Source organism: Apium graveolens, chromosome 4 (genome assembly GCF_009905375.1).
Source record: "Apium graveolens cultivar Ventura chromosome 4, ASM990537v1, whole genome shotgun sequence".
NCBI classification, from domain to species: domain Eukaryota; kingdom Viridiplantae; phylum Streptophyta; class Magnoliopsida; order Apiales; family Apiaceae; genus Apium; species Apium graveolens.
The window spans coordinates 284,515,775-284,659,953 of record NC_133650.1 but is presented as its reverse complement, the minus strand read 5'-3'; the positions used below and the strand labels follow the sequence as shown (position 1 = coordinate 284,659,953).

At 34.6% G+C, this 144,179-nt stretch overlaps 6 protein-coding genes, 2 long non-coding RNA genes and 2 pseudogenes across 8 annotated transcripts; 2 read left to right on the top strand and 8 right to left on the bottom strand.

Moving 5' to 3' along the window:
• Positions 1–47,718: 47,718 nt before the first annotated feature.
• Positions 47,719–50,772, top strand: LOC141717194 (uncharacterized). Its single transcript, XR_012573552.1, has 2 exons — positions 47,719–47,844; positions 50,485–50,772. It is a non-coding gene; the product is annotated as an uncharacterized LOC141717194 (long non-coding RNA).
• A 627-nt stretch (positions 50,773–51,399) lies between these two features.
• LOC141721121 (polyubiquitin-like) lies at positions 51,400–60,158 on the bottom strand (annotated as a pseudogene).
• Positions 60,159–79,005: 18,847 nt separating this feature from the next.
• Positions 79,006–79,407, bottom strand: LOC141719765 (uncharacterized). The gene has a single exon (XM_074522137.1). The coding sequence runs from the start codon at positions 79,405–79,407 to the stop codon at positions 79,006–79,008; it is 402 nt and encodes a 133-aa protein (XP_074378238.1).
• A 17-nt stretch (positions 79,408–79,424) lies between these two features.
• Positions 79,425–80,978, bottom strand: LOC141721120 (polyubiquitin-like; annotated as a pseudogene).
• An 888-nt stretch (positions 80,979–81,866) lies between these two features.
• On the bottom strand, positions 81,867–85,860 carry LOC141721119 (uncharacterized). The gene is made up of 9 exons (XM_074523878.1): positions 85,350–85,860; positions 84,985–85,192; positions 84,713–84,803; positions 84,479–84,624; positions 84,018–84,261; positions 83,348–83,452; positions 83,041–83,223; positions 82,771–82,972; positions 81,867–82,510 (listed from the first exon to the last, which is right to left on the bottom strand). The coding sequence occupies exons 1-9, from the start codon at positions 85,561–85,563 to the stop codon at positions 81,999–82,001; spliced, it is 1,905 nt and encodes a 634-aa protein (XP_074379979.1). The 5' UTR covers positions 85,564–85,860; the 3' UTR covers positions 81,867–81,998.
• Positions 85,861–86,748: 888 nt separating this feature from the next.
• On the bottom strand, positions 86,749–88,178 carry LOC141719764 (kinetochore protein NDC80 homolog). The gene is made up of 3 exons (XM_074522136.1): positions 88,131–88,178; positions 87,695–87,841; positions 86,749–87,519 (listed from the first exon to the last, which is right to left on the bottom strand). The coding sequence occupies exons 1-3, from the start codon at positions 88,176–88,178 to the stop codon at positions 87,325–87,327; spliced, it is 390 nt and encodes a 129-aa protein (XP_074378237.1). The 3' UTR covers positions 86,749–87,324.
• A 7,963-nt stretch (positions 88,179–96,141) lies between these two features.
• LOC141717193 (uncharacterized) lies at positions 96,142–100,126 on the bottom strand. The gene is made up of 5 exons (XR_012573551.1): positions 100,051–100,126; positions 99,627–99,690; positions 99,279–99,407; positions 97,638–97,787; positions 96,142–96,824 (listed from the first exon to the last, which is right to left on the bottom strand). It is a non-coding gene; the product is annotated as an uncharacterized LOC141717193 (long non-coding RNA).
• A 2,816-nt stretch (positions 100,127–102,942) lies between these two features.
• On the bottom strand, positions 102,943–108,605 carry LOC141719762 (uncharacterized). Its single transcript, XM_074522135.1, has 4 exons — positions 108,562–108,605; positions 107,441–107,690; positions 104,641–104,737; positions 102,943–104,579 (listed from the first exon to the last, which is right to left on the bottom strand). Exons 1-4 carry the CDS (start codon positions 108,603–108,605, stop codon positions 102,943–102,945), a joined length of 2,028 nt encoding a protein of 675 aa, XP_074378236.1.
• Positions 108,606–108,646: 41 nt separating this feature from the next.
• Positions 108,647–109,018, top strand: LOC141719761 (uncharacterized). The gene has a single exon (XM_074522134.1). It carries the CDS (start codon positions 108,647–108,649, stop codon positions 109,016–109,018), a length of 372 nt encoding a protein of 123 aa, XP_074378235.1.
• Positions 109,019–113,218: 4,200 nt separating this feature from the next.
• On the bottom strand, positions 113,219–114,007 carry LOC141719760 (kinetochore protein NDC80 homolog). Its single transcript, XM_074522133.1, has one exon. The coding sequence runs from the start codon at positions 114,005–114,007 to the stop codon at positions 113,219–113,221; it is 789 nt and encodes a 262-aa protein (XP_074378234.1).
• Between the last annotated feature and the right edge of the window lie 30,172 nt (positions 114,008–144,179).

Genomic DNA, 144,179 nt, shown 5'->3' with positions numbered 1-144,179 from the left:
ACCCTACGATTTGTGGAATGGTCACGCTTAGCTGAAATGAGACGTCTCAGAAGAATGGGTAAAAGTAATTTGCCAACATTGATCCTTTGATTAAAAACAACCGCAAGACCAATATACTGCAGAGTGGAAGTGATGTTGTGAAAATTTGATTCAGTGCAGTTGGCAAACACTTTGGAAAGAGTATCATAGCCTATTTTTACACAAAATAGACAAAAATAACCAATTTCTGAAAAGTTGGCCAACTTTAGCCGATGGGATACCCAACTGTCAGTGGAGTATCCACTTTATATAAGATACCCAACTGGCAGTGGAGTATCCCATATATGAAATACCCAACTACCAGTGGAGTATCTTATACAAATTGGGATACCCAACTGACAGTGGAGTATTCAATCAGCCAAAATTGGCCACTTTTTTCAGAATAGCTATTTTTGTTAAATTTTTTCAAAAATCGGCTATTTCTGTTATTTTTTCAAGAAAATGTCCCATTCAGAAACCAAATTGAATTTAGAAAGCTTAATTAAATTAATCACCCCTGATAGTTAATAGCAAGGAAAAAATTTGAAATGTCATCTTCAGAGGGTAAATTACAGTAATTGTCCATTGGAAAATTTAACGCTCGATTAATGACTATTTCATCAACTACATACTGTGTGTTGGCCACCGTGAATGAAAAAGAGTTAGAATCAGCGGCCACAGTAGAGGTTGTGCAAATCAGTCTAAGCAGCTCGACATTTAATAGAACATTTGATTTAATAGCAGAGCTAACAATCGAATGGTCATTTAAAAATCAAATCCACGGCTTAAATTTTTCCACATTACACTTTTCTGGATTAAAATAACCAACATGATTATGCGAGACAATTTGGAAATTTTGAGCCATTTAAAAAAAATTCAATAAAACACACAATTTCAGAATTTTAAGAATTAAATTAAGAGAAATTCGAATTAAAAAATAATTAATAATCCAAATTAATTTAATTATATCCCAAAAAAATTTTAAAAAAGTATATCTAGTTGATTTATGTCCCACAAACACACTTAAAATAAAACAGATTTTATACGCACCCAATAACACAAAAAATTTTAAATCCTTGAAACAAAACGGGCAGCACTCTTGTATATATACACGCGTATGTATATATCACAGAAGTGGAGTTTTGTGAAGCTGAGTAAAAAATCGAGCGGAAAGAAAACTAGTAACAATGGCGACTGTTGGATAATTGAAGAGAGAGAGAAGACAAACAGCAGTTAAGAGAAGGAAGAAAATGAGGAGGCTTTTAAAAATGATTTTAAAACTAAATACAAATGCAAAAACTATTAAGTAGGATAACTGGTATGACAATCGAGGATAGTCATACCGATTGTCTTCCCGATTGTCATACCAGGCAAAACAGAACAAAAAAAATTTAAAAACAAAAACAATTAAAATAACAAAAAAAAACGATTAAGTATAACTGGTATGACAATCCGGGATGGTCTTACCGATTGTCATACCGATAGTTATTCTAGTGCAAAAAATAAATATAGAAATATAAAATAAGTTTTATAACTGGCATGACAATTGATTGTCTTACCGATTGTCATGCCAGTATAAAACTATATTGAATAATTTTAAACTAAGCACTGTTAAACTACAATGACTTTCAGCAAGACAATTGTAATAGTCTTGCCGATTGTCATTGTTGTTACAAGACAATTACAGTTACAAAAACACAGAATTCAGAAAATAATTACAGAAAACTGAACTAAAGACTAATAAAACAGGCAGAAAATATTTACAAAATTAAAATATTTCATTGATAATTATATTTTCAGTCCAAAAATAGATTTCTTTTTGAATTTTAGCAAATAAAATTCATAGAAAAATATTTTTAGAGAAAATAAAATATTCTGAGATATAATAAAATTAACAAGTTAAATAAATAAGATAAGATAAGATAATAACAATTTCATAGAATTAAGCAAGAATTATGGTAAATATGATAAAATAAATTTGCAAATGAATTTTTCATTCATGAAAAATTCATTTATAAATTCATTCAAGAACATATTTCAGATATTAACAAGTTTAATCACTAAAGCTATTCAACATACCCAATTTACCAACTAATCTGGTAAAAGTGGATTCATCAAGAGGTTTAGTGAAAATATCTGCTATTTGTTCTTCTGTTGGAACAAAAAATAGTTCAACAGTACCATTCATGACGTGCTCTCTAATAAAATGATACCTGATGTCAATGTGCTTGGTCCTTGTGTGCTGCACAGGGTTGTTGGTGATGGCTATTGCATTTGTATTGTCACATAGAATAGGGATTTTGTTCAATACAGAGCCATAGTCCCGTAGCTGATTCCTAATCCACAAGATCTGAGCACAACAGCTTCCAGTAACAATATATTCAGCCTCGGCCGTTAAATTGGAAACTGTTTGTTGTTTCTTGCTGTACCATGAGACTAGTCTGCTACCTAGGAATTGACAACTCCCTGAGGTGCTTTTCCTATCAACAACACTTCCTGTGTAATCTGAATCTGTATATCCAACAAGGTTAAAACCAGATTCTTTAGGGTACCTAATACCTAGATTTGGTGTTCCCTTAAGATATCTCAAGATTCGTTTAACAGCAACGAGATGAATATCTCTAGGATCCGCTTGGAACCTTGCACATAAGCATGTAGCATACATAATATCTGGTCTACTTGCAGTAAGATAGAGTAACGAGCCAATCATACCTCTGTAGCTTGTGACATCTACCTTAATGGAGTTTTCACATGGTCCAAGCTTGACAGCTGTAGATGACGGAGTCCTTGCTGATGCAGAATCCTCTAGATTGTACTTTTTGAGGAGTTCCTTGAGATACTTGGATTGACGAATAAATATTCCATCTAACCTTTGATTTACTTATAATTCAAGAAAGAACTTCAGCTCTCCCGTCATGCTCATTTCAAATTTGCTGTGCATTAACTTAGCAAATCTCTTACAGAGACTATCATTAGTAGACCCAAATATTATATCATCCACATAGACTTGGACCAATATAGTATCATTTTTATGCTTTTTGGAAAAGAGAGTTTTGTCTATGACACCTCTAATAAAGCTATTTTCAATAAGAAATTCAGAGAGAGTGTCATACCATTTTCTTGGAGACTGTTTGAGACCATAGATAGCCTTGAAAGGAAAGTAAACAAAATCCAAATGATCTGAATCTTCAAAACCAGGAGGTTGCTCTACATACACCTCTTCATCCAGCTTTCCATTCAGAAAGGTACTCTTGACATCCATTTGATAAACTTTAAAGTTTGAGAATGCAGCGAATGCCAGAAATATCCTGTTGGCCTCTAGTCTAGCTACTGGAGCATAGGTTTCATCATAATCAATGCCTTCAGCTTGAGAATACCCTTTAGCTATCAGTCTTGCTTTGTTTCTTGTAACCACACCATCTTCATCTAGTTTATTCCTGAATACCCACCGAGTACCAACAGCTTTCTTGTGTGTAGGTCTAGGTACCAGTTTCCAGACTTGTTGATGTTCAAACTGATTGAGTTCATCTTGCATAGCAATCACCCAATCTGGATCAGTCAGTGCTTCTTCAATCTTCTTAGGTTCCATCTCAGAAAGAAATCCTGAGAACAGACATTCATTTTGAGTAGCACGTCTAGTTCTGACTCCAACATCTGGATCACCAATAATCAACTCAAAAGGATGAGCTTTATTCCAGACAGTCTGTCTTGGAAGATTTGATCTTGATGATTCGCCTCGAAACACATTGGGATGTTGTGTCCTACTAGTTGATCCTTCAGCATCTCCCCCTGAGTTGTTGTCAGGTTGACTTGATGATTCTTCGTCAGTAGCAGTGGTATCTCCATTGTTGCCAATGTTTCCATCACCATTACCTTGAGTATCATCATGATTAACAGGTTCTTCACCAGCAACAACCTCAGGTTCTTGATCATGTTCTGATTCTGAATCTGACATATCATCAAACTTCAGTTTCTCAGAAGGATCTTCAGTTTGGATACTAGGGAGTTTAGTGTCATCAAATGTAACATTGACACTTTCAGTTACTTTGTGTTGATCAATGATATACACTCTGTATGATCTTCTTCCATATCCAACAAAAATACCCTCATATGCCTTTGCCTCGAATTTACCACGATGATCATCTTCATCCTTGAGCACGAAGCATCTGGCACCAAATACATGAAAGTATTTGATAGAAGGTTTCTGTTCATTCATAATCTCATAAGGAGTCTTCATAAAGTCTTTGTTGATTAGAGTTCGATTCTGAGTATAACATGCATTATTGACAGCTTCAGCCCAAAAGTACATTGGAAGACCTGATTCACTTAACATAGTTCTTGCAGCTTCAATCAATGTACGATTCTTCCTTTCTACCACTCCATTTTGCTGAGGGGTTCTAGGAGCTGAAAATTGTCTGGTAATCCCTTTGTCTGTACAAAATCCATTGAGAAGTGAATTCTAGAATTATGTTCCATTATCTGACCTTATTGCTCTAACAGGGACATTAGAATCTAACTCGATCAACTTGATATGATCAATCACAACTTGTGGTGTTTCATCCTTAGAGTGAAGGAATAAAACCCACGTATACTTGGAATAGTCATCAACTATCACAAGACAGTAACACTTCTTTGACATCGAAAGAACATTAACTGGTCCAAATAAATCCATGTGCAACAATTGCAGAACACCAGTTATGGAGGATGTGTCAGTGCCTTTGTGACTTGCTTTCTTTGACTTTCCTTTCTGGAAAGACTCACACAGTCCTTCTGGGGAGAATTCCAGCTGAGGCAGACCTCTGACCAATTCTCTTTTGACAAGAGAATTCATTGTTTTAAAATTGAGATGGGAAAGTCTCTTATGCCATAGCCAACTCTCATCTGACGATGCCTTTGCATAGAACAATTGACTTCAGGATTGCTTCCAGAGTTCATGTCAGCTACGAACAGATTTCTTTTCCGGATTCCCATCAAGGAGGGTTTTTCACTTTTCTTGTGCAGAATCTGACACTTCAGCTTGTCGAATAAAACATTATAGCCGTTGTCACAGAACTGACTAATGCTAAGCAGATTATGTTCAAGTCCTTGCACAACATACACATTTTCAATGATAACATTACCAGCTTGCAAACAGCCATATCCCTCAGTTAAACCTTTGTTGTTATCTCCAAAGGTAACCACCGGGCTAGCTTTCTCAACAACATTTGATAGCAGGGCTCTATCTCCTGTCATATGTCTTGACGATCCGCTGTCAAGAATCCACACTACCGGTTCTACCTGTTTAATGCCCTGCAATACAAATGGATTAGACCTTCTTCGGAACCCAAACTTGGTTGGGTCCGGCATACTTGTAGAATTGGCCTTTATCAGGCAAAACAACATTCTTAACTTTTATGTTCTCAACTTTTTCAATGACTGCACATTTGACCTTGTAAACAGCCTTGACAAATTTCTGTTTAGGCTTAGGCACAAATGTCTCCTTTCTAGCTTTAGGAGGACTAGCAGTCTTAGACCTATTATGCTTCTTATTATTCACATGCTGACGAGGAGTAGTCTTATCACTAGAAACGTGCTTACCATTGAAATAAGCAACCATCAAATTAAAAGCACAAGACATGCAATTAGGAACACCACATACTTTATGAGAGGAATTAGTAACAGGCAAATTATGCATGGTAGGCATGGAATTTTTGTTATCCAACTCAGGTGTGTCTGAGTTAGTCTTAGTTGCTTTCACAACTTTGACTGGAACTTTTGACACACTTGACTTGGAAACAAACTTCTCATTAGCAAGATCTTTAGCACGTATTTCTTCTTGAATAATAAAGGAGGTCTCATCAAATGGTTTAGCAATTGATTCTTTATAGAGGGGTTTATCAACACCCTTAAGCACATGTGGTACTTCCCTACCTTTAGCACAAACATGAGGAGGGGAGTTTATGCCTAATTCTCCAATAGCAACATTGTAATCATAACCTACTCCAGATGTTTGATTAATAGCTTGCTTATTGTAGAACTCTTTAGCCTTAGAGCAAGAATTAAAGTAAGCTTTGACCTTAGTCTCAAGACCGGTGATCTTGTCTTTGAGAATAGTTTCAAGTTGTCTATAACAGTCAACTCTATTCTCTAGAAAAGATACTTGTTCTTTTAATTTGTCTTGATTAATGTGCACAAGTCTTAATTCATTGACCTCTTTCTCAAAGTCTTTGATTTGTTGAGTTAACATTTCATTATCACGACGAGCACAATCTAAGGAGCCTCCTAGATGATAAACTAATTCAGCATCAGTAAATTTTACCTCTTTTCTTGACGATGAGGTGTTTGCATCACTAGCCATAAGAGCAAGATTCCCAACTTCTTCATCTTCACTATCAATATCATCCCAGCTTCTTCCCTTTGTCAGGTAAGCCCTTTCAGATTTACTCTTCTGATTAGAGTGATAAGAGTTCTTCCTAACTTGCTTTGGCTTTCTGCATTCTGTGGCAAAGTGTCCCAACTCATTGCAGTTAAAGCATCGAATGGTGCTTCGATCAACCATCCTTGTTTTGTATCCACCACTGCTGGTGTTAGAGGATGAAGATCCACCTTTCTGGAATCTGTTGTAGTTGGACTTGTACTTGAACTTTGGATTCCTCTTGAATCTGACATTGGAGAATCTCTTGACAATCCGGGCAATTGACTCATCTTCCAATTGCTCCAGTTCTTCCAAGGAGTAAAAATCATCTCCTGATTGATTTATAGTAGGAGGATCAAATTCTGCTACTATCACATTTTCTTCATCCTTGGAAGATTGTACCATTCTCTCTGACTGTTGAGATTATTGTTGATGTTGTGGTTGTTGTTGTTGTTCTTCATCTACTAGAGCAGTAGATGTGCTGACCACTCTTCCTTTCCCGTAGACTTCCTTCTGCTGAATCTGCTCCAACTCATAGGTTTTTAACACACCATAGAGCCTTTCCAAAGAAATCTCATTCAGATCTCTCGCTTCTCTTATGGCAGTGATTCTATGTTCAAGATGAGTTGGCAGTGTTAAAAGGAACTTTTTGTTGACCTCCCTAATTGAATAATATTTTCCATTTATGTTCAGGTTGTTGATCAATGCATTGTACCTCTCAAACATTTAAGTAATTCCTTCTCCTAGATTGGATTTAAAATGTTCATACTCAGAGGTTAGGATCTCTAACTTGTTCTCCCGAACTTCCTCTGTGCCTTCATTAATCACCTCAATAGTTTCCCAGATGTGTTTGGAATTTTTACAGTTCATCACATGTCTGTTCATCAAGGGATCAAGGGAATCAACTAAAATTAATTGAAGGCTAGCATCCAAGGAGGCTTCTTCTTTTTCAGCAGGAGAAAAATCCTTAGGATCCTTTACATAGGTTCTAGCTTTGGTAATTACAACATCATCTTCTATAACCTCTGGTTCAATAACCATCGGAATTTTTGGACCCTTCTTTAACACGTCCAGAAATTTGGGATTTGCAACTTATAAAAACAAGAGCATCTTCTTCTTCCACATAATATAATTTTCTTTATCGAATAGTGGAATTTTAACGGTTCCAACTTTTTATGTAGTCATTATGAATTTTTGAGTAAATAAAAATTCAAGGAGTGGAAGAATCACAAAAGTCTAGGATCTTGATTTGTTCGTTAATCAGAAGGCTCTGATACCAATTATTAGGTCCCAATATGTTTGTAGAAGGGGGGTTGAATACAAACTATACCGTTTAATCGAATAAAATGCGGAATAAAAAAGTGAAACAAAATTCAAGTTAAATAAAACTATTATTAAACTTGAAAGGTGTTACAACAACGGTATCGTTTACAAGGGATTAATCTCAAATAAATTATTCCAAATCTAGAATAAATTCGACATGAACTTTTTCTATTTTTGAAATAAAAAGATCAAATGCTTAAAGCAATTTGAGATTAAGTTCTAGGGATTTTGATCCGCTAGATAATTACATAACAACAAGATAATGATTTCTAGTGGTTTGAATTTAACATTAATGACTAGAAATTAATAGGCTCTGAATGCAGTTGAGAGAGATGAAATGCTTCTAATATTTTCTTTCTTCGGGTTGTTGTTCTCTATTGAATGAGCTTCTGATCTGTCTTGTTATATTCAATCAACAGAATGAATTGAACTAGCATGACTATCTGTGAGACAATCAATTGAGCTAGAAAGATAATTCCATCAGCTGGTAAGACTTTCGGTATGACAGTTAAATGAACTGGCATGACAATCCCAACAGCTAGTAAGACTTTCGGTAAGACAATCAAATGAACTGGCATGACTTTCGGTATGACTATTGATTGTCATACCGATTGTCATACTAGTTCAAAAGGTTGTCTTGCTGAATTTATATTGAATTTAAATTCAAAATTAATTCTAAAAATTTATAATATTAATTCAGAATTAATTAATCAATTAATTCAATTAATCAATAAATTAATCTTTGCAGATATAATTTATTTTCTTAATTAAATTTTATGACTTAATTAATTAATAGAGAATTAATACTACTCTTGAACAGCAACCATTCTTCTGAAAATCTTCTGATAATTATGAATCAATTCCACCACTTCAATGTTGACACTCAATGTACTGTCTGGTTCATGAGTGACTAACTTCTGTGACGTTTCTTCATGTCTTGACTTTAATAACTTGATTTTCTTCAGATTAAATCCCTGTAAATATTTGATACCCTGACGAGATCTCTGTCACTTGATTAAATCCACAATATTGATTTATATCACTGAGGCTTGATCAATTTCTTGAACTTCTTCCAGTGAAGTAATTTCTAAAGCTGTAGATGAATATTGATACTGAATCCTTTGACAGATGTTACTTGGAGAGATCTCTTTGACTGTGGATCTACTATTTACTTATTACATTCTTATTTGAGTTGAGTTAAATCCTCGAATACACAAATAGGCTATGACATATGCCTTTCAAGTGGACTCGGAAGAGTAAGATTATATTTGAAGGCTTTTCATCTGTGGTAGTCAGTGCGAGCACTCTTGGAAGAGTGGACTCAAAAGAGTAAGATTACATTTAAAGGTTTTTCTGCCGTGATAGTCACCACGACCACTCTTGGAAGAATGGACTTGGAAGAGTAAGATTATATTTGAAAGCTTTTCAGCCGTGGTTGTTACCGTCACCACTCTTGGAAGATTTGACTCAGAAGATTAAGATTATATTTGAAGGCTTTTCAGCCGTGGTAGTCACCGCGACCACTCTTGGAAGATTGGACTCGGAAGAGTAAGATTACATTTGAAGGCTTTCCGGCCGAGTAAGAGATGACCATCCGACAAAAGGATAAGGATTTTTTAAAAAATTAGTGAAGGAGACCCCGATCACACCCCATAGCCGAGCTGGGGGGCATGAAGCGCCCCTTAGGTCGAGTAGCCTTGGTCGAGTGGCCTCTAAGGGAGCCCCTCGGCCACCGTTGCCTAGACGACGCAAAAAAAAAGGGGGGTAAAAATTTTCAGCCAATGGGGGGCATGGTGGCCACCCCTGGCTGAGTGGCCTCCAGGAGGGCCCCTCGGCCACCGTCGTTTATACAGCGACGGAAAAAAAGGTGAAATGTTTTATCCAAGGGGGCATGGTGGCCACCCCTGGCTGAGTGGTCTCTAGGGGAGCCCCTCGGCCACCGTCGCCTAGACGGCGATGAAAAAGAAAAGCTTTGCAAAATAATTGAAATTTTCAGATTTACTAATTGGCCCTATTTAGGCCCGAGTAGTGAAAATTAGTCAAAAATTAGCCCCGATTAGGGCCAATTAGCCGCAATTAAGGCCAATTAGCGTTATATAGTTCATAATTAGCCTATATTAAGGTTAATTAACAACTTATGCTCAATAATTAGCCTCTATTAGGCCAATTAACCATGATTAAGGCCAATTTGCGTAATATAGTTCATAATTAGCCTATAGTAAGGTTAATTAACAACTTACGCCAAATAATTGGCCCCGATAATGACCGATTAGCCACGATTAAGGCCAATTAGCCCGATTAGGGTCCGTTAATGGCTTCCCCCTTATAATTAGCCCTGACGAAGGTTAAAAGGTGATAAAACGCCCAATGTACAACCCCGATTAGGGCGATTTAACATTAAAAGTTATTCAATTAGCCTCGCAAAGGCCTAAAAAGTGAAATATCACTTAAGAATATATAAGTCACTATTAATGTGTAGGTCGCTCCACACTTCATAATATGACCAAACCCAAGAAGGGACGAAACTACCTTCGAGTCACGAATAGACCATTATAACTTCCATGAAAACTTGAGAAGTTTTCCCGAAAGTCGGGGGTGATAATGATATGGGTGGAAAGTAATCCATAAAGACAAAATTAATGTTGAATTGTGTCCTAGAACTAACTGGTCAAACCCGGGACACCACGGCCTAAAGTAGGTCGTTACGGTCACGACCCAATATGAGTTTTTATAATCCGAGTAGACTGTGATGACTACAACCCAAAGTGGGTCGTGTAGCCCACGACCCGAAATAAGCTACATGACAAGCCCGCCGAGCAGGCCTGGGAGTGAGATCCAATATGATACCAACATCATATCCAACATGGAAACGGACTCCTCTTAGGAAGGATCCAGAATCCACCATTTAGAAGAGTCATACTTACCATCCAAGTAGAAAACTTGTCCACCAAGTCTCCCTACCATAATCTAACCCTAGACTCAACATCTATATAAAAGGCTCTACCCCTCAACCTAGAACTAAGTCTTTTGGATTGATTCTTTACAACACGGAGATACATAGGTATCTTGCAAGGACAGCTAGTCCCCACCGCGAGAACAACCATTAAAGCTCGAAACTCAATAACCCTAGCATTAATTACAATCACGACCCTAGTTTTTATTCCACAATATTATCTAAAATAATAAAAAAAATTGTTCGTAAGATAATTATACACTTCGTTTCACAAAAACAAAATTACTATGTTAATTTTTTATAACAAGTAAAATAATGTAGAACTAGAATTATTATGAAACATTTCATATCTCATTCTATTTCTTTTAACTACATATTTATTCTTTACAGATACCAATTTAATATTTAGTATTTCATATTAATATATTAATTTATATCAGTGTTTAGCATGATAAATACTAATTTGATATATTAATCTGCTTCACACGTGTTATCAACTATGTATACTATTAACCGAAATCATGTTCTATTAGAACACAAAATTACTAAATTTTGGTACTCACTAGAAAAATTTTATAACTATTTTTCAAATTTTATATAATTAAATCTCAACCAACAATAATTAAAATCTACTCTCTGTATACTTTAGGGCTGTAAACGAACCGAGTCGAGTCGAGTTTTTCCTTAACGAGTTCGAGTTCGAGTTTTTTCTTAACGAGTCGAGTTCGAAAAGTTTAACGATCAGATTTTCATGTTCGAACTCGAGTTCGTTAACAACTGAGTCGAGTTCGAGTTGTTCACGAACTTTTCGAGTGGAGTCGAACTCGAGTCGAGTTCGAGTTGGTCATTAATTTTTTAATTTTTTTTGGTCTTTTTTCCCGATTAGAGTCCAAATAAGACCCAACCCAAATAAAATAAAATTTAAGCCAAGTCCAATTAGGAGGATATGGGTAGAGATAGAACATGCTCATGTATATATTTAGTTTTTTTATGCATATTGCTTATCGAGTCGATTTCGAGTCGAGTTTAACGAGTCGAGTTCGAGTCGAGTTTAACGAGTCGAGTCGATCTCGAGTCAATCTCGAGTCGAGTTCGAGTCGACCACTTGTAAAACTCGGATCGACTCGATAAGCTAAATGAACATATTTTCTTATTCGAACTCGAGCTCGATTACTTAACGAGTCGAGTCGAGTCGAGTTAAACGAGTCGAGTCTAGTCGAGCCTAACGATCAGCTCGGTTCGTTTACAGCCCAACTTTATTTTCACATTAATTTCTATTTGTTAGTGTTCATCCAAGCGTCGATTTACTTTTAAATAATCATATTAGTAAAAACTAACATGTTAGATTAATATAACAAGTAACATAATTAGATGCATAACTAGAACTATAACTAGATTTATAAGCCGTACTAGTTAAAAAAAAAAGAAAATTATGCAGTGAAATTTTATAATTACACTTGAATTCAATTTTTTAACTATACAATCTAACAACATTTATCTATTTATTTTAATATGTATTTCGTACAAATTATTATGAGATTTAATTTTATGCAAATAATAACTTAATTTTTTTTAATCTCGGTCTCGTGCATCGCACGGGTTGACAACTAGTATCAGTAAATTATAAAAATAATTCAACAAAGATTCACGTGTACATCCTTGAGTTTAATCACCATCACATTAACTTAGATTTTTTTTTCTGAATTAGCATATTTAGTGCTACTACACATATCTAGTTACCATTAAAAATTCCAAAATTTTTCACTCACCCTCTTAAAAATTCACAAATATGATATTCATTGTCGTAAAAAACGGGAATCATACTTAATTGATAGAGGCATCCAGAGATTAATCGAGTAATCGGGAATTAATCGGAATGACTAATCGGGTTATTAATCGGAACTAATTTAATTTTATTTATATTTATAAATAATAATACATGTAATTATATCACTATTCTTATTATACATATATAATTTTTATAAATATTTATAGAAATACATTTAAGATATGGAATATCATTAAAGTAAATATAATTCTTAAGATCTAATTGATGAATTGATCTCAATTTGAGATGAAAAATTAAGATAGTTTATTATTTGACCATTTTAAGTATTAAATATATATATACGAGATTATTATTTTTCTTAGTTTTTTACAAATTTATATAGTTTTTAATTTTTTATTATCTAAATATTTTTTCAAAATTTTACCAATAAGCCCGATTTTTGACCGAGTAACATAATTTTTGACTGATTAATCTGATTTTTTCCGATTTTTGATCGAGTTTCGTAAAAAACTAAATTTGATCCGATTTTGTTTAATCATATCATTTTTCTACTGAACAACAATTAATCTCTGACTTTTAGAACACTGCTAATACTAGGGAATATAATACTATAATATAAGGTAAATATTATAAATTACTTTATATATTAACCTGCTGAAGGTTGAGTTAGTTTATAATATTTAACTTGTATTAGGTAAATACTAGCATAATAGCCCGTGTGAGGCACGGGTCATTATCTATCAATATTCTCCGATATTTTCTCAATTCACCCCCGATATTTTGATAATTTTTTCCTTCTCTGTCTCTCAAATCTCTTTTATCATCTCCTTTATTTCTCCATACTCTCTCCGTTGAGCAAGATTGAAGTTGTATGTATAACTCAACAATACTGGTTTGGATAACTCAACATATAACAAGGACTTTGAAATAATCTATATTCCACTAGAATCAGTACAGTTTGTTTATTGGGCATATACACAAAGGTTTTGGTAGCTATAGTGAAGAAGACGTCAACAGTGATCTGTATGAAGTTCATTAACATGTTCAGGCATCGGAAGAATAAGGTTGGAGTCTTTCGAAGCAGTTATCAAAATCAGTGTGAAGACCTCAAGGATTCTTAGTGAAGTTGTTTATATCTGATAAAAGACTTGACAATTATTTGAGAAGATATAGTACGAAGGCCTGGGAATGAAACTAGTCACCTGTGAACCAGACCGTTGCACTAGGTGTCAGTGATTCATGAAAGGAAACTGAGTATTATCATTAGAAAGATTGGCAAGTGAGGATTCTTATTCGGGAATACAGGTTTTATGTTTCAGATTAAAACTCAAGAGAGAAGACTTGAAGACAGGATAGATATGGGATTAGAGTGCGCTTCAAAAACTAAGTCAAAGTGATCACTACCTTGTAGTAGGAGTCACCCTGATCAGTATATTGAATATCAGAAGCAATATCCTGGTAATACAGTTCAATATTCAACTAACTATACTAGGGAGTCTTGGTCGCAAGTAACTCCTCCAAGAGGTACACAAGGTCGCCGGTAACAAGTTCATGCCAAGAAGCTAAGTAAAAATCTTCCTCCTTGCTATCATGGTCGCAACTAACTCCTTACAAGAAGGAGAGTTCGTAACTAACTCCCTACAGGGAGTAGAGGTGGCAACTAACTCACTCCATTGGTAAAGGGAGTCGCAAGTAACTCCTGCAGGAAGCTTATGGTCGCAAGTAATGGTCTACTAGGGAATTGGGTCGCCAGTATAGGAAGCCATACATAGAAGCTAAGTAAAAATCTCCTTGGAGTGAAGCTAGGTCGGTAGTAACTTTGTATACTAGCTATCTTGGTCACAAGTAACTTGGATACTCAGAAAATGCTAAGGCAAACTCCCTTGATATCTTCTAGTCGCCAGTAAATAGAAAACAAACTACAGGGATGCACGTAACACTCAATATGCAAGTTGTTCAATTCAATGAATGGCTATTAGAGTGCCACGTAGCCTTCTTCTCTCTCCAGCCTATCAGCCTATATAATCAATAAATGCAGATTATAAATGCATCTCTCCATTTTTCTCAACAGTGCAAAGCTCTTGCAAAATTGTTTCAGCATTTCTTAAAAGCTTGATTTGACAAGGAGAGGTCATGTCCAATTTGATTCACACGATTTAAATCCTTACAAACTTATAGCACTCATTATTTAAAGCTCACTTGATTGTATTTAATATCTTTTGATAAAAGCTTTTGTTAGATATATTTGTGATGTCATGTCTAATAATGATTTGTGTTTAGTTTTCAGATCTTAACTAACAGGACAAATCAGGACTTAAACTGGAAATCAGTACTTATACTGAAGTCAGAACTTAAGATATCAGAACTTAAGTTATCAGAACTTAAGATATCAGAAGATATTTATCAGGAGATAATATCAGGACTTAAGAAGACATTCAGATGAGGAAGACGACTGATTGAAGGAAAGAAGATTAAGGCAAACATAAGAAGAGATATGCATGGAGAAGAATTCTATGAAGAATAGAATACTTGGAAGAAAAGATAACTAGTTGATATATTTTAGGATGCAGACTTATGTTCGATATCAATTAGAAGTTTATCTTGTAACTGTGTGTCTATATAAACACATCATAGGGTTTACACTATAAGTGTTATCATAATCGAGAATATTATTCATTGTAACCCTAGCAGCTCTCGTCATATTTGTTCATCACTGAGAGAGAACAGTTCCATTGTAATACTGTTTTATTAATAAGATTATTCTGTGTTTCATACTTGTGTTCTTAATTCGATTTGATTGTAGTATATACTGTATTCAACCCCCTTCTACAGTGTGTGTGACCTAAAAAGTGGTATCAGAGCAGTCTGTTAACACATATACAGTAAAGATCTAAAACAATCATGTCTGAAGAAGAGAAAACTCCAACCAAGCCCACCAAAACTGAAGAAACTCCAAAGACATAGATCCATAATCGATATGAGACTATTAGGGTTCCCATACTGAAACCTTTTGAGTATCCTATATGGAAAGTGAGGATGACTATGTTTCTGGAAGCTACAGATCTAGAATACCTTGATAGAATTAATGAAGGTCCCCATAAGCCAACCAAGCTCTCTGTTGTAGTTGCAGATCAGCCAGCACAGACTGTACCAAAGGAGAAAAGTGAGTATACAGCTGAAGATATCTCATCTATTGCCAAGGATGTAAAGGTAAGGCATTTGCTGCATATTGCCATTGATAATGTCATGTCAAACATGGTAATTAACTGTAAAACTGCAAAGGAGATATGGGATGCCTTGGAGACAAGATGCCAGGGAACTGATTCAATTAAGAAGAACAGGAGGACTATACTTACTCAAGAGTATGAGCACTTTCACTCAAAACCTGATGAGTCATTAATTGGTTTATATGACAGATTTGTCAAACTCTTGAATGATCTGTCACTGGTGGATAAGGAATATGATCTTGAAGATATTAATCTTAAATTCCTTTTAGCTCTTCCTGAAAGTTGGGATTTGAAGGCAATTACTATAAGAGATAACTATGCCCTTGATGAAACTACTCTTGATGAAATTTATGGTATGCTCAAAACTCATGAACTTGAGATGGATCAAAGAAGCAAGAGGCATGGGAGAATGTCAAGAACAGTTGCTCTTAAGGCTAAGGAGGAATCCCCCAAAGTGGATGTCTCAAAGAAAGGCAAAGGAAAGGCTCTCATCACAAAGTCTGATACTGAGTCATCAAGTTCTGATAGTGATGAGGATTCAGAAACTGAAAGTCTATCTGAGATGGATGCTGATGAAGAGATGATGAAATTGTGTGCTCTTATGGTGAAGGATATCACAAAGACAACCTACAGGAAATTTAGAAGGGGAAAGAAGTTTTCCAGGAAAAGTGGAAGTTCTGATAAAAAGGGATTCAGAAAATTTGAAGGCAAAGCTGGAAAGTCTGACAGAGGAGATTACTCAAATGTTAAATGCTACAATTGTGGTGAGAAAGGCCACATATCTCCTGATTACAAGAAAGGAAAAGGTGACAAAGGCAAGGCACTTGTCACAAAGAAGAAAAGCTGGACAGATACTTCAGATTCTGAGAATGAGGTGAACTATGCCTTGATGGCAAATGCTGATAGCAGTTCTGAAGCTGCTGAGTTAAAGGTAACTCAAACAACTTATGCTTTTCATACTGATGATATTACTGAGTTGAGATCTTATCTTAAAACCATATTCATTAGTTATAGAGATCAGACTTTAACTTGTGATAGGTTAACTTCTGAAAATCTGGCTTTTAAGAAAAGGAATGACTATTTAGAAAAAGAGTTAGTTATGTTCTATCAAACTCAGAAAGAAAGAGATGATGCTTTTTATGTTAGAGATGAAGTGTTAAAATTGAATCAATCTCTAAAAAATGAGTTAGAAACGGAAAGAGAGATTATCAGGACTTGGACTAACTCTGACAGAACAACTCATAATTTATTAAGTAGTGGAAACTGGAAAGAGGGCTTAGGTTATGGAGATGATAAAAGTGAAACGGGAACTGAACAAATTAAGCCAATTATTGTTAAACAGACTACTAAGCCAAAGTTAAATCTTGTTAAGTTTGTAGCTAAATCGGTAAAGTCTGATTCTGAAAAGATGAAAGATACTGAGACAGAAGTAAAGGCAGAGTCAACGTCTGACAAATTGAAACAGGATAAGATAATTGAAGTTAACATAGGCTATATGACAAAGAAGCAGCTTAAGTATAAGCTGAAAGAGATTAAGGATGTAAACAAGGTAAAGCCATCTAGGAAAAATAGGAATGGAAAGGAAGGTGTTAATAAAAGCAATAATTATATGCCTGTTCCTAATGCTCCTAGAAAGAAATGTTATAACTGTGGAAAGTCTAACCATCTGGCTTCTTTTTGCAGGAAGAATAAGAATATAAACTCTTTACCTTCTAAGTCAGGAGTTAAGAGTTAGTTTGTTAGGTTTAAGCCACAAAATCCTTCTTTTCATTGTGGTAGTTTATGGCATTCCATTTATACTTGTAAGGAATATCATAGTTTGTACTATGATTATTATCAAATAAAACCTTCTTTAAAGAAAGTTAGCATTATTCCTTCTAGTGTAAGTTCTGATGCAAAGTCTGATACTGTAAATTCTGATAAGAAAAATGTTAACATAAACTCTGATGTTAAATCCGCTGCAAATGTTAACAAACTTAATAAGGCCAAAGGATCCAAGCAAGTCTGGGTCCTTAAAACTATCATTAGTGATCTTTGTGATTGCAGGGCAACAGGAAAAATATCCTAGTTCTGGACAATGGATGTTCAGGATATATGACTGGAAATAAAGCCCTGCTATCAGACTTTGTGGAGAAAGCTGGCCCAGGAGTTTCTTATGGAGATGGCAACATGGGAAAAACTCTGGGATATGGCAATATCAATCTTGGGAATGTCATCATTAAAAAATTAGCTCTAGTCTCAGGACTTAAATACAATCTGCTGAGTGTTAGTCAAATCTGTGACAGAGGTTATCATGTGGATTTCTTTGAAGAATACTGTGAAGTTGTAAGCAAATCTACAGGCAAAGTTGTTCTAAAAGGATATAGGCATGGTAACATTTATGAAGCCAAGATTTCAACAAGTTCTGATGGTTTTTCAATGTGCCTGTTAAGTAGAGCATCAATTGAAGAAAGTTGGGATTGGCACAAGAAACTCTCTCATTTAAATTTCAACAATATAAATGAACTAGTCAAGAAAGATCTTGTGACAGGACTGTCAAAATCAGTATTTGCTCTTGATGGCCTTTGTGATTCATGTCAAAAGGCTAAACAAATAAAATCTTCATTCAAGAGCAAGACTGAATCTTCAATTCTTGAGCCTTATCACCTACTACATGTTGATCTATTTGGTCCAGTGAATGTCATGTTTATTGCAAAGAAGAAATATGCTATGGTCATAGTAGATGAGTTTACCAGATACACATGGGTGTATTTCTTGCACACAAAAAGTGAAACTGCATCTATCTTGATTGATCATGTCAAACAACTGAATAAATTGGTCAAAGACTCTGTGAAAATTATTAGAAGTGGTAATGGCACTGAGTTCAAGAATATGATTATGGAAGAGTTCTGCAAAGACCAAGGAATAAAGCAGGAATTTTCTGCTCCTGGAACTCCACAGTAAAATGGAGTTTTTGAAAGAAAGAATAGAACTCTTATAGAAGCTGCATGAACTATGCTTGATGAAGCAAAGTTACCAACCTACTTTTGGGATGAAGCTGTACAGACTGCTTGTTTTACTCAGAATGTAATACTTATCAACAAGCATGGAAAGACACCATATGAGACGGTGAAGAAAAAGAAGCCAAATCTGAAGTACTTTCATGTATTTGGATGCAAGTGTTTTGTTCTTAAGACTCATCCTGAACAGCTATCCAAATTTGATCTAAAAGCTGATGAAGGAATTTTTGTTGGATATCCACTTTCCACAAAAACCTTCAGAGTCTACAATTTAAGAACAAGGGTTGTCATGGAATCTATCAATGTCTATTTTGATGATATGAAGATTACTGGACTTGAAGATTTCAATGATCATGATCAGCTGAGATTTGAGAATGAAGCTTTAAATTCTGATTCTGTAAATTCTGATAGTCTAAATCCTGATACTGCAAACTCTAATGGGTTAAACTCTGATGTTATTGAAACTGTGGTGACTACGCCAAAGGAAAATACACTTATGCAGGGGGAGCATATTGAAGATCCACCCACATCTCAAAAAGCATCAGAACCTAGAACAAGCTCTTCAAGTTCTGATTCATCAAGTTCTGATGGGCCAAGTTATAATAATTCTAGAAACTCAAATTCCGATTCATCAAGTTCAGATGGGCCAAGTTCTGATAATTCTGTAAACTCAAATTCTGAAGGATCCAACTCAGAGAGCATAATTTCAGGGGGAGCATCAGAAAATGTTGATGGAGACAGCATGGACCATGGGGAGCATCCAATTTTAGAGATAATCTTCCATCTGCAAGAAAGTGGACTAAAGCACATTCACCTGACTTGATTATTGGAGATCCAGAAGCAGGTATAAGAACTAGAACAACAACATCAAATGAATGTCTCTATCACTCTTTTCTTTCTCAGGCTGAACCAAAGAAAGTGGAAGAAGCTCTTCAAGATTCTGATTGGGTGCAAGAAATGCAGGAAGAGTTAAATGAATTTGAAAGAAATAAAGTATGGACTCTAGTGCCAAGACCAAAGAACAGATCAGTTGTTGGTACAAAATGGGTGTTCAGAAACAAAACTGATAGTGATGGCATAATTATAAGAAATAAAGCAAGCCTGGTTGCAAAAGGATATTCTCAACAAGAGGGAATCGATTATGATGAAACATTTGCACCAGTTGCTAGATTAGAAGCCATAAGGATATTTTTGGCTTATGTTGTTCACAAAAAGTTTACAGTCTTTCAAATGGATGTAAAAAGTATTTTTCTTAATGGAGAATTGGAAGAAGAAGTATATGTTGAACAACCTCCAGGTTTTATAGATTCAAAATTTCCTCATCATGTCTACAGACTTAATAAAGCACTTTATGGCCTTAAGCAAGCTCCAAGAGCATGGTATGAGACATTAGCTCAGTTTCTTCTGGAAAGTGGATTTAACAAGGGGACTATTGATAAAACTTTATTCTATCTCAACCATGGAAAGGACTTACTTTTGGTACAGATATATGTTGATGATATCATTTTTGGTTCTACAAATGACAGACTTTGTAAAAGGTTTTCCAAGCTAATGCAGTCAAGTTATCAAATGAGTATGATGGGAGAACTTAACTATTTTCTGGGCCTTCAAGTCAAGCAGAATGAAGAAGGAACTTTTATTTGTCAATCTAAGTACACCAGGAATTTGTTGAAGAAATTTGGAATGCAAGACTATTCAAGTGCATCCACTCCTATGGCCACTGCAACAAAATTGGATAAGGATACTGGTACATCAGTAGATATTACTGATTATAGAGGTATGATTGGCTCACTACTCTATCTAACTGCAAGTAGACCTGATATCATGTATGCTACCTGTCTTTGTGCAAGATTTTAAGCAGATCCAAGAGAACCTCACTTAACAGCTGTGAAAAGAATTTTCAAGTACCTTAAGGGTACAGCTGATCTGGGATTGTGGTATCCTAGGGAATCAGACTTTAAGCTAATAGGTTACTCAGATGCAGATTTTGCAGGCTGCAAAATTGACAGGAAAAGCACAAGTGGAAGCTGCCAATTTCTTGGAGGCAGATTAGTTTCTTAGTTTAGCAAGAAACAAAAGTCAATTTCCACATCAACTGCAGAGGCAGAGTACATTGCTGCAGGAAGCTGTTGTGCACAGATTCTTTGGATGAAGAATCAGTTACTGGATTATGGGTTAGAGTTTTCTAAAATTCCTATTTACCGTGATAATCAAAGTGCTATTGCTATGACAGGTAATTCAGTTCAACACTCAATGACAAAGCACATCAGCATTAGGTACCACTTCATAAGGGAACATGTGATGGAAGGTACAGTGCAATTGCATTTTGTTCCGACAGATCAACAAGCAGATATCTTCACAAAACCACTATAAGAAGCTATGTTAGGTCCCAATGTGTTTGTAGAAGGGGGGGTTGAATACAAACAGTACAAATAATCGAATAAAATGCGGAATAAAAATTGAAACAAAATTCAAGTTAAATAAGAATATTATTAAACTTGAAAGGTGTTACAACAACGATATCGATTACAAGGAATTAATCTCAAATTAATTATCATAAATCTAGAATAAATTTGACATGAACTTTTTCTATTTTTGCAATAAAAAGATTCAAATGCTAAACGCAATTTGAGATTAAGTTCTAGGGATTTTGATCCGCTAGATAGTTACACAAGAACAAGAGAATCATTTCTAGTTGATTGGATTTAACTTTACAAACTAGAAATGTGATCTTGAATTTAGCAGATGAAAAATAAAATTATATGACTTAATTAATTAATAGAAAATTAATACTAATCCTGAGCAGCAACCATTCTTCTGCAAATCTTCTGAAAATCACTGAGAATTATGAATCAATTCCACCACTTCAATGTTGACACTCGATGTACTGTCTGGTTCATGAGTGACAAACTTCCGTGACGTTTCTTCATGTCTTGACTTTGATTTCAGATTAAATCCCTGTAATTAATTGATACCCTGACGAGATCTCTGTCACTTGATTAAATCCACAATCTTGATTTATATCACTTAGGCTTGAACAATTTCTTGAAACTTCTTCCAGTGAATTAATTCCTCAAGTCTGTAGATGAATCTTGTTTCTGAATCCTTTGACAGATGTTACTTTATGAGATCTCTTTGACGGTAGATCCACTATTTACTTGTTATATTCTTATTTGAGTTGAGTTAAATCCTCGAATAAACAAATAGGCTATGACATATGCCTTACAATCTCCCCCTATTTGTTTGTTAAACAATAACACACAAATACCTAGAGGATAACTCAACTAACAAATAAGAAAAAGATATAAACAGAAATGCAAAGTAAATAGCAGAAAAGTTCTGGATAACTTTTAATATTTTCCAGATTCCAAATAAATGTTCCTCTAGACTGAACATATCTTCAAGTAGTTTCATCTTCTTTTATACAACCACATTTCCTGTTGAGAAGCACATATCTCTCTTGCTTCTCCCCCTATGAGAATCAACTGATTAAAGAAGATCACCTTCGTTTACCACCTCTCCCGTACAATAGGATCCGCAGATAAAAACTAATGGTACTCCCCTAACAGCTTCTTCCCTTACTAGAAAATCACCTTGTGTTTACCACCTCTCCCGTATAATAGGATCCATAGTTACAAACAATAATGGTGTGGTTTAGTGTACATGTGTAGGATCTTTTTCTTCCTCCCTGCTATTTCTCCCCCTTAGTTGAGGAATCCTCCAAACTATTACTTAAGCTTTTATCTCCCCCCTTAAAGAAGGAATGCATGCCGTCGTCTGAAGGAGTTCTCATATTTCACTTGGTTGGAAAAGAAATAACAAGTAGTTTCTCTTTCTTCCTCACTGTGAGTGTGTGATTCTGTTTAGTGTACCTCACACGTGTTTCACTCTTCTCTCCACTCGTGTTTACACTCATTCTCACAAGTGTATCACTTTTCTCTCATAGCTCCAACATTCAGCTGTACCTGCAAGGAAAATCACCTTAGCCATCCTTAAGGAGGTCACATGTGGTGCAATGGGAGTTCACAAATCCCCATCCTTGTTAAACTCGTCAGATGAATCTGAGTCATAATCTACAAGTTGCTAGTTTCCCTTTTAGGGTTCCTGATTTGAATTCTGGGAAGGTAAACAATGATCCAACGAATTTAGCATAAAGATCAAAGTTCCCTTCTAATGTATGTGAAGACATTTCCTTGTGACTCATCAGGTAATATCTGAATCATTGTCAACAAGTTGCCGATCTGCACCTATGTCAGATCCACTATCCGCAGATGCATCCAGGGGATTTAAGCCTGGGGAGGTAGACACTGACCACTGACATATGGCTTTTGGATCAGTATCCTCTCCTAACACCTGTAAAGGCAATTGGTGCATTAACGAACCTTAAACAATCAAATCTAACCTTAAAATGGTCGAAACTCTTGTTTTCGTCAACTCATCCTTTGTGTGTGTAACCTTTCCTTGAGCATCAAGAATTGTTTATGTTTGAAGTGGTGACACTACATCGAATACCCTGGCCGACAGGCAAATTTTAATAGACGCACCCTGTTGAGAGAATGAATCTAGTAACTGTTTTTGAGCCTTTTCAGCCATTACATCTTTTTGAGAAGATGTATGGGGGGCTAGCAGTTGTCTCGGTTTAAATACTACTCATCTATGTAGGAGACAGAGCTGCTGGGTTGACTTCAGAACCTTCATTATGTGGTGCACTAAGGCACTATCTCCCTCACGCTCAATCATACTTCATTTTAGTGGTAAGAGAGTGTTGGTTGGTTCTGTTTCTGTGTTTGTCTTTACAGTCTGGGATAGATGTTGTGGGTTTTCAACCTCATGACTGTCAATGTAAGAAAGTCATTGGAGACTGAACCTGTATCACAGAACATAGGGCAATATAGAGAGGTAAAATGTACTTAAGATCTATAATGAATGAAAATTATACATTTAATCTTTTGAGAGTAATGATGTACAATAGTGATTTCAAAAGATTTTACATGAAATAAGAAATCACTTATGTAGAACGAAGTTTGATTTACTCCTAAAACTCACTGCACATATAACACAATATGATTGTGCCTAGTGATTAGAGAGTTAAAAATATGACGATTGCTTGAGCAGTACACTAGTTCATACCAACCTGAAGTGAGATTATAAAGAAGAGATTGCATAGTCCAATAGATCTGCAGCTGCAAAGTCCATGAACTGTGGTGCACTGACTTCCTCTTTTGACTCACCAACCAGGAGTACACTTGTACACATCTTACTAGAGTCCAATTCCAAGTGTAATATGCAGCAGGTGCCTAATATGTCATAATATTCTCAAGTCTCGTCACTAGTGCTATATGTTAGATACTGCTTCCTGATAATAACCTAGCACAATATACAAATTTTCAATGATAACATTCCCAGCTTGCAAACAGCCATATCCCTCAGATAAACCTTTGTTGTTATCTCCAAAGGTAACCAGGGGCCGTTTTCTCAATTCACATTTGATAGCAGGGCTCTATCTCCGGTCATATGTCTTGATGATCCACTTGTCAAGAATCCACACTACCGGTTACACCTGTATACTGCCCTGCACTTTAAATAGATTAGACCTTCTTCGGAACCCAAACTTGGTTGGGCCCGACATACTTGTAGAATTGTCCTTTGTCAGGCAAAACAACATTTTTAATTTTAATGGTCTCAACATCCTCAATGACTGAACATTTGACCTTGTAAGAAGCCTTAACAAATTTCTGTTTAGGCTTAGGCACAAATGTCTCCTTTCTAGCCTTAGAAGGACTAGCAGTCTTAGACCTATCATGCTTCTTATTATTCACATGCTGACGAGGAGTAGTCTTATCACTAGAAACATGCTTACCATTAAAATAAGCATACATCAAATTAAAAGCACAAGACATACAATTAGAAACACCACATGCTTTATGAGAGATATTAACAGCGGGCAATTTATGCATGGTAGACATGGCATTTTTGTTATCCAACTCATGTGTGTCTGAGTTACTCTCAGTTGCTTTCACAACTTTGACTGGAACTTTCGACACACTTGACTCGGAAATAACCTTCTCATTAGCATGATCTTCAGCACGTGTTTCTTCTTGAATAACAGAAGAGGACGCATCAAATGGTTCAGCAATTGATGCTTTATAGTGGGGTTCATCAACACCCTTAAGCACATGTGGTACTTCCCTCCCTTTAGCACAGACATGAGGAAGGGAGTTTATGCCTAATTCTCCAATAGCAGCATTGTAATCATAACCTATTCCAGATGTTTGATTAACAGCTTGCTTACTGTAGAACTCTTTAGCCTTCGAACAAGAATTGAAGTAGGCTCTAACCTTAGTCTCAAGACCGGTGATCTTGTCTTTGAGAATAGTTTCGAGTTGTCTATAACAGTTAACTCTATTCTCTAGAAAAGATACTTGTTGTTTTAACCTGTCTTGATTAATGTGCACAAGTCTTAATTCATTGACCTCTTTCTCAAGGTCTTTGATCTGCTGACTTAACAGTTCATTATCACGACGAGCACAATCTAAGGAATCTCCTAGATGATAAACTAATTCAGCATCAGTAAATTTTACCTCTTTTCTTGACGATGAAGCATTTCCATCAATAGCCATAAGAGCAAGATTATCATCTTCTTCATCTTCACTATCAGTATCATCCCAGCTTATTCCCTTTGCCAGGTAAGCCCTTTCAGAGTTATTCTTTTGATTTGAATCATAAGAGTTCTTCCTTACTTGCTTTGGCTTCCTGCATTCTGTGGCAAAGTGTCCCAACTCATTGCAGTTATAGCATCTAATGGTGCTCCGATCAACCATCCCTTTTTTGTATCCACCACTACTGGTGTTAGAGGATGAAGATCCACCTGTCTGGAATCTGTTGTAGTTGGACTTGTACTTGAACTTGGGATTTCTCTTGAATCTGACATTGGAGAATCTCTTGACAATTTGGGCCATTGACTCATCTTCCAATTGCTCTAGCTCTTCCAACGAATAAAAATCATCACTGGATTGATTTGTAGTAGGAGGATCATATTCTGCTACCATCACATTTTCCTCAGCCTTGGAAAACTGTACCATTCTCTCTGACTGTTGAGATTGTTGTTGTTGTTGACCTTCATCTACAAGAGCAGTAGATGTGATGACCATTCTATCTTTCCCGTAGACTTCCTTCTGCTGAATCTGCTCCAACTCATAGGTTTTCAACACACCATAGAGTCTATCCAAAGAAATCTCACTCAGATCTCTAGCTTCTCTAATGGTAGTGATTCTATGTTCAAGATGAGTTGGCAGTGTTAAAAGGAACTTTTTGTTGACCTCCCTGATTGAATAATATTTTCCATTTATGTTTAGGTTATTGATCAATGCATTGTACCTCTCAAACACTTCAGAAATTCCTTCTCCTGAATTTGATTTAAAATGTTCATACTCAGAGGTTAGGATCTCCAACTTGTTCTCCCTAACTTCCTCTGTGCCTTCATTAATCACCTCAATAGTTTCCCACATGTGTTTGGAATTTTTACAGTTCATCACATGTCTGTTCATCAAGGGATCAAAGGAATCAATTAATATTAATTGAAGGCTGGCATCCAAGGAGGCTTCTTCCTTTTCAGCAGGAGTAAAATCTTCAAGCTCTTTTGGATAGGTTCTAGCTTTGGTAATCACAACATCATCTTCTATCACCTCTGGTTCAATAACCATCGGAGTTTTTGGACCCTTCTTTAACAAGTTCAGATATTTGGGATTTGCAACTTGTAAAAATAATAGCATCTTCTTCTTCCACATGATGTAATTTTCTTTATCAAATAGTGGAATTTTAACGGTTCCAACTTTTTGTGAAGTCATTATGAATTTTTGAATAAATAAAAAATTTAAGGAGTTGAAAAATCACAAAAGTCTAGGATCTTGATTTGTTCGTTAATCAGAAGGCTCTGATACCAATTGTTAGGTCCCAATGTGTTTGTAAAGGGGGGGTTGAATACAAACAGTACCAAATAATCGAATAAAATGCGGAATAAAAATTGAAACAAAATTCAAGTTAAATAAGAATATTATTAAAATTGAAAGGTGCTACAACAACGATATCGATTACAAGGAATTAATCTCAAATTAATTATCACAAATCTAGAATAAATTCGACATGAACTTTTTCTATTTTTGCAATAAAAAGATTCAAATGCTAAACGCAATTTGGGATTAAATTCTAGGGATTTTGATCCGCTAAATAGTTACACAAGAACAAGAGAATGATTTCTAGTTGATTGGATTTAACTTTACAAACTAGAAATGTGATCTTGAATTTAGCAGATGAAAAATAAAATGTTTTCTGCGGCTGCTTTTCTTTCTGTGTTCTTGGTTGTTGGATGATAATGAATGTATGCTGCTTCTGTTCTTTTTAAATCAATCAACAGACTCTCATTGAACTGGCAATACAATCCTGAGCTCAGCAAGACAATCGGTAGGACTATTGATTGTACTAGCAAGACAATCTGATTGAACTACAATGACTTTCGGTATGACAATCAGTTGAACTAGCAAGACAATCTCCTTCCCAGTAGAACTTTCGGTATGACTATTGAAATGACTTGGCATGACAATCCAGATTGTCATGCTAGTTCATTTTCAATTGTCTTGCTGATTTTAAGACTGTTTTTAATCCAATTAAACTTCTGAAAATTCTTAATATTAATTCTGAATTAATTAATCAATTAATTCAATTAATAAATAAATTAATCTTTGCTGATATAATTTATTTTCTTAATTAAATATATGACTTAATTAATTAATAGAGAATTAATACTAATCCTGAGCAGCAACCATTCTTCTGAAAATCTTCTGAAAATCACTGAGAATTATGAATCAATTCCACCACTTCAATGTTGACACTCGATGTACTGTCTGGTTCATGAGTGACTAACTTCCGTGACGTTTTTTCATGTCTTGACTTTGATTTCAGATTAAATCCCTGTAATTAATTGATACCCTGACGAGATCTCTGTCACTTGATTAAATCCACAATCTTGATTTATATCACTGAGGCTTGAACAATTTCTTGAACTTCTTCCAGTGAATTAATTCCTCAAGTCTATAGATGAACCTTGTTTCTGAATCCTTTGACAGATGTTACTTTATGAGATCTCTTTGACGGTAGATCCACTATTTACTTGTTACATTCTTATTTGAGTTGAGTTAAATCCTCGAATAAACAAATAGGCTATGACATATGTCTTACAAGCTACTTTTACAAGATTGGTAAATGAACTTGGAATGGTTTCAGGTTCTTTCTCTAAATCTGTTTAGTTTATGTTCTGATACATCAGACTTTATGATGAGTATTTACAGATATTACTCTCTTTATGAAATCTGTGCTTAAATTAAAATTTACCTAAGTGCTGATTGTTGTCTGATGTGAATTTCTAAACTCTGATAGTGATATGAATGTTTCTGTAACTATTCAATCCAATGAGGATAACTGTGCTAGATGTTGACCTAGTAGTCTCTAATATACAAAAGATCCCATGTTTGAAGTAATTGTTTATGTGGAAATCTTTTGACACAAGCAAATTCTGATATTGATCTTGGTTAGGTTTACTTTGTTTATCTTATTACTAAGTCAAAAACTAGAATAGTGCCTCTTATCTGTTAAGTTCTGATGTTGATAAATCTTATGGGTGTACTAAGTGCTGATAAGCCTCACTTATCAAAAGAAAAGGAAAAGAAAATAAATAAATATCAGGTACTCCTTTGAGATCTAGAGAAAAATGTATGTGGAAGGGAAGACCCAAGTGCATTGCTGGTATTAAGTAATATGCATTAGAAAAGCAAAATAAAATTTTCTTGGTGAGTTTTCATATTCTCTGATTACTGAAGAAATACTCTGATAATAGCATAAATTCTGATAAGCAGTCGTGACTCACTTACACTGAGAAGCCACTGTAAAAAGGAATTTCAAAAGATGCATAAAATGAGCACAAAACAGTTGAGGTGGACTCATGCATGAACTTATTCTATAGTAGACTTCAGACTAATGACAGATTTTGAGCAAAGTTCTTAGTTATGCCTTATTTCTAAGATGTACTGAAGTGAATCAGACTTTACTCTTTGTCTGATATTTAGCTTAATGCACACACTTACACTCCATATGAATGATGAAAATTACTGTGGTGATCAATGTTGTTTTAGATGAACAGTTTAAGTGTCAGTTGCATAAATTCTGAGGACAAGTTCTGATGAAAGTTCTGATGATTAAGCTCTGAGGAAACCATATCAGTATTTCTGTGAAGAATTACAGAAATAAACATTCACCTTTTGGGTAAAGAAGCCATATTCTGATGACTTTTAAATTCTGATAATAATCAAGTTCTGATGCTTACGGGCAGTATTTATTTACTTGATTTATTTTTAAGTCAATACTTGAATGGTAATATTTTATCAGAATATTGGTTTATGTGAAATAAAGACAGTTATAATCCTTTGTTTAGTGGGAACAGTTTTTTTTTTGAAAAACTGCATGTACATAGTAATCATTACTTATTTCCCGTGCCCATTAACTCTGGCTTTAGATCTTTTACTGACTGTTATTATTACACATTGGTCTAGGGAGACGAGGTATCATTATTGTTACCTGTAATTATTAAATACTCCTCGCGTCTCTTGGTATTCTATTGGCTATTGAAACCAACTATTCATTCCAGCCAATACATCTTCCATTTTCTCACAAACTCACTCTTTTTACATACTTATCAAAAACCATGGTTCGTTTCAACTTGCTCCTGAACTATGATTTTTTTAATATCGAGTTGAGTTGTGATGATTGGCAACAGGAGTGGCATGTAACTGTCATTCCTGAAGAGATCTGGAACTCAGTTCCTCAAGAGGTTTACACATACCTCTTATTCTTTTATATGGACTATCATCTCCATTGTGATCGTCTGGAAGAAGAAAGGAGAGAAGCTCTCCGTTAGCAAGAACGGATCATCCGTTTTGCAGTGCTCTTCATCAGCAGCAGAAGAAGCTAGTCGTTAGGTCTTCTTAGACTAGGACTAAGGCTGTTGATGTTAAGAATTCTAAGAGAAGAACTATCTTGTAATTTTTGCATGTAATTGATAAATTTCATGAAATGTACTCATCTGATATATTAATGAAATTTCCTTTAAAATTGCAAGATTGGTCTTTGGTTCTCAAATTATGTGACTGTGCATGTTTTAATTGCAATTTGTTAATCTTTAATTCATCATTTTTTTTAAAACTTTATCCTGTGACTGTTTTGATTTAATAATGGTCAATAATAAATTTTGATGATTTGAGGAAACAATTGAGGTACAGGTTCAAACATCAGAACTTGTTGCAAAAGTAGCTGAGAAGGTCTCTTCTCAGAAAGTTCAAGAAACTGGGAGTTCTAGGCCACTCAAAAGGCTTAGAAAGATAAATTCTGATGACAAAGCTCCCACCGTCTATCCATCCTTGAAGGGATGGAAGAAACAAAGAGCTAACATGGACACAGTTAAGTCAGATTCAGAGGATGTGGAAGCAGCAGCTAAGAAAGGGGATTAGGAATCTCTGATCCCAAAGGAGCCAATTGTGATTGAATCCCTTCCATCTACACAACCAGAATTTGCTGAAGCCACTGCATCTACACCTTCACTGTCACCAATTCAAGCTGAAAACACTGCTCAAGACAGAGTGCCTACACCTCCTGTGTCTCTTATCATTGAAAAAGTACATGCTGAAGACCCAGGTACAAGTGCTGAAATAGATATTCACAACTTGGTTGTGCCTGAGATTCTGTAATTAGAAGCTTCAACCATTCCTCAACATACTCCACCAACAACACCAATTTTAGATGCTAATCTCAATGCAGATATTCCAACAACACCTCTTCTGAATCTAGATGATGAAGCTCAGATATTAGGTGAAAATCAGAATTTGGATGTTGATCAGAACTTAGAGGCTGATTTTGAAACCTCTATAGCCTTACACACTATCATTTTATCAGAGGAAGCTGATTCTGCAGGCTCTGTAAGTTCTGATGCTGCAAATGTTGACACTACTGATGAAGCTGCTATAAATGAAAATGTTGATGCAGCTGGTCCTTCAGGACATGCACCGCTACCAGCAGTTAATAAAGCTGATTTGATTAAGAAGTTTATGAGAGGGGATGCACCAGTACCTTGGAGTGAAACTCAAAGAGGAAAGGAATGGATCAAGGAGTGGAACAAAGTTGATTTTGTTTCTACTGCAAATATTCTTGCTGAGCACCTGGCTAAAGCTGATGAAATGCTAATGAATGATGATTTCAAAGCACGCTCAGAGTTACTGCATTGAGTACAAGGCACCTTCAAGGTCAACACTCAGTAACTCAAGCCAAGGTGAACAAAATTCAAGAAACCCTAATTCAGCAAGACATGAATGTCAAATTGGAAAAGAACAGGTTTTTTAAGCCAGCCTTTGACCGCATTGGGTACATAGAAAAGACTCAAGAAAAGCAGCAAGCTCAAATATCTGATATTTTGAAGAATCAAGCTGCTCAACAAGATCAACTCAATGAAATCCAAAACTCTATGGAATTGCTTGTCTCTCTCCTATTACCTGATGATGCCAAAAAGGGGGAGAAAGTGATTAAGTCCAAATACAAAACTGATCAACCACTGAAGGGTAAGGATGATGATAATGATGACCAGGGAAACTCTGAAAGGGGTAGAGGTCATGGTCAAGGCAAAGGCTCTTCATCTAGGAAAGCAGGAACTTCTACACAGAGAACAAGTTCTGATGCTGGGAAAAGAACAAGTTCTGATACTGGTAAAAGGATGAGTTCTAGTGAACAAACTTTGAAACTTGATGAAGAGATTTCCAAAAGGCTGTTCCCAAAGGATAATCCAGGCATGGATATTGAAAGTCTGAAGGAAGAAGAAGCCAGATTTAAAGCTCAAGTTATTGCAAAGAAACCACCTAAGCCTAAGGGCATTGTGATTAAAGAGAAGACAAACTCTGTGGCAATCAAATCTGAATCCAAAGCCAAATCAGAGGTGGAAGTTGATTCTAGATTCAAGGGTAAAGCAAAAATTGATGAACCTGTAAAGGTATATATGCCAATCATGGATCTGGAAGCAAAATCTGATGAAGATACTAGTCTGATTTGAAGAAAAAGAATATTAAAACAACCTCTGACATAGCTCATGTTGTTCAAGATCAGGACTTAGTAAATTCTGATATTACAATGAAGCAAGTAACCTCTGACAAAGCTCAAGTTGGCTTGATATAAGAAGATAAAAGAAAGGAAACCTCTGACATTGCTCATGTTAAACCTTCAAAAATTCTACTACCTGGGTTTACTAAAGCTCAACAATCTACATAACTTTTAAAGACTACATCAAGTGGTTTTGAAACAAGAGTTATTAGAGGAAAGGAAGCTAGAGACAAATCAGGATTGGGTAGTTCTAAAGAAAAGAGAGTAAATAATACTACCTCTGATCCAACTTCTTTGAGTGAACCAGGAGTAGGAACAACTCCTGAAAGATTGAATCAACTGGAGTTTGTACAAATGGTTTACCACTCTGTACTGAAAGAAGATATCATGATGTATTTCATGACAGATGGGAGGGTATTCCAGATTAGAAAGAATGTTATTCATTTGAAGTATTTTGAAGAATTGCAACATGTGTTATTTCTACTTCAAGTGAAAAACAGATCAACAGATGGTGCTGCCAGTTACTTAAAATATGATATTGAAAGGCAGAAGAAATTTTACTCTGTAAAGTCTGATAGGCCATACTATCCTAAGTACAGAGCTCACAATGGTGATATAGTTGAGATGAAGCCTAATACCGCTAAAATCATCACAATATTTCTTGGTATTAAAGGTCTTGAATTTAATCTAGAGTCTGATAAAGCCTATGTCTTCAGACTAGATCAGGATATAAGGAAAACAAAAATAAATGATCTCAGGGCTGCTATCTTTCAAACAGGACAAGATACAGTTGAACTTAAAGATGCAAAAAGGAGGATGCATAATGAACTTGAATATGCTGAGAGAAGTTTGTTAAGGAACTATCTCAGAACAACTCCTGACATTAGAGAGATCACACACTGAAGCCAAGTCAAGGACTACAACTATTAAATTCTGAAGGTTATACAGATTAAAGCTGATATCAGACTTTAAGGATGGTAAAAGCTATAAAGACTGTGAGTTGTAGTTAGTCAAATTCTCATATGCATTTGTACTTAATATTTTTGACATCATCAAATATCTATTGAACTTGTATATTATGCTAATTTACAAGTTGGGGGAGATTGTTAGATATATTTGTGATGTCATGTCTAATAATGATTTATGTTTAGTTTTCAGATCTTAACTAACAGGAAAAATCAGGACTTAACTGGAAATCAGTACTTATACTGAAGTCAGAACTTAAGATATCAGAACTTAAGTTATCAGAACTTAAGATATCAGAAGATATTTATCAGGAGATAATATCAGGACTTAAGAAGACATTCAAATGAGGAAGACGACTGATTGAAGGAAAGAAGATTAAGGCAAACACAAGAAGAGATATGCATGGAGAAGAATTCTATGAAGAATAGAATACTTGGAAGAAAAGATAACTAGTTGATATATTTTAGGATGCAGACTTATGTTCGATATCAATTAGAAGTTTATCTTGTAACTGTGTGTCTATATAAACACATCATAGGGTTTACACTATAAGTGTTATCATAATCGAGAATATTATTCATTTTAACCCTAGCAGCTCTCGTGATATTTGTTCATCACTGAGAGAGAACGGTTCCATTGTAATACTGTTATATTAATAAGATTATTTTATGTTTTATACTTGTGTTCTTAATTCGATTTGATTGTAGTATGCACTGTATTCAACCCCCTTCTACAGTGTGTGTGACCTAACAGCTTTAGATTTTTAGAGTGATAAAAAACCCCTAGATTTATAGCTTGTTGCTTTGATTCTTTTTATATTTATAGCTTCAAATCTTTGTATTTGGAGTTGTAAGTAAACCCTCCGGGTATTTATACTTTTGAATAAAAAGAATATTTACCCAGAATCTCTTTGTTTGTTTATTTCATTTTATTTTTGATATTCCGCTACATTAGTTTGATAAAAATGAAAAACATACATTCACCCCCCTTTGTATGTACATTTTGGACCTAACACTCTCAAAACACAAACCACCCACAAAAATTTCTATGATATTACATTGCTTTCTTTACTGTAATCCAAGTTTTTTACATCAAATAGTAATTGATGTATTCCATAAGCGTTGTTGTATAGGCCAGTTAACATCGTTTCTTGTTTGTCACATCGGTTTCAAAGGGGATGTCTTAGTGTATCTAATATATCGATTATTTATCTAAAAATAATGTATTACATTGTCTTTCACATTAGTCCAAAACTGATATTCACATTGGTCCAAAACCGATGTGAAAGATAGAGACTTTTACTACGCCCATGTAGACATCGGTTTTGGACATTTTAGACACCAGTTCCGAGTCGTTGGCTATTGACTCTTTTCCTGTAGTGTTGTTAAAAATAAAGTGCATAGTTCCTAATAATTTGAATAAAGTATCTGAAATATTTCAGTAAAATCAGCTTATTCTCAGTCATTGTCTATCCTGAGAAGTGATGGTATATAATGCCATGTTACAATTTTCTTTTCAAGGCTTTGACAATTCCGATGATGACAAATTTTTCTAGGCCATAAATCGATGTATGTACTTAAATTCAATTCGGTTATAACTTAAATTAGGATGCTTATGCTACAACTTTTATAAAATAAGTTTGATGTACTTAATTCCATAAACAAATTACTTGCAATATATTCTAGAAAACATGCACTAAGTGATTTTTCAAATGCACGTCATTTCTTTCTTTGTAAGTGATGTATAACATCAAATAATTTCATATTATTGATGTATATTCAGCACTTAGACATCAATTTTCTAGCAAATTAATTGATGTGTGCTGAACTCTAATGAACTTTTATATATATCGATTTTCTGTTAAAAAAATTGACTTATTATTTCTTAGACATCGCTTTTGTCTGACATCAAGTTTTATTCTTCTCGATAATATTTCTCAGTTCTCATCCGTCTCTCTCTCTCTCAAATATATTTTATCATCTTCTTTCTTTCTCTCGACTCTCTCAAAACACAAACACACCCACATATATTATAATGATATTACATCGCTTCTTTTTTGGTAATCTGAGTTTTTTATATTAGACAATAATCCATGTCTTGGTATGTATAACACAACTTTTCTATTGATGCCTTAGTATATATAATACATCGGTTATTTATCTAGAAATGATATATTATTTTATCTTTCGCATCGGTCAAACGCCGATGTGAAATACATGGATTTTTTACTACGACCACGAAAACATCAGTTTTAAATATTTTAGACATCAGTTCCGAGCCATTTTCTATTGACCTTTTTGTTGTGTTGTTAAAAATAAAGTGTTTAGTCCCTCATAATTCAAATACAGTATGCGAAATATGCCAGTTAAAACAACTTATTCTTAATCACTGTCTAGCCTTTTGAGTGATGGTATATAACGTAATGTTTACAGTTTCCCTTTTCTAGGCTTTGATGATTCCGGTGATGGCAATTTTTTTGGTTATTTGTGATCCTGAGTTAAAGATTATTAATATTAATCATAATTTGTTGGTTTTTTGTATGAATCAATAATATTTCATTACAACTTCGATGTTCTCGTGTTAAAATGTAAATACTATGTTGTTAAGTACATGACGGTGGTGTGTAGTTAATAAATATATGTATATTTATCGTTTATGAATGATATATGCATACGTTATGTTCTATTATAAGGACTATGTAGCGTTATTTTAATCGTTGCTTAGTCTTGTTCGTGATTAATTTCAACGTTTTTTCATATACTAACATAATAATAATAATAATAATAATAATAATATATTGTTTTCCAAACAAAATTTTTCAAATTCGTTTAAACTGTCAAATATATCAGTTAAAGATTATAATCATTTTAGATTTCTATGAAAGAATTTATATCATAATTTATGTGAATAGTTTAATCATTATTCCTTGAATAACATAAAAAGGAACAATTCAAGTCATATAATTGAGTGAATTTAAAAGTTTTATTTTAAATAATTTTAACATATTCAGCTACTTAATCTTCTCAGATCTCTTATATATATATATATATATATAATTTGATGATTTTTCATGACAAATATCTTTAAACCTCTTTAAAGTAATAGGGTTAGAACTGAGAAAAAATATTACTTTAGCGAGTTTCTTACTTTATCGGGAGTAAAAATGCATAGTGTCCATTATGTTGGGACCGGAGAAAAATATTATTTTAGAGAGGTTATTATTTTATCGATTATTACTTCATCGAGGTTCAACTTTAGTATGATTTAAGTTCTTACAACATGAAATAATTTTGTATCAAATTAAACAATTGTGTGGGCTTCAATATTTCATTCACAAAGTTTTGAATGAAAATATAATGTTACTAATATGAAACAATTACAATTTACTTATTTTTTATAAGGGTAATGTCAAAAATCGTTAAATGACAATATATTTTTCAAATTAAATTAACCGTTAGCATTTTTTATAGTTGTACAAATTTATTTTCTTCTTCTAATTTTGAATTAAATAAATTCAAATTTAAAAACTCAACTATTTTATAATTTATCATTATTAAAATAGAGTTAATTACACTTTACACCCCTAACTTTGATGAAAAATAAATGTATATCAGAAGTTTGGGAAATTCAGATTGCACCCTACACCTATATTTTAGCAATCTCTATGCACCCCTTTTTACAATTTCACTAAATTAAACAAGGGTAAAATCAGAAATTTAGCAAAAATATTAAGTAAATTAAATTTTATATCTTCTAAATAATGTTAAAAATTGAATTTTGATAAAAAAATTGTAATTTTTTAATTTTTAAATAATACTAGTAATTTCAGATTTGATTTTAATTTTATATTATAAATGCTAATATTTTGTAATTCTACTAGAAAACAATTTTAACAATTAGTTTTGATTATATAATGTAAGGCACATGTCATAGCCTATTTGTACATTCGAAGATTTAACTCAACTCAAATAAGAATGTAATAAGTAAATAGTGGATCTACCGTCAAAGAGATCTCGCAAAGTAATATCTGTCAAAGGATTCAGAGACAAGGTTCATCTACAGACTTGAGGAATTAATTCACTGGAAGAAGTTCAAGAAATTGATCATGCATCAGTGATATAAATCAAGATTGTGGATTTAATCAAGTGACAGAGATCTCGTCAGGGTATCAATTAATTACAACGATTTAGTCTGAAGAAAATCAAGAGTATCAAGGTCAAGGCTTGAAGAAACATCACGGAAGTTAGTCACTCATGAACCAGACAGTACATTGAGTGTCAACATTGAAGTGGTGGAATTGATTCATAATTGACAGTGATTTTCATAAAAATGGTTGCTGCTCAAGATTAGTGTTAATTCTCTATTAATTAATTAAGTCATATAATTTAATTAAGAAAATAAATTATATCTGCAAAGATTAATTTATTGATTAATTAATTCAGAATTAATATTAAGGATTTTCAGAATTTAAATTGGATTAAAATCTATTTAAATTCAACAAGACAATCTGATTGTACTAATATGACAATCGGTATGACAATTGATAGTCATACCGAAAGTCATGCTAGTACAAATAATTGTCTTGCCGAAAGTTACACTGGGAGGAGGATAGTCTTGCTAGTTCATTCTGATAGTCTTGCTAGTTCATTTTGATAGTCCTACTGAAAGTCTTGCTAGCTGTTGGGATTGTCTTGCTGAGCTTAGGATTGTCATTCCAGTTCATTCCATTCTGTTGATTGATTAAAAAGACAGAAGCAGACATTCAACAATAAGATCCAACACAACAGAACCCGAGAACAAAAGAAAAAGAAGCAGAACAAATATTTCATCTTCTCTGCTAATTTCAAGATCAAATTTCTAGTTTGTAAAGTTAAATCCAAACCACTAGAAATCTTTATCTTGTTCTTGTGTAACAATCTAGCGGATCAAAATCCCTAGAACTTAAACTCAAATTGCATTTAGCATTTGAATCTTTTTATTAGAAAAATAGAAAAAGTTCATGTCGAATTTATTCTAGATTTGTGATAATTAATTTGAGATTAATTCTTTGTAATCGATATCGTTGTTGTAACACCTTTCAAGTTTAATAATATTCTTATTTAACTTTGAATTTTGTTTCACTTTTTATTCCGCATTTTATTCGATTATTTGGTACTGTTTGTATTCAACCCCCCCTTCTCCAAACACATTGGGACCTAACAATTGGTATCAGAGCCTTCTGATTAACGAACAAATCAAGATCCTAGACTTTTGTGATTTTTCAACTCCTTGAATTTTTATTTATTCAAAAATTCATAATGACTTCACAAAAAGTTAGAACCATTAAAATTCCACTATTTGATAAAGAAAATTATATCATGTGGAAGAAGAAGATGCTCTTGTTTTTACAAGTTGCAAATCCCAAATATCTGAACTTGTTAAAGAAGGGTCCAATAACTTCAATGGTTATTGAACCAGAGGTGATAGTAGATGATGTTGTGATTACCAAAGCTAGAACCTATCCAAAAGAGCCTGAGGATTTTTCTCCTGCTGAAAAAGAAGAAGCCTCCTTGGATGCCAGCCTTCAATTAATATTAATTGATTCCCTTGATCCCTTGATGAACAGATATGTGATGAACTGTAAAAATTCCAAACACATGTGGGAAACTATTGAGGTGATCAATGAAGGCATAGAGGAAGTTAGGGAGAACAAGTTGGAGATCCTAACCTCTGAGTATGAACATTTTAAATCAAATCCAGGAGAAGGAATTACTGAAGTGTTTGAGAGGTACAATGCGTTGATCAACAACCTGAACATAAATGGAAAATATTATTCAATCAGGGAGGTCAACAAAAAGTTCCTTTTAACACTGTCAACTCATCTTGAACATAGAATCACTGCCATTAGAGAAGCTAGAGATCTGAGTGAGATTTCCTTGGATAGACTCTATGGTGTGTTAAAATCCTACGAGTTGGAGCAGATTCAGCAGAAGGAAGTCTACGGGAAAGATAGAATGGTTAGCACATCTACTGCTCTTGTAGCTGAAGGTCAACAACAATAACAACCTCAACAGTCGGAGAGAATGGTACAGTTTTCCAAGGCTGAGGAAAATGTGTTAGTAGCAGAATATGATCCTCCTACTACAAATCAATCTAGTGATGATTTTTATTCCTTGGAAGAGCTGGAGCAATTGGAAGATGAGTCAATGGCCCAAATTGTCAAGAGATTCTCCAATGTCAGATTCAAGAGAAATCCCAAGTTCAAGTACAAGTCCAACTACAACAAATTCTAGAAAGGTGGATCTTCATCCTCTAACACCAGCAGTGGTGGATACAAAACAGGGATGGTTGATCGGAGCACCATTAGATGCTATAACTGCAATGAGTTGGGACACTTTGCCACATAATGTAGGAAGCCAAAGCAAGTAAGGAACAACTCTTATGATTCAAATCAGAAGAGTAACTCTGAAAGGGCTTATCTGGCAAAGGGAAGAAGCTGGGATGATACTGATAGTGAAGATGAAGAAGAAGGGAATCTTGCTCTTATGGCTATTGATGGAAAAGCTTCATCGTCAAGAAAAGAGGTAAAATATACTGATGCTGAATTAGTTTATCATCTAGGAGGTAACTTAGATTGTGCTCGTCGTGATAATGAACTGTTAAGTTTACAGATCAAAGACCTTGAGAAAGAGGTCAATGAATTAAGACTTGTGCACATTAATCAAGACAAGTTAAAAGAACAAGTATCTTTTCTAGAGAATAGAGTTGACTGTTATAGAAAACTCGAAACTATTCTCAAAGACAAGATCACCGGTCTTGAGACTAAGGTTAGAGCCTACTTCAATTCTTGTTCGAAGGCTAAAGAGTTCTACAGTAAGCAAGCTGTTAATCAAACATCTGGAATAGGTTATGATTACAATGTTGCTATTGGAGAATTAGGCATAAACTCCCCTCCTCATGTTTGTGCTAAAGGGAGAGAAGTACCACATGTGCTTAAGGGTGTTGATGAACCCCTCTATAAAGCATCAATTGCTGAACCATTTGATGCGACCTCTTCTGTTATTCAAGAAAAATACGTGCTGAAGATCATGCTAATGAGAAGGTTATTTCCAAGTCAAGTGTGTCGAAAGTTCCAGTCAAAGTTGTGAAAGCAACTGAGACTAACTCAGACATACATGAGTTGGATAACAAAATTGCCATGTCTACCATGAATAAATTGCCTGCTGTTAATCACTCTCATAAAGCATGTGGTGTTGCTAATTGTATGTCTTGTGCTTTTAATTTGATGTATGCTTATTTTAATGGTAAGCATGTTTCTAGTGATAAGACTACTCCTCGTCAGCATGTGAATAATAAGAAGCATGATAGGTCTAAGACTGCTAGTCCTTCTAAGGCTAGAAAGGAGACATTTGTACCTAAGCCTAAACAGAAATTTGTTAAGGCTGTTTACAAGGTCAAATGTTCAGTCATTGAGGATGTTGAGACCATTAAAATTAAAAATGTTGTTTTGCCTGACAAAGGACAATTCTACAAGTATGCCGGGCCCAACCAAGTTTGGGTTCCGAAGAAGGTCTAATCCATTTATAGTGCAGGGCATTAAACAGGTGTAACCGGTAGTGTGGATTCTTGACAGTGGATCATCAAGACATATGACCGGAGATAGAGCCCTGCTATCAAATATGGATTGAGAAAGCTGGCCCACTGATTACCTTTGGAGATAACAGCAAAGGTTTATCTGAGGGATATGGCTGTTTGTAAGCTGGGAATGTTATCATTGTAAATTTGTATATTGTGCTAGGTTATTATCAGGAAGCAGTATCTAACATATAGCACCAGTGACGAGACTTGAGAATATTACGACATATCAGGCACCTGATGCACATTACACTTGGAATTGGACTCTAGTAAGATGTGTACAAGTGTACTCCTGGTTGGTGAGTCAAAAGAGGAAGTCAATGCACCTCAGTTCATGGACTTTGCAGTTGCAGATCTATTGGACTATGCAATCTCTTCTTCACAATCTCACTTCAGGTTGGTATGAACTAGTATACTGCTCAAGTAATCGTCATATTTATAACTCTCTAATCACTAGGCACAATCTTATTGTTTTATATGTGCAGTGAGTTTTAGGAGCAAATCGAAATTTTTTCTACATTAGTGATTTCTTATTTCATGTAAAATCTTTTGAAATCACTATTTTACATCATCTCTCTCAAAAGATTAAATGTATAATTTTCATTCATTATAGATCTTAAGTACATTTTATCTCTCTATATTGCCCTATGTTTTGTGATACAAGTTCCGTCTCCAATGGCTTTCTTTCATTGACAGTCATGAGGTTGAAAACCCACAACATCTATCCCAGACTGTAAAGACAAACACAGAAACAGAACCAACCAACACTCTCTTACCACTTAAATGAAGTATGAATGAGCGTGAGGGAGATAGTGCCTTAGTGCACCACGTAAGGAAGGTTCTGTAGTCAACCCAGTAGCTCTGTCTCCTACATAGATGAGTAGTATTTAAACCGAGACAACTGCTAGCCCCCATACATCTTCTCAAAAAGATGTAATGGCTGAAAAGGCACAAAAACAGTTACTAGATTCATTCTCTCAACAGGGTGCGTCTATTGAAATTTGCCTATCGGCCAGGGTATCCGATGTAGTGTCACCACTTCAAATATTAACAATTCTTGATGCACAAGGAAATGTTACACACACAAATGATGAGTTGACGGAAATAAGAGTTTCGACCATTTAAAGGTCAGATTCGATTGTTTAAGGTTCGTTAATGGACCAATTGCCTTTACAGGTGTTAGGAGAGGATACTGATCCAAAAGCCATATGTCAGTGGTCAGTGTCTACCTCCCCAGGCTTAAATCCCCTGGATGCATCTGCGGATAGTGGATCTGACATAGGTGCAGGTCGGCAACTTGTTGACAATGATTCAGATATTACCTGATGAGTCACAAGGAAATGTCTTCACAGACATTAGAAGGGAACTTTGATCTTTATGCTAAATTCGTTGGATCATTGTTTACCTTCCCAGAATTCAAATCTGGAACCCAAAAAGGGAAACTAGCAACTTGTAGATTATGACTCAGATTTATCTGACGAGTTTAACAAGGATGGGGATTTGCGAACTCCCATTGCACCACCTGTGACCTCCTTAAGGATGGCTAAGGTGATTTTTCTTGTAGGTACAGCTGATTTTTGGAGCTATGAGAGGAGTGATACACTTGTGAGAATGAGTGTAAACACGAGTGGAGAGAAGAGTGAAACACATGTGAGGTACACTAAACAGAATCACACACTCACAGTGAGGAAGAAAGAGAAACTACTTGGTATTTCTTTTCCAACCAAGTGAAATATGAGAACTCCTTCAGACGATGGCATACATTCCTTCTTTAAGGAGGAGATAAAAGCTTAAGTAATAGTTTGGAGGATTCCTCAACTAAGGGGGAGAAATAGCAGGGAGGAAGAAAAAGATCCTACATATGTACACTACACCACACCATTGTTGTTTGTAACTACGAATCCTATTGTACGGGAGAGGTGGTAAACACAAGGTGATTTTCTAGTAAGGGAAGAAGTTGTTTTCAAAAGGGGAGTACCATTGGTTTTTATCTGCGGATCCTATTGTACGGGAGAGGTGGTAAACGAAGGTGATCTTCTTTAATCAGTTGATTCTCATAGGGGGGAAGCAAGAGAGATATGAGCTTCTCAACATGAAATGTGGTTGTACAAAAGATGATGAAACTACTTGAAGATATGTTCAGTCTAGAGGAACATCTATTTGGAATCTGGAAAAGGTTAAATGTTATCCAGAACTTTTTTGCTATTTACTTTGCATTTCTGTTTATATCTTTTTCTTATTTGTTAGTTGAGTTATCCTCTAGGTATTTGTGTGTTATTGTCTAAAAAACAAATAGGGGGAGATTGTAAGGCACATGTCTTAGCCTATTTGTACATTCGAGGATTTAACTCAACTCAAATAAGAATGTAATAAGTAAATAGTGGATCTACCGTCAAAGAGATCTCGCAAAGTAATATATGTCAAAGAATTCAGAGACAATATTCATCTACAGACTTGAGGAATTAATTCACTGGAAGAAGTTCAAGAAATTGATCATGCCTCAGTGATATAAATCAAGATTGTGGATTTAATCAAGTGACAGAGATCTCGTCAGGGTATCAATTAATTACAAGGATTTAGTCTGAAGAAAATCAAGAGTATCAAGGTCAAGGCTTGAAGAAACGTCACGGAAGTTAGTCACTCATGAACCAGACAGTACATCGAGTGTCAAAATTGAAGTGGTGGAATTGATTCATAATTGACAGTGATTTTCAGAAGATTTTCAGAAGAATGGTTGCTGCTCAAGATTAGTGTTAATTCTCTATTAATTAATTAAGTCATATAATTTAATTAAGAAAATAAATTATATCTGCAAAGATTAATTTATTGATTAATTGAATTAATTGATTAATTAATTAATTCAGAATTAATATTAAGGATTTTCAGAATTTAAATTGGATTAAAATCTATTTAAATTCAACAAGACAATCTGATTGTACTAATATGACAATCGGTATGACAATTGATAGTCATACCGAAAGTCATGCTAGTATAAATAATTATCTTGCCGAAAGTTACACTGGGAGGAGGATAGTCTTGCTAGTTCATTCTGATAGTCTTGCTAGTTCATTTTGATAGTCCTACCGAAAGTCTTGCTAGCTGTTGGGATTGTCTTGTTGAGCTTATGATTGTCATTCCAGTTCATTCCATTCTGTTGATTGATTAAAAAGACAGAAGCAGACAATCAATAATAAGATCCAACACAACAGAACCCGAGAATAAAAGAAAAAGAAGCAGAACAAATATTTCATCTTCTATGCTAATTTCAAGATCAAATTTCTAGTTTGTAAAGTTAAATCCAAACCACTAGAAATCTTTATCTTGTTCTTGTGTAACAATCTAGCGGATCAAAATCCCTAGAACTTAATTTCAAATTGCGTTTAGCATTTGATTCTTTTTATTACAAAAATAGAAAAAGTTCATGTCGAATTTATTCTAGATTTGTGATAATTAATTTGAGATTAATTCCTTGTAATCGATATCGTTGTTGTAACACCTTTCAAGTTTAATAATATTCTTATTTAACTTGAATTTTGTTTCAATTTTTATTCCGGATTTTATTCGATTATTTGGTACTGTTTGTATTCAACCCCCCCTTCTACAAATACATTGGGACCTAACATATAATTAAATTTAATTAAGTAAAGTAATAAAATTTTGAAGTTGATATTATAAAAATGAAAATCAAATTGAAAATTAAAAATTTAATATTTTATTATTTATATAAAAAATATACAATTTTTAATATTATTTGAACAAGATAAATTTTATTTTGATTATATATATTGCTGAATTTCTGGTTTTTTACCCCTACCCAATTCAACAAAATTCTGGAAGGAGGTGCATAATAAATCTCATAGTTGAAGTGTAGAGGTGCAAACTGAATTTTCCAAAGTTCTGGTACAAATTTATTTTTTGTAAAAAAGTAATAGGGTGCAAAGTACATTTAATAATAATTCTTATTTAAAATTTGATATTAAGAAAAAGTTAGTTGAATTCTACGCCCATATTTTTGCGTGATCGTGCGATAACTTGTACAAAGTCTTAAGTATTTTTTAATTACCAGGCCAAGTCCCTGCAAGTCACCACAAATCAATTTAACAACTTTGATCTACATTTATCGACTCCAAATAATGAAGGTCTCTAACGCACTAATTCATGTGAACATAAAATGTTAGAAATGCACATTTTCATTGATATAATATCATCATCGAACCAATAAAGAAATGTACTAAATTCAAGAGTAAAAAAATCCATTTTAGCTCGATATATATCTAATACCAATTGTGAAAAATTGTCAAATTTTGAGTATTTTATAAAATAATTCAAAATAAGTTTAAATATATGATCCAAATAAAAAATAAAAATAGTTATACTTGGCGATACACTTAACTATCTTATAATTGTTGACCTCTTTCACTTTTTAGGGTCACTTTGACCAAATGACTAAAATATAACATTTTACTTTCTAAGAATTAAATTACCTTTATTATCTGAGTTGAGGCGAGTCGATGGACCCCCGGCTAGTCTACTAGTCGTAGATTAGTCGACTAATAAAAAAATGCATTATATATATAAGTTATGTTTCTAACACCTACCAAGTGTTAAATTTCATATTCAAGGATGAGGACTCGAGGAAACTAAGAGGGTAGCCTGCAAGGGTTGGCTCAGTTGGTTAAAGAGAGGAAAACTATCCTCTTGGTCACAGGTTCGAATCCCACGGGAGGAGAATTTATGATTATGCCTCCTGAGCCAGAGTCTGTTGCTTAAATACGGTTTATCTTGATTCACATGGTTTGCAGGTTATTACAACCTAAGAGGGTTAGTAACGTACAAAGTAGTTAACTTGTGATTAATTGTAAACAACACATAACAAGTTTAGACATAATATATTTGTATTTCTACTGAACTACATATAAATTTGAAGATTTGATGCAACTTACAAGCTGTAAGTAATGGAAATATGTTGCAAAGAAAGGAATGCAGAACAGTCAAAATTAAACAATGCAGATTGTAGAAAAAGAGCAGAATGTTAGAAAAGAATGTAAAAAATCAGTGCAGTTCGCGGAAACAGAATCTAATGCGGAAACAGAAAAATAGAGCAAAAAACAGTCTGAAACAACTAACTGCAAAACAAAATTAACTGCAGAGCTGGCATAGAATATGTTGAACACAATTAACTGTAAACTTGGCATTTAATAAAATAAAAAATAGACCATATAAAATACTAAAAATCCGAAACAACAGAAATTAAAAAAAATATGCAGAATTCAAAACCTGTAGATTATAAGACTTGCAGAATTTTGACTCTACAGTGCAGTCTGCAGATTTGGTAGTAAACCCGTGGAAGATAAACAAACAAAAAAGAGAAATATTTAGCTCTTAGATATCATCATAGAGATTCAAAATATTATCTCCCGCGTGGTATTCGTCATTTCTCTCGCTAATATAGGTTGGTTCGAAATATCCATAATCATCCTCGACATCCTCATCATCATTCAATATGATGGGTTCATGATCGTCTAACATCTCAACATCAGGTCATGCATCTCTTTTGAAAAGAAGAGGCATTCACATTCACCCTCCTTTGACTACGACGACCTTCAAGATTTGTTAATGCATCTCGAAGCTTCATCTACGGCCTCCCATAAATCATTATCAATGGGATCAGTTACTTCTCCATTCACCCACTCATTGTCCCATCGAAATTCTTCTAAAACCAATGGACTAAAATTTGTTCCCTCTTCACGCCTTCGTTGGAATCTTGTTGCAATCTTTCGATTGTATTGAATATACACCAAATCATTTAAACGTTGATGTTCCAATCTATTTCTTTTTTTGGTGTTGATCTAAAAAATAAATAAATATGTATAATTATTATCTAGCACTCTAGTTACTTAGTTTCCTACTTCCAAAAAAACTAAACCACTTACAAATTCAAAAGTACTCAATTGCGTTCGCAATTGGATGAAGAACAACATAGGCCAACGATTCGTTTTGCAAACATCGTGAGTTCAAGGGTAAGACCACTATTCTCTAATATTTCAGGTTCGTTCGTTGTGAAAGCTTAGTAAGAATGTGGATGTGAATTTGTGAATTTTGTGTTTGTTAGGGGGAACACACACAAGTATAGAACCAAACAAACAATGCAAAACACACACTCAATATATGACGCGGAAAAACCCACGTCCCAACTTGTATTATTAATCAAAACAATTATCAATAATACAATCAATCTCACCAAACGGTATTCACTCAAGCGATACTTAAATCAAACAATACTCAAGCATACATCAAAACAATAACATGACTATGTATATATAGCCATCCAAACTTAGCCAACAAGACATACCTAATCTGATTACAATAATTGTCTACCCATACAATTATTACCCATTCCCATTATAATAATAATTGTCAACACATACAATTATTACCCAACTCAATTATGATAATAATTGTCTACCCATACAATTATTACTCAATTCAATTATGTTTTCTATCACCAAGACCATACTACCTATTGGGTTTAACCCCAACAGTGTTTAGTGATTCGGTGCAATTTATTGTTTAAGAATTGTCGTGATAAGCAATTCCAATGCAATGATATAAATGGTGCTATTTCCATAATTTGAAACCAAATACTAAAAATTTCAACTCCAAAATAGTTTTATCCTTGTATGCAAATATGCATATATGCATCATTGGTTCTAAATTTGAAATCAAAGATGCATTTATGCATCCATATCACATCATCAAATAACCAAAAATGACATGCATATTAATAAAGTTTAAATAAGATATAGGAAGAAAAGACAAAAATGAGTTAAATCTGGAATTATTTGATTTCAAAATGCAACTAGTATTGGAGTTAGAAGTTCTATTTTAGTACCAAAAAACACTTTTTAATGCCAAATTATAGCAATGATTATAGTCGTTTTGCATCTAGTATTGGACTTACTCTTAAAATAAATTTTATTAAATAAAAGATATTGATTATTGAATTATGGAGCCGCGTCTCTTATTTTAATAATTTTAATTATTATCTTTGACTGTTACTTTGATTTTTGTGCAATATTTAATTTTACTAAATAAAGAAATTAAGAAATTGTATTTCATTTTAGTTTTGGTTAGGAAAACGTGTTATATTTACACTTATCTGTCTACAAGATATAATAACAAAAACAAAGATATAATAACGAAAAACCCTGTAAAATCAAGATTCCTGTAGGATATTACAGTCTAGAAGTAGGAGTTCAAAAATAATTATTGGCCGCATATATTTAGAACATGGGAGGCAGGTCAAATTACCAGAAAATCTTGATTCTAATATTATTTTCACGTGACAATTTTGTTGTCTCCTCTGCAGAAATGTGAGACTTTCCCTCTCTGCTTATCTAGTTTAATGTGAGTATTATGTTTATTATAATTTGTGATTCTGAAAATTAACTCCTTTTTCCCAGCATGAGGAAATTACTTTTACTGTGTAGCATTAAACCAAATTGTAGCGCTGCTCACTATTAGACACGAATTCAATTTGTTTACAGGATATTCTTATATTTGAACACCTTATTTTTGTGTAGGCTTCTTTTGTCCTGTGTCGAGTTTTTTAAAACTGCTGGTTGATGTAATGATATTTTTTGTTTGTGGCGCTCACTGGTTTTAGAAAAAGAAAGTTCTGGTACCTATCTTAGGAATCCCGCAACCCAACAAGCTAAGATGATTCCCCCAATTGACATGCACTTCTATGATGTTATTTATGTTTTTTTGGGCTTTGGTTTTGATCCTATAGGTAGGTAATGATTATAAGGTTGTTGCGTTGATAAATTCTGTGTCAAGGACCTGCTAAGGTCTATTTCTGCAAAAAAACTAATGTCTGGCGAACGGTATAGCCTAATCCAAAATATATTCTGTGTGATGGGGATTATTTTGATGCATGTGTCAATGGTTTTTTGTGTTGCATCTCACATGGTATGGGATAGTATGATATGTTGGCTGTCGTTTTAAAATAAGGAGGTTTTTACTTGTAGTATTAAGTTACTTGAAGGATATTAGCCTATTCGTATTATGAACTTTAATGATTCTGTTGCTGTCACTGCCTCTACGGGGCACACATTGACATCGGATAATGTATTAAATTAATGGAAGTTGGATGATGAGGCATGCCTCCGTGACAGTGGAGTTGAAGCATCATGGACTCTAATGCTTAGTATTGATGTTGGTCATCAAGTTGATTGTGTTTTGGGCTACTTCAATGGTGGTATAATGCCTGGATTTTGTATAATGCTGACAAAAATGACGCCAGAAATGTCCCAGTTTCACTTGATGACCGTCGAACTTTAAAGTATAATGAGAGTTTCGTTTCATTCACTGGATTCGAGAATGTTAGGAAGCGACTTTGATTCTTGTTAAATGTTGATGCTATGTCTGTCTCCTTTTGTTTTCATTTGTGTTCCCATTTGTCATATAATTATGGTCTATATGGATAATTATGATTTATGACACTATGAAATGATATATATGCATAAAGACAATATGAAATGCCCTGTGTACAAGTTAGTTTTTTTTTTTTTAATTTGATGAAAGATGTTTTAAGCTTTGAATTACACACATGGTCTACATTTACAAGTTAAGAAACTTGTGATTCCTAGACCATTTTGATGGAAGCCAGTCAATGAAGAAGACCAAAGATACCTTGCTTGTTCATTGAAATTGACATGCTTCTCATGTTATTTTAGTTCTGTTACAAGTATGATATTTTAATTTACCACCACATCTGTTATTGTGTGACTTACTCAAATTGATTTATATCTGTTTTTTTATGTTATTACACCAAATTCTCCATCTCATTGTTATAGATTTAGGCAAGCTATACTTGGTTTAGTTGAATTATTGAAAGGAGCAGTTGCTTTCTTTCTGGCCAAAGCAAAATAAGAGAATCATGAAGTTAATTGTTCAAAACATTTTCATGATTCTCAAATTATTGCATTGTCTTGAGCTCAGCTTTTTGTCCTCCTAAAAAAATATATCATATTGCTTCTTGAGATCTTCTGCACTGAAAAGTGTTGTGAAGTGCGCCAATTGGCATTCAACATGATAGTCCAAGTCACAAAATCTAAGGGACCTAGCCAAGAAACTCACACTGTCATAGTAACTGGTAACTCCTCTGTGCTGCCTTAATCATAATCCATATAAGAAGTTAATCCTTAAGTATAAACATAAGTTTACATCACATTGTCCATGATCCAAATGAGAAAAGTCATAGTACTAGCTTACTGAATAACTTACTGCTGTCGATGAAACTTGCAGTTGCATTTGAACACACAGTAACTTGCTAGTAACACCAACTGCAACTCCTTTATTTCACCCTATGCCCCAGGTAACCATGTGACTTGTTAACTACACTCGCAATTACTCTCTAGATGTTAGAGTAAAGAGTATGTGTGAAAAGCTTTACAAAGGTCAAATATGAAATTTATTACTGGTTTATGTTTGGAAAATATAGTTGGATGTAGATCCTTAACCTCGAAGATCGTTACTTAGATAGCAGTAAGCTGTGTAAATTAGATTGTAGAAATATCACTGTTTAGGAATAAAAGACCTGAAAGACCCTGTTGTCGAACTCATATCCGGCATGCCTCACTTGGAAGGTTCACTTGTGATCTGTATTTCTCACTGGAAGGCGGATGCAGGTTACGAGAGTATAAATTTCCATAATTTGACCATAACAAAAAAGAGAGAAGTAAACTTTAAATCGTAAATTGAACGCCACTATACCTGCGCACAGTTTGTTTTTCACTTGCAGTTTTCTATACATAGATACCTTGGATTTGACAAGGCCTAATCAAGCACCTCCGTGATCAAACACCTCCAGTGTCTGCTTGCTTTACAATTAATCATATCATAAAGAGCTATTTGAACTTTGCGATTCTTTGGTTTAGGCTGATTGCATTTGGGGTTCAATAGTTCACCTTTCAGCACTCTGCATTCCTTAACTTTTTGTCCTGCCACAGTTTGTGCTCGAGCTCAGGCTATAATCCCCGTTTGATAAGAAGGATCAACCTTTTGGAGGCTGAAAAAATGCTGTGGAATTAGCATTGATATCAGTATCAAAGAAGAAAATTGGGTTCCATCCTCCTTCAGATATTGTTTGTACTAATTAGCTACGTCATATGTAACAAAGATCAATATGCAGAGATATGAGTGATGTTGGATGAGAATGATGCAATACTTGTGTTTGTTCTGCCTGTCATTTGAATTGTTATGAATGACTATCGACAACTTTTTGTTTGTTTGCTTGATGCAGTGTATGTTCGGTTTTTGTAGTTTCTGTCCTGATGCTCGTACCAAGACTAGGTAGTTTGTTATAAGAAGAAGAGCAATTTCCATTACAAACTATTTCTGCCATTAAAATAGTTGACAAGTAGGCGAAATACATTAGTTCCATGACCAAATCCTGTTCAACTAATCCTTTTGATTTAATCATAATTTCACACAATCAATGATATCATTCGATGCCCCAGACATTTATTAGTCTCGTAAACTATAAATGCAATCGCTTTCTCTTAAAAGCTTAAAGAACGATAACAGTATCTCAAGAATGTAGGCTGTATGGCTGCATACTCTTCTCCGACTTCATTTTATGTGAAAAAATTGGTTGAACGGCTAAGATACCTTACTTTTGATAATAATGTGCCAAGTATCATAACTTATCCATGTAGCTGTTGTAACTAGAAAGTATCAATACGACTGCTTTGAAATAATTTACCTTGTTGTCTTGATCCGTGTATCCGTTATGCCTGACTCTAGAAGGTCCGAAACACATTAAAAGAATGTCTCTTGTAATCTGTACCTCTCATTTGGAAGGTGGATGCCAGATATAAGAGTAAATAGATTTTTGCAATTATAGAGGAATACGTGAACATGAAAGCATAAATAAAAATCCAGCGCACCTGCAAAATTTGTTTTTTACTTGCACTTTTTTCTCATTTCTTTTACTAATTGGATACATACTATAGAATTAACGAGGCTTAACAACCAGTTGGTACTTGTTTGTCCAGAATCTTTGGTTTAACATTACCATTTGTGTTTGCATACCACCAACCTGAGGATAGACTCCTCATCAATATAGTACTCTGCTAGAGTACGGGAATCATAAAGCATTTTGCCAGCAAACATAAGCCTTTGGTAGCACGGATCAATGTCTTCTTCCTCCTGTATCTGTGTTTTGACATCATCGATTGTGTCCGAACTCTGCACTTGCAACGTGATAATCTTCTCGGTCACAGTCCTGACATATATTTGCATCCAGAAACTGGGATAGAGCACCACCAACTTCAGAATGGACTCATTGGGAATCCTGTAGTCTGCTAGACTAAGACCATCCTCAAGCTGCTTGCCTAAAACAGACCCATCCTCAAGCTGCTTGTCATCAAAAAATAACCTTTGGTAGTATGGTGGGATGCCTTCTTTATCCTCGATCTTTTCTTTGACACTTTCAATAGATTCCAAGCTCTTTACCTCCAAAGTGATTTTCCAGCCTGTCAAAGTCTTAACAAAGATTTGCATCACAGAATCGTGGTTGAGTACCACCAACTTGAGGAGAGACTCCTTAGGGATAGTGTAGTATGCTATAGTACGATGATCCTCAAGATGCTTGCCAGCAAATAACAGCCTTTGATGGTCCATGGCGATGCCTTCTTTGTCTTGGATCTTTGCTTTGACGGTATGAATTTTGTCGTAGCTCGACATATCCAAATTAATGATCTTTCCTGTCTCCGTCTTGACAGAGATTTGCAGCCCAAAACCGGCAATATTCACACAACAATCGAGAATTGACTCTTCAGAGATGTGTAATCTTCGAGAGTCAGAGCATCCTCAAGCTGCTTGCCAGCAATAAGCAGCATTTGGTCATATGGTTGGATACCTTCTCTGACTTCGATCTCTGCTTTGACATCAGCAATTGTGCTAGAGCTCTTCATACGCAGTGTGATAATCTTTCCTTTTAACGTCTGTACAGTTACCCGCAATCCTCCCCCCTGTCTCAGTAGCAAATGAAGAGTAGACTCCTTGTGGATGTTGCAGTCTGCTAAGGTCTGGCCATCCATAAGTTGTCTACCATTATAAATGAGTCTTTGCTCGTCTGGGGGAATACCTTCCCTTTTCTTAATCTTGACCTTGACGCTATAGATGCTGTCCGAGCTTTCAACTTCCAGAGTGGTGGTTCTTCCAGTTAAAAATGTCACAAAAATCTGCATCTGTTATTGAAACAGTATTCAGTGCAACACAAAGGCAACAACGTAAACTATCCCATAGAAACAAACAGAACATATTAAGAAAAGATAGTCCCAAGGACAGAATCTTTACTGTATGTATTCATTTTGTTTCAAGTATTCTGTCACAGTAAAACTATAATAGGAAAAAACAATCAAACTTGCAAAGGTATCTGTATTAAAATTTTAAGTGGCATAGGTAGGTTCCTATTAAAATCAGGTGATTTTATAATAATATGAAATTAAATGCACACATAATCTCGGAAATTGGTAATTGTATCCGAGCCTTCAACCTCAAGGGCGATGGGCTTGCCGGTAAGAGTTTTCACACAAATCTGCATCTGTAACATCATTTAATGCAAAACCAAGGCATTGTATCACACAAAATAATTAAGTACAATTAATCTGGTGCAAGTATCACAAATCATAACAGGGCGATAATCTTAGAAAACAGACAAACGGAAGCTAATAAGAAAAAAAAATCTTCCTCATGACAAAAAGTGTACTGTATGTAATTTATTATTCTGACACATTATACCTATCGTAAAAAAAAATCGAACTTGGAAAGGTATCTGTACTGAACACATGTAAAGATATATGTCTGATTAGTACATATTGTTGCCATCCCGAGTGAAGTGGCATATGTAGATTGCTATACAAACCAGGTGCTCTAACATTATTATTAAATTAAACGCATACATTAGTACATAATCTACCTTAACATATATTTAAAGCATCAGTCAGCTTGCTGCAGTTCTGGCACATAGGAGTATTTTTTTTTAAATAATTTAACTTACTATCTCATCCTTTCAGGTAACAGAACAAACAAACGGTGACAAAGTTTATAACAAATTCTAAACACTTCATATACTTGCCATGCCGAATGAAGTGGCATTACCTAGATTGGTATACGAAACAGGTGCTTTAATTAATATTATAATAAAACTAAAAGCACAAATGATGTACCCTAAGAAATTTATGATGTATCAGTCAGCTTGCTGCAGTTCTTGTCTATAATTTTTGAAGTATATTCTAAATTATTATTTTAGGTAATAGAACAAAAAACAGTTATAAAGCTTTTTATGAATCCCAAATACTTGTACATTTAGCAATAATCATCTAAACGCAAAATAGCACACAACTCTCCAGTATCCACAGTATAATTGCCTAAAAAACATGAAATACATATTCATTTTTTAGTTTAGTCAATTACATAATTTAAAAATTACACACATGCCTTCACAAAAAACACTCGGCCAGTCAGCACTATCAACCGGATTTCTAAAATATTGAGGGTGTTCGGTTTAGAATATTGTAGAAGTAATTACTTATTTTTTTTCCTAAAATGCGGGAATATACCCCCATTGTCCCTAAAAAGCAGTTGTTGCAAGATAACAAAGCGAAGAATAATTCAATTATAAAAACACTCTGCCAGTCAGCACTATCAACTGGATTTCTAAAATATTGAGGGTATTTGGTTTAAAATATTCTAGAAGTAATTACTTATATTTTCCTAAAATGCGGGAATATATCCCCATTGTCCTTTTTTTTAAAAAAAAAAAAAATCCCCACTGTCCCTAAAAAACAGTTGCAAGATAACAAAGCTAAGAATAATTCAATAACAGATGAGGTGTTTCAGAATCGGGTTATATTTATATATATGGATACGACACATCAGCAGCACATCTCAGCGACACCGTCCACATCCATAAGATAACCATCAATATCACGAACTAAACACACGTATTTATAATCGCACCCGGAAACACACAATAGCTCCGCCAAGTTAGACCCCGGGTTAAGGTACATGCATCCTGAATCTAATTTCAGAGCACAGCCCAGTTGGTTTGAGTTATAAGTTTTGCTAAAATATTTTCATTTTTAAACAAGTATGATCACATAAAAAACTAAACACAGTTCTAAACAAACTATCAACAAAAGAATAAACTTAACGTCAATGTATTATGCATTAGTAAAAACAAGATCTCGGTTAAAATGTCCAAGTAAATAAATACAGGTACTTACCTTAATTTAGGGTTTTTCTCACAGGGAAAGAGGGGCAAGAGTGCTAGGTCTCGAGAATACAAACAGTCAAGGGTGCCCTCCCCAGAAGTAATGATTTTGATTTTGATTTTGATTTTAATTTTTGTTCTTTTTGTTTATTTGGTTAATGTTCATTTTTAACTGGTTTATCGGTGGAGATCAACCAATTCGATGTCACGAGAAATTGACTTGAAATGAAATTAAAATTATTAAATTCAAATTTAAATAAAGAAAAATTAAGTTTTTTGTCGCTCAACTTATTTTTCCTTTGGAAACCTATCACTAAACTTATGTTTTATTTACTTTCGTCACTAACGTTATGTTTGGATTGAATGGTACCATATTATGTCAATTTTGACTTGCAACTATTAGATAAAGCATCTATGTGGACAGTCTTGCTGAGGTGTGCTGTTGATGTGTCGTATCCATATATATATATATAACCCGATTCTAAATATACAATAATGGTTCTATCCAATATTTTATAATTGGGGAAAAAACTAAATTAGGGTTCTTATATCTTTAAAAAACAATAACTTGTATTATGTCCCCATCTTCAATTGATTCGCAAGCTAGATACTATGGAGCTCTATGTCGCTATCATGGAGTTGAAGCACAAATCTAGGTATTCTCTAAACCAAAGTTCAGAGGTTTGAAATTTTACGGATGTCCATTTTATAAGGATCGAAGTAAGTATTGTGTTTTTTTTATGGTATGACAAGCTACAGTGCAGACAAAACGTGAAGACAACAATTCAATTCAAGATTTAAAGATTGAGAAGGTCACATTAGAAGAAAAATAAAGAGTTTGGAGGCTTCATTAGAATGCTCGAAGACTGAAATTGCTTGTTTGAATTTAATGTTATAATCCAAGAATGAGACCATGACGTGGAACAAAGTTATCATTGTTGAGCTATTTGTCATGTTAACTTGTACTATTATTAAGCTACTAGCAAGCAAGCATATGATGTAATTTGATTATTCAGCGATTTGTATAAGATTACAATATTATTAACATTGAACTGCAAGTATTGATTATATCATGATGTTTAGAATACGAGTTTGTGGGTTGTTATTTGTTACTACTAATAAATTTATAACTTATTTCATCATACTGATAAGAACTTCATAATTAAATACAAAAATCAATTACATAGTTTCATAGCAAATGAAATTACATAGTCTTAAGTTTCATACCAAAATAAATTACATAGTCTCGTACCAAATGTATACTACATAAAATACTTAAAAAGTGCATCCATCACATATTCCATTGAAAAATAATTAGTTCTTCTTCAGTTCACTCCTTAAACTCTTTTGTCATCCTTTGTTAATGGAAAATGAAGTGGAGATAGTTGTCACTCCTTGATGTGAATATCATACCACTCAACATGCTCCATAGGTGTGTTTGGGTTGAAAGTTGGATATTGTTTCACTTTTTTTTTCTACCTCTTTTCTTGACGTCTGAGTTGTCAACTTTTTTGTAGTCACTTGAATCGCAAGATTAAAGGCTTGGCCCATCAAATAACTCATTGTCCTCTTTATCTTCTAATTTTTTTATCCACCTTTTCACATCCAAAATCTTGTGCGGGTTATCGGAGTAGAGTTTAGCAACACCCAAAATCATTTTCATTAAACTTGGGAAATAAATTTGTCAACTTTTCATTATCACTCGATAAAATTTCTCATCAGTATTATACTAACTGTCATCATCCTTTTCATTAAGGATAGCACCGGTGAGTCGGATCGGATATTGTAAAATCCAAATCCAAATATTTTCGAGGGATTTTATTCAATTAGGATAAGAGGGGTTTTTTTTACCCGGTATAAAGGGTTTTGTTTTTTATCTGCCTTCTAAGTCTGTTCTTTTAATTTAATAACTAAAATTATAAGTATGACAAATTACATGTAATCAGCCACGCGTCAATTTACAGACATGCTTGTAAAAAAATTAACGTCCGCTAGTTACATTTAACGGAGTACTTAGTTACTATCAGAATAATTAGTGTAATTCTAATTATACAAGTTTTTATTGTTCAGTTGTAGGTTTCAAAAGGAAAAATTAGTTGAGTGATAAAAAAAATGATTTTCCCTTTAAATAAATATAATCTATATTATTTTTTTTGCATTCCACTTACGCGGAAATCTTGAAAAAGGGACTCCAGAATCCAATTTCAAGAAAAATAATATATTTTCGTAAATAAGTCACACTAAATTATTAGAAGTAAATATACTAGACATATTAGTCTGGATAGATTCAGTTTTAAGGCCAAATCCAAACGGAAACAATGGATTGTAATTTTCATCTCCAACATTCATTGGAAGTTGATCAACAGTCTTAAACCAGTTCCGTAGTGATCAACATACTCTTCTTCAATCGGGATATGATGTTAACGATAATCTTGGGACAACTGGTAATTTCCAGAAACTTCTAATGTTGCAGGACGGTCAAATTCGGATCCATAGGAAAAACTACTCACACAAAGCGAATTACTTATTTCAATTTAACAAAGAATTTGATTTCTAATATTAATTGCAGAGACAATCTCCCTAGCACCAAAAGAAAATGGCTTAGAGATTCTTCAGAGTCGTATATATATTTCTAGTTCTCAACTGTTTGTTCTTCAAATTTTATCAGAACAAAATGGACTTATTTAGGTGATGTTTGGATATTTTCAAACAGAAGTATGATACCTAAATGATGGTTTTCTCTGGTGTCCTGCAGTGAAGAGGCTTTTACAAAGGTCGAATGCAAAATTTGTTAATTCTTTTTGTGTGTGAAAATTTTACCTGGACCGCTAAGATACGTTACTCTTGCTAATATAACTTACCCTTGTAGTAAGGCCCTTAAATTAGAAGTATAAACACAACTGGCGACTGCTACGAAATGACTTACCTTGTTGTCTTAAGTCTTAACCCTTGTATCCATTATCTCAGAAACACATTAAAAAGAATGTCACTTGTAATCTGTATGTTTATGCAGGATATGAAAGTAAATAAATTTCGTAAAATTTGTAGACCTTTGGTACGTACTCAATCATGCATGTACACTAGGGGTGAGCAACCAGTTAGAACCGGACCGAACCAGAACTGAAATAGGAATATTTTAAGAACCGAACCGGACCCATTTATAGTAAGCACCGAACCAGAACCGAACCGTAAATTTCGGTTCGGTTCGGTTCGATTCTTAACCGAAAGAACTGAATTTATTTTTTATTTCATATTTATTTATTTTTCACATTATTTTATATTCCTACTTTTAAAATTTTGACTATTTTTTTATCGTAGGTAACGCGCAGCCGCTACACTTCGGGTGCGCACTGGGTAAACCCTACGGACTCACGCAATAGCCTGCAAACTCCATGAACCAAGGTAAACTGCATTTAAGCGACAAGTTCTGACTCATGAGGCATAATCATAAATTCTCCTTCTGCGGGATTCGAACCTGTGACTAAGAGGATACGGGCAATTTTGACTAGTTTTGATTATTTATTAAGGGTAACTTAATAAATTAAGATTTTATTAGTGGGAGATCATTTTGAATTCGATTAATTTCTAATATTTAAGAAGAAAATTATTTATAAAAATATTCAAAACTCCATAAATATTTAAAGAAACGAGTAATATAATAAAAATCATATTTTTCTTAAAATTTATTAAAGTTTTATAAATAAGAAAAATATAATATGTAATATATAGATACATATATTTATATATATATTTGTATTTATTCATTTATATACGGTTCGACTCAGTTCTTACGATTCTAGTATGTTAAGAACCGAACCGAACCGAATCAAGAACCGAAATTTCTAGAAAAATAAGAATTGAACTGAACCGGGTCCGAATTAGTTAAGAACCGAACCGGAACCGTAATTTTTGATCGGTTCTATTCGGTTCTCGGTTCCGAACCGAGAAATGCTCACTCCTAATATAGACCAAAGTACCTTCTAACATTTGAGATCAAGCCCTCCAAGGTCTGGTAGCATTTCATTCATCTCCATTACTAAACCCCCGTTAATCATACATTGTTATCAAAAGGATTGGGTGCGAAGATTAAGAAATATGTATAAAGTAATGAAAAAAATAAAAAAAAGCGTGTGAGGTGGTGGTTATAATTGATTTTTATTGTATAAAAGGGAGATAGTGGGGTAAAAGTAGTGTGAAAATGGAGGAAAAGTTGGGAAATTGGAGGATCCATTGATTATTTTTGGTAAGTTTTGAAATGTAGAAAAATTGAGACATCCAAAAAAGGAAACTGTAAAGAAATCAAAAGGACGGAAAATATAAATTAGTGCATTTTAGATTCTTGATTCATACCAAATGAGGAGAAACAAAATCAGAGCTAAGAAACTAAGACATAATAATTAAGTTTATGCCTTCTTAACATAATATGATAAGAACTTTGTAAATGCACTAATATAAGAAGCAGAAACCCATAATGATAATAATTTTGAATTTGATCAAGAGTTGAACAATAGAACAAAAGCGTTCACCAAGTCAAAAGAAACAAACATGAACAGAAGTAGTATGCGAGCAACCTATTGTCGAAAAAATGACAAGAATAGTCTATTTTTGAAAAAATTTAACCAAAATAGCTATTCTGAAAAAATGGTCAATTTTAACCGATTGAATACTCCAATGTCAGTTGGGTATCCCAATTTATATAAGATACTCCAGTAACAGTTGGGTATCTCATATATGGGATACTCCACTGACAATTGAGTATCTCATACTCATCGGCTAAAATTGACCAATTTTTCAAAAATTGATCATTTTTATTAATTTTGTGTAAAAATAAGCTAAATTTGTCCTTCACCCCCTTTTGTCCAGGTCCACACCATCGTGGAAGAACAAGGTCAACAATGGACTCGTCACTGATAGAGTGGTCTGCGAGAGTACGACCTTCCACAAGCTGCTTGCTATCTAATAAGTACATTGTGGTTCAGCAAGATGTCTTGTTTGTCCTGGATCTCTGCTTTGACGTTACCATTTGTGTCCGAGCTCTCGACCACCAAAGTGAACCTCTGGCCTGTCATGGTATTTACAAAGATTTGCATCCAAAACGAGGTTATAGAACCACCAACTTAAGGATCGACTCCTCCTGGATATAGTACTCTTCTAGAGTACGGTCATCATCAAGCATTTTGCCAGCAAATACCAGCCTCTGGTAGTACGTTTCAACGTCTTCTTTGTCTTGTATCTTTTCTGTAACAACAACTATGGTGTCCGAGCTCCGCACTTGCAAAGCAATTGTCTTCCCCGTCAAAGTCTTAACAAAAATTTGCATCCAAAAACCAGGATAGAGCACCACCAACTTAAGAATAGAGTCCTTTGGAATACTGTAGTCTAATAGACTCAGACCACCTCAAGCTGCTTGCCTAGAGTACACTCATCCACAAGCTGCTTGTCATCAAAAAACAGCCTTTGGTGTCCAATAGCAACTTTTTTTAAATGACTATGGAATAAAAGAGAGGGAAGAGAATGAGGAACGGTGGTCGAGGAAAAGGAAGGAGTAAGGTCATTTTATGATTATATTTTTATTATTAAATTGTTATCTTTTAATTGTTAGAGTGTTAAATGGTCAATTAAGCTTAATCCAGGTTTTAACTTCTTATGTTATATTATGGTTTTATTATGAGTTAATTGCATTTTACATCCTACTACTATGTTTCAAAAACAAATTTGTACCAAAAGTTTGGTAAATTCAGTTTACACCACTATACTTCAAATTTGGAATTCATTATGCACCTCTTTGCAGAATTTTGTTAAATTGGGTAAGGGTAAAACCGGAAATTTAACAAAAATATCAAGTAAATTAATTTCATATCTTTTAAAATAATGTTATATATTGAATTTTTATAAAATATTTTTAGTTTTTAATTTTTCAAATGATAATAGTAATTTCACTTTTGATTTCATTTTATATTATTAATGCTAATATTTTGTAATTTTACAAAAAAAATATTTTAACATTTAATTTTGATTATATAATTAAATTTAATTGAGTAGAGTAATAAAATTTTGAAATTGATATTAAAAAAATTAAAATCGAATGTAAAATTAATAGTTCTATTTGAAAATTAAAAATTTATTATTTTATAGTTGATATAAAATAATATATATTTTTTAATAATATTTGAACAAGTTAAATTTTATTTTGATCAAGTATATTGTTGAATTTCCAGTTTTACCCCACCCAATTCAACAAAAATTTGGAAATGGGTGCATAATGAATCCAAAAGTTGAAGTATAGTGGTGCAAACTGAATTTCCCAAAGTTTTGGTACAAATTTGTTTTTAAAATATAATAGTGGGGTGCAAAGTGCAATTAACCCTTTTATTATTGTTAATTTGTTTTAGGACATAGTTTATTTTAGGACATGGAGAGGATATTAGGAGCGGTTCAGTGTAATTAGACCTAATTTTTAAGGATATGCTCTTGTAGGTCTTGAAAAGCGGAAACGAGAGGAATGATCGTGAGAGTGTGGGAGATAATTTGAGTATAGTTTTAAGCCTGAAACTATACATAATTTTGAGAATAGTTTTAAGCCTGAAACTATACAAAAGGTTGATTATTATGAATTTCTGCTCTTTATGATTTTGATGCATCGGTCTGTTTCATGCATGAATCTTTTATCAGTTAACTGTATTTCTTTTTCTTTTATCTAGATGGATGATTGTCTATATTACAATTTCGTATGGACGGATAAGCGGGCCAAACCCCTGATAGACACATATTGTAGTTATCTGTAGCATGATGCAAATGAATTACGGGATTTTGATTCTCGCGAGCGTTGGAGAAATCGAAAACCGTCTTTAATGAGGTACCCGCTGACATCTGTACAAATGCAAAGGTCGGTCATATCTACATATATACAGTGAAAAAAGCCACCGATAATGATATTACATCTAAACTCGACGAGTTTGCTACTACTTATTTAAATAAATATGAGATAACTTGTTTTCATTTTCGAATTTTCTTCAACTCTCCATATTAGATCCCATCCTGGAAAAGTTGTATCTGCTTGTATCTTATTGACAATGAAAATAAGTTACCTCATATTTATTCAAATAAGTAGTAGCAAACTCATTGAGTTTAGATGTAATATCATTATCAGTGGCTTTTTTTCACTGTATATATGTATGATATGGTCGACCTTTGCATTTGGACAGATGTCAGCGGGTACCTCATTAAAGACGTCTTTCAATTTCTCCAAGCGCTCGCAAGAATCAAAATCTCGTAATTCATTTGCATCATGCTTCAGATAACTACGATACGTATCTATCAGGAGTTTGGCCCGCTTGTCCGTCCATACGAAATTATAATATAGACAAGCATCCATCTAGAGAAAAGAACAAAAAATAAAGTTAACTGATAAAAGATTTATGCATGAAAATGACAGATGCATCAAAATCATAAGGATCAGAAATTCATAATAATCAACCTTTTGTATAGTTTCAGGCTTAAAATTATACTCAAAATTATCACCCACACTCTCACAATCATTCCTCACCTTTCCGCTTTTCAAGACGTACAAGAGCATATCCTTAAAAATTGAGCCTAATTACACTAATTACGCTGAACCGCTCCTAATATCCTCTCCATGTCCTAAAACAAACTATATCCTAAAACAAACTAACAATAATGAAATCATAATATAATCAGAAAACTAACAATCTAACAATAATGAAGTTAAACCTAGATTCTTACTCGGCCATTTAATACTGTAACAATTAAAAGATAACAATTTCACAAAATATAATCAGAAAAATAACAATCTAACAATAATGAAGTTAAAAACTAAATTCTTACTCGACCATTTAATACTCTAACAATTAAAATATAACAATTTAACAATGAAAATATAATCCAAAAATAACCTTACTTTTTGTGTTTCCTCTGCCGTCGTTCCTCTTTCTCTTCCCCTGTTCCATCGCCATTAAAGAAGAGTTGTGGGTCTTCTGCATCTTTGATCTTTTCTTTAACAATAGCAAATGTATCTGAGCTCTTCACCTCCAAGGTGAGAGCCCAGTCTCGGGATACAAACAGTTTAGAGTACCCTAAAGGTAAATGATTTAATTTTATTTTTTTTGTTGTTTTTCTCTATCAGGTTAATGTTCACTTTCAACAGGTCTATCTATCGGGAGACGGACCCCAATTTGATGATTAAATTAATATAAATTTAATTTATGTTTATCTTAGCTCAGATCTTCTTCTGTATTTCCAATTTTATGGAAAATAATATATTTTCATAAATAAGTCACACTGAATTATTAAAAGTATATATACTTTAGACATATAATTTTTCTTCAAATTTTTAATCCATGTCACTAATTCAAAATTTCCATAAATTTTAAAATTATTATGATATTAAATGACAATTTTATTGATAATTATTTTCTTTCGAGGAAGCAAGGTCAGAAATTGAATTTGAACTTGGAATAAGGCACCCTGGAATAGGGCTCCCGGACCTTTTTAGCACATTTGAATGGAGTTTTCATTTTTTTGGCACAGGCATTCAAAAACTTCCATAAATGGCACAGAACGCCACTTCCTCCGGGGTTCAGCCCCAGAGGCCCAGAAGAAGTGGCGTTCTGGGATAATAGCATTTTTTTTTATTTTTTTCCTTTTCCTGCCTAATTGACTTGCAGTTGGTGTAAACGGTTGCTAAGTTTGTAAGAGTAAAATCAACATTGGAGACCTATTTTTGGGCCTTAATATTAAATTGTTAAAAAATTATTTTGGTGAATTTTTTTTTCTTGGATAGTCATGCAAACCTATTTTTAGTACGTATTTTTTATTTTTTTAAAAAATATAGTTTATATATGACTTTTTTGGCTTTGAAAAGGGTGCCAAGGTACTCGAGTGTGCAATTGTTACGTGGGGGCATGTTTAGCAAATCTCATAATTAATTCCTAGAAAATTATTTTGGTTTAATTTTTTTTTCTGTTGACTAGTGATGTAAACCTATTTGTAGTACCTAAATTTTACTTTAATTTTAATTTTTTTTGTAATATTTTAGTTTCATGGAATAGTGTATCATTGGGGAATAGTTTTTGTTGACGAGGCCTTATATTTGATATGAACTAATTTGTTGATAATGAATACTTGACTTGAAACACAAATTCTATGACATAACATCAGTTACATAATAAAACACAGTTGAAAAACTGTGCGTAGTTCGATACAAAAATATAAGACGATATATGAATAAAAATGAGTACGATGCAATAATACAAATATTAAGAGCCAATAATATATGAACTGGATCAGTCATCTGCATCATCAGAGTCATCATCATCGGAGTCATAATCATCTTCATTGATGTTCCAGGTATGGGACTCGATGAACGCCTTCATTCTCTGCAATTCCCTCGTTGACTCCTCAAGTTCACGCTGCAACTCGCGGATTTCTGCAGAGTGGGCTACATTCTCTGTGATAATTTCTTCCCTAAGAATTTCAATGAGAAATGCTGCACGGGGTTCAAGCGGCTCTTCGATCCAATGTTCGTAAATGCAAGCACCGTCGGGACATTTGATAAATCGCCTTCCTGCGTCAATACCCTTCCAGTAGTGCGCTACAACAACTAATTTTTCACAAAAACAATAATCCAAATTTGGGAGTGAAGACATAATTACTTTTGACAAGTGTAACTTCATGAGGTTGTAACTCTCTATTTATAAGTGATTTGGTAAAGAAGACATGAGGTATTTTGAAGGATAGTTCACGTGCTAAACATACTATACAATTATAGTTCATATTCAAAACTTGATTGTGACTTGTCATTGTTGCTCTCACCTGCATTATTTTCAAAATTATGGATTCATTATCTGTTGTAAAGTGACAACGAAACTATGTATATGCAATCACTTTACATACAAAATCTTATATTTTCCTCTTTATGTCATGTATAGGATTTGACTTGTCATGTACTGTTTGAAAGTGTCATTCCACTTTAACTTTTTCACTGTTTATCTCAAATTATTGAAAATGCTTGCATGTGGTTTCAACTGTTTACTAATATGAAATAGTAATTCCAAAATAAACTGAAATGAGCGCCCAACTATTAATGATAATAATATTACAACAAAGAAAGATACGACTAATATACAGCTAGAATGCATAAATCTAAAAAGGAAAAAAGGCCACTCAAATCAGAACACAATAATTCTTGTCAAGTTTTTTCACCAGACATGTAATTATCGGAAATGTAATCCTTATTCTGTAATAGTCTGTGTTGTTCTGCTTCCGTAAGCTCTCTACCAGAAGCACGAACTGAATCTTCTGCTAGTTCGAACATATAATTACGACTCCTACGCAACAACATTATGTTATTTTCCCGTCGAATACAGGTCACGGATTTAACCACTTTTCGCCTAAATTCAGATCAATGAAGAATTTCATGAGGGCGAGGATATATGGATAGAGAACGACGAAGCGGAACCCTTAAACTCATCGCAATAAGATCACGTGTAAGGCTTTCAGATTCTTCACGTCGAAATGCCCATTCTCGACGTAAACCAGCAAAGTACTCCACTGGATCGCTTACCCTAAGACTACGGTAATCGTCGTCTCTTTCACTTAGCAACAACTTCTTATTTGTGGACGATAACATCGTAGTAGTGCTTGGATGTAATATGTGTGAGGGTGTATAATTTATATAGTGTAAGTAGTTGGGTGATAAAGAAAAGTTAATAAGACTAACAGTTGTGGAACATAAAAGTAATAAAGATGTACAGGCTGTTAGTATTGTTGATGTACGTGTCATTACTACCACCCATGTGAAATATGACAATAATTTATAGACCCTTTCACGTGAGTACATAGTAGAAAGCACATGCAAGAAAATTAAATAATTGTGCAGGAGGAATACTGAAAAGGGCCATGTGGATGTCAAATCATATTAATGAAATATAGAGGAAAGTATAACTATTTGATAGGAGTTATCATTTTTTGCAGATGAAATCAATTAAAGTCATTGCATTGATGTTGTGATTGTGTTTCCATTTCACTTATTATGTTTTCGTTCATGTATGAGTTTATTTATTTTGTTTCATCCGTTTAACATTATTTGTAGAATATGACAGTTTTAATTTCTTTAAGTATGTTCGTTTTGAATATTACTTACGAAACACTTTGAAATGTAATATCGTGAATTGAAGTGACTAGATTGTGGGGTAAGAAAAACAACAAGTTTGAAATTGACGAGAACTAATAAAAATAAGTCTAAACTGAATATGTAATGAAAACATGGCAAACTAAAAATAACAAGTCTGCAAATATGGAAAATAATACTGATCAGCAACAGAACCTCCCGCCGGTGTGGCATAGCCTCCCATTTCCTTTCACTGCTCTACGGGGCTGCTGTCTGAGCTATATAGGAGGATCAACTTCCTCATCATCGTCATCCTGCTCATCACTGTCACCCTCTACATCTGCATCCTGTATGATAGGGGGTGTATGCATCTCACGCCCCTGCTCATTACTCTGTGCGGAGGAATCACGTACTAACCAGGGGTCGAAGCCCCTAGGCGGGGTCAGGAAACAGAAGCCCGAAGCACCTGTCTCGGGAGGGAAACTGTATGTAGGCTGTGGAAAAGCCTGAACCAGATGACCGTAATGAGTCTGAGTAGAATGGCCCCAACTAGATCCAGTAGCCCAGACACTAGGAACAACATAAGAGGCCTGAGTAGTGTGGCCCATAGTAGATGCACCGACATAAGGGTTGTGGCCCTGAGTAAGGTGGACAAAAGTAGATGTACCCGCATCATGACTCCGAGTGCTCTGCCCCCAAGAAGACCCACCAGCATAATGCACCTGTGAACTGTGACCTCAAGTAGACGTATGAGAATCTCCCTCTCCCTGAATAAAGTGGTCCCAGGTATGGTCAGTATGTCCATGCCCCTAAAAGTTATGCTCCCAACCTGAGCCAGAGGAGGTGTACAACGAAGAACCCTCTCCACCTGATGGACGAGGCCAAGGCTCCCAACCATCCCGAGGAGCTGGTGTTGCATGAACAAATGCAGTACCTGGCCAACGGGCATGAGCACCGCTAGTACGTGGGGTAGCAGGAGGTGGATGAGGGGGCCTCTGTAGAAGATATGGGAAACCCATGGCATCTAATGTGCCATGTATACCCTGAAGTGCCTCATTCACATTATCATCATCCTTAGCCACGCCAGACTCCTGAATCTGGTGGTAGGCAGTGAACAACCCCTCAACCTGTATTGACAACATGTAAATGTGTTTACATAAACAAAAACTGTGACAAATGAAGAGGTACTAATATAAGAAGAGAAATCTTACAGCCACTGGTAGGTGTCCCTGCGACCCCTGGAATCCTTGTTGGTCCCTCCAAATCCTGGGGTTGATCATGAAACGCCTAGTAACTCTGTCGTACCACTCAGGATAGTCAACAACGTACATAGTTCTGTGAGTACATTTGTAAGATGGTGGACCAAGCACGGCAGTTTGACTTGACTCCCAAATCTCACGCACCCTAGTGAATTGAAAAGGTCATCCTCTCTGACCCATATGGAAAGAATCATGGTCAGTAAGTGGAGAGTTGGTAGGGACCTGCTACAAGTATCCAAACTGTCTTGTGACCCTATCAGTGTAGCACCACTCCACCCATGTCAAGTAAATGAGGGGGCAAGGTGCACTCATAAATGATAACTCAAGCTTAGGGATGTCTCGTGCCTCAACCGCGGAATCACCGTAGGGCCTCCACCTGAAGGAATGCTTAGTCATGGTATCTAGGTCATAACGAATGTCGCATAACGAATGTGTCTGCACAGTCGTACCATCCAATGGGACCATCCACCTGAAGCAAGAAATGTATTATGTTAGAGACTTTGTTGGAATATTTCTGAACATGAACAAAGAGTCATAAATGTGTAAGCACAGTCGTACCTGAGAGCACGAGGATGCTGCATCAAATAAGGGTCTCGCTGTCTGGGAGCTAGGGCAGTATAATGCTCATATATCCAAACCTGAACCACATATGCATTCGAGAAATGAATATTTGTTGAACGTATGGATCATGCACCATTCAATATCCATGGATAATACACCTAAAAGTATACATGAAGTATGCAGTGTATCTAAAGTATGCATAAAGTATGCAGTGTGTCTAAAGTATGCAGTGTGTCTAATGTCCCCTAAAGTACGCATGGATAATGCACCCTATAATGTGAAGTATGTTGGTTGGATATGTACCTGAAACAATGTCATGGACCCACATAGCTCCGTCTTATATCCAATGTTGGCTTAGCATAAACGGCGGTAAAGATAAGCAAGACATGAACTGCCCCAGCTATAAGTACTGATCTGACCCACGTGTCGCACAAATGGGAGGAGGTTTAGAGGCATGCGGTAACCACTATAGTTTGGCATAGTAGAACCAATGAGTAGAAGCAAGTGTGCACGTGTGTGGTATAGTAGCTCACGCTCATGATCATGACCAGTAGCTGAGTGCAGACGGGAACAGTCACCGAACTAACGAACCAACCAACTAATCTTAATTTCACCCTTCTTTATGACATCTGTATCTTGCTGTGGATCGGGGGCAACACCAAGAAGCTCATGTACTAACAATGCACCTACATCCCCTGGAATAGGTAACACGGGACGTCCAACGCTGCATAGCCCTAATATGTTGTACACATCCTCAAGTGTAACAGTGGCCTCGCCGAAACGGAGATGGAAAGTATGCGTCTCCGGGCGCCATCGATCAAGAAAAGCCGATATGAGGCCAGCATCATGTCTCATACTCCCGGCTAGCAGAACACCCATAAAACCAGCTTCCGTAATGGCATCCTGAATAGGTTGTGGTAGTGGATTAGCCTCAACACAATCCCAGTATGTCTTAAAGTTTGAGCGGAGCCGTAAATAATCGTCATTACCCTGTAAGTAAATTTGCATTTATGCATTTAGAAACAGCATAAAGGACTTTGATAAGTAAACCAGAAACTGGGACAAGAATGTGTACCGTCCCACCCTAGACAAGCTGTGAACGATGCCTATTTTTTTGAGTAAGTAATCCCCCGTCAATTGGACCGGTGTTGATCAATTGTCGTCCAGCCATGTACTCCTGCACAAGAAGGAAATATTCTGTAAGCAAGTGTGACATGAAATAAAAATTTGGCATCATTTTCCATGTTCTATCACATTACCATGCAGAAAACTGAACTAACATCATTGATTCAGAATTTGTAAAATCTAAAATAAAACGGGCATCATTTTCGCTGTATTATCACTTTCCCAATCTTAAAACTCAACCAACAAACTCAACAAAACGAGTCTGTTATGCAACAAAAATACGCAACAAATGCAATAATGTTGCACGCAATAATATAAACAACAACGTAGATATACGTACGCATTATTTAAATAATTAAATTTAAGCAACGAATTGAATAATAAAATGCAAGCAGTTAATTTAGGCATTAATATAAGCAACTAATCAAATATAACCAACTAATAAAATCAAAGCAATTCGTTAAATCAACTAATTTAGGCATAAATATTAGCAACTACTAAATCAAAGCTATTATTTTAATTAGACATTTCGTATTTTTTTAGAATTATTTCATAAGCAATTAACTAAGTAATTTAACAAGGAAATTAATTAAGTAAATTTAACAAGGAAATCAATAATTAAGTAAGTAAGTAAATTTAACAGTTAATTATTTTAGAGAAACAGAGAGAGAGAGAGAGAGAGAGAGAGAGAGAGAGAGAGAGAGAGAGAGAGAAAGAGAGAAACGACATGAACCTGAGAACGCCGGTTGTTGGGGGGATCGGTCGCGGAACGCCTGTTCTTTGGGGGATTAACGACAAAAATCCCTTATCTACCCCTCCAGTGAACGCCTCTCTGCCCGGGACTCCGGTGTATTCTCTGCGAAAACTGTTCCTCTCTCTTTCTTTCTTATCCCTCTTTCTTTCTTATCCACTCTCTCACTTTTTTTCTTTATCTTTTCTTTCTTCTTTACTCCTCTCCTCTTTATTAATATTTTACTTTGAATTATTATTACATAATATGATATTTTTGTATTTCTATTATTACTGATTTTATTAAATTATATAATATTACTTTATTCATAAATTTATATAATATTATTTTGTATTAATAAATTTATATAATATTACTTTATATATAATTTTATTCATAAATTTATATAATAATATTTTGTATTCATAAAATTATATAATATTACTTTATATATAAATTTTATTCATAAATTTATATAATATTATTTTGTATTCATAAAATTATATAATATTACTTTATTATATATAAATTTTATTCATAAGTTTATATAATATTATTTTGTATTCATAAAATTATATAATATTACTTTATATATAAATTTTATTCATAAGTTTATATGATATTATTTTGTATTCATATATTTATATAATATTACTTTATTATATATAAATTTATATAATATTAGTTACTAAAATATTTTACTTAGTAACAAATTTCATGTGATTTATATTATTAATAAATTATTGAAACTAAATATTTTATTTAAATTTTTTTACGAAGTTCATAAATTTCTTTCATAAGCTTGTATTTATATCGTTTGATAAAACTGCATACATATTTTTTTATTCGTGTTGAAAATTTGGAGATCGTTATCTTCTGCTTCCTATCCTAAAAATCTGACAAAAAGTAGATTTCCCTTACACAGCAATCTTATCTGAAATCTGAGACGGATAGGATCAGATATCTTTATGCATAAATTATTGACACAATCAATGAATCACAATAATACTCGTTCCATTATTTATACATGTCCTGAGTGAAAGAGATATGTCCTAAGTCCAATCATGTATGAGGATTTAAGAATAACTTTTATGTAATCTGTTTTGATTTCATTGATATTAATAAAAGACTTGTTTTGTTTTTATTGCGGGCTCTATCTATTTAAATGTTTAAATAAGATATACCACAGTTTAGAGTAAAGTTTTTTATGGATTGTGATGAGATCATAATAATGAGACCTAAAAGATGATAACTCTAAACTTAAATAGTTCCTGGTCGTAGGATTACTAACTGGTAATTAATAATCCGCAAAGATCGGTACATACTATATTTGCTTCATTATGAAGGATGTCTGTTCTCATAGACATTTGTGTGGTGACACTGTAGCTAGAATGTAGGTGCTTATTATAGAATAAGTTCACTGAACATGACTCACACAGCTGAACAACTGATGGAGTTCACTCACGTGTCAGCAGTTGTTCACATAGTGATAGTTGTACAAGTATCCTTAGACTTGAGGTCATCATAGTCATCTTGTGTACACTGAACTATGCTTTGGTTTAGTTCTTAGTCTCAAGGGACAATTATAAGGGCTCTACTGGGTATAGGAATTTGTACACGAAGATAGTGTATGATCAATAAAGGATCTACCCCTTCCAGTGTAGGAAGAGAATGTTCAATGCTGATCCACTTATGTTAGTTCAGGAATCTCTGGCCAGAGTGAATGAAATTAGAAAGGAGTTTCTAATTTACATTAAATAGAACTAAGTATAGTGAATGGAAAAGCAAGTGATTAAATAAGATAGGCTTGACACAAGTTCCATGCCTTGTATTTAATCGTGACATTGCAGGGTAGAAGGAATTAATTGTACGGTAACTACTCACTGAATAGGTTCTTGGTATTCTAAGCAGTGAATTCGTATTATCCGGATAGTCGCGATATGCTGAGAAGTATCCCTCACGATGTAGAATAAATATGATTAATTAATTAATCATATTTAATGGATTAGAGAATTTATATAAATAATGATAAAATAGTTTTATTATTATTTATTTCTACTACCGGCTTAATATTGAACCTACAGGGTCACACCATAAAAGAGAATGATTTAATGGTGGAGAAATTAATTAATAATGGCTGATAATTATTTATTTATGAAATAAATAATTAATTGGAAAATTTAATAATTGATTAAATGAGATTTAATTGATTATAAATTAATTAAGAAAAAGTTCTTAATATTATTAATTAAGAATTTAATTTTTAGAAATTAAATCAAGTGAGAGAATTATTTCTAAAGTGTTTAGAAAAAGGATTAATAATTAAAAGGTGTTTTAATTATTAGTGAGAATAATAAAGGGTTAATAATAATAATATTTTATGGGAAAATTTTCAGTTGAAAATTTTGCCTATAAATATACTATTATAGACCCTATTTTTGCCTCAACCAAAAAGATTTACAAAACTCTAATTCTCTCCATCTCATCCTCCTTCATCACATCGTTTTCTTAGTGGATACCGGTGGAGTGCTTCACACTTGAGGAGCAGCTGCTAAGGATCTCCGTTCATCGTTTTTGGATCGCCATTAAAGACCTCTATCTTTCCATTAATGTAAAGTTTCTTAAGGTAAACATACTGAACTACGAATTAAATATTATTTTTCACATGGATCCTGCGGAGGGTTTCGGTTTTTTTTAAGATTTAAATTTACGTTTTCGCTGCGTTTATGTACTAAAACCCTTCACTGAGGCACCACATATGTTCAACACATACTTCTCTTCAACCCATACGAAAATGTATGTCATTCTTTTAATTATGTGTATATATGTATATATATAATTCTGTTGCTCATTTGTTAAATATTTTCTGTAAATCAGGAAAATGGAAGGCCACGTGAATGTCAAATTTTTTTGGGGTGGAGTGGTAATTCGAGAAGGTACTAATATCAACTACTCTATCGATCCCAAGAAGATGATGTTTATTAGGTTTGGTACCTCTTTTGATGAGCTTAAACGTCTTGTATACATTTTTATTGAATATTAGTTCTTTTGATGAGCTTAAACATCCCTATGCATCGTGAATACTGAACCTCTTGAGTAACGTAAATTTGGATCCATTGAATACGTAAAATCGTCATCACAAAACCATTTCCGACCAGTAGCTCGAATAATATTACCAGGAGTGTAACTCATTGCTCTTCAATTAGTATACAATATTAACTTCCGAACAACATCATATTTACATAATAAACAATGACGAAAGGCCACACAAATTAAGTAGACATGCCTGTAATATTCACGTGCTACTTACTTCTCATACTGCTTCGAAACAGTTAACATTCATTTGTCACATTATACAGCTTTTACAACTTCTACTGCATTTGACAAGACTACTCAATTACTTTCTTGCAGTCTGCATGTGGCTACCTATCTATGGAGGACTCTTCCAACTTTGCAGTTGCAGACTGGCATTCATAAAAGTAACTTTTTTTACTTTCATCTCTAAAAAGTGAAAACTTTTGTCAAACTGTTGCATGTGCTTTTTACTGTGTATTCACGGGATACCTAACTCATTTCCTTGTCATTTTCCTTATCATCATTTTATACTTCCATTTCTGAGTAGTCAAAACTCATAAATTTACCATATAGTAATAATACATGCCTGTAAGATTCACGTGCTACTTAATTTTCCAACAATACTAATACGTGGAAGAAACTTTTTCCAAAAAGAATTTTACAACTACTTCTGACTTCTGAAAATGTCATCAACTTTGGGAATATTATCACAATTAGTACAAATATTTCTGTAAAATTGTAAACAAAAAAATGCAATAATGAGTGCATTTTCCATTTAAATTGGGAACAAATTACATTGCAAGGGAACATTGATTACGTAAACATATAATAAGAGAAATACATTGCAGCTGAAAATTGGAAAATGAATGAAACTCTCAATTTTTTTAGTCATCCGCAAGATTAACTACGTACTGATCAAACTCATCATCTACGTCATCATCCTCTTGTATGTGAGGGGATGTATGCATATGACCTCCATCCCCATATCTGTGGGTCGAGGGGTACGTACTTGAACGAATATCAAGCGATGGCAATGCGTGGGGCCCCTGAGTTCCATGACATATGGTTGTAGCCATACCAGCATCATTGTGTCCATGAGAAAAATCCCCAAGTTTGACGATATATTTCACATATTTTTCATCCCACTCCTTGTCCTCTTCACGTATCCTTTCAGCCCTACGCTTTGCGTATGCATCCTCGTATTCATTTTTCCTCATCTCAAGCTCGTCCTCCATGAAATGGTAATGTCGAGACATTTCATTTAACTCGTAGTCATGTTCCTCCTTTGATATGTGACCAAATTTGAAACTCTTATTAATGTTTTCTTCATACTCGATCGTTGATTTCATAAACTTCAAGTGCATTTTTCCATAGCCAACGAACTGTTCATTATCACGTACGGCATGCCCTTGTGCGACCCGTATACCTCGCATTCTTCTCACAAATTGTTTGATCTACCAAATTTCTGCTCGTTGAGCTTCATTCTGTGCCTGAGATTTGGTCCATTTATACCAATTAACTTCCCCGTAATCACGAATATCAGAACTAGCGTGTCCCTTGCCCTTGTCCATGACCTGACTATAGCAGCCTCAAAATTTAGAAAATGAAATACTACAAAGGGGGAAATTTAGTTGATGCTTATAATTTTCCAGCTATTTATAGGCATTATTTTACATGGTTAATATGTAATGTTAGGTTGTGCAGTTAGGAATGTGGAAATAATTGATATCATTGACCCTATAAATTTTAAGATGAAAGTATTCAACTCTGTCATTCATTTCAAAACAAAAGTTGACTTGTCAAATCATTTTAAAAATTTACATGTGCCTACTTCCGTCAATTTAAGAAATCTGCATTCCTTTACGTACACAGTACTTATTTCAAATTTTCATATTTGTCTGAATATTCGGACTTTTAAAAGTTGACAAGTCGATTTCATCTTGTTACTTTTACTAAAAGATAAGAACATTGTATTAGCTTGCATAATTGATGTTATTGTTTTCTATTACAAAAAACAAATTCAAGGTACTCATAAAAAAATTTCATTGCTAACTCGCAAGATACCCTTTTTCGAAGCCACAAAAAATCATATATACACTTTTTTTTAAAACAAAAATTACGTACTACAAATAGCCTTGCATGACTCCCCAAAAAAAAATTACACCAAAATGATTTTTTCCAATTTAATATTAGGACTCAAAACTAGGTCTTCATTGAATATTTTTGTTGCCGACTAGCAAGGTACCCTTTTTGAGGTCAAAAAAAGTCATGCATACACTTTTTTTTAAACAAAAATTACGTACTAAAAATAGGCTTGCATGACTACCAAACAAAAAACATTCCCAATTTAATATTAAGACTCAAAAATAGGTCTCTATTACATATTTTCTACTTACAAACAATTCAACCCAACTGCAAGTCAATCTGGGGAGGAAAGGAAAAAAAAGAAAAAAGAAAAAAGAAAAACCCCAGAACGCCACTTCTTCCGGGTCTCTGTGGTTGAACCCCGGGAGAACTGGCGTTGATGCCATTTTTGAAAAACTTTGAATGGCTCTGCCAAAAAAGTGAATTTTCATTTCAAATATGTCAAAAAAGTCCGGAGCCCCGGAATAGCCCTTCCATCTTTTTAGTACACTCTCTAATTTTTATTTTTATTTTATAATTATGATTTAATTTTTTTGCATATAATTTATTTTTTTTGATACTCATGAATAGGGAAAACACGAAAGAATGTGAAAAATCATATTTTTTTTTGTAATGCGACTAACCCCAAATTGTACAAAAAAAGTGAGAAAATGATGTGGCATAACACGTGTCGCAATTTAATTCGTGGGCGCATATGAATGCACATGGAGTCCCATATTATTTCGAGAAAGTTATAAATTGGGAAAAAAATTGTAAAAATATTTGGGGTCTCTAATATTTTTTCTGTTTTTTAGTAAAAGTGACAATAATACTAATTTTAATTTTTTTTGGCAAAAAAATAATACTATGATACAGAGTAGGGTACCTGTCGCGATACTCCCCGAAGACATTCCCATATGCATGCTTTTTGCCAAAAGGCATGCCCAAATGGCATGCCATTTATCAATTAAATGTAATAAAATTTAATAAATAATTATTATACTAATATACAGTGAACTTGAATATAAAATTAAAGTTAGTTGACAGTAACAACCAAATACCATCATAATACTCATTTAAATTAGTAACTTTTTAGATATTAAAATATAAATAAATATTTTAAAATTATATTTATTATTTCTAAATATTTCTAATTTTATAATAATTATTAAAAAAAATAGTAAAAAGACGCATGCATAACTAATTGACGTCATTTAAAAGTGCCTCCTGTGATACTGTGAAAACTTCAACGAAGTAGGGAGAGATACTATTCTAATTTCTAAGATCATGGGATCCAGTTTCCAAAGGTCTGAGACGAACAATTACCTGGTTAATAATACTGATCTATAACCCGTGTCATGATTATAATATTTATAATTATTATTGTATTATTTTAGAAAATTAAATTATAAAAAAAATAATAAATATATATTATTGAGATTATTGACGTTAAATATTTACATATTATTTTATATATTATATTATTGAAATATTCAAAATTTAGATAGTTAATCTTTTAAAAAGTCCTTCTTCTAAGCCTATAATAAAGTCAGAGTCTTGAATATTAGTGTATGTGGATGATTTTTTATTGTTTTAATATATTTTTTTTAATTTCTGCTTGATTTATTAAATATATTTTTATATTATAATTTGAATTAATAAAATTAATTTTATAAATATTTGGCTCCTTGCTAAGAAAGAAGTTGAGTTGCGATTAGAAATTAAGTTGAATAATAATCTATAGAGTTTGTAGTTATATTAGATACATGATTTAATTTTTTTAATTAAATAATATTTGTGTAAACTTTTTTAACTTTTAAAAAGTCCTTCTGAGCCTATAATAAAGTGAGAGTCTTATTGTGTACGTGGATAATTTGTTATTGTTTTTTAATATTATTTTTTAAAATTTTCGCTTGATTTATTAAATATTTTTTATATTATAATTTATGTTAATAAAATTAATTTTGGAAGTGTTTGGTTCCGAAAGAAGTTGAGTTGCGATTAAAAATTAAGTTGAATAATAATTTATAGAGTTTTTTATTATATTAGATACATGATTTAATTTTTTTAATTAAATAATATTTATTTAAACTTTTTTTATAAGATGAGGTGTTAACCCACCAAAATAAATCATGTTTTGCTGATAGATAAATAGATGTACTAATGATTATTGAATATTTGACAAATAAGGGTGGTGGACCAAGTATATATTTATACTATATGGTTTAGTTGGGTAGTTAACACATTTGTAAAACATATGCAAGTTACAAAATAAAGTTTGAACAAATATAACTTTAATAAAAAAATAATCAAGTATCTAATATAACTATAAATTCTTTGAATTCTTATTCAACCTATATATTATTATAAGCCAAACATGATTTTGTTTGGTTAACACCTTCTTAAATGTTAACCCCTTCCAAAATAAAGTTTAAACAAATATAATTTTAATAAAAAAATAATCAGATATCTAATATAACTACAAACTGAATTCTTATACAAATTAATATCTAATTGCACTAAACTTCTTTATTACGTAGGAAACCAAACCCTTTCAAAATTAACTTTAGTAATTCAAATTATAATATAACAATAATGTAATTAATAAATTAAGAAAAAAATAAAAAAAATATATTTAAAAATATAATATCAACCTATCTATCTATATTATACTATTATAAGAAAAATATGGTTTTGTTTAGTTGATTGATTAACACTTTCCAAAAAAAACACCTAACGCTTATTATTTTTCATTAAAAATAAAAATAAAATTTTACGCTGCAAAGTATGCTGACTCTATGTATGCCTCTCTCATTGAGCAAAAACACTTTTTGTTAATTAATTAAAAAAACGCCATATAGAGAAGATTTCATTGGTCATTTATATCAAAAACATATTTGGATCGCAAAATTAATAAATAAATTTGAAAAAATAAGATTAAATAATTTATATAAAATTAATATTATAAATTTCAAAAACTTATTTATTTTATTTCATAATATACCTTTATAATAAAAAATAAATATAATAATAATAATATTAAAGTTAAACCATGCATCTGAGGTTATAATCTATTTTAAACGTAATAGGTTATGATTGTTTGTTTTTTTAATAACTTTCTCAAAACTGGTTAACACGATTTTCAAAAATATTATTAATAATTAAAATAAGAAAAAAATGTATCTTTGACTTTTCTAAAATTAATTCAAATTAAAATTAGCTCCGAGTCGAAAATTAAATAATCACATAATCAATTAATTCTTAATAGTTAATACACATCAGATGAACACAAATACTATATTTAAAAATTAAATTAAAAATATATGAAATTGAAAAAACACAAAACTTGCATTTTATTAGGCGAACATGAAAAATGATTACTTATGTTGAAATAAGATTCCTTATGTATAAAAAAACACTGATAACTAAAAATGGATGTTTTCGAAATAAAAAAAATTGAATTTAGGGTTTGTACACTAAAATTTTAGTTATAAATTAAAAAATTTATGGTGTAAGTATTAAAATATGAGTAGTCATATCACATTTTTAATATCTTTCGATTTTAATAATATAGTTTTAATATGTGATCGTATTATTAAATTTTAAAATAAATATATGAGAATCGTTATATTCAATATGAAGAATATTCTAAATCTTAATATTTTAAATATCCAAATTTGAATAGGTAAAAAGTATAATATAAAAAATATGTATATCATTAATTTCAATAATACATATTTATTATATTTTATTTAATTATTTTTAATAATTTTTTTAATTTTATAAAAATTATTGTATAAATAATGGCGGGTTATTGGCGGCTAGTATATAGTAAAAGAGAACATAGTGATTAACTAGGTTGTTTCTTAAAATCTGAATGGGATCACACATCATGTCTCTTCCTGCTGAAATAGCCTGAATAGGTTCAGTTTTAAGGCCAAATCCATATGGAAACAATGGATCATAATTTTTATCTCCAACATTCATTGGGAGTTGATCCTGGAAGCCAAGCAGCTACAAGGCCATCGATCGTCGACATGTATGGCTCAACAACCACTGGACAGCCAGAGATAAGGACAACCACACATCTTACAGTGGCCAGACTAAAATAAGACCTAAGAAACTAAGACATAAGTACAACTTTTCTTGACGTAAGTTTAACTAAGATATATATATTGTAAATGCAGTAATATAACAAGCAGAAACCCATAATAATAGTAGTTATTATTATTATAATAATGGACTTGATTAATAGTAGAGCAAATACATGAAGCAGAAACCACCAATGCAAGGAAATAAAAGGTCAATGATGGACTCGTTACCGATAGAGTAGTCTGTGAGAGTACGACCATTCTGAAGAGTCTGACCATCGAAACAAAGTCTGTAGTATGAGATGCCTTGTTTGTCCTGGATCTTTGTCTTGACATTACCAATGGTGTCCGAGCTCTGTACCTCCAATGTAAACCTCTTGCCTGTCGAGGTATCTACAAAGATTTGCATCCCGAAATGAGGATATAGCACAGCCAACTTCAGGATAGATTCCTCATGGATATTGTAGTCTGCTAGAGTAAGACTATCCTCAAGCTTCTTGCCAGCAAACAACAGCCTTTGGTAGTACGGTTCTATGTTTTCAATCACTTGTACATACATTTGCTTTGACAATATCAATTGTGTCTGAGCTCTGCACTTGCAAAGCAGTAGTCTTCCCGGTCAAGGTCTTGACATATATTTGCATCCCAAAACTGGGATATAGCACCACCAACTTAAGAATAGACTCCTTGGAGATACTGTAGTCTGCTAGACTAAGACCATCCTAAAGCTGCTTGCCTAGGGTACAGCTATCCTGAAGCTGTTTGTCATCATAAAATAGCCTTTGGTAGTACGGTGGGATGCCTTTTTCATCCTTGATCTTTTCTTTGACAGTATCAATTGTATCCGAGCTCTTCACCTCCAAAGTGATTGTCCAACCTGTCAAAGTCTTGACAAAGATTTGCATCAGAAAACTGGGATTGAGCACAACCAATTTGAGGAGAGCCTCCTTAGGGATAGTGTAGTATTCTAGAGTACGATAATCTTCAAGCTGCTTTCCAGCAGATAATAATCTTTGATGGTCCAGTGCGATGTCTTCTTTGTCCTGGATCCTTGCTTTGATGTTACGAATTTGATCCGAGATCTGTACCTCCAAATTGATAATCTTCCCCGTCTCAATCTTGACAGAGACTTGCATCCTACAACTTATCAACATCAACTTGAGGAGAGACCACTTGGGGATACTGTATTCTGCTAGAGTAAGACCATCCTCGAGCTCCTTTCCTAGAGTATGATGGTCCTCAAGTTGCTCGCCAACAAAAAACAGCCTTTGGTTGTAAGGTTGGATGCCTTCTTTGTCCAGGATCTTAGCTTTGACATTATTAATTGTGTCCGAGCTCTTCACCTCCAAACTTGTAATTTCCCCTTTCATATGCATGACAAAAATTAGCATATCAAAACTGGGATAGACCACCACCAATCGGAGTATAGACTCCTTCTGGATGTTGCACTCTGCTAGCAAACAAGTATCTTCAAGCTGCTTTCCTAGAGTATGACCACCATGCTCAAGCTGCCCACCAGCAAAAAACAGCCTTTGATAGTGAATTGGGGTGCCTTCCTTATCATAGATCTTTTCTTTGACATTAACAATGGTGTACGAGCTCTTCACCTCCAGAGTGATAGTCTTTCCTTTCAAGGTCTTTACAAAAATTTCCATTCCGCCAATGTCTAGCAGAATGCTCCCGGATGTTGTAATTGGCTAATGTCTGTCCATCCTCAAGTTCTTTTCCTAGAGGATAACCATCACGCTCACGCTTCCAGCCATCAAAAAACAGCCTTTGATATTGTGGCGGGGAACCTTCTTTTTTTTGGATTTTTGCTTTGACACTATCAATGGTGTCCGAGCTCTTCACCTCCAGTTTGATAGTCATTTCTTTCTTGGCGATCTTTACATAAATTTGCATTCCACCCCTTAGCCTCACTACCAAATGAAGAGTTGACCACCTTTGGATGTTGTAATTCGCCAGGTTCTGGCCATCTTCAAGTTGCTTACCAGCAAATATGAGTCTTTGCTGGTCTGGAGGTATTCCTTCCTTCTTGTGAATCTTTTCTTTGAGATCATCAATGATGTCCGAACTTTCAATGTCAAGGGTGATGGTCTTGCCCCTAAGAGTTTTCACGAAAATCTGCATCTGTAAATAAATCAGAATTTCAATGCAACACTAACTCACGGTTTCATTTCATAATCATAACATGATAACAATCACAGAAAAACATATATTCAAAATTTTAAAGAAAAAAATTGTCCAGAGATCAAAATGTATATTTCCTGTATTCTAATGTGTCCAGAGAATCATTTTAATTCCAACAGAGAACATAATGCAACACTACAGGTCTGATTACAAACAGTATTACAATCCCCTTAGGGAACTTAGCATTAATGCCGGATTAAGTGGTTTCAAACATTAAAAAAATTGCGGGTGAGACCTAAGATCTCTCCCTGAACCTGAGCTCTAATAGCCGCCGGTTACTTAACAGGAACTGCATAATTTCTGGTAAAAGTACCGTATCTTCCAAAGTCTTGACGGTCGAAAACCAAACCCTGTTCTTCCAAACTTTCTGCTAAATCTTTTGATCAGGCAACTAATTATGAATTATGCTTAAACAAGACCAACACTGTCGTCTGCAGTCAAGCGAAAAACACAAATATTCCAGGTCTAAACAAGCACAAGAAATCATCTACTATCGAGGAAAACAAATTTAAGACACTTAAGAAAGAAATTAGTATTTACCATCAATGGCTATCAAACTTCTGCATGCATTTGCAAAGAGCCTTTTACAGAGAAAATAGTGAAAATGATTCAATTTATGTACATGCACATCGAGAATACAAACCGTCTATAAGTTTCATTTTAATTAAAATATATTTGAAATGGGCAGACATTCAAATGTGTAATATTTACAATGGTATTCTTTTCAACATGTAATACGAAAGGATAACAAATGATCCTTAAAACTTTGTGTTGCCTAGTTAATTTTAATCCGCACTTGCTCAACATGATATTTCGGTGGGTTTGGACTTGGACAATAGCTTTTGTATTTAAAAATGTTTCAAAATTTTCTTATATACCCGCACAGGCGAACCAAGAACATAGTAAAACAGGGCATAATAATTTATTACACTGTAATATAATTTTGTGGATGTCTTTCTATTACTCTAACTTGACTCTTCCTGCTGAAATAGTCTGAATAGGTTCAGTTGTAAGGCCAAGTCCAAATGGAAACAGTGGATCGTAATTTTCATCTCCAACATTCATTGGGAGTTGATCAACAGTCTTAAACCAGGTCCTCGGAAGCTTGCCTGTAAATTCATAGTCTCCAAACAAAACATCTGCAATGCCTTGTCCCTCTGATCCAGGAAGCCAAGCAGCTACAAGGGCATCGATCGTAGACAGATATGGCTCAATAACTACTGGACGGCCACTGATAAGGACGACCACACATTTTACAGTGGCACAAACTTTAGTGATAATGCTTGGTCCAGGTTCTGGAATTGTTAAGTTTGTATTGTCTCCGGCTGATTCTGCATAGGGGTACTCCCCCACTACTACTATGGCATAAGAGAATTCGTTGGACTTGACGAAGCTGGTATCGGGGTTTTCTTCATACACGACTTCAGTTGCGGCGTCAACTGTTCTTTTGATTGCAGTTAGTATAGATGTACCTGTACATGAATGAATGAGAAAGGGAACCAGGATTTTTTTTAAAACTTTCCTCATAGATGGACTATATTAAAGACTCTCTAGAGATAAATTGCAACCTATGTACGACTTTGAGTATATGAATTATTTCTACCTTAAAGCTTGTTATAAAAATATGATCAAAATAGGTATACTCCTAAGATCAGAAGGTGTGCTCTGGAGAGTTAGTAACTTGTCACAGGTAAATATTAGTTAAGTGAGTAGGCAATGGTAGGAATCATACCCCCTGTAACGTTGCCGCTAAGACCTTGCCATTCTACTGTCCACCCACCACACTGGTATCCAATATTGTCGGCGTGAGTTCCTGTAACAAGTATTTTTGATGCAACCTTAGGAAGCGGCAGCAAAGTCTGCTTTTTGGAATCTCCATTCTTCAGCAGCACAAGAGATTTTCTTACAGCCTCCCTTGCCAGTTCTCTATGCGCCTGTTCAACATACAATCTGGTAAAAATATGCTCCTCAGTACTATGAAGTTGGAAACTGGAAGACTGACCTTACATCCCAGGTACTTGGCCATGCTATAGTCAGCCAATGAATTCTCAAAAAGACCCATTACAAACTTCACCCTTAGAATTCTTTCTACTGCATCGTCAATACGTCTCATGGAAATAAAGTTGTTTCTCACCAGGAATGATAGGCCAGAAATGAATTCTGTATAGTTAAATGGTACTATTACCTGCAATGTACCCAAAATACTTTAAAACTGGTAATGTATTTTTTTTTCATTTTTTTATAATTGCTTCAGAAAATCCTAAATCTTTTTAGTTTAGGAGACTGGAAAAATACGACTAGAAAATGACCATATCGATGCCAGCATTAATTGCAGTCTCGATGGAATATGTGTAATTCGCATGCAGGGGATGTGTCAGCCTGTCAAGACCTTTTGCATCTGAAATGACAATTCCCTGGAGAAGTTCAACCACAAAATATCAAAACTGTGATCTTCAGTCCTTGCTTCATTCAAAATATTAATAATATACGAATTATGAATTTATAATTCAATCAAGCTCCCTGCTAATGTGTCTCCAGAGTGGGTAACTTAGTATCAGAGCTCTTTTGGCGTAGCAGTCTCTTGGTGGACGTATGAACTATCAACACACAAGCCCATTATGTAGTTCAAGTCATACTCCTATTACCTCTGGCTATATTTGATTGCAACTTGCAAGGACTACATTCCCTTTACTATGCATGAAGTTTATTCATTCTTTCACATTAAATTCCTTGATATCTGAAAAAGTTGTAGTGACCTTTTAGTTTCTAGTTCATTTTGGAGGATTATGTGATACTATGTATCCCTATTCCCTAGGCCTTATAATCCCATGGAAATTAAAGAAGAAGATGATTGTAATCTAGTTCATAGGATTATAGTCCTTCAACTTTAGAGCATAAAAGCTATAGTTTGAAGATTATAATCCTTCTAAACAACAAAAAACAGAAAAAAAATGTACTACATAGAAAAAATGGACTTACCGTGAAGTTTAGAGTATTCTTCAAAAAGTCATTAATAAGAAACCGATTAGCATGCATTTTTACTCCATTCCAACTCGAAAAGGAGATCATGACAGTTGCCACACCCTTGCTAATCGAATCGTAGAAGGCTGGCATATGGATGCTAAGCAATTCATCCCAGCTTGCCAGAGTATTGCCCTCATTAGTGCCGTTGATAGTTCCACCATCACCCACATAGTGCTTGGCACATGCTGCAACTTTATCCCTAGAGAGATATAAACTGTTATGAGATGTTCAGAGTGAAGACCGTTCTGGTAGTAGATCAAAAGCTATGTAAGCTACAAGACTCTGCAAAGATTTTATGTCACTAGGTCATAGACAGATTTTTTACATATTACATTTCGGACTTCTAAAGAAAGGAATAAGGGTGATATATTCAATAATGTAATAAAGGGAATACCAATAAAAGAACTAACCCTTACTTTGCAGAAACAAAAGGATGCCCCTTGAGAGAATTCTCAGGGATGTCTCCCTGTAGTCCTGGTATGAACTCAGTCATCGCTCGAACTACTGCGGGGTCTTCGCTATAACTTTCATAACAGCGACCCCACCTTGGATCTCTACAAACCTGTAAAGCAATTAGCAGTTATAAGAGAAAATTTAATAAAGCTGGAATCCTGAGTTCCAGAATTTATTTTCTCCTCAAGTTTTATTACCGCGATACAAGGTGCAAACACATAGCTAATTCCCGTGGCCCTGACTTCAAGAGCGGTAGCTGCTCCAATCCTTTTCACCAATGAAAGGTCCCTGCTTAACATAACATCATAAATCTAAGCACCTAGTCATGTACAACCTTATTTTATTCCCTTCTCCTAACAAGACTAGACCAAGAGGTGACCAGTCCAACAAGTTTTGGGAATCATATTAGAATTATTAGTTCTAATGTGTTCAATGGTCCAAGTTTACATACTAGGAAACATCCACTTGCCTGGTTGCTCCTAAACCAATATTATGTGGAAATACAGTTGCAGAGTAAGCAAAAGTATGGCCGTGAAGAACATCGGCCCCATAAATCGTAGGTATCCCAAGGCGGTTTGATAGAGCTCCCATCTGAATTTCATTAACAACGTTGATCCAGTCCTCCGGAGGTGCCTCTTTGTCTGGAACATTACTCCTTCGATCATTATAAACACCTCCTACAAACACCGTAAGAACATATGTATCATGCAAACTATTAGCATCGTACAATATGAGGTTTTAAACTAATGACATTAACAAATAATTTATCATGCAACCTGTCAACTAACTTAACAGTAGTAATGCACATTGAAGAATAATTGCAATGAAGTTTACCAATGAAATAATTCTGCATGACTTCAAATGATGCCACACTCTGTTCAATAAACGTCATTTGTCCAATCTTTTCCTCTAAGCTCATCTTTCTCATCAAATCCTCAATTCGTACTTGTATGTTCTGGCCAGGATCTTTATATTTCATGTACTCTGCTTGTGCCATGAGTGCCGAAAAACAAAGAATAAGAGTACATACGCAACAACTTGTTTCCATATTCTTGTGCTTAATGCACCTTAAAAAAGAAAATGTATAGGATTTCACCACAAAGCCTAATCAGTAACTTGAATGCAATTAAGATCTTCCCAGAACACAGCCTCAGCTTAGCTTTTCTCCTGGACTTTGCTAACTAGGGTGAAGATATATTTAAATATAAACCACAGAATGCACAATTTGTGTTTCCTAAGTAGATATATATGATTCTTAATATTTTTGTTGGATATGAATATGATGGACTAAATGTAAATTTTGATATATGACTAACTGTCTAGGTCTGTGGAGTGGTAGCTACACCCCTGGTGGGTGCTGTGAGCTGAGTATATATATAAAATCTACTTGAGGCTTGTGAGTTGAAGTCTTGTGGTGTTGTACTCTGCACACGAGTTTAGACTTCAAGTTTTTTGGTAGGTGGGGAGTCTTCTTACTCACCCGGGGGTTGAGCTTGGAGGGAGGGAATTAGGTCTTCTAGCCAGCGTTACAGATGCGGGAAATCGAGATTATTTCGTTAATCGAGATTATTTCGTTGATGTACCGACTTGCGATTTATTAGACGATTTTTAAAAAATCGAATGATTTATCGGTGATTTATCGAAAATCGGTCAAATTGGACAAACATTTTTAACCGATTTTTGAGCGATTTATCAGCGATTTTTGAAAAATCGGCCAATTTTTATAAAGCATCTTGTAGCCGACATTGATCTATATATGAACAAAGTAAAAAAAATTGATGGTGTTTTGCATGCTACCATAAGCAAATTAAAAAGATAATCTATATTCAGATTTTAATGATCTTATCTTACTATTTTTTTGTTTTATTTAGTTTTAATATTTTTGGAATTTTTAATTTTTAAATATGCCTAAATTCATTTTTTTTAATTTGTAACTTGCCAAAGTGATTTTTATACCAGATTCTAATTTTTTTTTAAATATATTATAAAATGCAAAAGTGATATTTATACCAGTTTCAGCAATTTAAATGACTCCCTACTAAGATTAGCAAAAATATTTTATTTGGTTTTCACTTCATTAACCAATTTGAAATTTGACTTTATTATTAGGTTAAAAAAGGAAACATAACCATGTTATAACCTTTATGTAGCTATATTTATATACTGCAAGTGCAAAAGCTATTGCTTCAGCAATTCATTGAGTTTTACGGGATGAATGCTAATTTTACTGTGAAGCACAAAACACTAGATAGCTGCCCACATATCAAAGAAAAAAACCCAAATACTGTAAGTTGTGTTGTCCTAGATCATTACACTTGTAAAACATGAACACAATCTCCAAGCTTCCAAGGACCGCAACTTGGTGACTGCTGCAATTCGGGCCGAGCGAGCCGAGTTTCGAACCAGGCGTAATTCGAGCCGAGTTTCGAACCGGGCGTAATTCGAGCCGAGTTTCGAACCGGGCGTAATTCGAGCCGAGCCAGCTCGTTTAACTAATCGAGTCTAAATCTCTACCCGAACTCGACTTGTTTAATTTCACGAGTCGAGTCGAGCCAACTTGTTCAGCTAAACAACCCGGTTTTAACGAGTCGGGCGAGCCGGCTCGTTTAATTTTACACTTAATCGAGTATAAATCTCTACCCGAACTCGTCTCGTTTAATTTCACGAGTCGAGTCAAGCCGGCTCGGATAATTAATCGAGTCGGAACCTCTGCTTGAACAAAAAAGCTAAGTCGAGCACACTTAAACGAGTTCGAGTTGGGCGAGCTTACGAGGAACAGACTTGATTTTAATACATTGCCAAACTGTTCTCACAAGGAGCTCTTGTGAATTTCAGATATCGCATTGACAGTTTTAAGATAATCATCCTTCATATCTGAAATTGTTGATGTGATGGACTCTTTGAACTTTGAAACAGAGTCGATCAATGTCAACAGTTCACGTGCACACAATTGTACTTCTTCCTCACTCTGAGCCATTACTTCTTGACACTTCTTCTGGGAAGCCTACAAATGGAAGACATTATATATTACTATTAGCTTATCCCAACTGATTCTGGTAACAAGGAATGGTTTACAACTGCTGTTGCCTGGTATACAACTTCGTAAAGAGAAGCTACCAAAATACTACTTGGTTGTTTGCAATATAATCCAGAAAGCTATATAAAAAGCAAGAGCATACCCTCAGAAGTTCAGTGGCTTCCTTTTCGAAAACATCAATGTTCTGTTCCTCAGCTTCAATATCCTCCACTAACTTTCTAGCTTCCATCATGCATCTAGAAATGTGCTCCTGAGTTCCATCCTTGAGCAAGTTCAATTGATTATCCACCTGACATATTGGCATATATATAATTAAACACAAACTCAGTCCATGGTACATCTAAAATTTCATTTTTAAGGTGTCATCAGGGTGAAAAGTCCATATTACTTTAGAAAACTAGATGTGCAAGCAATTCGAAAGTGCAAACCAGAAGTTTAAGCTTCGTAATAAAGCTAAGTGATGTCCAAACCAATAGAAAACTGCTATTAATAGCAGATCAAAGGTCTAAAATAATGTATGTTGGCAAACTTTTGCCAACTCTCAACAAATTGTTGGGTAGAAGATGATAGATACATACTTCTCCTGCACTTATACTCCCATTGGCAATTTGCAAGGAGCAATTCATATGTCATGTGTATTCTTGTATGCGCGAGGTCATGTGTATTCTTGTATGCGCGAGGCACAGGGAGAGAGAGGGAGGGAGGGAGTCCTTCCCAGGGCTGTTCAGGAGCCGAGCCGAGCTGAGTTTTGATCGAACAGAGACGAGTTTTAAAAATTTTTTTGACGAACCGAGCCGAGGTTTCTTATCGAACAAAAATCATGTTCGAGCTCAAGCTCGTTAACTAACAAGCCGAACACGAGCTTGTTCGCGAATATAAACGAGCCAAGCCAAGCCGAGCCGAGCCAGAAAAAATTCAGGTCAACCGATGTTTGACTGTGAAAATAACTTATCAAATAATTTTTTTTTTGAAACTTTGGTTTTATTATTAAAATATATATATCTTGACATCCATACGGTTGGATCGAGGGAAAATATTTTTAAAAAAATTGAAACACCAATTAATGACTAAATATCATTTAGTGGTAATAGTCAAACTAATAGTACTTGATTGTTAAAATAACAAACCAAATAAAATTATTTTGATCTGAAAATTTGGTTATATCATTAAAATATACTCCCTCCGTCTCCCTCATTTTTTTACGTTTCTTTTCAACTACTCGGCACGCATTTTAAGACTTCTATATAATATAGTTTCATAACATATTTTCAAAATTTTCTTTTTCTGAATTAAACTTTAAACATTTAATTTTTATTCAGAAAAAGAAAATATTAAAAATAAGTTATGGAACTATAGTATATAGAAGACTTAAAATGCGTGCTGAGCAGTGAAAAAGAAATGTAAAAAAATGAGGGGGACAGAGGGAGTATTTATTTTGATATCTATACGTTTGGATAAATTAGAAATAATTTTAAAGAAGCCGAGATACTAATACAGGACTAAACACTAGTTATAACGACTCGTATATTTTTTATATTGTTTAAATGTATAATTATTAAATAATTGCATAAATAAAATAGGTTTGTGGGTTCTGTCAGCTGGATATTATTTTTGTTAATATTTTAATTAATTATGTGTGATCGTTGGTGTTCGTGTATTAATTGCGTAATTCGTTGTGAAGCTGTGTTGTGTCACTTTTGTATTTAAAGGTGATTTTATTCAGGATTTATTTTCATGAATACTTGGGTTATCTCTAAAATCATTTTTATGACTTCATAATTTTATTAATTATTTTTAGGAGTTTCTAAAATTGAGAAATCAATATTTCATCAATTATTTAGCCATATATGATTTTTTTGATTGCAATTATTTGTTAAGTCCGTATTTAATTCCAAAATTCTTCAAAAATTATAAAACTCGTATTTATTTAAGTTTGGAATATTCCGAGAATTTTAAAATTATTTTGGTAATTGTTGGGATAAATTTTACCTGCGTGTTATTTCGTTTATTCGTTAAAAAAAACGGGTATAAACTACGTTTCAGAAATTATTTTAAAATTTCAAAATTTATATTTTTATAAACTTCAGGATATTTGTAACATTTTAAGACTATTTTCGTAATTTTCTGAATTTGTTCTAAGTGTAGCTCGGATCGTTAATTGTTGAACGTGGGTATGTTGTGCGATCCAAAAATGGTTTAAAATTTTGGAAAATTTTATTTTATTAACTCCTATTTATTTATTTTGAGAATTTTTAAGTGGTTCTGGTAAATTATCGGATTATTTTTCCCCGTAATTTATTCGTTAAATGGTTGTGCGTCGATACGAATTCGGATTTTCGGAGTAAATAATCAGATAAACGCAGATGAACTTATCCCTTTTTATTTCCCCCAATTCATCAATGACTCTCTTTGGTCTCTCTGCTAAATCCCTCAATCCCTCCCTTCGATTTTCTTTTCCTTCTCCCCCCCGTTCCATTTCTTCTATTTCTCTGTAATTCCTCGCGAACCTCCTCTATCACTCTCGTTTTTCTTCCTTGATCGCCGCCGCCTTCCGGTAGCTCTGCCTTTGTTCTCCACCCCTTTCCTCTCCTTTATTCTCCCGATTATCTCCCTTTTCTTCCCCAATCTTTTCTTTCATTCTCTGTTTGTGCAGAGTTTATGTATCTATGGGTGCGATTATGTTGTGCGTGTGTGTGTGTTTTGCTGTGTGTGTGCGAATTGGTGTGTGTGAGTATGTGTGTGTGTTTGTGTGTGTAGTGTATGTGTGTTAGTGTGTGTATCGTGCGTCTGTGTTGTGCCGTGGCTTGTGTGTACCTGTGATGCAGTCTCGGTTGTTGATTGCTCTGTTCCTGCTTGTTGGCTGTTTAGTTCGAATTACTGCCATTCATTTTTGAAAATAAATTCTGCAGGTTTATTTTTGAATATTCTGTGAAAATAATAATTATTTTATTTTGCAGGATTATTTATTTTAATCGGTAGAATTTATTTGGAAACCCGTATTATAAGGGTACCAATAAATTTTGCCGCCGTCGGCTCAGCCGACGGTGGACGGTGATGAATCATTTCTGAGTCCTACGATTTAGATTATAAAATACGATATAAAACATAAAAAAAATGTGATTAATAATTAATAACTGTATTTAATTGGTAATTGAGAATTTTGGACTGTTATTGATGGCTGAAATTGGTGGTTGGGTTTTAAATTGCGATTGATTGTGGTTGTGATTGTTTTGACGTCGGGATGTTCGACGGGTTAGCCGATAATCGAAAGAGGTGCTGCCCAATTTCCGGAAAAATTTAATTACGGGAATACGAGGTCGTACCCAACGACTATCGGAACGTCGATCGATTATATGTAACTATTTTGTACAAAACCTGATTATGTGTTGCGATGGAATACTTTACGAAATCGATAACCCTAATTTCGTAAAAGGACAAATATACCTATATTACGAAAGCGAACACTGAACCGGCTTTTGAAAATGTGAACCCTAATTGATACGTGTATTATTATATTGAGAATGTTACGAGTCGGGTTTGTTAACATATGGGTAGATTGTTAGCGAGGATAGTCAAGCATATTCGGACGTCTAATTTAGGGTATTTTGGTTCCTATAGGTTCCGGTTGAAATCCCTAACATTCCGGTCAGTGCAAAGCCAGTCAGAAATTAGTGTTAAAGCGTATTAAGGCAAGTACCCCTGACCATATCTTTATGGTTCAGTATATATGAATATAACGTTGTTTTATTCTCGTACTGGAACAGAATGATTTAAGTTACGTATCCCCTGGGTTTCAAATTATTTTATTAACTTGTGTTTTGGGGGAAAAGTAACTTCTGAAAATACCTATCTCTAAGTTTTGATTAAAATGGAAATGTTTTGGGAAAATGTGCTGTGTTATAATTGTTTTGACAAGAGATAGGTAAGTGATTTGGAAAACTAGATAAAAATGATCAGATAATTGGATGAGTGTGCGCAGAAGGCCCATAACGGCCTGAAAGTTAGCGTAAGAGGCGAAGTGGTTGCGCACCCTGTTATAACCACCAGCCCAGCGTGACAGAGACCTAGCTAGTCTCTGAGTTCCGGAACAAGTTTCATAGGATAGCCTGATCAGCTGTCTCACCAGGGATCATCCAATGTTTTTATATCTGAACAAGCGATTTTGAGGTTCCTGGAAAGGAACAAGTTTTATAGGTCCTGTGATGGGACAAGTTTATGGTTCCCGTAAAGGAACAATTAGTTTTATGGGTCCTGCAATGGGATGAATGATTTGGAAATGGAAGTAGCATGCTAAATTTAACCCTGCTATTTACACAGCACTATTAATAAATGTTTAGAGAGCATGTTAGCTATTAAAGATCCAGTTTCAACAGTTTATCAGTTTTTATCTATTTACACTTGTTTTACTTGTTTTCTACTATCAAGTTGTAATTTATGTTCCTACAATTGTTTATTATAAACTGTTTTAGTTAGTAATCATATTGTGGTACTGCCGAGCGGTCGATCGCTCACTCTTGCAAATGTGTTTGTATATTTTCGCATTGCAGATGCTTAGGGGATGTTGCTGTTTTGCTAAGGGCCAATTTCCAATTCCTCCTGTGTCGAGCTCCTCTGATTAGGTTGTGTCTGTTGAAGAGTGGTCTGCGAGTTGCTGTAGAATAATAGTCAGGTGGCAGGTTATTTTTAATAAGATGGTTTGTAATAAGTGTGTAACCTAAATTATACTTGAACCTGGAAAAGATCTTGTGGAAGAGTTGTTTATATTGAATAAAGTAAGTAGTTATCTTATAATTATAGTTTCATTTCGTTAGTGACGTCAGCTCCTAACCCGGGGTTGAGGCCGTCACACTAGTTACTAGTACTAGTCAAAATAATATTTGACTGTTAAAATAGCAAACCAAATAAAATTATTTTGATCTGTAACTTTGGTTATATCAATAAAATATATATATATATATATTATGACATCCATACGGTTGGATCAATATAAAGTATTTTTAAAATAATCAAAACAACAAATCAAGACTAAACACTAGTTAGCGGTAATAGTAAAACTAATGCTTGACTGATAAAATAACAAACCAAATAAAATTATTTTGATATGAAAATTTGGTTATATCATTAAAATATATTTATTTTGACATCCGTACAGTTGGATCAATTAGAAATAATTTTAAACAAGTCGAGATACTGATACAGGACTAAACACTAATGACCAGTACTAGTCAAACTAATGTTTGACTATTAAAATAGAAAATCAAATAAAATTATTTTGATCTGTAACTTTGGTTATATCAATAAAATATATATATATATATATTATGACATCCATATGGTTGGATCAATATAAAGTATTTTTAAAATAATCAAAACAACAAATCAAGACTAAACACTAGTTAGCGGTAATAGTCAAATTAATACTTGACTGTTAAAATAACAAACCAAATAAAATTATTTTTATCTGAAAATTTGGTTATATCATTAAAATATATTTATTTTGACATCCATACGGTTGGATCAATTAGAAATAATTTTAAACAAGTCGAGATACTAATACAGGACTAAACACTAGTTACTAGTACTAGTCAAACTAATGTTTGACTGTTAAAATAGCAAACCAAATAAAATTATTTTGATCTGTAACTTTGATTATATTAATAAAATATATATTTTATGACATCTATACAGTTGGATCGATATAAAGTATTTTTAAAATAATCAAAATAACAAATCAGGACTAAACACTAGTTAGTGGTAATAGTCAAACTAATACTTGACTGTTATAATAACAAACCAAATAAAATTATTTTGATTTGAAACTTTGGTTATATCATTAAAATATATTTATTTCGACATCCATACGGTTGGATCAGTTAGAAATTATTTTAAATAAGTCGAGATACCAATACAAGACTAAACAATATTTACTAGTACTAGTCAAACATTAAAATAGCAAACCAAAAAAAATCATTTTGATCTGAAACTTTGGTTATATCAATAAAATATATATTTTATGACATCCATAAGGTTGGATCGATATAAAGTATTTTTAAAATAATCGAAACAACAAATCCGGACTAAACACTAGTTAGTGTTAGTAGTTAAACTAATGCTTGACCGTAAAATAGAAAATCAAATAAAATTGTTTTGATGTGAAACTTTGGTTATATCATTAAAATATATATTTTATGACATCCATACGGTTGGATCAATGACAAATATTTTTTTAAAAAAAATCTTAACTAAAATATAATGATGAAGCCACATTTTAAAATTAGAAACTAAAATATAAAATTTCTAAATCACGTCAAAATATATCACATTTGTTATGCAAAATGATCGTTGGAAGATAAAAAAATATAGTCAAATCGGATTTTTTTAAAAAAAATCAGACCTATATAAAAATATTCAGGATATATTATAATTTTTTTGAATTTTAACGAGGGAGCTCGAGCCGAGCCGAGCTCGAGCGAAACAACCCAAAGCTCGGCTCGAGCTCGATTTGCTTAACGAATACATTTTTCTGTTCGAGTTCGAATTCGAACTCGAGTTCGTTAACGAGCCGAGCCGAACGAGCTCTTAACGAGCCGAGCTCGAGCTTGTTCACGAACAGTTCGGTTCGTGAACAACCCTACTTCCTATAGCGAAATTCGCTTATAATAGTTCAGTAAGTCGAACTACAGGTTGCAGCCCCTAATAGGTCACTAAGTCGAACTACAGGTCGCAGCCCCTGTTCCCTTTCCAGATTTTGACCCGGCTATGCTGGAACTTGGCGGACCTCTTAGCTATGAGTGTTGCAAAACTGAACTCAATAACCAGTTCATAAAATAATCTGAGATGGTAAATATGTCAAGACTCAAGAGTTCTCTGAAGCTAAATCTTTTGCTCAAATGATGGCGGTGTTGGCACTTTTAGAAACCAAGAGGACATACAACCAAGGTTGAGGACTGATAATCTTTATCCATGAAGTTAAATAGTTAGACATCAGAAAGAGGAAAGAAAGAATTGACGGCATTACAAAGATATTTATAGAAAAAAGGTAAGTGATAATTGTGAAGGCCATTGTTATCATGAAGTTGACTAGTCGACGTGAAGGTACTCAGGTGCCGAGACTTCTCGAAACCCGACTTATCGTCGACTAGTTGACGTGTCACCCAAGAGTCTCGTCACCCGACTTGGGGTCTTCATAACAATAATTGTGATGTACCGTGCATATTTTGAACTTACTATTCTATTACTTCTGATTTAAATTATAAAACTAACATCTTCAATTATATTATATATTAAATCAAGTAATTATATGTATAATGAACATTTTGTCGATTTTTTAAAATTAGTCGGACGACTTATCGACTAATCTTCACGAAGGTACTCGGGCATTGAGGGTCGACTTGGCGCCGTGATAACCTTGGTGAAGGCAAATGAATATCTCAACTATAATATAAAAATGTTCATCATTTACTTCCCTTGTCCAAAAGTAGATTTGACTTTTTAGACCTAATTTTAGGTGTATAAAAATGATACTTCTACATATACATATATGTATTTTTTCTAAATTAAAACTGAACATTTATATTTTTATTCAGAAATAGAATATTTGGAGAATAAGGCGCGGAAGTACCTTTCTTTTAACCCTCAGAATACGTGCTAAAAGTTAAAACGACTTATTTTGGGACAAAGGGAGTAAGTTTGTTCACAAAGATCGAAATGGTTAACAAGGATCAGAAGTGTCCCAGGGTTGCAAGGCTGCTCCAAGTGCTAGAAGTCTAGGGTTCAATTCTAACCTCCCTTTTTCAATATACTTAAAAATTGAATACATTGTAAATAAGTCTACCTACCAAAAAGAACCATGGTTTACAATATCAAATAGTATATAGTAACAAACAATTTTTTTTTATTCACGTATATAAATATTCAACATTGTGGTTCATAGATTAAGAATTTATAGGGAACTAGCACGAAAACCCGAGTAAAGCACGGGCCAATTTCTAGTATAAGTTCTTAAGTTCTTAGTTACAACGTTTGTGTTGGCTCATTGATCATTTTGACAAGCAAATAATTATTGTTATGGCAGAACTTGAACTATGTTATTAGATGGCTATTACTGGAAATTGTCCATGATTGAGGTCATTAACGTCCGTAAGATTTATGTTGGAACAATTTGTGTGTTTAACTTGCGGCAAAAAACAGGTTAATGTATGAGGTAGATTACAATCTCCATAAAAAATATATAAGGAGCCTTTTCCATTATTTCTGATCAATGTTTTCGATTGCCAATTATAGGTAATTAGGGACGGGAAAAGTCGAAGACATTACAATAACATAAAAGCCAGATGTAACATGAATGACAGAACGGGAGGCCAAGAAAATTCATATGTACATGCTCCTAAGTTTTAAGTATTATAGTGTCATTTTTCAACTAACATGTACATGTTAAAGAGTACAAAGCTATATGTCGAGCTTCAACGTGATAAAATGAAAATCATACCTTCACGATATACTAACACAAATAATAGATTTTATTGCCCATTGACACACAATAGAAAAACCGATATAATAAAATATATAACTCAAATTACCGTAATACTGTTATAAACGGTACCAAAAAGTTTATTTCGTACTAGGTCTTGTCCGAGGCAAGAATTAGTACAACCTTTATTTATATTTTTCAGTCATGAGAAAATATTCTAGTATGGACGCAACAGTACAATATATATTGAGTTATATAGGAAAGGCTATTGCAACTATCAAGAGAAGGGAGAACATAAAGCTGAAAACCATACTATCTGAATAATTATAACTTTAGCCATGTTTGATAATAACTGTAGTAAACAACTATTCCTAACATGCCCTTGAGAAAGACCACCTTTCACTCCCACTCACTTCCTATATAATGGCTTCAAAGCTATCTTTAACCACTCCAAATTGTTCAGCTGTTTCCTCTCATCACTTTTTTCCAGCACCCTAGCACATATTAGGGTCTTCTTCTCATCTCTCTTAATGATAATTACTATAATTCCCAGCACAACCATAATAAATACCAGCAACCATAGAATATTATGAAACCAGTAAAAAGTGGTAAGTAACCTTCTGCTCCATGATTCTAACTACCGTCACATGTTACAACATCATCCGAGCCAACACTCGTATGGATGATGCGAAAACCCTTTTCTTCAGAGCAAACAGTGTTGCCCTTCACTGCCATATTTGATTGCTTTTAGCATGTTTATTTTTCAGCAAGCTTCTTTTCCGCTTTTATCACTTGGTTGGTGCTGATAAAAGAGCAAAATGCTATATTTATTTTCCAGTGATAAAATGCAAGTATAAAAGTGTAGGAAATAAAATGCAACATAGAATAAATAAATACCTTATTTCAAATAAAATAAAATAAATAAATACCCGCTCTACCAAAATTTGCCCTTTAAAGTAGCCACTTTCATAGCATACACACCTCTCCCCTTTAAAGTAGACATTTTCATAAAATACACACGAATCTTTTTCTACATTAGCCAATATTACAATTTTATAGTATTTCTCTTCAGATTTAAAAAGATGAGGGAATAATGAACTCATATATGTTGAATGTTATGAAATATACTAAATTGATGAAACCAAATCATAATTTTGGGGAAGACAAAAATTAAACCATGTACTTTCACATACCAATCTTAAACCACATACAAGACCTATAAATTAAATTCAATCAACTTTTTTTTATAATCACAATATTTTGCAATTATATAGCCCATAATAATTGTACGCGAAATTATGCAAATTCACGTTGCACAAATTTTGCAACCTAAGCATGTCATGCGTATAATTTCGGTCACAGTAGAAAATTACTCATTCTTAAACCTAACTATTATCTTTGGGCCCAAATAACTTAGTACATTATTAATTTTTTGTCCTTGTCAAGTAGAATTGTTATACGGCCCTAGAAACACTTGCTCTCTTACTCATTAAACTTGTGATTTACAATAAGTGTTCACTTTTAGGCTAGTTTTTTTTCAAGCTTAAATTTTTAATGCAGATTAAACACCTTTTTTATGGATCTAATAAATTAACTATTTAAGTTATAGGGATACCTTATATAGGTCTGGGAGAAGGAACTCTCTATCGCGACCCTTGAATGAATTACTTTTCTTTTTTATGGCTCTCACTTGTTCTTCATCTCAACTCCTCAGAATCAAAGAATTGGTCACTCTTCATGCAACCTTTGTTGAAAAAAAACCCACCTACAAAATGTGTAAATTTTAGTTAATTATCAAAGAGGCGTAGAAAAACATTTTCATACTGGGGTTCCAGATATGTTAACGGCAGGCATATTTCACTTTTGTGTGCTTATTCCTTTTGACTTTCACTACTATATATGGGAAACAATAACATAGCCTCTACCCTTTAAATTGTAAGAGCCCTAATAACTTTTAAAATTAATGTTCCTTGCATACAAATGTATATTAATCACTCAACCAATATATCTATCCTGTATTCCAGTAAAAGAAGTATTACTTTTAATCAACTATATTTTTTACCGAAACATATGAGAAAACGTAACCATGTATTTCTTGCAACTGGTCTAATATTGCACATGATTTGTCCGAGCATCTTCCTACATTCACATTGTATAAATTTTGCAGGAAGAATGAAACTCAATTATAGTTAGTTATTAACTACTAAAACTTTTTAAATTTCTGCTTTACAAACTAATATGACCTGCATCAAATCAGGCTTAAATAAGCTACAAGGATAGTATTCTTAGGTTCTGCTCCCCGGTGTCCATACTTTTTACTGTGTAGCTATTACAATCAGGGCTGGAGTGAGAAAACACGAACATACCCCACTTTGAAAGAATCTTGATGTGTTCCTACTCATTTCAGTTTTGCTTAGTTACTTAATTTTGAATTTAGCTTTGTTTGTTAACATTGCAAGCATATACTAATATTTATGTTACAAGTTGCAACCAAATATATTTAATAGTATACTTTTCTATTATTGTTAGAGTGAGAAGAACTACATAAAATTAGAATAAAAGGTAGAGAAGAATTAATTGTGTCAATAAATTTCACCTTTTCAATATTTGTTATATAGAAATCAGAGTGACAGTAACGTAGTAGCAAAAAAGTATAAGAAGCCTCTTTACGGATTTGCAAAAACCAGACGAGCTAATCATAATATAGCACTTGAGAAATTTTCCTGTCCTTTGAGAAATTTTTTATTTAGCTGTATACCTCGGTTAAAGTATATGAATCTGCTCAGAGATTGCTTATAAATTGTTTTTGTTAAGAGTTCTTCGATGCCACTTTTTTGGACATTTACCCTAATTGTATAATTATATCATTTTAATGTTTAAATTAAATTAAGAAAATTGAGAACTACTTTGGTGGTTTTGTTAGGGTCTAATGTGGGGATTTACTTTCTAAATTTTGATAGGAGGGTATTGGAGACTGACAATCTGGCTTAGCAGTGCAGAACTGCAGATGGTGCATCTTATCACCCTTGTGATATAAAATGAGCCAGCAAAAGAGTTCACATATGGTTGTCTTGTCTTTAAACTGAAAGCTATGGATACTTACAACACTATTAAGGGTACCACTCTTGAAACAAGATAATAATCACCGGCATCAAAAAGAGGAGCCCGTTATCATATTTTTAAAACATGTCACATATAAGACTCTTGAAGATAAATATTCAACAAGCAGATGAGAAAAATGAATATCAAATTATACCTTTGAGCAAAGCAATGATTGAATGTTGAATTCAGGTCTACTACTGAGTCTTCCAAGTCCATTACCGGTCCTCCAAGCCCAACCGTTATTCCCCTGGTTTATTTTTTAGGATCCCAACATCTCATAAACCTGAAATTTTATAAATTTATCGTCAAGGAGGTGAGATATAAAATGTTGTGTCATTCAAAATAAACTAAACTATCACATTGAAATAATAAGTCCGGTAATATTTTAAAAATTAAATTGTAGTTCAAAATTGAGAGATTGCAGTATGTAAACTCTAGAAAAACACTAGTAAAATATTCAAATATATTTTCCGTATTTGTTCTTTGTTCAAGAGTTGAGTACCCATCACTACTTCCTGAGTAGATTCTACATGCATCAAGACTCCAAGTCACGGCCAAAGTACGTCCTATAAAACAAATACATATATAAGAGGTCTTGAAATGAAAAAGCAACAATTACTGATAAAAAATTCAAGTGAAGGGCTTTAAATTTGCCTTAATCGTCCACAAAATTTGATTCATTTAGGAATTTTATCTTCCTACGAATTTGCGGAAGAAAGCAAAAGAAAAAACCAGCAGAACAAAAAATACAAATGAGAACAAGATCTAATAAAATATAGATTAATTAAGATTGTAGATAGTACCTTATTAACACTAAATTAAGCTTTTACAGTTCGACATTGTATTGGTTTTTCCTCTTAAATAGACATTGTTTTTATCAATATAACTGTTACAAAGATATTGTTGGAAAATGTAAATGGGCTTACTTTGATTTTTCTACCTCACGACCAGGTGTATATGTGTGTACGTGTGCTGTGAATAATATGAACAGGTGATGGTAATACAAAACACAAACAAGCTTTATATATATAATAGCTACAGCTTTTTAATACATGCAGAGAGAGCTTCGGCTCTTTCTTTTCCTCCGCTTTTTTATCTGGTGTATGTCTATTACATGCACAATAACAGCCTTTTATAGGCTTTAAGTTTTCATCCTTACATCACTGCATACCTCATATTTTTTATCCTTATACATATTAATAACCTTCCCTGTTTTAAGGCTTAATTCTTGATATTTGGTGGCCAGCTTTCTTTGTTTGCTTTGGTCGATAGACTCCAGTATTAAGGTGCATGATTTTCTTTGTGCATGGTTTTCTGTTTTTGACTACTCTCTGCGCCTACCATATTTTCTGGATGCTAGTCAATGTCTTCATACAATATTCAACATGCTACTTCCAACCTAAATGCCTACCGCTTATTTTAATATATGGATACACCTATTTGTAGTTATAACAGCCACCTTAATTATTTGAGGGTTTGAATTCTAACACTCCCCCTCAAACCCGACTCTGTATTCCGAGCTTCACTTTCATTTTTCCAAACATGTCTGGCTTCAACGGCTTTGTAAAAATATCTGCCAAATTTTCTTCAGTCCTGCAATGCACCAATTCCACCATTTTATCGTTCACCTGTTCTCGAATAAAATGATATTTTATGTTGATGTGCTTGCTTCGACTGTGGGAAACTGGATTTTTCGCGAGAGAAATAGCAGATTTATTATCCACATAAATAGTAACCGGATCATCCTTGGCAAGATTTAACTCGCCCAATATGTAGCCTAGCCACATAGCTTGACATGCGCATGCTGCTGCTGCCATATACTCCGCCTCACATGTTGACAGAGCCACTGTCTGTTGCTTCTTTGATGACCATGAAAATATTGTTGAACCGATATGAAAAATATATCCCGAAGTGCTTTTCCCGTCATCCAAGTCACCGCCATAATCACTGTCTGAGTAGCCAACTAATTTTGAATTTTGAGAATGCATGTAAAACAGACCATGATCAAGTGTACCTTTTATGTACCTCAAAATTCTTTTAGCTGCCATGAAATGATCTTGCTTCGGCTTCTCCATGTACCTACTAACCAGTCCAACTGCGTACATAATATCTGGACGAGTGAAAGTTAGGTACCTCAGACTTCCAACCAAACTTTTGAACAATGTCGGATTTACCGACTCCCTTGTTGAATCAATTCTGAGCTTTATACTTGCTTCAGCTGGCGTGCTCACTGGCTTGCATTCTTCCATTCTGAATTTCTTTAAAATCTGTTCCGCATATTTTTTCTGTGACATAAAAATCCCGTCTTTGCTTTGCTTTACCTCGACTCCAAGAAAGTACGACATTTGACCAATATCTGTCATCTCAAATTCGTTAGTCATAACTTTCTTAAAATCATCAAACATACCAGGGTTGTTTCCAGTAAAAATCATGTCATCCACGTATAAGCACACGATCATAATATCTCCCCCTGAATTTATTTTCGTGTAAAGTGCATGCTCGTAGGGATTCTTCACAAAACCATTTTTCTGGAAATATTCATCAACCCTTGTGTTCCATGCTCTCGGAGCTTGCTTTAAACCATACAAGGCTTTCTTCAATTTGTAGACTTTGTTATTCTGGCCTTTCTGAACATATCCTGGTGGTTGCTCGATATAGACTTCTTCTTCAAGATAGCCATTCAGAAATGCAGACTTGACATCCATCTGATAAATCTTTCACTGATTCTGAGCTGCAATTGTTGTAAGCAGTCTTATGGTATCAACTCTTGCAACTGGAGCAAATACCTCGTCATAGTCAATTCCATATCTCTGCTTGTAGCCTTTAGCCACTAGCCTCGCCTTGTATTTTTCCACTTCACCATCCTGATTTGTCTTTGTCTTGTAGACCCACTTGACACCAATTGCTTTGTGTCCTTCTGGAAGATCTGTGAGCTCCCAAGTGTCATTCTTCTTGATTGCACCAATTTCTTCATCCATGGCTTTATTCCATTTGCTTTCTTCAGAAGCTTCCTCAAATGTAACTGGATCACACTCAGCCATTAAGCAAAACAATGAATAATCAAAGGTAGTTTGTACTGGACTTGTTGCTTCATATATATTATCCAAACTCCGCATTTTCCTTGGCGCTCCCCCTGAACTGCTGCTTCCTCCAGTCGATGGTGTCGATGCAGGAGTTTGTTGATTTGGACTTTGGGGAGGAGTTGGATCATCATCTTCATCATCCTCAATGTTGGAATCATTACCGTCATCATCATCATCATTAAAGAACAGACCTGCAACTTTTCTTTCTTCGTCGTTCCATTTCCAGTAGTCTGATTCATCGAACTCAACATCTCGAGAAATGATTAATTTCTTCGTGAGGGGATTGTAGAGTCTGTACGCCTTGCTTCTTTTGTCATATCCGGTAAAGATGCACTTCTCGCCTTTATCATCCAGTTTCTTCCTTTTATGATCTGGAACATGTGCATATGCAATGCACCCAAAAATTTTGAGATGTCCAACAGATGGTTTGCTACCACTCCATGCTTCATTTGGAGTTTTGTTTCTGACACTTTTAGTTGGACAACGATTCAACAAATAAACTGCACATAGAACGGCTTCAGCCCAGAAAGTTCTCGGCATATGCTTTACTTTGACCATGCTCCTTGCCATGTCAAGAATAGTGCGATTCTTTCTTTCTGCAACGCCATTTTGTTGAGGAGTATATGCCGCTGTCAACTGATGATTGATTCCATGTGCTCTGCAGAAGCTTTTAAATAAATTTGAAGTATACTCGCCTCCTCTGTCTGATCGGAGTACCTTCAAATAATGACCACTTTATTTTTCTGTCAAAGCTTTGAACTCCTTGAATTTATCAAGAGCCTCCGCTTTTTCTTTGAGGATATACACCCAACTTTTTCTGCTAAAATCATCAATAAATGTTAGGTAATACCTATTACCTCCAAGTGATGGAATATCAAATGGACCAGCAATATCTGTATGGAAAATCTCCAATGGCCTTCTGGCTCTCCATGATTTTCCAACGGGAAAACTTTGTCTGTGTTGCTTCCCCTTAACACATGCTTCACATAAATTTTCTGGTTCATTGATTTCTGGCAAGCCGTCCACCATCTTCGTCTTTGACAACAATTTTAAACCAGAAAAACCAAGATGACCATATCTTAAATGCCATAACCACGAGTCATTTTTAATGACCGTCTTCAAACACCTCTGCATCTTCGTCTGTATATCAAGTGTAAACAAACGATTCTTTGACATCTCCACATCTGCAATTAATTCTTGATCCCGATTCCTGATGACGAGAGAATTATCCTGCATCTGTATATAATGTCCTTTCTCCACAAGTTGGCCAAGACTGATGATGTTACTTTTCAAAGCAGGTATATGGTAAACATCATTAATAAACTTTTTCTCACCATTCTTCAATACAATCGTAATTGTACCTTTACCTTTGACTGGAATCTTCGATGAATCACCAAACGTAACTTCTCCGCTGATGGTCTCGTTTATCTCCGTAAATAAATCTTTATGACCCGTCATGTGGTTGCTTGCACCAGAGTCAAGATACCAAATATTTTTCTTGTTCTCCTCGTCGCCTTTATAAGTGAGGAACATAGCAGTGCCAATATCTTTGTCTTCTTTTACTGCTGCAAAATGACTTCTTTCTTCCACTTTCGGTGATCTACATTCATAACTGAAATGGCCAAATTTATTGCAATTATAGCACTGAAATTGAGACTTGTCACCTCGTTGAAATCCTCCTCGTCCTCGTCCTCTAAAATTCTGACCACGGCCAGATGGACGATAACCTTCAGTGTTCTGGCTTCTGTTGAAGGACTGTCTTCCACGTCCTCTTCCACCACGGTAGCCACCTCTAAAGCCACCTCTTCCACGACCAGAACTGCTACTGCTTGAACTTTCACCAATGGACACCTTACTTTGCAACGCCTTTTCTAAATGGCTTGTATCATCATACTGGTTCATCCGCTGCTCATACGCTTGAAGTGAACCAACTAGCTCATCAATGGAAATTGTGGACAAATCTTTTGACTCCTCGATAGAAGTAACCACGTAATCAAATTTTCTCATCAACGAACGGAGTAATTTTTCCATGACCCGAACATCATCGAGACTTTCTCCATTTCTCTTCATCTCATTTGTCACTGTTTTTAAACGAGTAACATATTCACCAATATTTTCTGAGGCCTTCATTTTAATATTTTCGAACTCGCCACGAAGAACTTGGAGCCGCACCTTTTTTACTTTCTCCACGCCTTGGAATGATTTCTGCAAAATCTCCCACGCATCTTTTGCTGTTTTTGCATTTAAAATTTTTTCAAAGGTAGATTCATCAACACCTTGAAAAATTGTGTACAACGCCTTTTTGTCCTTTTTACGGGACTCCTTTAACGCCGTCTTCTCGACATTTGGAAGTGCTGCTTCAGCGGTTGCATCTGCGGGCTCGTTAAACCCACTTTCGACAATATCTCAATTGTCGTAGGAACCGAGTAACACCTTCATTTGGATACTCCAATTCCCGTAATTTGTCGCCGTCAACTTCGGAATGTTGGGCTGCACCATATTCGCCATTTTCTTGAACGGAACGCTGGCTCTGATACCAGTTGTTGGAAAACGTAAATGGGCTTACTTTGATTTTTCTACCTCACGACCAGGTGTATATGTGTGTATGTGTGCTGTGAATAATATGAACAGGTGATGGTAATACAAAACACAAACAAGCTTTATATATATAATAGCTACAGCTTTTTAATACATGCAGAGAGAGCTTCGGCTCTTTCTTTTCCTCCGCTTTTTTATCTGGTGTATGTCTATTACATGCACAATAACAGCCTTTTATAGGCTTCAAGTTTTCATCCTTACATCACTGCATACCTCATATTTTTTATCCTTATACATATTAATAACCTTCCCTGTTTTAAGGCTTGATTCTTGATATTTGGTGGCCAACTTTCTTTGTTTGCTTTGGTCGATAGACTCCAGTATTAAGGTGCATGATTTTATTTGTGCATGGTTTTGTGTTTTTGACTTCTCTCTGCGCCTACCATATTTTCTGGATGCTAGTCAATGTCTTCATACAATATTCAACATGCTACTTCCAACCTAAATGCCTACCGCTTATTTTAATATATGGATACACCTATTTATAGTTATAACAGCCACCTTAATTATTTGAGGGTTTGAATTCTAACAGAATTGCAGTAGCTCGACAAAAATTAAAATGTATAAGGGTGTGTCTCCTCGTAATTAAACATATTTGGTGCCTTCGAGGGTTAAACTTTCTGTATCCACTTATGATGGTGGGCAGAAGTTAGCTTTATTAAATCTATGGTTTCGAAGGTTTTGGAAAATTAAATGGTGGATTGTGACTTTGGAGCTCCATCACTGCTGGTATAGTTTATGGCAGGCATTTCTCTTCCTTTGTCCAGTTATATTAATTTAGTCCTTTTGTATTGTTTCTAGATACAAACTCATTAACTAACAATTCATAAATGATTCATAATTCAAGTTCTTTCAATAAGGGAGCTTGTTCGAGTACACAGTATAGACGGGATACCTGTGTGATCAACCGTGGAAAGGGAGGGAGAGGATACCCATCTTAGAATACCAATCTGCATTCATCCCCATCATGCATCATCTATTTTCACTTCAAGAACATAACTTGCGATAAACATTCCAGATTTGGCAACCTTTTTTATATCCCTTATATTATTTTTCGATATCTGTATCCATAATTAACCAAACCTACGCCAGCAGCAACAAAATTTCAGACAACTACTATAACCATATTATACAATATCAAAATTCAAAAACTTTCATCAAGTCCTAAATGACAAAAGTGATAAAATTCATAGATGCCGCACACTTAATTTAAGTGTCGACATTATCCGGAGAAATTAAATGAGAAAAAAAGAAGAAGGCAAAGCATTTATCGTGCAATTACTCGTAGAATTTAGGGGTTAAAACGTCCCCGGCAATCAGCAACCAAGAACCCTTGGTTCTCAATTTTTGATTCTCGAACCTCGGTTAACAAATCAAGCAACAGAGATTCATCGGCATAGATCAAATCTTAAAACAATTAAATTGTCTCACTAATTTGTAAAATTAAAACAAAATGTCTCATTGATTAAAAGGTAATAAAATGTCTCAACTATTACCCTATGTTGGACTATTAATAATATAATAATAGATAGATAATAGATGTCATTCCAATCAATCAGAACTCGTAATAAAGAGTTTACCTTTCCTGAATCTCAATAATCCACTCTTACTCGCCGGTGAGCGTTGATCATCCATATTTTCAAAAACAAATTCACGGGGATCTCACATAAAATAAATTAAAATCTTCATATGCACTCAGGTTGAGACATGCTCTCTGTTTTTTTTCTTAAATATAGAAGCAACAAGAACATTTTATACGCACATTTATAATAACAAAATGAATGAGCAAAATTGTCATAGCATATCAGATGGTATTTAATTTCCTTTATTTGACTCGCACTTGAAATTTTTAACCACTGCTCCAACTACACATTATTATAGCACAATAATGTCAAATACTAACATGATCAAGGTATTATTTTAAATGTATCATTAAGTAGAAAGGAAGAATGGTAGTATAATGTGAAGGATATACGATACAAAAATCAGCACATCAATTGTAAACCACCGTACCGCAAGCAAAACTATATTTACTATGATATTGTCATGAATCCAATGTCAACATGCCACGAGCTTAAAAATTACATAAAAATTTTGACCTAAAGCAATTCCCACCGAGTGAATATCATTTTATCAGATTGTAGCTTCCTCGTTAACAAAGGGAAATAAGGTCCTCAAAGTGATTGTTATAAATTTTTAAGGAAAAAAGCTAATGGTCCCAAGTAACGGAAAACATACACATGTAACATGCTCCAATTTCCGAGACATATTCCTCAGAGGTACACCAACAATGACCACAGTAAATAAAACAGAGTCAAATTTGCCTGCCTCACTAATGAAGGTTAAATTTCGATTTGTTGAGGAATTAAGAAAATCCAAGTGGAAAAAAACTTCAGAAAGATGTCAAGACTTCACTACAGCTGACTCTTTCGCTCAAAAGATTCAGATGTTGGCACTTCAAAAACGCAAGAGGGACTGATAATCATATTCTATGAAGTTAATAACTAAAACATCAGAAACAGGAAAGAAAGCATTGGTGCCCTAAAAAAACATGAAGTAAACGAACATGATATATGTAAATAAAACAATAAGTGATAAATACACAACTTTATCACATTTTTTTGAGCAATTTTACACTTTCAAAGTTTCTATTCACTTCATCAATATGGGACTGAAGGGCAGCAATATGATTTCTTTTTGCTTCAACTGAGAGTTTCTGAAGAGATATCTGTTCTTCCAAGTTCACCATTGAATTTTTCTTTGTTTCCTCAGCCAACGAAGCAAGTACAGGCTTAAGCTTCGATTTGTAGTCTAGTCCTAGCACCTCCGCAGGTGTGGAACCTTTGGCATTCAACTCGTAGTGGAATCCATTTCCAAGCTTTAGTCTGCAAAAACAAGAGGAATATAGATCGTAATATGTACTACATATGGTTATTAGTTAAAAAAGTTGAATATATCAATGAGTAGGATAATGCAGTAATATAAAGATCATCCTGATTTTACTCCAATGAACTATTTACGCAATACTTTTCGAATGAGCACGTCAGTAAAGAAATCAGGAACCCCTTACTACACGAACATCTAGATACAGCTATTATAATGACCCAAATATAACACTCTAAAGCATAGGTGATAATATAACAGATCCACACTAGCAGCCAGCTAAGCAACAAGCTTACATCATCAACAAGAAGTTAGTTATGCTAGCTCTAGAAAGTAGTGGTGCTGATAGGTGTTAGATCATTATTTAAGAGTCTCTCTCTCACCCATTAGTTTGTTAGAGTTGTACATTTTTCAGTTAACAAATACAATATCACAGTTTGTATAGTTTACTTGCTTATTGAACAAGACTCCATTAATACACTTCATTTTCTACATTTCAAACTTTCATATATGTGAAATCATGATTTCTGATATAGTATCAGAGCCTCGAGCTCGATTCTTCCGTTTTGTCACTTGATTTCACAGATTTATAATTTCGCCGTTTACGTATTCTCAGATCTGCAATTACTTTGCTCAAGAACGGTCTCTAATGGCATTTTCATCAACTGCTGATAAAAATACTGGTGAAAACCTAACTATTGACGCTAATCATCCTTATTACCTGCATTCTTCAGATCATTCATGTATGATCTTGACAACTGTTACTCTCAATGAAAGTAACTATAATCAATGGTCCAGATCTATGCGTATTGCATTGTCTTCTAAGATGAAACTTGGTTTTGTTGATGGAACTGACACTAAACCTAATAATACTCTGCTATCTCAATGGAATCGTTGTAATCATCTTGTGATTTCATGGTTACTTAACATTGTTAATGCTTAAATTCGTCAAAGTGTGATGTATTTCAATAATGCTTCTGAAATTTGGGAAGATCTACAAGTTAAGTTTGCTCAGACTAACATACCGAAGCTCTTCAATCTTTGCAAAGAAATTGCATATTTGTCTCAAGGCAACCTGTCTATCTCGTCTTATTTTACAAAATTTCGTACTCTGAATGATGAACTTGATGCATTAACTGAGACTCCTAGATGTGATTGCGGAAAATGTACATGTTCAGTGAATGAAAAACTTGACAAATTTTGCAAAAGTACAAAGCTATCTCAGTTTCTGATGGGTTTAAGTGATCAATATACTCCTATCAGAGGTCACCTCCTATTAATGACTCCTATGCCTACATTGAGTGCTGCTTATAGTATTTTGATGCAATAAGAGAACCAGAGAGAATGTATTTCTGGTAATTCTTCAGCTGATTCCATGGCTTTAGCTGTGAAACACGCTAGTGGTAATTCTGGTAACAGATTCTCTAAGAACTCAAAGCAGAAAATAAGTGCTGATAACTATCAAATATGTGAAGTGTGTCATATGACAGGACACAACAAGGAAAAGTGCTTTTGTGTTCATGGATACCCTGAATGGCACAGGTTATATGGAAAACCTAAACCTAAGCCAAAGATTCAAGGTTATAAGGCTGCTGCTAATATCAAGAATGCGCATGCTTTCAATGTGACCTCAGATGTCAATGAAGGATCAGAAGTTAATGACTCTACTACAACCAATGGTGCTCTAACTAGTTTCTCTAATGCTCAATGTCAACAACTTATGCACATGATTCAGTCTAGCCTCAAGGACCTCTCATCAAATGCAAGCAATTCAGGACAGAGCACTGTTGTTGGTTGTTCTGCTATTGGTCAAACTCATCTAGCTGGTAATGTTTTACATTTTGTGTGTCACACAAATCACACACAATTGTTAGACTGTAATAAGTGGATCCTTGATTCAGGAGCCACTGATCATATCACTCCACACTTGCACTTATTGACTAATGTGCAATCTGTTAACTCTATCTTGCATCTTCCTAATGGTCACTCCACAACTGTCACTCATACTGGCACTATATCTCTTCACTCAAATATAGTTCTTACTGATGTACTCTATGTGCCCAGTTTTAATTATAATTTGTTATCAGTTCCCAAACTCACTAAACTCTCTTCCTGTGATATCTTTTTCACCAAAGATGCTTGTTTTTTTCAGGACCATATCTTGAAGAAGACCATCGAGATTGGTGAACCTCAAGACGGTCTTTATCTTCTCAATCAATCTGTCTCCAAGTCTCCTAAAGTTGTGTCTAGCTGTAATGCCATTTGTAATAATTCTACCAGTACTCTTGATTCTCTGTTATGGCATGCTCGATTAGGGAATCCATCTGCTTCTTCTATGGCTTTGTTGCCCAAAACAATGTATCAAATCAATGTTTCTTTTAATAGTTGTGATACTTGTCATTTGTCAAAACAGTCTCGATTGCCTTTTGGCCATAGCATAACAACTAGTGCTGATTTGTTCAATCTTATACATGTTGATGTTTGGGGTCCGTATAAATATAAAACTCATGGTAATTGTAGTTATTTTCTCACAATGGTTGAGGATAAATCTCGTGTAATATGGGTTTATCTTTTTTCTGATAAAAGCCAAGTAGCTACACTTTTGTTAAACTACATTGCCTACGTGTCCAAACAGTTTCAGTGTTCGGTGAAAACTATACGCTCAGATAATGGAACTGAGTTCCTTAGTAATAATCTGCAAACTCAGCTAGCTACTCTCGGTATAATTCATCAAAAGAGATGCATTTACACTCCACAACAAAATGGTGTTGTGGAGAGAAAGCATCGAACTCTTTTAAACACAGCTCGAGCTCTCAGACTTCAAGCTTCACTACCAGTCTCTTTTTGGGGTGATTACATTTTGACTGCTACCTATCTACTAAATAGAACACCAATACAATTACTGAATGGTATGTCTCCTTATCATGTTCTATTCTCTACACCTCCTACATATGATCACTTGAGAGTGTTTGGAACACTTTGTTATGTTACTGATACGAGTCCACATAAGGATAAATTTGCTTCTAGAGCCAGTAAATGTTTGTTTATTGGTTATCCATTCGGTCAAAAGGCATACAAAGTCATGAACCTTGAAACTAGAAAAGTTTTTATCTCTAGAGATGTTCACTTTTGTGAACACATATTTCCTTTCTCTACTATAAAGGTGTCTGATACCTCACCTCACTTATTTCCTGATCAAACTAAGTTTACAGATCCTTTTTATGAATCTGAAATCTTACATACTGATGTGATCTCAAATACCTTACCACATACATAACCTACTTTATCTCCTACTACAACAACTATATTTACTCCTCTTCAGACTCCTATCACTCCTATTGTATCACACATACCTGCTAACACTAGATCGTCTTGAGTTAAAACTATCCCAGCAAAGTTTAAAGACTATGTTGGTGTTCCCCATATTAACTTGTGTCAGACTATTGATCATTTTTCTCCTTCATATCAATCTTTTATAGCAAATGTCACTCATGTCCCTGAACCAACATCTTATAAGATTGCTTGTCAATATTCAGTTTGGTGTACAGCCATGGCCACAGAGTTGGCTGCTCTAGAAGCTAACAATACTTGGAAAATAGTACCACTTTCATATGGCAAGAAAGTTGTTAGTTGTAAATGGTTATATAAAGTCAAGTTTAATCAAGATGGAACCGTGGAAAGGTATAAAGCAAGACTTGTGGCTCGTGGGTTTACACAGACAAAATGATTGGATTATTTTGACACTTTTGCACCAGTGGCAAAGATGACTATTGTGTGTGTTTTACTTTCTTTAGCAGTTGTTAGTAACTGGTCAGTCACTCAACTCGATGTCACTAATGCATTTTAATATGGTGACTTAGAGGAGGAGGTATATATGGCAATACCTCAAGGCTACACTCTTCCTGCAAAGTTTACACACTATCAATCTTCTGTTCCTCTGGTATGCAGATTGATAAAATCTCTTTATGGTCTGAAACCGTGTCCTCAGAAATGGTTTATCAAGTTCAGATCAGTTCTCTTGAACTATGGTTTCAAACAAGCAGCCTCTGATCATAGCATATTTGTTCTTATGAAGTCTCAAAGTTTTCTGGCAATTCTAGTCTACGTGGATGACATATTGGTTGTTGGAAATCATCAACAACATATCAGTCTTATTAAATCTCATTTGGCCAGTCATTTTAAAATTAAAGATCTGGGTCCTATTAAATATTTTTTAGGCATTGAAGCAGCCTGATCTGACAAAGGAATTTATCTTAATCAGCGAAAGTATATATTGGATATTATTAAAGATGTTGGTTATGAAAATGTTCGTATTGCAACACTTCCCATGGAACAGAATCACACTCTTCTCAGTGATGTTACCTCATCATTCTTATTCAATCCTGCTCCTTATAGAAGACTTGTTGGTAGATTAATCTACCTTACTATCACACGACCAGATCTCTCATATTCTGTCTATGTGCTTTCTCAATTTCTCGCTTCTGCACGACAGTGTCACATGGATGCTGCTTTGAAAGTTGTTAAATACTTGAAACACACTGTTGGACAAGGTGTTCTTCTGTCAGCAACCAGTCCTTTACAGCTCAAAGCGTATGTAGATGCTGACTTGGGAGGCTGCCCTATTACTCGACAGTCTCTAACATGCTACTGTGTTACCTTAGGTGATTCCCTGATATCATGGAAATCTAAAAAGCAGCAAACAGTATCAAGATCCTCTGCAGAAGCAGAGTACAGGGCTCTTGCAGATGTCTGTTGTGAAGTAACTTGGCTACTTTCATTATTTTCCGAACTTGGAATCCAAGGCTTAAAGCATGTAGCTCTATATTGTGATAATCGTTATGCACTTCACATAGCTGCCAATCCAGTCTTTCACGAAATGACAAAACACATTGAGATAAATTGTCATATAGTTAGAGAAAAATTACAAAAGGGTATGATCGTTACTTCTCATGTGGCTTCCAAGGATCAGCCTGCAGATTTGTTCACTAAGGCAATTCCCTCTTGTTTAATGACATATCATTTGTCCAAGCTAGGAGTACTCAATTTGTTCACACTTCCTCGCTTGGGAGGGGATGATAATATAACAGATCCACACAAGCATCCAGCTAAGCAACAAGCTTACATCAGCAACAAGAAGTTAGTTATGCTAACTGTAGAAAGTAGTGGTGCTGATAGGTGTTAGATCATTATTTAAGAGTCTCTATCTCACCCATTAGTTTGTTAGAGTTGTACATTTTTCAGTTAACAAATACAATATCACAGTTTGTATAGTTTACTTGCTTATTGAACAAGACTCCATTAATACACTTCATCTTCTACATTTCAAGCTTTTATATATGTGAAATCATGATTTCTGATAATAGGCCATGTTGTGGACAACGCCACATAGTCCCTTTTTGCAAGAAGGGCTTGAATATTTAAGCAAAGATCAGTCATAATTCCACCAAGACATAATAAATCATATAAACTATACCAAAAATGATAAACGCTAACTTTAAACGATGACTGATAAATGCATTTAAATCACAAATCACCATATAGTGTAACAGAACAAAAAAACGAACTTCTTGATAGCTTGGTTGCATTCAATCATCAGGCTCTCAAGTTCTTTAAACTTCTTCCTGATCTTACTGTCAACCTCCCATGACTTCTCCTCCCACGAATTCCTCTCAGCCTCAACATACCCTGTACTCCTCTCAACAGCCTGCAACTCCCTCTTCATCCTCTCAACATCTCTTGCATTAAACCCCTGCTCCTCCACTCGACTCTTTAACTCCTCATTCTCCTCACATATCTGCTTCCTCTCCACCGCCTTCACCTCCAACTCCTTCTCCTTATCCTCCAAACTCTTCTGCACATTCACAGTATGCATGTCTAACTGCTCAATCATCGTATAAAACTTTTTAACATCTTCCTCTAACAACTTCCTTTGTTCCTCCAACGCCTCTTTCTCCGACGGCCCATTCTTCAACCCCTCTAACTTCCCTTCCAACTCCCTCACTTTCTCCACCAACGCATTCACATTTTTCTCCACCACATTCCTCTCATTCGTAACTTTCTCCAAAAAAACCGCATCCTCACTCTCCATCCTCTCATCATCCCCACTAATATAATAATAATAACTCCTCAACGAGAAATCAAAAATCCCATTCTCCTCATACTCCAACCCCTCCTCTCTTGTAACCTCACCGTAATTCCCAATTTGAACTAACCGATGCATAACTCCTAAGAGCAACTCCAATGGTTGGCACCTCTCATGAGATGCCAACTTTGCCACCTCATTATATTTAATATATTTTACATTATCTCTCTTACACATCACTCTTGACATCCTTTATTTTAAAAATTCTCTAATGATTCGCATCCAAAGATGCCAACTTCAAAAAAGTGTTGGGACCTAAATTTTACCAAAAAATATATTATATTATTGATTAGAAAACAATACTCCAAATATTAGTTATAAAAAGTGGTAATTAGTGATAATTAATCCTTAGAACTTGTTGGTGAATTTGTTAAAAAATGTGTAATTTAAAAAAATGACTTTCATGTAAAAAAAAGAAATAATAAGTTTAAAATGTAACATGCAAGCAGTAGTTATAAATAACAAATTTCTAGCCAGAAACAATATTATTGCATACTAACTTTCGGTGAACCATGACCAACAATATCATTTAAGGATGATCTCCAGATTTGGACGCACGCATTTCCTGCACTTCATTATAACTTATATCGATATTAGATGATGAATAATATTGGTCGGATGAAGCATATTGCCCTGATTCAGACACCTTCGTTCTCTTTGCACATTCTTGTTGACAATCACCATTCCATTTTTTGGCTCATTTTTTAATAATTTCCAACAGTCTACCAGCATAAAATTTGAGTTCTTGTTTTCAGATTTATATAACTCATGTGCATTCTTCATAATATTCTCTTCTGACCAACAGCTATGGCGTGCCTTTTGTACTCGTTTATAACATCCATTAAAACGTGACATTTTTTGGTTTGTCTTGCCCCAGTGATCTTTGCACCGCTTTCCTGTTCTTGTGTAGCCTTTTTTGTTATTGTCGTTGAAATAGTTTGCAATTCTATCCCAAAAACGTGAGGAAGTTTGGTCAATTCCCATGACAGCATCCTTGGAAGTGTTCAACCATCCGCTTATTAGAAGTAGTGTAGCTTCTGTACTCCATTTTCTTTTATTTACTTGACTTGACTCTTGTTCTTTTACGGTTGGTGATGCATCTTGTGCCTCATATTGAAATGAAACATGAAATGTATTCTGTGATGTTTCAAAAGGTTCAAGATTTTGAAAAGCAAAAGATGAGGTATGTTGATTTAAAAAATTTTGAAAGCTAGTATTTCTCTGAGTGTAGGGAATGTTTTCTGGACTACCATATGAAGAGTTGGTATATTTTGAGAGTATCCAAAATAAAACTCATTTTGGTTGGCTTTGAAAAAATTGGGTGAATCTTGTCTTGAGAACTCATTTTAGTTATGCATGAAGTTGTGAAAATTAGCACGGATATATAATAAAGATTTACCAGGAGGATAGGTGAAGACATAATAGAATAATAAATTCAGATTTACCAACTTCATATTGAATTACTGAAGATAGGTGAATAATGGCAGATAGGTGAACCATTAAAAATATATTTGATATCATTATGATGTTAACAATAATTTTTTTTTTGTGAAATATTAAATAAATATTTATTTTACCTTATAACTTGCGTATAAAGAATATGCTCAATTTTTAGGATATATATATATATATATATGCAATTAATAATTTTAAAATATTTAAATTATATTTTTTATATATATGCAATTAATAATTTTAAAATATTTAAATTATATTTTTCCGGTACATGATAGATGTTTATACATGGTGAAAAAATATAAAATCAATAAAAGTATATCAAAGAAATATATATATATATATATTCATGTTTGTCTAAAATAAAATAGTATTATATTCATTATTGGGACCACCAAGGAAGTTGGCACCCTACTTTATGGGATGACAACTTTTAGCACCCCAAGTTGGCACCCCATGCCAACTCACTTGGCACCCCAATGGCATCCCAACACTCCAATGGAGTGCTAAAATGACTGTCAAGCCACGTCATGCCACATGGCGTTGGCACCGCTCTCGGCACCCACCATTAGAGTTGCTCTAACAAACTAGGTCAAGAATGCGGGGTCCCGGGAGCCTTCAACGCAGACCTATTCAACTTAACGGGACAGCCCAAAACCTTAAAAACACTAAACAAATCTGTCACGGATTGGACCATTTTGGCTTAATAGATGTTTAATGGGCCAGTGTGCTGTTGGGTCGTGACAATCTGTCCATCAAAAGTAGGGTGCAAGTCCCTTAGTAAAACAAGTGGCTTAGGTTTAAGTTTATATATAATGCCTTCTCTGTATCGAGCAAGGGCAAGAAATGAATGAATGAGTTATTTTTATCTTTTATTTGCTGCACTTTCCTTTCCAGTACTTTCTTTTTATGTTAGTAGCTTAAATTGCTTGTTCTAAGTAGTCAAGATCATGACAAATGGTATCAGAGCTCTCGATTTCTCGGACATGACAAACTCCGTCACTATAAATTTTCCTATCGCTTCATATTCACCAAACCCTTTTCAAAACCCTAATTTCTTTTATCCTAACCAATACAACTCACCCCCAACCCCTACATAAGTATACACCTGCCTCAACACCTTCATATTTCTATCACGATGTTCAACCACCACCATATCAATGTTATACCACTCCTTACACACCTCACTTTTCACCAACTTCGATGCTTATAACTGATATTACGAAGAATTACTTACACTATTTGGATGACAGTGTTAGTCAATTAGATGCAAAAATGGGTCAAATCCGCCTGTTATTTGAGAAGAAAAATACAGTGGCAAATCGCTGCGATATTGCTCAGGAAGATCAGTTTGAGGTAAGTGGGGAAGCTTGCAAAGAAAATGTGGAAGTTAAAGCAGAAGAGGAGGGGTCGGATAAAGTCAATCGAATGTTAGAGATACTTGAGAATATGGGAAAGCTCCTCGTTGATATGTCAAAATCGGTAAAGGAGGATGCCAATGATGAGAATACTGAGTCAAATTCGATTCTCCCAAATCTGGTAAAACAACCTTCTACTCAACTCTTTGTTCAGATGTTAATAATATGGACAGTTTAAGTAATTTTGGGAAAATAGAGAGTATTGATTGCGAGTATACAAACGAATCTATTTTTTTACAAACTGCTAAAGTTACTCGTTAAGTGTTTGATATAAGTCCTGAAAGAGTAAAATCTTTAGCCTCGATGCCCCTTGCTGTTGAATCAATTATTTTACCTGTTCAGTCATGTGAAAAGGATGTGATGGTGTATACTCCCAAACAACTAGCTAGGTTTGAGAAAACTGTGATTTATAAATTTCATGAAAATGAATATGGTAAGAATAATAGGAAATTGTACGGGGTTTTGAAGAATAAGGTAAATACTACTCGAGTATTTAGAGAATGGTATGTTAGAGATAAAGCTGCTTGTGTGGTTCTTTTGTGTTGGTTGGCGTATAAATCTGGGAATACAGGAGGATTTATATTATGTAGTGAAATGCAGAGAAGAGACTTGGTTCAAAATGTTGAACACAGTTTTGCTACTTACTATGCGTAAATTGTTAGAAGGTGGATATGTGGGCTTATTTTCAAGGAAAATAATTGTAATATAGCAAACAATCCCGTTGCTATAAACCCAACCAACACTATTATTTATGCTAAGTTATTGATGAAAAGGAGAATCAGCGATGCCTCTGTGCACAGTGATACGAAAATGCAAAGTAATATGAAATTATGGCCTTTTAAGGTTGTATTTGGGCCTGCTAAAAAGCCAATGAGTGTAGTCAACTACAAAGGTGAAGAGCAACGAATCGCTGTTGAAGAGGTCTTTTTTATGGTTCTTACCAAGTTGAGAGAGATTGGAGAGGCATTTCTTGGCTTAACTGTAAAGAGTGTTGTTATTTTTGTTCTGCTTATTTTAACGATTTGCAAAGGCATGTAACAAGGGATGGTGTTATTTCTGGCCTTAATGTACTGCGAATTATTAAGGAGCTTTCTGCTGCTGATATTGCCAATGATCTTGACAAGAAGACTTCAAGTGTTGGTGGGAAGAATGTAATCATCTTCGATTTAAGCAGTGATTCCTTTGACGTGTCATGTCTTACAATGGAAGTGTGGACTGATTTAATACTGACCCGTATTGCTAATGTGTCTCGATTTCAGACAGAGGACAAGACAATACTTGATGAATTTAGTACCTTCATCAATGAAGGGAAGAAAATGGTGTCACTGCCTTGTACTTCTTGGAATTCTGTCGAAGGACTACAATTTTCAGAACCTATAAAGCATCGCCCAACTGAAATGTATTTGGGAACTTATCAATTTTTGGATTAAAAATGAATCACTCATGTGAAGTGCAACAAAATGCTAAGGTTATGATGCACTACATAAAACTTGTGAATTCGGTTGCTATAAATTGGAGGTGGATAAATATTGTCGAAGTTGATAAATGGCTTGAGAATTTCCAGATAGACATGGCTACATTTTGTTTATTGGGAGGAATTGTCGTTGATAAGTTCATGTTAGTCCCTTAAAAATATAGCAAGAATTACAGAAGGGGGTTGAATGGAATTCTTGAACCTTTTTCTTGAAATAAAAATGTTCAACTCGATTATGAATATATTTGTTTTGATTACCACAATGCGGAATGTAAACTTGAATGAATCAAAACATAAGTAGTTAAAAACAAGAGTCTTTAAAAACTTTCTGGTGGATTTAAACAATTCCACCAGAGATATATTTAATATATCGAGAGGACTCTGTGTGCAGAAATGCTCACAGCTGCTTATACAAAATAGAACTACTAAGAACACAGGAAATGCTAAAGATAGTGCTTACAAAGATTTCTCTGTGTTTGTTTCTTAGCTCCCTTAGTTTTTTTTCTATTTGCTACTCTCTTGGTTTATATATTACCAAGATTACAAAGTCAAAAATACTGAACAAATATAAAATCTAACAGTCTTGATCTTTGCTGCTTTTCGTCCTTTATTACCCAGTTAATGGGCTTCCACAGTGTGTTTGTATCCAACTCAACGGCTGTGTGTCAGCTTTCACTGTTCAACTGATGTTTGAATTCTTGATATGATCATCCGTCGACTTTCAGATCATCCGTTGATGACATGATTGATCATCCGTCGACTGCTATGTTAAACATCGGTTGATAGTCATTTGATCATCCGTCGAAGCTTTGTTAATCATCCGTTGGTAGCTATTTTGACACTTGACTTCATTTCACTTATACAAAATTACAAGACATTGCTTATGTACAGTTAATCAACCTATTTTGCATATCTAGTTAAAGTCAACATGACTTATATGCTACTCCAGATTCTATACAAAGGTGCATACAACACTGTGCTACAAACTTATTATTACATAAGCTAATCACTCGATGGATAATTGTTTAATCATCCGTCGGGACTATAATGAGTTATCCGTCAGGACTATCATTCTTATCCGTCGAGTGCTACATTATATCACTAAGTAAAATCTACTTAGATATTTTGTTTAGGTAATCATCAAGTACACAACATATTCACAACAATCTCCCCTAATTTATGTCTACTGGAATTGTAGCCATAAATTAAGAGATACTTGATGATAACAAAACATCCTAAACATATACCTTTAAAGATAAGTAGATAAAACTGAAAGTGCTTCAATTTAAATAAAAATGTACAAGGTTTGGCTCACAGTCAGTTCAAGATGCTCCTCTAGTCTGAGCAGATTTTTCTAGATTCTTGAAGGTCTGGATCTTCTTCCAAGCTTTCTGTTGTTTTCTTCAATTTGATTCTGGAGCTGTCTGTGGAATTCTAATTCATCAGATTCTGAGAGATCTAACATTTCTTGTATTTCCAAGAGAGTCTCATTGCTAGAGATACTCAATTGGTCTTCTAATCTGAAGAATCTTCTCACACCCTTGTCATCCTTGAATTCCATCAACCAGTAGGGCCTTAGATGCACTATTCTCCCTGTGTATGGGATGATAAGAGTTTTGGGTAGTGCATCTTTGGCTCTAACACTCCTTAGCTCTTCAATCTTCTTCAATACTAATCTTCTTGCAGTTACATTGAACCCAAAGTTTTTCTTGAAGGATGAGTAGACTTTGATCAACACAGCTTGGCTTTCTTGAAGTATCCTATGAAGAGGCCACTAAATCTCCCTTCCCCCTTTGTACTTGAACACCAACCTTTTAGGTAGGTTTCTGTATGCATCAATTGCCCTTACCTCATCCAGCTCCTCCAGATAGAGGTTTAGATCTGAGAATTCTTTGATGTCACACAAGTACAAGTAGTCTCCCCTGTTGACCTTGGGTTGAGCTTTGACTATTGACTTGGATTTGAGAGGTGACAACTTCACTTTCTTGACTGCCCTTGATTTTGTCCTTCTTGGCTTAGTAAGAATTGGCAAGTTGAAGTCAGGAATTGGTAATTTATCCCACTCTATTGGCTCATCCTTTGGCACAATAGGCTCTCCATGTATGTTCTTGTAGGGGTCCACCACCCTTATGTCTTCAAACACCACAGAGGGCTTTGATGCTTGAGTTTCAGCTTGAGTGGATTCCTTTGGAAATTGATCTTCCAATTCCTTGTCAACAACATCCAACTTTCTTTTTGTTCTTTTAGCCAGTTCTTTCTTTCTTGGGGATTTCTTCTGTTTTTCAATCTTCTTCTCTGATTCAGTAGCTTGAGATGGTTGAGAGGAAATTTGTTGAGAAGAATTCACAGCCTGTAGCTTGGCCAAGATAGTAAATTGTTCTTTCTTTTGTTTAGACTTCTTTGCATCTAGAGCAGCTTGCCTCTTTTCCTGCTTCAATCTGGCTTTTTCTTCTTCCTTTGCATGAGCAAATTGTGGATGTCCAGCTACCACACAAATTTCCTTCCCATTTCTGAATATCTTTGCAATTCTCTTTCTTGAGGCTGAATCAGCTGGATCTTTGTAGAGGAGAATAGATCTTGACAGAAGCTTCTTTTCATCAGGCTTAGGTGTCTCATACACAGAATCCATAGGGTTCTTCAAAGATAACTTTGGATAGTTGGCCCTTGGTTTAAGAATTATCTCAGCCTTTGTAGACTTGATGCAGGAAGATTGTCCTTTCTCCAGATAGTTCATGCTCATCTCATTCACATTGATTGGCTTGACATGAGAGTGATGGATGGCTGATTGATCTGGTTCCTTGACTAATTGAAACTTTTTCTGTATTTCCTCATCAATCTTTTTCCAGTTGATCAGAGTCAAATCTTCTTTATCAGCATCTTTCAAATTTGCAGCTGCTGCATTTATAAGATCTATACCATCTGCAACTGGTGGCTTGGAGATTGTAATTGAAGGTATAATTACTTTGCTGATTTGAACTTGAAGTTTCTCCCCTTCAGTTGGTCTTTTCTCCCCCTTACTTGATTCTCTCTCCCCCTTTTTGTTATCATCAAGTGGAGGAGTTAGGCCTTGTGCTTTAGCCAGTTGCATAAGAAGATTTGTCTGAGTTTGTTGATTTTGAAGAAGTAGAGCCACTGAATTCTCAATAACCTGAACTCTGTTCTCCAGCTTGGCTATCTTCTTGTCAGAATCTGATTCTCTTCTCAACCTTAGTAATAGATCATGCATGGTACCATATGGCATTATTGAATCTAGCTTCTCAGAGTTATATGTCTTTAAGTCAGCTATCTCCTTTTTCAATTCATCCACACTGAGATTCTGTCTTGAGTGTTGGATCTTCATTAAATGCAAAGAGTCTAGGTGAGCTTGAAGAACAGCCTTGGTACCAGCATCAGAAGCTTCCTGAAGGGCCTGCTGAATAGCTATTACTTGTTTTACCAAAGACACCTCAAATTGCCCTGGTGAAAATTCCTTTGCCCATGCCCATTTAGGTAAACTGAAAGCAGAACTTGGGCCTTCAGCTCCCCCTAAGTTCATGCTTCCATCCAAAGAACCAGAGTCATCATCATCAGAATTTGCTCCAAATTCTTCAGATGGCTCTCCAGCTTGAGAAGGCATTCTGTTCACAGCAGCTTTATCTCTTTGAAGAGATTCTGTGGTGTGCACTAAATTCAAAGTCTGCTCTGCCTCCACATTGCCCTGAGCAGCCAATAGTTGATAGGCTGAAACAGGGTGAGTAAAAGTGTCAGCATCCAAGGAAATGTTATCAATAACAGCTTTGTAATGTTGCTGAAATTGTCTTTCCTTTTCAGCATCATCCACAATCATTGACTCACTAGCAATGGATGGTTCCATCCTTATTTCTCAAGTACCTGCCTTTCTCTCATATTCTCTCTTTTATTGCATCAGGGTCTCACCCTGGCTCCCCACCCTCACACCCTCACCTTCACCTACTAAGGTGGGACTCCTCTCACTCACTTTTGCCAATCCTGAATGAATGGATTGCTGAGATTCACTCTTTTCCTCTCCTTTTGCCTGGGAGCAACCTAGCCTCTCACTCAATGCACTCTCCTCTCTCAGTCCTAAGAGTGATTGTATTACCACCAAATCTTCTGCACTTGAAATTATTGAAGTTTGAAGTTGTGCAGAGACACTCGACGGATAAGTGATATCCGTCGGGTGAGTGGTAAAGCTATCCGACGGATAACTGCTGTTAAGCTTATCCGTCGGGATACAATCACTACTCGACGGATGAGCAATATCCATCGAGAGAGTAGAAATGAATGAGGTGGGAAGAGAAACTATTGTTGACTCTGTGTTGATTGAAGTTATTTGAGGCACAGATGTCACAATAGAATCAGAAAGAATTGACAAGTGAGCCAACAAATCACCTAAAAGATGATGCTCACTTGCACTAGATTTTGGCTTCCCCAACAGAGTTAAAGAAGGGGAATCAGGAATTGAAGTGTTTATCATGTCCACTTCCAGTGAGTTAGTTGGTGAGTATTGTGTTTCTGTGGCTTCTATTATGAGAGATTTTGGCTGTGACTCCACATTTATTGGAGCCACATCAAACTGAATTTGTGAAGGTGCAGGGACTGTGTCTTTAGCACCAGTTTGCACTAAGTGTGTGCCCTGTGCATCCCCAGTTGTTTTGGATTTCTTCTTTCTAGTGTAAGTTTGGTGTGAGCTTGTGTCCCTAACCCTCTTGGCCTGTCCTCTTGGATGAGAGCTTTGTTCAATAGCCACATCCTTTTGGGAGGATGCAGCTAGAAGTGAGCTTTTGTCCTTTTTAAGCACTACAGTTTGTTGGGAAACTGCAGTGTGGCTAAGCTGGGATTCACTCAACTCTCCAACCTTATCCTTGGGGTTTCTTTGATGTTCACCCCTTCCCTCACCTATCTTACCCTCCTTCACACTTCCCTCTTTGGTTTTGGTAGATTTTTGAACTGGTACCTTTTGAGAGATACCAGAGGGGGTTTTCTTTGATTTGGATTTAGAAATTGTAGTTGTTTTGGCAGCTTTGGTAGGCAACTGTTTGGTCATTGTCACAGTTGCCATAGCTATGCCTGAAGTCAAAGAAATAGAAGAGATTGGAATAGTTGAGGGTCTGGATGAACTTACCTCACTTACCTGAGGTGTCAGCATTACAGGAAAATAGAACATTGGCACATCCTTGTGATGGTTGGCTCTGTTCAAGTCTGCAATGATTCTTCTCTCTTGAACCCAACAAGCTAATTTATTGTTTGGGTTCTCAAGTTCAATCTCTTGACAAAGATGGTTAGCCAAAAGCATAAAAAATCTAGCATAGTAAATATTCTTTCCTCTTTTGGCTAAGTCACCTAGTTTAAAACCTAACTCATACACAACAAGGTCACTGAAATTGTAATATTTGTCTGTAACTAGAATGTATAGCATGTTAAGCATGGAAATGTTCACAGAATCAAAATTACTGATTTTTCCAGAAAAGACTTTAGTTACTACATCACACAAGTAACTCTATTCCTTCCTAAGACCTAGTCTTCTAATTTCACTTAGTTTTGCAGTAGGAAGTGCATAATGAATGGAATTGAGCATATTGACAATATCAGTGTCAGTGTGTGGTGCAGTTACATTATCATCAGGAATCTTGAAACATGCTTTTATGACATCACTATTGATACAGAAATCATTACCTTTGATGGTTAGAGTGATGGTTTTGTCAGTAGAGTTATAGATTGCTGTTGTCCACATCTCCTCAACAACTTCACAATAAATTGTGGGTGATTCCAGCATCGCATATGGTTCATTTCCAGTTGCAGCTCTCATTGGAATATGAGGGCCTCTTTCTATGCAGTCCACATAGGCCTCATCTTGAGAAAGCATATGAAGATGCATCTTTACCTTCCAATGATGGTAATTATCTTTATCAAGAAAAGGAATTTTGACTCCAACATCTTTCTTGTTCATCTTCCTGAATTGTTTTGATCTTTAAACTCTTTATAGATTAAGAGCTTGCTCTGATACCAATTGTTAGTCCCTTAATAATATAGCAAGAATTACAGAAGGGGGGTTGAATGGAATTCTTGAACCTTTTTCTTGAAATAAAAATGTTCAACTCGATTATGAATATATTTGTTTTGATTAGCACAATGCGGAATGTAAACTTGAATGAATCAAAATATAAGTAGTTAAAAACAAGAGTCTTTAAAAACTTTCTGGTGGATTTAAACAATTCCACCAGAGATATATATAATATATCGAGAGGACTCTGTGTGCAGAAATGCTCACAGCTGCTTATACAAAATAGAACTATTAAGAACACAGGAAATGCTAAAGATAGTGCTTACAAAGATTTCTCTGTGTTTGTTTCTTAGCTCTCTTAGTTTTTTTTCTATTTGCTACTCTCTTGGTTTATATATTACCAAGATTACAAAGTCAAAAATACTGAACAAATATAAAATCTAACAGTCTTGATCTTTGCTGCTTTTCGTCCTTTATTACCCAGTTAATGGGCTTCCACAGTGTGTTTGTATCCAACTCAACGGCTGTGTGTCAGCTTTCACTGTTCAACTGATGTTTGAATTCTTGATATGATCATCCGTCAACTTTCAGATCATCCGTTGATGACATAATTGATCATCCGTCGACTGCTATGTTAAACATCCGTTGATAGTCATTTGATCATCCGTCGAAGCTTTGTTAATCATCCGTTGGTAGCTATTTTGACACTTGACTTCATTTCAGTTATACAGAATTACAAGACATTGCTTATGTACAGTTAATCAACCTATTCTGCATATCTAGTTAAAGTCAACATGACTTATATGCTACTCCAGATTCTATACAAAGGTGCATACAACACTGTGCTACAAACTTATTATTACATAAGCTACTCACTCGATGGATAATTGTTTAATCATCCGTCGGGACTATAATGAGTTATCCGTCGGGACTATCATTCTTATACGTCGAGTGCTACATTATATCACTAAGTAAAATCTACTTAGATGTTTTGTTTAGGTAATCATCAAGTACACAACATATTCACAACAGTTCCATTATTCAGTTCACCAGGTCACTAAAAATGCTGAACATCAAGCATTTTACCTCATCAATCTTGTACATAGAAGTTCAGGGGTTGAACATCATATCACCTGCAATGGTGTTGAGGTATGTCATCTTGATTGGACGCTAGGATATTGTGGAGATGCCCTGTACTTAGAGAATTCTTCAGAAGAGCCATCTGCAAACTTCAGATATTTTACATTCTTCGACCATGTCAGATGGAAAAAGGGAACACAGATTATTTTAATGAAAGTTCTGGTTCCAAGTATTTTACGGAATCAAATCATCAAGGCTTACAAGTCCCGAGGGGAAAGGTGGTGCCTAAAGTCTGTCTCTGCGATTACACACAAGAATCCTCATTTTAGCTGGAAGTTTCATGCAGATTAGAAACCAACTGATGGTTCATTGGGATTTTTCAAGTACCAGAAGCAAACTACAAGTTTTGACGGATTAAAGCTTAATGACTTGAGGGTTTGTGATGTTTTTCCATTACTTAAAACACTCATCTCTGAGAAATTATTCATTGATTGGTATTGGAGTGCTATAACATTAATTTTTAATCCCGGAGATGGTGAATGCAAAGTTAAATTCAATTTTGATTCCTCCTCAAGGACATGGAAGTTTTTAAGACTCGGGTATTATCTGGACATGAATGAGAATATAAAGCTTATTGTTGATTCCCTAATGACCAATTAGAATATCGAGGATATATTTTTTCTTCATTGGTTACTTGAACATCACGTCATTGTAAAGAGAAATGTCAATATCAGAAGTGAAGTTACAGAGCCAGCATGTGAGGAGAATCCTCTTGAAAAGACAAAAACTGACATTGATGAGGATGTTGTTGGACAATTTAAGGAGTATGATGGCATGAAGTTGGTTTTTGCCATAAATGAAGGCTTGAAATATGATGATGAGACTAAAGAAGAGAAGGAGAATAAAGAAGAGAAAAAGAAATCTTTTGAGAATCAAGGCAAGACCAACAAGGATGTTCTTGGTGACAAGATTGAGAAGGTTGTGGTTTCAGACATGATTGTGGAATCTCCTTATTGTTTAGTAATGGGAAAATATGGTTGGAGAACCAACATGGAAAGGGTTATGAAGGCTCAAGCTCTTAGTAACAGCATCATGTCTATTTATATGTCCAGCAAGAAGACTGTTTTAACTTTATTTTTAGTTATAAGGCTTGTTGGTAGAAATTGAAAAAGTACCAGGGTTATTCAATCTATATCCTTGAGGAAAAGGATTTTTTCAAGAGGAAGTCATTCTCACGGATTGGACCATTTTGGCTTAATAGATGTTTAATGGGCCAGTGTACTGTTGGGCCGTGACAATCTGTCCATCAAAAGTAGGGTGCAAGTCCAGTAGTAAAACAGGTGGCTTAGGTTTAAGTTTAATATATAATGCCTTCTTTGTATCGAGCAAGGGCAAGAAATTAATGAATGAGTTATTTTTATCTTTTATTTGCTGCACTTTCCTTTCCAGTACTTTCTTTTTATGTTAGTAGCTTAAATTGATTGTTCTAAGTAGTCAAGATCATGACAAAATCATCCTCAATCTTACTACTCCCACTCTCCGAAAAAACAAGATTCTTTAAAATCAACTTTAGGGTTTCAAGAATATCTTTAGCAAAAGGTAAAGGGGGTTTTAAGTTAAAATTAGAAAAATGTGAAGATAGATACAAATTAATTGTATGTATAGCGGAGAGTTGAAAAGACTTATCGAAAATGGGTATGGAAAGATTGCGAGCGGTTGATGCGATTGAGGGATGAGAACTGCATAAACTGGCATCAGAATCACGGTGAGAGTAGTTGTATTGAAATGGGTTTTGGGAGGTGGTGGTTGGTGGTGGCGGGTTGCGGTGATCACCGACACTTGAGTCTTTTTGACGGCGAATTCCGGCGGATCTCATCATCGGAGAGGTTGGGTTTGTTTGTGGTGTGTACATATATTTTAGTGAGAGAGTTGGGGGAAGTGTGAAGTCTAAAGTGGGAGTGTGTTTTTAATTTTATTTTGTTTTCCCGCGTAGTGGAGGTGTTTTTTCTTTTTGAGATTTTGTTGATTTTCAAAATTTGGTCAGTCAAGCCCATCGTTAGAGCATCTCCAATGAGATTGGCTAAATTGATCGGCTAAATTATGAAAAATACTGATTATCTAAAAGTTTGTTGAACCTGTAAATTGTTGTGCCCAATGGGAATGGTTATAATGATGGGCTATAATTTGAAATTTAAAATTAGTGCATTATTATTGTTGATGTAGTTGTTATTATTATTGTTGTTGTTGTTATTATTATTATTATTATTTTGTTATTATTAATTACTATAATTTTATTATATTATAAATAGATAATATGATTGAAAATATGAGAGAATAAAAACCCTAGATAAAGTCAAATTCATTCTTAGCTTTAGAATACTCAATAATGGACAACACCACGCGAATGATTTTTGATATTATGGGTGCGGAGGAAGAAGAACACGAAGCAAGAATGAGAATGGCTACCACTTATCTTCATCATCGACAAAAAATAATAAATTCAATCTCACATCATGGTGGTTCTACACTAAATCATCGTATGATTAATCGTAACAGAGAAGAAGGTCACACTAGACTACATCAGGATTATTTTTCTGATACACATACATAAACAGAAACACAATTTTGTAGAAGATTTCGAATGCGTAAATCATTATTTTTATGAATTGAACAAGCAGTTGTAGCTCATGACAATTATTTTACTCAATGAAGTGATGTTTTGGGAGTTCGTGGACTATCATCACTTCAAAAAGTGACAACCACACTTTGAATGCTTGCATATAGAACTGCAGCTGATTCCATAAATGATTATGTACGTATTGGCGAAAGTACAACTATAGAGAGTCTAAAACGATTTGTTAAATCGATTGTGGAAATATTTGGAGCAGAATATTTGAGACGACCAAATAATGAATATGTGTCTAAATTATTAGTAGAGAACGCAATAAGTGGATTTCCTGGAATGTTGGGAAGTATCGACTGTATGCACTGGAAGTGGAAAAATTGCCCAACTGGTTGGAAAGGTATGTATACGGGCCATGTTCACGAACCAACAATTATTTTAGAAGCAATAGCTTCAAAAGATTTGTGGATTTGGCATTATTTTTTTGGGTTACCGGGATCGTTGAATGACATCAAGTAAAATATACTATCAACGGAAATGAATATAACATGGGATATTATCTTGTTGATGGTATATATCCTTCTTGGCCAACATTTGTCAAAACTATTACAAAACCTCAAGGTAATAAGAGAAAGTATTTTACAACTGCACAAGAAGAACATATGATATAGATTTTGAAATACCAATTGTTATTCCAAGTCGCAATGATCCAAATAACTTTAGAGAATTCATAGCTGTGCATGCACAAATTCGAGACAAACAAGCTCATATTCAATTACAAAATGATCTTATAGAGCATCTTTGGCAATTCCATGGCGGTGACATAAATTAAATATTTTCAATGTACCTTCTCATGCATATTAAGTAACAAGAGTATTGATAATTTCTCAAAAGACATTACATCATAATACCTCCCAAACATACTTCCAAACCTTATTAAAAATTCAAAACCTAGTTAACAACAAACATCAGAATTATAGAGTTTTTGTTGTCACAAGTATAACATTAAGGCAAACAACCGTCTTACAAAGTACCGATTGAAATAGCAAATTTGATATAAGAGTGTTTCGGGAGCATGACAAGAAATATGCAGAGTATTTAAACCAGACTTGCTGCATTTTGTAAAATGTAATATAATGATAATGTCACATGTTTCATTTGAGCATTCATGATAAGCAACCTAGAATTTTTATGTTTTTTGGAAACTGCAAAGGCTATGATGTTGAAAGGAACATATCAGAATATATGTACAACCAAACTGGAAGATTTGGGCATTTCAATCTTATAGGTCCTAGATATAAACCATCACTACTATACAACAGTTATAATGAAAATAAAGATAAACTTGTGTGAAAAAGTTATTGCAGCTACACAGATGTAAAGGTAGGAAATTGGTACCTTATTTTGCTCAGTAATACCGCTTTGATTTTTTCCACTGATTTGATTATGGAACCCAATAAACTTGCTTACAGAGGTATTAATTGTGGACCATCAATTACACAATGACGTAGGCGTTCGATCACTTTCAAAAATTTTATGTTCATGGAAATAGCTCCAAATTCTATTCCAGTAAGTACTTTGTGTCTGATTGTTGTCTTGCACCATGTTAGTCCCTAACAATGCAACAAGAATTACAGAAGGGGGGTTGAATGGAATTCTTGAAACATTTCTTGGTTTAAAAGTGTTCTAACTTAAAATATATATCTGTGTGAATTGATTTGCAAAGTGCGGAATAATAACTTGGAAGGAATCAAGACACAAGTAATTAAAAACACAAGTCTTTAAAAACTTTATGGTGGATTTGAATGTATCCACCAGAGATATATATATTATATCAAGAGAACTCTGTGTAGCAAGACTTGCTCACAGCTGCTTACAAATGTGAACAACTAAGTTTACAGAGAAATGCTAAGAATACAGCTTACAAATGTTTCTCTGAGAAAAGTCTTGCTTAGTGTTCTTGTTGTTCGATTTGCTACTTCTTGGTTTATATATCACCAAGATTACAAGGTAATAAGACAAGATAATAAAACAAAACCTATCAAGTCTAATAATATGTTGCTTCATTACTCTATTCCAGCATCTTTGAATATCTTCTTAATAGCATGGAAATGGCAATGCTTCTTTGTTCTCTAAAACCCAGTTGAATAGGCTTCCACATTCCTTTTGCATACACTCGACGCATGTGATTGTGTTGTCACTGTCAACTGATGTTTGAATTGATTATCTGTCGGGTACATGATCATCCGTCGGGTTGCCTTATTGATCATCCATCGAGTGGCATTGTTGTTTATCCGTCGGGTAGCTATCTGGCACTTGACTTCATTTCATTTATGCAGAATTACAAGACATCATCTATATACAATTAATCAACCTATTCTGCATATCTAATTAAAGTCAACATGACTTGAGTGCTACTACAGAAACTAAACAAGGTGTATGCAGAAATGTGCTACAGACTCATTATTACACAAGTTACTCACTCGATGGATAATTGATCATCATCCTCGGGACTATATTGAGTCATCCGTCGGGACTATATTCCTTATCCGTCGAATGCTATATTTTTCACTAAGTAAAATCTACTAAGGTGTTTTGTTAATGAAATCATCAAGTTCACAACATATATACAAGGAGTGATTGTACTACTACTAATTCTTATACACTTGAAATAATTGATGAAATTTGAAGCTGTGCAGAGACACTCGACGGATAAGGGATATCCGTCGGGTCAGCAGTTTGACTATCGGACGGATAACTGTTGTTAAACTTATCCGTCGGGATACAATCACTACTCGACGGATGAACAATATCCATCGAGAGAGCAGGAATAAATAAGTTAGGAGTGGAAACTATTGTGGACTCTATGCAGATTGATGAAAATTTTGGCACAGATGTCTCAACAGTTCCTGAAAGAATTGGAAAGTGAGCCAACAAATCATCCAAAAGATGATGCTCACTTGCACTAGATTTTGGCTTCCCCAACAGAGTTAAAGAAGGAGAATCAGGAATTGATGTGTTGATCATATCCACATCCAGAGAGTTTGTGGGAGAATTTGGTGTTTGGGGTGCTTCTATAACTAAAGATTTTGGCTGTGACTCCACATTTATTGGAGCCACATCAAGCTGACTTTGAGAAGGTGCAGTGACTGTGTCTTTAGCACCAGTTTGCACAGTGTGTGAACCCTGTGCATCCCCAAGGGTTTTTTGTTTCTTCTTTCTGGTATAGGTTTGGGTGAGTTTGTGTCCCTTACCCTTTTGGCCTGTGCTCTTTGCTGAGAGCTTTGTTCAATAGTCACATCCTTTTAGGAGGATGCAACTAGCAATGAGCTAATTTCCTTATTAAACACTGCAGTCTGTTGGGAAACTGCAGTGTGGCTAGGCTGGGAAACACTCACCTCTCCAACCTTATCCTTAGGGTTTCTTTGATGTTCACCATGTCCCTCACCTACCTTACCCACCTTCACACTCCCCTCTTTAATTTTGGTGGATTTTGCAACTGGCATCTTTTGAGAGATGCCAAAGGGGACTTTCTTTGACTTGGATTTAGAAATTTTGGATTTGGCAGTTTGGGTAGGCAACTATTGGGTCATTGACACAGTTGCCATAGCTACACTAGATTGCAAAGAAACTTGTGAGGTTGGAATAGTAGAGACATATGAACTTACCTCACTTACCTGAGGTGCTTCCATTACAGGGAAAGAAAAGAGTGGCACATCTCTATGATGATTTGCCCTATTCAAATCTATAATAATTCTTCTCTCTTGAACCTAACAATCTAGTTTGTTGGTTGGGTTCTCAAGCACAATTCCCTCAGAGAGGTGGTTAGCTAACATTATGAAAAATCTAGCATAGTAAACATTTTTACCTCTCTTATTTAACTCACCTAACTTAAACCCCAACTCAAAAAAAATAAGGTCACTAAAATTAAAGAACTTATCAGTGACAAGCATGTAAAGCATGTTAAGCATTGATATATTGACAGAATCAAAATTACTGATTTTACCAGAAAAGACCTGAGTAACTACATCACATAGATAACTCCATTCTTTTCTAAGACCCAACCTCCTAATTTCACTTAACTTAGAAGTAGATAGTGCATAGTTCATGGAGTTAAGCATATTAACAATATCAGTGTCTGTGTGTGGTGAAGTTACAGTATTATCAGGAATTTTGAAACATATTTTAACAACATCACTATTAATACAGAATTCCTTACCTTTAATAGTGACTGTGATGGTTTTATCAGTTGAGTTTACACAACAGTTGACCACATTTCTTCCACAACCTCACAGAAGATGGTGGGTGATTCTAGCATGGCATAGTTGAGTTTGCAGTTCTTCATAAAGTCCATCATTTTGTGGTAGTCACCAGACTGTTGAATCCCCTTGTTTACTAGAGCCGTGAAGTTGTTCTGCTCATAGATGAATCCAGTTTGTGACATGATCTTGACGACTGGTGCCATTGTTAGAGAGTGGAAATTGCAGAGATAGAGAAGATAATTGCTTTTGAGAAAGAGAGAATTTAGAGCAGATGATGTGAGAATGATAAAAGAAAAGTAATGGAAATGAGTTAAGCTTTTATACTATCTCAAAAATAACTGTCAAAAATAATAAAGTAAAATAAAGTAACCAATAAGACTTTCCCAAAATAGCCGTTTAAAAATAAACTGTAAAAATTCCTTCAATTATCCGTCGTGTTATACTTATAAACTGTAAGTATACTCGATGGATAATGTTCAGAGAATTAACGGCTAAGATTCAGACAATTCGACGGATGAGGATAAATCAGTTATCCGCCGAGTCATAAAATATTCCAGAAAAGTAATTGATTTTATTAATAAAATGTATACCGACGGATGATCAAACTCGATGGATAGTGAGCATCCGTCGAGATGTAAATTTTGACTTAGCAAAAGTTTCATCTATAACTGAAAAATCAATTAAATTTCTGGCTGCATTACAACTTGCAAATTAACTGAAAAGATTTAAGAGTAATTTAGCATACCTAACTCACTTACCAACCTTGAAAAGGTAGATTCATCCAGTGGCTTGGTAAATATATCTGCAAGCTGCTTTTCACTTGGAAAAAAATGTAGTTCCATATTACCATTCATTACATGTTCCCTTATGAAGTGGTACTTGATGTCTATGTGCTTTGTTCTTGAATGTTGCACTGGATTTTCAGTGATGACAATTGCACTTGTGTTATCACAGAAAATGGGAATTCTTTCCACTTGCAGACCATAGTCCAGCAATTGGTTTTTCATCCACAAAATTTGTGCACAGCGACTGCCAGCAGCAATATATTCAGCTTCAGCTGTAGAAGTAGAAACTGAATTTTTCTTTTTACTGAACCAGGACACGAGCTTGTTTCCTAGAAATTGACAGGTTCTTGTTATACTCTTCCTATCAATTCTACAACCTGCATAATCTGCATCTGAATAACCAGTTAGATCAAAACCAGAATCTCTAGGGTAACAAATGCCAAGTTTTAGTGTTCTCTTGAGATATCTGAAAATTCTCTTAATAGCTACTAATTGAGATTCTCTAGGATTAGCCTGAAATCTAGCACATAAACATGTAGCAAACATTATATCTGGCCTACTAGCTGTTAAGTACAGAAGTGAGCCAACCATGCCCCTATAGCTTGAAATATCCACATAATTTTCAGTAGTGTTTAATTCAAGCTCAGTTGTAGTGGTCATGGGAGTTTTTGCAGTTGTGCAATCCATTATATCAAACTTCTTTAAAAGATCATAAATGTATTTAGTTTGACTAATGAATATTCCATCACTAACTTGCTTAACTTGCAGACCAAGAAAGTAAGTTAGTTCTCTCATCATACTCATTTCATACTTACTTTGCATCAGTTTGACAAACTTTTTGCAAAGTTTTTCATCTGTAGAGCCAAAAATAATGTCATCTACATAAATTTGAACAAGTATGCTAGAGCCATTAACATTTCTAAAGAAAAAAGTTTTGTCTACAGTACCTCTAGTGAAGTGATTCTCTAAAAGAAATTTTGACAAAGTGTCATATCAGGCTCTAGGTGCTTGCTTCAGTCCATAAAGTGATTTCAAAAGATAGTAAACATATTCTAGAAATTTTGGATCTTCAAAATAGGAGGCTGACTGACATAGACTTCCTCCTCCAAATCTCCATTCAGAAAGGCACTTTTGGTATCCATTTGATAGACTTTGAAATTGGCATGGGCTGCATAGGCTAAGAAGATTCTGATGGCTTCAAGTCTTGCAACATGAGCAAATGTTTCATCAAAATCTATTCCTTCTTGTTGACAATAGCCCTTAGCAACCAATATAGCTTTGTTCCTGACTACTATGCCATTTTCATCCATCTTGTTTCTGAATACCCATTTGGTGTCTATTGGATTTTTTCCTTTAGGCTTGGGCATCAGCTTCCATACCTTATTCCTCTCAAATTGGTTTAGCTCCTCCTGCATAGCTAAAATCCAATCAGGATCCAACAAAACTTCTTCTACCTTCTTTGGCTCTTCTTTAGAAAGAAAGTTGTATAAATATTCTTCTTGAGTTGCTCTAATTGTTTGAACTCTAGAAGATATATCACCAATGATGAGCTCAAAGGGGTGATCTTTTGTCCATTTCCTTTGTTGAGGTAGATTAGCTCTAGATGAAGAGGCCTCATTGTTGTCTTGATGTGTGATTGGGTTTTGATTATTAGAAACTCCCCCTGAGTTAGTGGATCTTTGATTTGAGAAAGGGGAGCTTTCTGTAAGTGATCTATTCTGACTCTCAGCTTCTTTTGATGACCCGACGGATAGTGAATTTTGAGTACCGACGGATGAGGTTGGTTGTCTCCCGACGAATAAGGCAAAATGTCTCCCGACGGATGAAACATTATGCAACTCGACAGATGTTGAATTTTGTGCTTCATTGGTAGTAGATTTTTCTGCATTATCCTTTGATATTGTTTCTTGATCACTTTCATCATCACTGTCATCACTAAACATCTCCACATTGTCAAATTTGAGGCTCTCGTGGTAATCTCCATCTTGCAGTCCTTCAATCTTTTTATCATCAAACACAACATGTATTGATTCCACAACAATGTTGGTTATTAGATTGTAGACTCTATATGCTTTACCAACTGCATATCCAACAAAAATTCCTTCATCTGCTTTAGCATCAAACTTCCCATTCTGATCAGTTTGATTTCTCAAGAAATAACATTTGCAACCAAAGACATGAAGAAAATTTAGAGTTGGCTTCTTGTTCTTGAACAATTGATAGGGAGTCATGCATTTTTCTTGATTTACCAGGGAAATATTCTGAGTGTAGCATGCAGTATTTACAGCTTCAGCCCAGAAATATGTTGGCAGTTTAGATTCTTCAAGCATTGTCCTGGCTGCTTCCATAAGTGATCTGTTCTTCCTTTCCACTACTCCATTCTGTTGTGGAGTTCTTGCTGCTGAAAACTCATGCAGAAACCCATTTTCCTCACAGAATGCTCTCATGACAGAATTCTTGAACTCAGTTCCATTGTCACTCCTGATTCTTCTAACTTTGAAATCAGGATGATTATTGACTTGCCTTATGTGATTGATGATGATTTCACTAGCCTCATCTTTAGACTTTAGGAAATATGTCCAAGAGAACTTTGAGAAATCATCTACAATTACTAGGCAAAATCTTTTCCTTGAGATGGACAACACATTGACTGGTCCAAACAAATCCATGTGTAGCAGTTGCAAAGGTTCTTCAATTGTTGAATCAAGCTTCTTCATGAATGATGCTTTGATCTGCTTTCCTTTTTGGCAGGCATCACACAATCCATCCTTAGAAAACTCCATTTGAGGAATGCCTCTAACCAGTTCTTTCTTTACTAGTTCATTCATGGTCTTGAAGTTTAGATGGGATAGCTTCTTGTGCCATTACCAACTTTCATCCTGACTTTCTTTGCTGAGAAGACAAGTAATAGATTTTGCATTTGATGAGTTGAAGTCAGCTAGGTACACATTTCCTTTTTTCATACCAGTGAGAACCACTTTGTTGCTCCTCTTGTTAGTCACAACACAGGCTTCTGAGTTGAAGGTTACTGAGTTGCCTTTATCACAAAGCTGGCTGATACTCAACAGATTATGATTGAGACCATCCACTAAGGCAACCTCCTCAATGATGACATTGTCTTTTGAAATCAAGCCATATCCCACAGTATAACCTTTGCTGTCATCTCCAAAAGTAATACTTGGGCCAGCTCTCTCCTCGAACTCTGTGAGCAGGGTAGAATCACCAGTCATGTTTCTTGAACAACCACTATCCAAGTACCATAGATTCTTTCTATTTTCCTGCACACATCAAAATCAAATCAAGTTAATTTTGGTACCCAAGTTTCCTTGGGTCCTGCCTTGTTAGTTTTCTTTTTCTGTTACTTAGGTTTTATCTCATTTGACTTGGGGATATCAGATTCATCCTTAGTCATTTGATTTGAACCTTTGAAACCATTCATTACAACAGAATTATCATACACATTTTGATTAACAGGAAATGGCATGCTGTTAGTAAACATGTTATTCCAGTAAGGCAGGCTAAAAGGCATTTATGGCATACTAAATGCAGTATAATAAGGATTAGGTGCAAATGGCATATTAGCAAACTGTGCATTCATATTCTGTGTAGACATGGCATTCATAAGCATAGAATACATGGCATTTATGTTGGGAAAATGAGGTGGCACATATATGGAAGTAGGCATGGCAGTTTTGCAATTAACAAACAAATGATTTACACTACCACACTTGACACAAATTTTTCTTGGAGCATATTTATCAGGTGTGTGGTTGTTATGCTTGTTAATTTCTACTTTACCATTTCTATTATTTTTCCTTTTAGCCTCTGTTTTGACCTCAATCTTTTCCAGTCTGTAACTCAATTGCTTGACAGTCGTATGACCAACATTAGCCTTTTTCTCCTTCTTCACTTGACTAGATTCTCCTGGAACAAAATTCTTGGAAACTGATCCATATTTCTCATTTAACTTGACAAGTTTGGCTTTACTCACAGGCTTGCTCACAATCGACGGATGAGGATTTATATCACTCGACGGATTACCCTTTTTGTTATCCGACGGATGACCCTCATCATCCGTCGAGTTTACATATGTTAGAATTCCTTCAACCAAATCAGATTCTAGCTTCTACTTACTCTTCTTCCAGGCTGCATTACAAAAGGACTCAATACCTTGAACTTTGATGATTTGAGCATGAACATCTCTAGATGTTTTCCATGCCTTAATCACCTATTGTTCTCGTTCAAGCTGCTTCTTCAAGATCTCTTCTTTCTTCAAGGACTCAGTTAATTCATCCTTAGCAATTTTACACTCAATTCTTAATTTTTCAAATTCAATGAACTGAGACTCTAGCACATTATTCCTCTCACTTAAAAACAAATTATTTTCTTTGATTTTAGCATTTTCTTTAGTAAGAGACTTAAGAGTAACACGCAAATAATATAATTTTGTAGACATATCATTTATTACATCATTACACTCAGCTTTAGATAAATGTGCAAGGTTAGTTGTGATTACCTGATTACTTGAAGAACTTGTCTCTGTTTCATCAGACTTGGCCATTAGGGCTAGATTGACATAGCTGACATCCTCATCCTCATCCAGACCATCTGCTGTCCAGTCATTTTCTTATGTAATAAAGGCCCTTTCCTTTTGTTTGAGCAACTCAAAGTATTTCTGTTTATAATCCACAGGCTCAAACTTCTTTTTGCTGGAATCTGACTTTCTACACTCACTGGCAAAGTGCCCTGCCAAGCCACATTTGAAACACTTGAATTTTGATTTATTAACCATGTTTTTATTTGGCTTAGCTGCTCTAAAGTTCTTCTTGAACTTGAGCTTGGCAAATCTTCTGGAAAGAAATGCTAGATGTTCATCAATATCTTCCATGTCATCTTGGCTCAAAGAATCTTCTTTTTCTGCCACCAGCCCCTTACCCTTATTTTCACAGACCTTTGAAGTTGATTCAACAGCTTCCATCTTCATCTTCTTCTCTTTCTCTAACTCAGCAACTAGTGCAATAGATCTTCCTTTCTTCTTTCCTCTCTCCATCCTCTCATCTTGCTCTATTTCAAGCTCATAAGTTTTCAGGATGCCATACAGTCTCTCCAAAGTAAACTCCTTGTAATCTTGAGAGTTTCTTAATGAGACTGTCATAGGTTTCCATTCCTTTGGAAGAGGTCTAAGGAATTTAAGATTGGATTCTTTTGTCTGATAGACCCTTCCATGCAGTTTCAGAGCATTTAGTAGTGTTTGAAATCTACTAAACATGTCAGTGAGAGACTCACTATCTTCACTATGAAAGTGCTCATATTGCTGAATTAGAAGCTACATCTTATTTTCTCTGACTCGTTCAGTGCCATCACAGATAATCTGTAATGTATCCCAAACTTCCTTGACAGTTTTGCAATTGATGATGTTGTCAAACATGTCACCATCAACTCCATTGAACAGGATATTCATGGCCTTCTTGTCTTTCCCGACTTGTTCAATATTAGGATCTGACCATTCATGCCTTGGCTTGGGGACAGATGGCTCATTTCCAGTTGCAGCTCTCATTGGTACATGAGGGCCTCTTTCTATGCAATCTACATAGGCCTCATCTTGATAAAGTAAATGAAGATGCATCTTTACCTTCCAGTGATGGTAATTATCTTTGTCCAAAAAAGGAATCTTGACTCCAACATCCTTCTTCTTCATCTTGTCGTTTTGTTCTGATCTTTAAACTCTTTGTTTATCAAGAGCTTGCTCTGATACCAATTGTTAGTCCCTAACAATGCAACAAAAATTACAGAAGGGGGGTTGAATGGAATTCTTGAAACTTTTTCTTGGTTTAAAAGTGTTCTAACTTAAAATATATATCTATGTGAATTGATTTCTATAGTGTGGAATAATAACTTGGAATGAATCAAGACACAAGTAATTAAAAACACAAGTCTTTAAAAACTTTCTGGTGGATTTGAATGTATCCACCAGAGATATTATATCAAGAGAACTCTGTGTAGCAAGATTTGCTCACAGCTGCTTACAAATGTGAACAACTAAGTTTACAGAGAAATGCTAAGAATACAGCTTACAAATATTTCTCTGAGAAAAGTCTTGCTTAGTGTTCTTGTTGTTCTATTTGCTACTTCTTGGTTTATATATCACCAAGATTACAAAGTAATAAGACAAGATAATAAAACAAAACCTATCAAGTCTAATACTATGCTGCTTCATTACTCTATTCCAGCATCTTTGAATAACTTCTTAATAGCATGGAAATAGAAATGCTTCTTTGTTCTCTAAAACCCAGTTGAATAGGCTTCCACATTCCTTTTACATACACTCGACGCATGTGACTGTGTTGTCACTATCAACTGATGTTTGAATTGATTATCCGTCAGGTACATGATCATCCGTCGGGTTGCCTTGTTGATCATCCGTCGAGTGGCATTGTTGTTTATCCGTCGGGTAGCTATATGGCACTTGACTTCTTTTCATTTATGCAGAATTACAAGACATCATCTATATACAATTAATCAACCTATTCTGTATATCTAATTAAAGTCAACATGACTTGATTGCTACTACAGAAACTAAACAAGGTGTATGCAGAAATGTGCTACAGACTCATTATTACACAAGCTACTCACTCGATGGATAATTGATCATCATCCGTCGGGACTATATTGAGTCATCCGTTAGGACTATATTCCTTATCCGCCGAGTGATACATTTTTTACTAAGTAAAATCTACTAAGGTGTTTTGTTAATGAAATCATCAAGTTCACAACATATACACAAGACACCAGGTCCATGCTTACGTTTAGCCAACCGGATAAAAGTAATATATCATCTTCAAGTAAAAAGTTCTTTGATCGACCTTCTTTTTGCTTGCTTGGTGCTTGTTGACTGTGCTACTGGGATGTAGGGGGTGGTTGAGAGTAAAAAACTTCCTCAGCTTCATTGTATGCGCCGTGATTGAGTAAAGAAGTAAAATTAGTGGTCATTTGTATTAATCAAGTAAATTGGCTGCACAATATGAAAGCTGAGTAGTCAGAGGAGCATTGTTATCACTAGTAACTAATGGACGATAATAAATTTTTGTATCCAATTAGGTAGTATCAACCACTAGCATCGCATATAATTGCAAAACAAAGAGTTCTGATTAACTATAGTTTTCTAATACACTCCAACAATAAAATCTATGCTATAATGTCACTATCATTTACATTAGTTGAGTAAAGTCATGTATAAGAACAAAAATGGTACCGGTTTATACATATGAATAGATCATATTTTTTAATTTCAGTCTCAAGCAAGCTAAGAACACATACAATAAGCAACCAAAATGATTTAGTGTAGTAAAAAAGAGGAAGTTAACGGTCACTGTTATCACTACTAGTCACAACCAAAATTAAACTTTCATCAAAATTACAACCACCGCTAAAATCTATCACAGTCAAAAACGAAAGTACTTAATCTAATTGTATAATCATACATATAAACATTTGAAATGGAAGTTGAAGGACCCAATCAAATTATGACTTTATATAATGTAAAAAAGAGCATAGAGAGTAAACTAGTTCATCTTATTCTAACCAAGCATGATATAGAGAGTAAATCAAAGGTCTGGTGCCTCTAATTCTAATGGCTCGACAAATTCATACCTACATATCTATGAACAAAAAGGAGAGGGGAAGCAATTTCAGTCGAGTTTTTATACCTTTTTTGTCACATGAATATCAATCTCCGAGTAATCAGACAAAGTAAACCTAATTTGATAGCAATTAAATAAGCGACACACCCCATTTGCAAGATAATTAAGTGGCGAGAGAGGGGAAATTTTTTTGCCGGGAGAGGAAAGAAATTAGCGGGGATGACGTGGAAATTTTTATTATTATTATTATTATTATTATTATTATTATTATTATTATTATTATTATTATTATTATATACTATAATAACCGAAATGCGGTATAATTTGTAGTTTGGTTGACCCCTCTTTTTGGTTATCCCTTTTCCATCACGACCGTCGGATCTTCTTCATCAAATAATCAGAGCCTTTGGATCCAAATACTAAAAAAAACACTCCACAAGTTTTCAGGTTCGAATTCCGTCAACAACAAACATTTATAATATTATTTATAAAGATACATATAAGTTCTCAAGTTCGAATTCCGTTAAGAACAAACATTTATATTATTATTTTTATGAAGATACATATAAGTTTTCATGTTCGAATCTCAACAACAACAAACATTTACATTATTATTTATGAATAAGATCTAATCAACCATATATTTTTTATACTATTTGTGCTTAACTTGAAATTATATATATAATAAAATTATATTTATATAATCATTATTTAGTATTTAATTATTTATATAGAATTTTAATAAAATTATATAAAATAAAAATATATAAATATTAATCAAGACCCATGCATCGCACGAGTTGTAAGCTAATATTTATAATGAATAAAATAGGTGTAGTGGGAGAAATAGTGGATGTAGTTGAATTTTATATAATTAAATTTTTACTATTTTGGTAAGTTTTGAAAGGTATAAAATTGAATGGGACATCCCCAAAGGAAAGCATTTAGAAATGAATGGGATGGAGGGAGTACTGTTTTAAGTACACCTAATTTGGGTAACTCCCTACATGCCGCAAAAATATTAGTACAATTGGAAGTAGTACTTTTTTTATAAAACTGATCGGATATATCAAATTTACTCGATGTAAGATCGGAATATTACATTATAAATATTGGCCTTTTTGAAATTAACGGTAGCTGTTAGATGTAACGGATTGAATTAACTATTTTTAATAGCTGATTGAGGTAGTTGTTTTGATTAGCTGATTGAATTTAGCTATTTTAAATAAAATAAAATAGCACACCCAATGCATTAGTAGTTGGTATACATTCTTGCACATGGTACTATATAAAGCACTACACCCCTCTTCACTTAACCAATATGGGACAAAACCCACAAACTCATTTCAAGCTACTAACTTCACCTCAAATTCTATATGGATTATACTAAGAAAATGACTTAGATCCAAACATGAAAGTTTAAGTCCTCATTACAAGGAATAACCTCCAATAATTAATTTTAGGAAATTACACTAAGAACATGTCCAAAACATGTCTCAAACTTTTCATTTTCTAACAATCCCTCACAAGTCCATACAGAAATGCATATCAAATGTTATCATGACTTATTTTTCAGAGTCGGTACCCTTCCGGGTTTGAACCCTCTTAAGTCCCCTACTTCGATGCCTACCGGATATAGATGGAATGTTTCACCTTGAATCTCTATCCGTTTGGTATAACCACATTCCATAGACGACGACAAGTCAAAAGGCTATGATGCAGATCTACGGCTTTGAGAGGTTATGGTTTTGTCTCGATCCTGTTCGTCGAATGCTTAAGGGAATAACCTTTTCCTCTAATTGCCACCTCACAATTGCATTCACTTAGCTGTGCATCTAAAAAAATGTACTGCCAACATCTCGTCTTACGACTTGACTCCATCCAGAGTTTATAAATCCTGACACAGTACTTGGTCCATCAGTATTTACCAAATCCTGATCCAAAACTGTTTTCATCAAAGTTTATTAAAACTCTTGCTAACTAGCAGTTTAAGTACCTCTTAAGGTTTACAGGGGATAGACTCAGATACATAAGTATTTAAATGTACATGGTAGAGGTACTACCAATTCATCCTTATAACTTGTCATTACCACATTGAATACACTTTGAGGGATCTCCTCTCAGGTGTATTAGGTTCCCGCTTTTGATGAATCATGATGGGTTACCAGTCACATCCCCAACCTCGACTTAAGAACTACAGCATGCTCAAGCCCCTCAGTCAGCGGATCAACTATATTATCCTGAGTTCTAATGAACTCTATAGCAATAATCCTATTAGACACAAGACCCCTTATAGATTTCAGTCTAACTTGGATGTGTCTCTTTGTCTTAGCATTATACTTCACACTTCTGATCTTGTCGATAGTTGTACGGCTATCACAATGAATAGGAATGGCATGAAGCGGCTTTCTTACTACATGTAACATAGACATAAGCCCATATAGCCATTCAGCCTCCGTCCCTGTGGCATCAAGTGCACACAACTCATCCTCAAAAGTAGACCGAGTAATCAAAGTTTGTCTAGAAGACTTCCAGGACACTGCTCCACCCGCAAGGGTTAACACATATCCATTGACTCCATTGGAACCATATTTCTTAGCTATCCAACTTGCATCACTATACCCCTCGAGTACCCTCGAAAATATCCGATAATGCAATCCAAGGGAAATAGTTCCCTTGAGATATCTAAGAACTTTATCCAGTGCCTCCCAATGAGTCTTGTTTGGACATCTTGTATATCTAGCTAATTTAGACACAAAAAAAGAAATATCTGGTCTAGTCACATTAGCAAGATATTGCAAACTCCCAATAATCTAAGAATACCTTAACTTAGACACGGGAACTCCTGAATTATTTTTTGACTATGGCAAATTTTGAATCATATGGTGTACTAGAGATTCTACAATTTGAATAAACGTACTTCTCAAGTATAGATTTCTCTATATAATGAGATCGTGACAATGTTATTCCATTAGTTAACTGAGTTAACCTGATCCCAAGAATCACACTAGCCTATCCCATATCCTTCATTTAAAAGTGCCTCTTCAAAAAATTCTTTGTCTCGTTAATAATCTCAATATTGGTTCCAAATAACAAAATATCATCTACATACAAGCACACAATCATTACCTCTAACCTTATAGTAGACACACTTGTCACTTTCATTAACTAAAAACTCGAAGTCTAAAACAGTTTCATCAAACTTTTTATGCTAGTCTATTGGTGCTTGTTTAAGGCCATAGATGGACTTGACTAGTCTACATACTTTCCTCTCATTACCCGAAGCAACAAATCCCTCAGGTTGATCTATATAAATCTCTTCTTCAAGGTCACTATGAAGAAAAATTGTCTTAACATCCATTTGATGGATGATAAGACCATGTACGGAAGCTAATGAAATAACCATTCTGATTGTTGTCATTCGGGAAACAGGAGAGTATGTATCAAAATAGTCTATGCCTTCCCTTTTCCTAAAGCCCCCTTAGAAACTAGCCAGCCTTGTACTTATCTATTGAGCCTTCGGGGTTTAGCTTCCTCTTGAAGATCCATTTACATCCAATAGTTGAACACGCATGAGGGAGAGCAACTAACTCTCATGTTCTGTTGGAAAC

Coding starts and splice junctions, on each gene's coding strand:
- LOC141719765 (XM_074522137.1), bottom strand. CDS start 79,407: ATGTATGTACAAGTGATTGAAAACATAGAACCGTACTACCAAAGGCTG.
- LOC141721119 (XM_074523878.1), bottom strand. CDS start 85,563: ATGGAAACAAGTTGTTGCGTATGTACTCTTATTCTTTGTTTTTCGGCA. Junction 85,193..85,349: donor CATGCAGAATTATTTCATTG/GTAAACTTCATT, acceptor CGGTGTTTGTAG/GAGGTGTTTATAATGATCGA. Junction 83,453..84,017: donor AGAATACTCTAAACTTCACG/GTAAGTCCATTT, acceptor GAACTTCTCCAG/GGAATTGTCATTTCAGATGC.
- LOC141719764 (XM_074522136.1), bottom strand. CDS start 88,178: ATGAATTGCTCCTTGCAAATTGCCAATGGGAGTATAAGTGCAGGAGAA. Junction 87,842..88,130: donor GGAGTATAAGTGCAGGAGAA/GTATGTATCTAT, acceptor CCAATATGTCAG/GTGGATAATCAATTGAACTT. Junction 87,520..87,694: donor AAGCCACTGAACTTCTGAGG/GTATGCTCTTGC, acceptor TTCCATTTGTAG/GCTTCCCAGAAGAAGTGTCA.
- LOC141719762 (XM_074522135.1), bottom strand. CDS start 108,605: ATGAAATCACAAGATGATTACAACGATTCCATTGAGATAGCAGA. Junction 107,691..108,561: donor GATTCCATTGAGATAGCAGA/GTATTATTAGGT, acceptor TTGTTTTTGCAG/ACTAAAGCTTGGAAATGGAT. Junction 104,738..107,440: donor TGAATAGAAACTTTGAAAGT/GTAAAATTGCTC, acceptor AACTGGTATCAG/AGCCAGCGTTCCGTTCAAGA.
- LOC141719761 (XM_074522134.1), top strand. CDS start 108,647: ATGTATTTCAATAATGCTTCTGAAATTTGGGAAGATCTACAAGTTAAG.
- LOC141719760 (XM_074522133.1), bottom strand. CDS start 114,007: ATGTGTAAGAGAGATAATGTAAAATATATTAAATATAATGAGGTGGCA.